Source organism: Leopardus geoffroyi, chromosome C2, assembly GCF_018350155.1.
Source record: "Leopardus geoffroyi isolate Oge1 chromosome C2, O.geoffroyi_Oge1_pat1.0, whole genome shotgun sequence".
NCBI classification, from domain to species: Eukaryota; Metazoa; Chordata; class Mammalia; order Carnivora; family Felidae; genus Leopardus; species Leopardus geoffroyi.
In genome coordinates this window covers 129,306,165-129,450,343 of record NC_059333.1, presented here as the reverse complement: position 1 = coordinate 129,450,343, position 144,179 = coordinate 129,306,165, and the positions used below count along the sequence as shown (strand labels likewise).

Genomic DNA, 144,179 nt, shown 5'->3' with positions numbered 1-144,179 from the left:
CTCTTGAACTCAGAGTCATGAGTTCAAGCCCCATGTTGGGCATAGAGATTACTTAAAAAAAAAAAATAGGGGCACTGGGTGGCTCAGTCGGTTAAGCATCCAACTTCTGCTCAGGTCATGATCTCTCGGTTGGTGAGTTCAAGCTCCGCATCAGGCTCTGTGCTCCAGAGCCTGGAGCCTGCTTTGGATTCTGTGTCTTCCTCTCTTTCTTCCCCTTACTGCTCACTCTCTCTCTCTCTCAAAAATACACATTAAAAGATTAAAAAATATATTTTTAAGTAGTGTTTAGTTCCCCTTTTCTTAAGTCTAGGCTGTTCTTGTGACTCCTTTGGCCAATAGAATACAGCATGTTTGAGGATATCTGATCTCAAGCATTAGGAGGAATTGTAGCTTCCATTTCCTTCCTCTTACATGCTTGTTCTTGAGACATTCTCTTAGAACCTAGCCCAAGCCCTGTGGAGGAGAACCAAGACTCTCCTGTTGGTAGCCTCAGCTGAGCCCCTAGCTAATAGCCAGCACCAACTGCCAGCCGTGTGATTGAGTCATTTGGAAATCTAGCCCAACTAAGCCCCAGGTGACTTCAGCTCCAACCAACAACCTATGGGACAGAAGAACCACCCAGCTGAGCCCTGTTAACCCACAGACTCATAAGAGGTACTAAAATGGTGATTGCTTTAAGCCACTGACTTTTGGGATAATGTAGTAGCTAGTTTCCAAGATGGCTCCAATGATCCCCACCCTCTGATATTCACACCCTTGTATAGTCACTTTGTACATTGTACCAGGGCTTGTTTGTGTGACAAACAGAATATAGCAGAAGTGATGTGTGTTATGTTACTTCCAAGATTAGATTATAAAAGATCTTGTTGTTTCTGTCTTAGTCACTCTCTCAGATCACTCTTCATGTTGTGAGCAGCCCCAGGGAAAGAAATCTACATAAGGTGACCAACTTGTCACCAGGTTGCCCAGGACTTTCCTGGTTTTAGACTGAGAGTCTCATTCTGAAACCCCCTCAGTCCTGAGCAAACCAGGATGGTTGGTCACCCTACACTCCTGATAAGGAACTGAGGCCTTTGGACAACAGTGAGCTAGAAACTGAAGTCCTACCACAGCTGCATGTGATGTGCCATCTTGGAAACAGATCGTCCAGCCCCAGTCAAGCCATCAAATGACCACAGCCCCAGCTGACCACTTGACCACAACTTTGTAAAAGGCCCTGATCCAGAACCACCAGGCAAGTTGATCCCAAATTCCTGATGCCCCAGAAACTGTATAAGATAATAAGTATTTGTTATTTTAAGGTGCTAAATTTGGGGCAATTTGTTAAACACCAATAGATAATTTAAACAGGTGGCCTATTACACCCAAATAGGTAACAGAAACAGGGAGCATGTTCATATTCTCCACCCTGTTTGAAATAGCCATGATAATCTTTCTGTTTGGGGACTTCCTTTACCTTCCTGAAAATCAGCCCGAGGGAATTTTGCTTCTAGAGTTCCTGAAGAGCAGTGCTGCACATGGCCCCTGCTTGCTGTTGGGGAGCTCAGTCCAATTCTAATTATCTTCCAAGCTTTAACAATGAATCTCTTGGGCTCCCAAGGTCCTCCCAACTATCCATTTCCAAATGCTCTTGAGGCCATCATGATTTCCCAAAAGGCCTGAGATGCTTACCCAGGCTGCTTAAACAGCCTTCTCTACTGGAAAGTATCCCCTGATCTCTGACAACATGAATGTCTGCATGCAGAAAACAATGCATGGGATGCATATGTCTGCAGAACATGCAGATGGTTTTATGAGGGTCTGGGAGACTTGACCTAAGTTTTTTTCCAACCAGCACCAAGGTATTTGAGATTTTACCTTTTAACTTACTTAGGAAGGCTAGTTTATTCACAAGCACCTTCTTCTGGACGGGTTTTGAAGACATCACGCTAGTCCAGGGGAGCACAACAGGCGGGTGGGCACCTTAAAAGCCTCTCTTGGCTCCTCCTTCAGTCTAGTATGGTTTACACTGACTCTGTCTACAGGCAGGCTTTGGGCACCACACAGGCAGGGCACCCAGCACGTCTGGGCAGGCTACTGTGTGCACCCAGAGACCCAAAGACACCTGGAAGATAGATACAGATACAAGAAACACGTGCAAGCCATTAGTTTCCTGGAGCTGCCATAACAAAGTACCACAAACTGGGTGGCTTAAAATAACAGAAAACTATTCTTTTAGAGTTCTGGAGCCAAAAGTCCAAAATTAACGTGTCAGCAGGTTTTCTACCTTCTGGGGCTGTGAGGGAGAATCTGTTCCACGCCTCTTTTAGATTGTGGTGGTTCGCTGTCCATCTTTGGCATCACCCCAATTTCCTGTTCACATGGCATGCTCCCTGTGTGTCTCTCTGTGTGTCCAAATCTCCCATCCTAATTGACCTCATCTTAACCTCATCATCTGTAAAAACCCCACTTCCAAATAAGGTCCTATTCACAGGTACTAGGAGTTAGGACTCCATCTTTGGGGAGAATACAGTTCAAACCATAACACCGAGCATTTAATAAAAACAGGAAATATCCATGAAATGCCAGGCACTTGCTATGATAGGCATTTTATACACATTATTCTTAATCCTCACAAAGATTTCCTAATTTTATAGCTATAGGAACAGGATCGGAAAGATAACAGTGCTTATCTTAACTCATATAGCTAGAAAATCTAGGGTTCTGAAATCAGATAGCCTGGCTTCACCACTTACCTGGGAGGGAGGCCTTGGACAAGTTATTTAACCTCTCTGTACCTGTTTCTTTATTTGTAAAGTGAGGGTGATAATAATCATGCCTCCATCTATGCTGAGTTGTTGCAAAATCTTTAAAAGACAATGCACAGAGTCTGACACATCATAATTACCGAACTCACGTAGCTGTTATTATAAGTAGTAGAGTCAAGATTTAAATCCACATCTCCTTAGCTCTGATACCTTCATTCTCTCTCATCTATGATCCAGCATAATGAGGTGCCAGGCACTTTGGCATCCATGATCTCACTGAATCCTCGCAATCCCTGGGAAGTCAATATTTCTGGATATATTTTATGGATGAGGGAACTGAAATACAGAGAGGTGAGGTGACCTGACGAAGGTCACCTAGCATATAAGACACTCTGATCTAGCTCTGCTGACTGTAGTATTTTTCCACTACGTTACCCATCATCCCATTGCACAGATACAAGGTGGTGGAACACTCTCCTCTACCGTAGTTTGCTAATAATCTCTGGGTCTAAGGTAGTCAACCAAGTTGATGAGGTCAGTCAGTGGCCCACCCCAAGGCTGTAACAGTCAGCTCCTGCCAGTTCAGAAAGCTCAGCGCAGAAGGTATGCTATTTTTTCTTGAGAAAATCCTTCAGAAGGAAGAACTCTTTCTCACACACACACAAGCACACACACCTGCACACGCATGCATGCACACGCAAACATACAGAATGCTTACACAAGGACGCACCCCTGGAACAAAGTCACTAACAGTTGAAAGGGAATGGGCCATAGAAGAAGATGTCTCAGTTAGAAAGCCTAAAAAGTAAGAACCAGCTGCTAGGCCCAATCCAAAATTCCCTGGCAAACTAGGGTCGAGAAGATTCCAAAAGGCAAAAATAAACCCAGGGGCGCTTGAGTGGTTCAGTTGATTAAGCGTCCAACTTGAGCGCAGGTTATGATCTTGTAGTTTATGAGTTCAAGCCCCGTGTTGGGCTCTGTGTTGACAGCTCAGAGCCTGGAGCTTGTTTCGGATTCTGTGTCTCCCTCTCTCTCTCTGCCCTTCCCCTGCTCATGCTCTGTCTCTCTCTGTCTCTCAAAAATAAATGTTAATTTTTTTTTTTTAGTAAAATAAAATAAAAACCAAAAAACCATGCAAACACCTCAGAGATAAACTCCCTCAGACTTCTCTGCCAGGACAGAAAGAGAGACAAAGCAGCTAGGTTCTCTGGCCCGGACTTTCTCAGATCTTTGTACCACCACCTCTGTCCAGCTGCTCTTGCACACCACAGCTCAGCCCTACAAACACCTAAGGAGAGTGGCCATGGGATAATGGCCACCCGTAGGCCTCCTCTGGCCCATAGACAAGTTTTATTTAGCCTGCACACAGTTTTTAAGTGAGTTGTTGACATTTCGGATTTTTTTAATGTCTGTTTATTTTTGAGCGAGAGACAGAGCACGAGCAGGGGAGGGGCAGAGAGAGAGGGAGACACAGAATCCGAAGCAGGCTTCAGGCTCTCAGCTGTCAACACAGAGCCCGAGGCAGGGCTTGAACTCATGAGCTGTGAGATCATGACCTGAGCAGAAGTCAGATGCTTAACCAACTAAGCCACCCAGGCACCCCAGTTGTTAATATTTTAAAAGAGAGACATTTCACATAATAATTCTTGGTTTTTGCGCCTTGGGAAAATCAAAAGTTCTGGCCAAGTGGCTCTGTATCTGAGAGGCAACTGTGAGCCAAAGCTGAGTGGTGGCTGCCTCCAGGTTCATTATTTTTATACCTAGACCACTTGACTCATTTATCTTCCTTGTCTGACCCCTCTAGGAATGTAAGTTTTTCACTTAGGCCAACTGAGACCTCCCCTCTGCTAGCAAATAAAATAGCACCTCACCTGCCCTGGCATTCAAAAGTCCTTTAGAGCATGGCTCATTCAGACTTAACACCTGTGACTATACTTCATTCCAAATGTATCTACTCCTTCGTGTCCAAATGAGTCCCTTGTCTTCCCACACTGGTACCTTTGCTAGTGCTTTTTTATTTCCTCTAAGATGCATTTCATTCCAACTTGGCCAGAACTCTCCCACACTCACTGAGGTCCGTATGAAGGCCTTCTCAGAACCTCCCAAGCTGATGGATTTGATGCTCCAAAGCACCTTGTCATTTTGAAGTACTAGCTCCGGACTCTCAGGGCTTCACACATTTGCATATTATAATTTTTCTCCCTGTGATTCATTCCCCCTCAGCCAGTAGTTCCAATGGAGCCCAGCCTTGCAGTCGACTTCACCATAGCATTAGCGTGAATAAGGACACTATCTTAACCCTTCAGACCAACCTGGTCACCAGAAGAATACCACTGAACTAATCCCTCAGTTCATGCCACCTGGAACAGAAGAACTGCCTGACTGAGACCTGCACACATCTTTGACTTTTGTGACAATTGTGAGATAGAGTGAAAGGGTTGTTGTTTAAGCCACTAAGTGTTAGACCAGTTTGTTACACAGCAGTAGGTAACTGAGACAGTTGGGAATCTTGCTATTGATTTTCTTCATGTCTTTTTATGAAACTAAAAATATATACATACACACACAACTGAGAGATGGGGAAGAGAACTAGTATTTATGGAGCTCCTAATTTGATTTCTGTCTGACACTTTTACATGCATTATCTCATCTAATACTCAAGACAATCCAGCTTATATTATTATTTATGCTTAAAAAAAAGAAGAGGGGCGCCTGGGTGGCTCAGTCCTTTCAGTGTCTAACTTGATTTCAGCTCAGGTCATGATCCCAGGATTGTGGAATTAGACCCTGTGTTTGGCTCCATGCTGAGCATGGAACCTGCTTAGGATTCTCTCTCTTCCTCTGACCCTCTCCCCCACTCACTCTCTAAAAATAAAAATAAAAAAAAAATTTAAAAAAATTAAAATTAAAATTAAAAAAAGGAAGAAGAAACCAACCAAAGCCTAGAGAAGTTCACATAAGTCCTGAGTGGGGGAAATGGGAATTGAATGCCTAGTCTGCTCTATCCAGCTACAAAATCCTTGTTTTTGTCACCACCTCACATCTCCACACCACCTCTCTGGGCTCAGATAGTGGTCTACACTCCTCTTAACCTGACACTGTATGTGGTCTCTTCATGCTGCTGCAAAGCCTTCAGAACCTTCCTCTTAAACGACCATACATTATTCCAATTATAGTTTACATACCATTCCCCTCCTGTGGAGCATTTACATTCCTTCCAAATCTTTTTGCCATTAAAAGAATTCTGACAGTTGCATTCTGCTACAAAGAATAGGAATTCCGAGGGCGGGGTGAGCCTTTCTTGGGTTTCTTTGGTATTACCAGGAATCTCATCAACGTGACTCTTCCAGCCCTCTTCCCACCCACCCTCTGAGCCCTGACTGCCTTAGTGAACCCCCTCACGTCAAGCTGTGGCCTAAGGAGAGTGTCCCAGGTGGAGCAGAGGAGGGGAGAAAAACAATCCCCTTGAAACACGCACCCATTTGGCCCAGATGAGTTCATCACCTTTTATCAGTGTTATGCAGACCTCGTTCATCTTAAATCGCTTTGACGGCTGGAAAAATGAAGACTGTGTCAGGATTCTTGTTGATTTTGAAAAGATTATACACATCCTGTTATTTCAAAAGGGCCAGGTGAAAGATTTTTAAATCCTGTTAAGAATTTTAGCCTATATCCTGAGAGAGTAGGTAGACATTAAATGGTTTTAAATACAGGAGTGATGACCTAATCTGATTTTTTTTTTTTTTTTTTTTTTAACTAGAAAGAACACCCTGGTTTGGAGGATAATGACAGGATTTAGTGATTGAGAGGACAGAGGGTGGAAGCTAAGGGAGGACTCCAGCAAGACCCTAGGATTCTGCCCAGGACAGCTGGGTGGGTAGGATGAGAAGCAGTAAGGGAATAACAGCACAGTAGTTCCCTTTGGGACCAGGTGAGCTAGGGGCGCCTGAGGGCAGGGCCTGGCACAAGCCTACTTCCACAGGGACCAGGGACACAGGCCTGGGAGAGAGGGCCCCCTAGGCCAGGAGTGAGAGGGATGTGAAGGGGCCACCGGCAGGCCCTGCTGGAGAACTGCAGACCCTGGCAAAGGCCCTGAGGCCTCAGCAACCCATGAGGCTGCTAACCCTTTCCTTCCCAGGAATGGAGTCCTGAACTACTCCATCTTAAGAGGCTGTTTGAGCCAGTCACCGTGTCCCTGGAGGTTTTCAGGTCAAAGATTCCCACTGATTTTATACTTAGGAGAAAGCACTACCCCCCAGGAAGTAGCCCCAGGAAGAAAATCCCCTTGTTTCTGACCTCCCAAAGATCTGCAGCCAGCCAGACACAAATGCCAAGGTGACCTGCACAGGCTTGGATCCGTGCTTTAAGAGGAGCAAAGACAGGCTGCTGGGGAGAGGCAGTTTCACCCCACCTGGGCATCTGGGAGCGTGAAGACGGGATGGGTTTTCCTCTGAGCCTTAAAAGAACAGGTTGACTTCCTCAGGTCAGTAGGAGGGGATAGAACGCTCTGGGAAGAGGGACCGGCCATGCAAAGATCCAAAGGGGGGGAAATACAGGACAGGCTGGAGCTGAGGGAGCTTTGCATGACTCTTCTTAGATGCAAGGGGATGAAACTGTTTCTACTACTCAGACTCACAAGTCTGTGACGTTCTGGGGCAACAATCTAACCATGGCCCCGAAAGCTTCTTCGTCATTAGTGGCTGAGACAGAAATTTCCTGTGACGTCAGCTGGGAAAATTGCTAGGAAGCTCAGTCCCTAACTTGCCCTGGCCTGACCTCTAAAAAGCAACTTTCCAGAGCCTGTGGATGTGCATTTTTTTTTAACTAGCCTCATCTCTCCCTGCCTCTTCCTTTCCTACCTGTATTTTTCCTTTTGCCTTCTTTCTATTTAAACCTTTAGAGGAAGAGATAAGCTATGTAAAAATAAGCCTATAAAACACTCAACCTACCATCTTTCAAAAGAAAGCCAGTGTCCACCAGAGCTACAGAGGGGTCAGTGGTGCGGCGGGTCTCATGGATGGAGCTAGATGGAGGCCAGGTAGGCAGGGTCCAGGGAGGGAGTACAGGAAGGAGCAGGCCTGGGCAGAGGACTCTGGGGACAGCAACTGAAAGCACAGAAAATCCTGGGGGAACCCGGAAGGTTATTAGTCCAGCTACATACTTAGAGTCAGCTTCAACTGAGGCTGGTCAGGCAAACCCAGGTCATTTTGTCCCAAATGTCATATTCAAGAGTTAAGAGAAGAGGGGTGCCTGGGTGGCTCAGTCAGTTGGTTAAGCATCTGACTTTGGCTCAGGTCATGATCTTAACAGTTTCGAGCCCCGCTTCTCTCTTTCTCTCGCTCTCTGCCCCTCGCTCACTTGTGCCCCCTCTCTCTAAGGAGGAAAAAAAAAAAAGATTGAAGAGAGGGGATTTTCAGGCTTCATATTTTCTACCCCCGTACCCCTCCCCCCCACCACCAATGAGGTTCCCTTTTGTGTGGGGTACCCTGGGAGATGTGAAGGGCCCAGGGATGTGGAAATCGGGTGGGGAGATTATGACAAGCACTCTTGAACAACTTCAGATTTGCTGCAGTTTGGTGGGGACAGCAGCGGTAGGTTGGGCTCTGAGCTGCTTTGCCATGGGTGTGGGGGTCAAGAGGAGGAAGAGACACCATACCCCTAGGAGTCTTTAATTAACTTGGCCATTTTTGCTGAGAACTTACAGGTGGAATTCTTCTCCGTGGAGCTGTGTTTGGCAGCAGGCTCAATATATAACATGTAATCGTTACATAAATCTATAGTTGTTTACAAATACACGACATGGTATTTGCTCCTCCAGGGCCAAGACCCACAGATGTCGGTAAGGAGATTTGCCAGCAACAAGGGAGAAAGCCCCAGGCAGCCTCACAAAAGTTTTCCAGTTTCTAACCTTCCAGCATTCCTCAGGGAGGATCCCTTAGCTCATGGACCGGTCCCCCGGGGCCGGTGGGGAGGGACTATTGGGGCGGCAGATGGCAGAATCATACCATCTAGGACTAAGTCCGTGCAGGAGGTTGGGTCATCGTCATCGAATGCTTTCTTCCTCTGTGTAATCATTTGACAGGAGGCTAATCAGTGCTCACCTGAGGAGACCCCTAGCTCAACCTTCAAACCCCGGACGGGGGAGTGCTAGGCCGGAAAGTCCTGCTCTGCTTGCGCTGAGCGGGAGAGGGACTCCCCAGCTCAAAAGACTGAGTGGGACAGCAGGTAGCAGGACAGCAGATGTGCTCGGTCTGTCACTAGGCAGACAGGGTACTTTGTTATGGCTATTTTGATCCAGACATCTTGAGGGCACAGAGAGTTTAGCATGAGTGAAAACTATATGATCAGGGGCGCCTGGATGGCTCAGTCAGTTAAGCATTCAATTCTCGATTTCGGCTCAGGTCACGATCCCAGGGTCGTGAGATCAAGCCTGCTGTTGGGCTCCACACTGAGCATGCTTGGGATTCTCATTCTCTCTCTCTCTCTCTCTCTCCCTGTCTCTCTCTCTTTCTCTCTCTCCCCGGCTCATGCTTGTGCTCATGCTCTCACAAAATAAATAAACATTTTTTTCAAAAACCTACATAATCATATTTGAGAGAAGATGCCAAAATACTAAGTGATTTCATACATAGTAACTGCAAACATGAAGCATGAAACTTTATTTTTAACAGCCAACAAATGTTCAGTGATTGTCTACTCTGGGGATGGCACTCCATAGGCATAGCACCAAAGACCCAGTAATGAAGAAGAAGCAGGGTCAGAGAGGACAGATAAAAGGAACAGTCAGCAAACACCCCCATATAACTCTAATTCATGATACATGCCTTAGCAACAGCATGAACACTCTTTTTTTTAAAGTTTATTTATTTATGACAGAGAGAGACAGAGAGAGACAGAGCACAAGTAGGGGAGGGGCAGAGAGAGAAGGAGACAGAGAATCGGAAGCAGGCTCCAGACTCTGAGCTGTCAGCACAGAGCCCAACGTGGGGCTTGAACTCACAAACTGTGATCGTGACCTGAGCCGAAGTCAGATGCTTAACCGACTGAAACACCCAGGCTCCCCAACGCGAACGCTCTTAGTAACAACAATACCTAACATTCATTTCGCTGACAATTCCAGGCACTGAGCTGAGTGGTCTTCAATTCGTCCCATCATACAGTCCTCACACAACTCCACAGGCAGGTGTATTTATCAGCCCCCTTACAGATGAAAACACCTAAGGTGCAGAGGAGTTAAGAGACTTGCTAGGTAGGAAGAGGCGGAGCTGCTACTTGAACCCAGGTCTGACTCCAGAAAGTAGGCCTTTGACCCTGAAGTAAAGAGCAGGAAGAGGAAGTAAAGATCTTGCCTTCAGCACGGGGGGAGATCTCTCTGCACTCCCCGTACCCTTACCCTTTCCTTGCCCTTTTTAGCCCAAGTAGGAATGACAATTCCATTCACCTACTGGCCTGGTAACCAGGGCCAGACAATTTCACATCTACTTGTTGGGTCATGAAATAGGATCAGGAACGGAGTTAGGGTCAGAAATAGGATGATCCTGCCTTGCGAACATAATTATATCCCTTGCACTCTGTGATCAAAATGAGTCAGAAGGTTTTGCTTAATGTCAGAGTCACTTGACTGGCTCTCAAAGAGGTCACCCAGGGTAGTTTTACCTTGATGAATTTTCCACAGAGCTGAACCTGCTTCACAGCCAAGTCGGTGCTCTGAGGTTCAGCTGCCTGGAGAAGCCTGACTCCCAGTAATCCAACACAGAGGAGGCTGAAGTATATAACCAGATACTCCCGTATTCATTAACAGTTGGTATTAGTCCTTCAATAGCTGGAATGCTCCTCCCTCAACTGGAGCACCCTTTTCTCAACATCAGCAATCAGAAAGCCAAATCACCCATCAGCTGGCTGGTTACTGAGTGTATCCCAAGAGTTGGCCTAGACAGATTTCTTTCAAATCGGGGTGGGGCTTAGTGAGTCATCTTTACTTCACAGCAGGGCACATCTGTATGAGCTCCAGTTTCATTTGCTCTTTCCTGGACAGTGGTGGATAATAAGTGTCAGCTCTGGCCTCTGGGCTTTACCCTACTTCTTTTTGCTTTCTCTTCTCCAGCCTTCTCTCTCATTCTTGTTTCATGCTTTCTCCATACAGTACAACTGATTAGGTTGCTGACCATTCAATTGTTATCACATTCCAGCCCTGCCCCCCTGAGATTACATGAGGGAGATGACCTGATGGGTGGGTTGGTTGATCCAAACTCTTCATTTATTTATGGACTTTTTGTGTATATTCTCAGATATATTAGGTTGAACCATATGAGATTGCTATTTGGGTAGGTCGAAAACAAAGAGCAGCAACTTTATGTGGTATAACTAACAACAGACCAGATTTATTAGGGGTGGGATTACTGAGTCCAGCTCCTTTTTGCAAGCCTTGATGGTAAGCGTGTGTGTATATGGAGGGTCATACATAGCAGGCTTTTATGTCTCTCTGGAAACAGGCATCTCTGGCTAGCCATTAGCATCTGGGACTTCATTCCCCTTGCTGTCCATTCACCCTCTGACAAGGGCCTTAATGTCAAGGATGAGCCAAGGAGGGACTTGAGGTTGAGGGAGAAAGTCAAACTCTTTGTTATATGTGACAGAGTATGTGTTCTGAAGCCAACAGAGAACAATTTTAAGGAACACTTTTAGATAGTTCATATTTTGTTTATTCCCCTATTCATGTGAAAAAATTAGGGACTACTGGAGACCTGTGTGAAATAGGTTCATGCCCGACACCATTCCTACCTTCCAAGGTTTTCACTGGCTATAGTTGTATGTACATATACCTGTGTGTCTGTTTCTGGTAGCAGATTACCATATGGTAAGCTCTGTGAGGGTAGGGCTTATCTCTGACTTACTGGTCTTTAATTCCTATCCTAGGGCCTGGCATACAGTAGGTGCTCATTAAAAAAAATGTTTTATATAAATTAATGAGCGAGTGAATGAATGAATGAATGAGGTTAAACAACAAACAAATCATGGAAATACCAAGAAGGCATCAAATACCATACCAAACAAAAGGTCTCTGGACCTTTAAAGGTCAGGAACCAGGCTGCCTGTAGAAGTCAGCAAGGCTCCCCAGGGAAAGTAACCTGAAAACATTTGCTCCCCAACTGGAAAAGGTCGGTGGAACAGCTCAGGCAGTAGCACAGTCTGCCTCACAGATGTGAGAGAGGAAGCCACAAATGAAAAGAAGCCACAAATGAAAAGTTGTTCCCTATTTCCTGGCAAGCTCTTTGGTCAGCATGAGCCGCATTCCTTTGAGCTGAGCATGTGTGGAATTTCCAGTCTAGGTAGCAGAATGGAACTTGGAACAAATAGCTCAGCAAAAAAAGAACCCGGGGACAATGGGACCAGACCCAGCTGCCCTTTGCCAACTCTTGAGCTCACAGAATATTGGCTCAGTGAGCCTTGTTGAGGGAGATAAATGATGTCTTTTGGGCTGTACCACTTCAGAGGACTCAGAGAGACATTTCCGTGTTCAGACAGCACTAAAATCCTTAGAAGATATGCTAAATATCTAGGAATGGTCTGAGTCCTCACCATGTTCAACTTTCCATCTAGCAAGGACAAATTAAGGTCTGTTTTGCTTTACAGATGGGGAAGGTCTAAATACTGGAAGGTAGAGGAGAAGAAACCTTCATCAAGAGAAAGCTGGAGGATACTTCAAGGTGAGGACAGGTGATGATGAGGGGGTGATGGCAGGATTCAGGGCCCTATGTGATCAATCTGGAGGAAGGAGTCAGGGGAAATTTAAGAGGAACTGGTGGGAATATATGCTGTCAGTTTCAGGGTAGAGGATTCAAATAGGAAGGGATCAGCTTCTTGGAGGAGACAGTAACTGCAGACAATAACACAAACACAAAGATACTGGTCTCTCTACTGGCCTGACCCGAATTTCTTACATATGATCGTGTTCTAGGAGCATGTCATGAATCACACTGAAAAATGTAGTGGGGATTTCTGCTGTGTCAACCCTCAACTGAGGTTCCTTCTCTTCATTTTCCCAAGTCATTAATTCCTTCAAGACACTGATATATTGATGGAGACCTAAGAAAGGAGAGACTGAACTCCAGTTACTCCTATCTCGATCTTCTTGATTATAATGGCGTTGAAGGCAGGAATGACGAATTACTCAACCTAGAATAAGCTACGTAACCTTAAGTATAGCTAAATAGGTGCTTCATAGATGAGGAAAAAAAGAACGAAAGGAAGGAAGGGAAGAAGGGAAAGGAAGAAAAATGTTACAAAGATGTTAAGGGAGATGGAGTGAGAGCAGTACTTAACTTGGCCTGCATCACAGGAAGATAGGTAGTGTCACAGAAGGAAGTTACCTAGGGCCCATTTTGAGGGTGGGGCAGTTAATGTTTGGGGAATAATATGTAAGCTTGCTGTTGATCAAGGCTAGGTACCTGATTTACTTTGTTGACATATTTTGGACTTAGTTCTTTTAACAAGTAGTGGAGGTGGGGGAGGGAGGGAAGACACCTTTAAATGGCAAAACTATAAAGGAAAAGACAAAGACGCAGCTCCATTTACTGGCTGTGCTGTATCTACTCCATGAAGCTACTAACATAGTCTGAGTCATTTCCTCAGTGGCTGTTCGCTCCTCTGTCCTTAGAAGGAGGAAGTGGAAAGTCTAATACATTACGGTACCTTTTTCTTTTTCTAAAATTTTTTAAAAAGTTTATTTATTTTGAGAGAGTGAGAGTGGGGGAGGGGGTGAGAGAGAGAGACAGAGAGAGACAGAGACAGAGAGAGAATCTTAAGCAGGCTCCACACTCAGTGCAGAACCCAATGCAGGGCTCGATCTCATGACCATGAGATCATGACCTGAGCCAAAATCAAGAGTGGGTGGCTCCACCAACTGAGCCATCCAGGCACCCCTAGGCCACCTTTTTCATATGAAAGGATTCCTGGAACACCTGGGTAGCTCAGTGAGTTAAGCCTTGGACTTTTGATTTCAGCCCAGGTCATGATCTCTGGGGTCAAGTCCCGCAACAGGCTCTGAGCTGAGCTTGGAGCCTGCTTAAAATGCTCTCTCTCCCAGGGCACCTGGGTGTCTCCATCCAACTTTGGCTCAGGTCATGATCTCACGGTTTGTGAGTTTGAGCCCCGCATTGGGCTCTGTGCAGCCTCCCTCTCTCTCTCTGTTCCTCCTCCACTCGCATTCTCTCTCTTTCTGAAAAATAAAGATTTTTAAAAATTAAAAAAAAAAAGATTCTCTCCCTCTCTCTGCCCATCCCCTGTTCACATTCTCTCTCTCTCCCTGAATAAACTTAAAAAAAAAAAGAAAAAAAGGATTCCTTTCATTCTCAAGGCCCACAAAGTACTTAAGGTAAGACCAGGTTTGACATGGGTGTTTTATCCGCACCCTATGGCACATCATTCTCCTCCTTTTATCAGATATAAAGGCTAAGGATAAATTGCAGCCATCATCTAGACTCAAGTCAGGGCAGGGGGCACTATTTAAATGTATTAAGAAGTCACATATTTCGCATCCAATGCGTGTTAATGCTGGGAAGGGAACAGGTCCTCTTTTCCCACATAGCTAATACCATTTCACAGATCAGAAGCTTGAGGATCAGATTTCCTTAGCTCGATCTTGATGGACGTATCTAGCAGCGGATGGAGTCCAGACAAAAGTCAATCCGTGTCAATCTACCTACTGGCTTATTAAAGATCTTTTCTTACAGAACCTAGACGTCAAGCCCACTATTTTCCTAATAATTATCTCATCACATGAAAATTAAAACTCGTCAGACCAGAAAGAGTGGAAGTATAAAGTAGAGCGGTGGGAGAGGTACCATCTCTCCCACCACTAGTTTAACACAGTACATTTCCGTTTCGCTAAAAGTTCAAGCCACAAGGCCACAGTTCACTAAGGGCGAGCAGACACACGCGTGCACCCTACGCATGCGCTCAGCTGGGACCCACCCGCCCCTTTCACCGGACCTCTTCAGCCAAGTCACCAATTAGCCCTCTAAATGCCCGCCCTCAAGGCTAAACCCTCGGCCAATCGGAAGAAAGGAGCCATCAGGCACATCACTTATGTAGCATACACCCTTCTCTCCCCTTCCCAAGGCCCCGCCCCGTCTGAGGCAGGGATTGTCGCCTAAGTGCTTCGTTCTGGCACCTGATTGGCTCCTTTCCCAGCTCCGCCTCTGTCTCCTCCCACAGCCCTCCCCACCGCAGACCCACAGCGGCGGGCGGAGCTGAGTACGCAGGCGCGGGCACTGCCTCTCTTTTCTAGTGGCCCGCCCTCCCTCCTCCCCCTCCCTCCCCTCCCCACCCCCTCTCCCTTCCTCTCCCGGCCTGCGCGCGCGTGTCTTCCTCCAGCACGCGCCGCCGCAAGCCAGGCACTCTCGCCGGAGCCTCTGGCCCGCGCGTTCCTTTTCCCCTCCGGCTGCGGAGCCGACGGGATTCTGCACCGCCGTCGCGGCAGCAGCTGCAGCCCCGGCAGCCTCGAGCGGCGGGAGCAGCGCGCGATCCCCCCAGGCGGACCGTACCACCGCCCGCCAGCTCGCGGGGGGAACCGCCCGCCCCGCCACACACGCCTCGGCGACCCCGCCGGGCTGAGGCGTCGCCGCGCCCGGGAGCGTGAGCGCAGAGCCGGCCTCGACCCCGAGCTCGGAGTCCCGCGGGCCGCGCCCGCCGCTGGCCCCACCCATCCGGGCCGTGGAGGCTGCGGCCATGGCCGAGACGGAGGAGCGAAGCCTAGATAACTTCTTCGCCAAGAGGGACAAGAAGAAGAAGAAGGAGCGGAGCAGCCGGGCGGCGAACGCCGCGGGAGCGGCGGGAGGCGCCGGCGGGAGCAGCGGAGCCGCGGGCGCGGCGAGCGGCGGGGCGGGAGCGGGGGCCCGGCCGGGCGACGGCGGGACCGCAGGCGCGGGGGCCGCGGGCCCCGGGGCCGCCACCAAGGCCGTGACTAAGGTGAGGGGCCGGGATGAGGGGCCGGGCCGCGCGCTTGCGCCCATGTGCCCGCCCCCGCCGGCCGCCCGCCCGGGGAAGCGTCCGGGAGGGGCCGGCCGGAGGGCGGACGGGCGCGGGGGCTGGCCATGTGACGGGGGCTTCCCACGCCAGGCCGGCTCCCCTCTTCACGCAGGACTCTCCCCTCGCCCCCAGCCCGCTCTCTCCCCTCCACTTTGTGTCGCTGGGTGGGACCGAGACCCGGACAGCGGCACCCTCGAGGAGAAATGGGTCTGGGGCCGAAGTGCCTGGCCCAGAGCAGCATTTATCGGGTGACGTCTACTCTGAGACTCTTGAGTAATTTGGTGTTCCGACTTTAGCCCAGTTGTCTGAGCTGAATTTTCTAACAATCGCATTTGTGGCAGCTCGAACTGGCAGGGCTTGTCCTCTAAGCCTGTAACAGAATAAGTCTCATGACTACATTGAGGTAGACATTTAGTTGTGGGGTTACTATTGACTTTTTCATTCCACTTTTCCTGGTTGCTTTTAAAGTAACCGCTCTCTTGAAGGAACTGGTGGAGGTAAAAGAAATTTGACTGCTTGGGCACGTTTGTCCTCCAGCCTAGTTTGTCCTCCAGTCCCCCCTCCCTCCGATCCCTCCGGCCTCGGGATCAAGTAAGGGCTTTGGCCAGAAAATGAATCTGTACTTTAGGTTCCAGATATTTGATCCCCTTTTCATAGTCTGATATTTGCCTTTGTTGTATTTTAACAAATAGCTTTGCTTGATCCAATGGTGTGTGTTTTACAGGATGAAGATGAGTGGAAAGAATTTGAACAAAAAGAGGTTGATTACAGCGGCCTCAGAGTTCAGGCGATGCAAATAAGGTATGGTCTGCTTACAACTGTGTTTTGATAACCCTTAGGATAGGTGTTGTATGTTTGGTTTTTCTCTAGTCCCAAAGCAGCTAGACACAGTGACCTCATGCTTTAGATACGCTTATTAGGGCTGTAAGGATTGTGTCTTCCTCTCTCTGATGGCGGTCCTTTCTATATGCTGATCAAATCAGCTGCCAGCTCCAAAATCCTGTGAGAGCTTGCCTACTTATTTGAGACAGCTAAAATGAAATGGATTTTGTGGCCTTTAAAATTTTTACTTCTAATATTGGTGGCTTGAACAGCGTGGTTTTCACATCCTGTCCAATAAGCAAGTTCATACATATTTTTGTAGGTGAAGCATACTTAGAAATACGGATTTTAGGTGTTCACACAATGAAACCAGCCTGTGTAATCAACAGCAAGTTCAAGAAACTAAACATTGCTACTACAGAAGAAACCTAAGTGCTTTTAGTCACTGCCTTCATTCCCAAGAATAACCGCTATCCTAACACTGTAGATCAATTTTCCTGAGGATTTTATAGGAATGGCATTGGATAGTCCAAGCATGCTATTTTTTTAAAGTTTAAGAAAACAGGACTTTTTTAAAAATTGGGTTGGTTGCCTTAAAGTATTTGAAATTAACATATTCAGTCCAATCTATGGTATTTTGTTTTAGATTCATGTAAATGAATGTCATATTTTAATGGGCTCATAAGGTAGAAAAAACAAGTGAATATATGGTTCCACCATTTTGAGATAAAAACTCTTTAATCTCAGTTTAAAGAAATAAATGAGATCCTAATGAACTGCCTCCAGTTTAAAGTTTGCACTTTGTAGACACCAGTGACCACATGGCACACTGACGGAAGTAATTTTCCTTAACCAGAATACAGCCTTTTGACTTCTCTAAATGGTGACGTTTACGGCTTTGAGTAACTGACTCAGAAACCAGGACTAATATTTTTGACATTTGTTGCATTCCTTCCATAGCCAGGCATTATGTCCTAGGTTCTTTCACATTATTTCATGAGCTTAACCAAAGTGAAACCTGACTGATAGTGGGAGACTTTTTAGGAAATGAGGTTTTTCCACTCTTGAAGTTCTTTTGTAGTAATGTTACGTAGACATGATTAGACTACAGTTTTATTCCCAGCCACTTCTTGAATTTGTGTGTTAGATGTCTTTGAAGAGGTGTGGTTTAGAAAATATCCCTGTTTGGGGCACCTGGGTGGCTCCATTGGTTAAGCAACTAACTAACTCTTGATTTCGGCTCAGGTCATGATCTCAGGGTTGGTTTGTGAGATTGAGCCCCTTCGAGAACCCTGCTTGGGATTCTCTCTTTCTCTGCCACTCCCCATGTGTGCGCTCCCTCACTCTCTCTAAATAAGCTTTGTTTTTTTTAAGAAGAGAGAATATCCCTCTTTTCCCCAGGGCTTGCCCTGTAAAAATGAAGAGGAGGTATTGTGAAGTTCTTAATCACTGGGGGGTTGTAGAACTGCCTGCGTGTGTGGTTCCTGTTTGGCTGTAGAATAAGGCTCTAGGTCTGCCTTGCTTGACCACAGGCTCTTGACTGCACGTTCTGTAGATTTGAATGGACAGGAAGGATGACAGTAAGTGAACTTACTGAGCAAGAGTAGCGCTTTCTGAAGGAGAAAGGTTTCAAATTCACTGAATGCAAGAAACTGATTTTGTTTTATTATGGAGGATATTACCTGTTTTTCTGTCATTGACTCTAAATTCCGTACCCATATTCAGAGTTATTTTTGGCTACTTCAGAGGTGACGAAATGGTTCTTAAGTCATTTCTTTCACCTTTGCTAGGGGCACAGGTAAATCTCAGCTAGGCTAGTAAGAGTGTTTAAGTTCTGCTTGACCTGAAGCAGGCCCGCTTTTATGTTGTTTTTTCATTATTCTTAGCGTGTAGTCATTTCTCCTAAGTGGTCCTCCACAGGTCTTCCCCTAACCTGCTAACATTGAAAAACCTACCTTCAGGAAGCTGTTTTTGTGGATCCTCCCGTCATTGTGGAATCTAGAGTCTATATTTCCATTCCCTTCATAAATCATTCAATAAAGAGGAATCTAACAGCCTTCAGGAAAAACTTGAGTGTGAGAAGTCCTGTCATCTGAGGCTTAATAATAATGACTAATATTTTCACTTTACATATTGAAAAACCTTGTAAACTTTGTATTAAATGTTCTTGACACTGAAACTCAATTGGATTGGGGTCCCCAGGGAAAGACAGTTTGGTTCATAGGAATGGAAGTAGGTTACTCAGTTAAGTGGGGTGGAGATGATAATGTCTCGAAAACATGGGCTTTGGAGATAGACAAACTCGGGTTTGCATTTTAGCCTGCCGCTTATGTGTGACCTTGGGCAAGCTGGTTGGTTGTTGAATGTTGGTTGTGATCTACAAAATTGAGACATGCTAGGATTGTTGTGAGGATTTTTGAGCAGGGTATTTGTAAAATACCCACTTGGTGACATTAATCATCTCTGTTCAGTAGGTAAATTAGGATGATTCAGTGTTGAGAATTTCTGTTATTTAACCATGAGGTACCTGGTTTATAATACCAAGATTTGAGGGAAGGGGTAGTGGAGATGCATAAGATTATCATGTCTGATAGACTTTGGTGAGTCAGTTCACAGTGGACTTAATAGGAGAAAATTACTTGTTCGAGTTGACATTAGTATAACCATACAAACAAAAATCCCTCTCTCAAGAGCCTTAAACACTGCTGTCGACTTCCAGTTATTGTCTTCTGTAGCTTGGTCTTACTTTTTAGGCAGAAACCCTTAGAAGGGGGCAGAGAAATGAGATATCTTTTCTCTGAGAAGTTGGGGTGGGTGGTTCTTAATGCCTTTAATCTGTTACCTTTTTCTGTCTGAGAGGCAGCCTTGCCATCTCAGAATGAGATAAGGGAATGTGAAACTTTGGAAATTGATGTAAAGTATCTTGAGGGGGCACCTGGGTGGCTCAGTCAGTTAAGCATCTGACTTTCAGCTCAGGTCATGATCTCACAGTTTGTGATTTGGAGCCTGCTTTGGATTCTGTGTCTCCCTCTCTCTTCTCCACCCCTGCTTGTGCAGAATAAACGTTAAAAAAAATTTCTTTTTAAGTAACTTGAAATTTTCAGACTTATAAATTTTTTCATCTAGCTTTTTGCTTTGAAACATTAGAAACCTCAGAAAAGTTGCAAGAATAGTAAAATAAGTGCCCATTTATTTTTTGCTTAGATCTACTGATCATTTTTGCCTTACTTGCTTTATCTTCAGTCCGCTGCAGGTATGGCATATCACCTTAAAGTTCTTGACACTACTCCTCAGGTAGGTTAGCCTTCATGGACCTTTATTGAAGATAAGTGTGCATTTGAGAGAGGAAATTTTTGAGGGGCACCTGGCTGGCTCAGTTGGTGGAGCATACGACTCTTGATCTCATAAGTTCAAGCCCCATGTTGGGTATCAAGACTACTTAAAATCTTTTTTAAAAAGAAATTTTCAGTAGCAACAAACATATCATACTAACATCCTGTCTCACATTTACCAACTAGCTCAAGATTTAATTACCAAGAGTATTATAAGAGCTTGGAGCGCCTGGGTGGCTCAGTCGGTTGAGCATCCGACTTTGGCTCAGGTTATGATCTCACGGTCTGTGAGTTTGAGCCCCACGTCGGGCTCTGTGCTGACTGCTCAGAGCCTGGATCCTGCTTTGGCTTCTGTGTCTCCCTCTCTCTCTGCCCCTCCCCCACTCATGCTCTGTCTCTCTCTCTCAAAAATAAACATTAAAAAAAATTTTTAAAGTATTATAAGAACTTGTGTCAAATTTTGTGTCTAAGTTAATAGATGTATTCAAGGTCATCATTGTTTGTAGACAAGTTTTTTGGAGGGGTGCCATTGGGATGGTGATAAAAAAAAGGGACCTAATACTGGAGCTTAGATTGTTGGTTGATGGTAGGACCTGTGGCCTCTCCTCTCTTTAAAATGGATTTTTGGGAGAAAGAAGGATTTCATTTAATATTTGAAGTAAATGTTGAGCATTTGTCATCTTTAAATAAAGAATTGAGCTCTTGGAGCCCAGTGGGTGTTTTTAGGAACCTTCTTAAGAGATGTAGACCTTTAAACCCATTCAGTAGAGCTGATTAAGTTGTTCTTTCAAGAAATCATTCCTGCATCCAAGCTGGATTCAATTGTAGCAAATACTAATGTGACTGAAGTGTGCCAGACATCAGGGTTGTAGAAATAAGTCCTGCTCAGCAGCACTTTCAACAATAGCCAAATTATGGAAAGAGCCTAAATATCCATCAACTGATGAATGGATAAAGAAGTTGTGGTTTATATATATAAAATGGAATACTACTTGGCAATGAGAAAGAATGAAGTATGGCCTTTTGTAGCAACATGGATGGAACTGGAGAGTGTTATGCTAAGTGAAATAAGTCATACAGAGAAAGACAGATACCATATGTTTTCATTCTTATGTGGATCCTGAGAAACTTGACAATACCATGGGAGAGGGGGGAGTTAGGGAGGGAGGCAAACCATAAGAGACTTTTAAAGACTGAGAATAAACAGGGTTGATGGGGGGGGGGGAGGGGAAGTGGGTGATGGGCATTGAGGAGGGCACCTGTTGGGATGAGCACTGGGTGTTGCATGGAAACCAATTTGACAATAAATTTCATATTAAAAAAACAATAATAAAGAAATAAGTCCTACTCTACTACACACCAGTAGATCATTTCAGTGATGTGCAGGGTGCTGTGGAACACAGGAGAGAGACGCTTGGTCTGCCGTGAAGAGGTTGAGAAAGTCTTTGGAGGAGGTGCAGTGCCATTTTAGGCTGCCGGCATAGCTCATCGGGCATGTCCGTCTTCATTTTGCTGTTGTCTAACAGTGGTTCAATAATAGGGTCAAACCAGTGGAGGTACCTACCATTCTCATAGAAGCACAGCTACTAAAATCCTAGCGTTGGGATGCATAAATTCTCATGTAATGTCCCTTGAGATAAAGAGGTAAGAATGTTCCATTTTTATTAATAAACTGCTGCAGGATGTATAATCCTGATCAACCTTCCTGAAAGTGAATTTCTCAACATAGAGAAAATTTCTGTGTCATATATTAGAGCTCTAAAGAGGATAAAATGAAAGAGGCAACATGAAAGAATATGGGCTCTGGAGACGCAGGGATTGGCTCCCCTACTTTGTAGCTCTAGGGGAGGGACTTAATGTCCAAGTGTCAGTTTCCTCCTGTGTCAGTGAGCCTCCTGCCTGCTTTGGTGGTATTGTGAGGTTTAACTTGCAAAGTGGTAGGACACTTCCCGGCCTCCTAGATGCTCTGTAAATATTCCCTTTGCTAGCATCATCATTCCGCCTTACGACCAACAGTGCCTTATGGACTTTTGCATATTTAAGACTGTATACTTTAAGTTGTGATAATATACTTACAAGTAGCAGAGTAGTGTTTGGAAATGTGAATTTTAGCTGATGAGAAGCTATGTATATTTTATTTGGGTCAAACACAATTTTAGCCTATTGACTTCTGTGGGAATGATTCTTTGCAACATTTGTCTTACTACAGTATTTAGAGATTTGACATTTCCTGGAGTGTGTAAATGCAGAAAAGTAATCGGATATTTAAATCATTTCTACCCTGCCCTTAGTACTATGGCATTTTGGCAAAGCTGTTAGCATCTCTGGGCCTTAGTTTCCTCTGTTAGATGAAGGGTCCTGACTAGACAGTTTCCAGTGTTTCATTTAACTAATACTTCAGAATGTTAAGAAACCAAAATATTAAGTTGTCTTGTGTTTATTATTACAGATACACAATTCTTTGAATTAAACAAATCACTCTTATTTCTTAGGAATAGTTTATAATTTAACGGGATTTTTAGATTAGTGATTCAGTTCTTCACTTGTCTCTGAGGGTGAACAGGTAATAAACACTAGATAGTAAAGGAACCTTCTTTTACAGTGGACCCTCAGTATTCTATCAGACCAAATTGGGGGTTTTATTTAATGTTTTATTGTGAATTACAAAAACTATACATTAAGGACATTTGAAAAGTATAACAGCATAAAGAAATGTATTAGAATTATCCATAATCCATTCGGCTCAGGGATTATCAGTGTTAGAATTTTTTGGTTTTTAGTTAATTGTTTACTACAAGCTGATAATTCTGGGGTTTAGATGTATTTATCACCAAATATAAAAGCAGTCTAAAGAAAAGTCTGTCTTAAGAGTCTGGTATATGTATTTGAAAAATAGTGATTCAGCATATTTTGCTGAGTTAACTGTTTCAAAATTTAGATGACCAACTGAAATGAAAGCTAACATACCTTGGGGTATATATGACAATACAAGTGCCATGAATGTTCTTAAATCTTTGTGGGGATCTTCTTGTCTAGCCTGGATTGGGATGCTGCAACATTACTAACAAGTCTGATGTAACTAGGTATATAACACGTATGTTTTTAACTCATGAACCAATATTAAAGTGTAACTGCATTGCTGTGGGTTCAGAAGTGAATTTTAAAAAATAAGGGGTGGTGGACAGTACTGATGATTGGATACCACTGTTAGACTCCTAGATAAGTTAGGACCTTACTGTCCTTACCTGGTCATTCATTCCACATATAAACTTTAGAAAACAAGGTTATAGTGTTTGGTTTCTATTTTTAAAAATCCATTTAAGGGGTGCCTGGGTGGTTCGGTTGGTTAAGTCTCCAACTCTTGATTTTGGCTCAAGTCATCATCTCACGTCAGAGCCCTATATCAGGCTCTGCACTGACAGTGTGGACCCTGCTTGGGATTCTGTCTCTCCGCCCCTCCGGCGCACGCTTGTGCATGCACGCACTCTCTCTCTCTCTCTCCCTCTCTCAAATAAATAAGCTTAAATCCATTTAAAAAGAACATTTTTTTTTTTCAAAAAAAAAAAAAAACATGTTCATGTTGTGGATTTTAGAAATTTTGAGTTTTGTTCCATCTTAGTTGTTTCTTAATAAGGCGGTGGCATCTGTGCTGCTTGTTTGAAAGCTCAAATGAATATTAAAAAGCAGGTAATAGTAAACACTTAACTGCTTAGTATATGCCAGGCACTGTTCTCAGTGCTTTGTGTCTGTTAACTCACTTAATCTTACTGTTCTCCCCATTTTACATTTGTGGAAACTGAGGCATACAAAAGTTAAGTGCTATACTCAGTCTCCTGGCTAGTAAGTGGCAGAACCAGGCAGTCTGGCTTTAGAATCTGCTCATAACTATGTGCTGCATGAACAAAAATAAAATCACACTTTCTAGTACTCAGCTACTTCTTTAAACATTACAAAAAAAAAAAATTATTCAGGGGTCCCTGGGTGGCTCAGTCAGTTTGGCATCTAACCCTTGATTTCAGCTCAGATCATGATCTCAGGGTTCATGACATAGAGTCCCACATCAGGCTCCAAGCTGACAGTGCTGGGCCTGCTTGGGATTCTTTCCCTTTTTCTCTGCCCCTCTGCTGCACACACACTCTCTCAAAATAAAAAATAAAAATAAATAAATTTAAAATCATTTTTAAAATAACTTCCTATTTAATATTAGGTATATAGATTTTGTTTTAGTAAGTCCTTGGTTTAATTGACATTGAATTGAATATTACTGTCATGTTAGTATAGGCCTAACATTTTAAACAGCAGCACTGGATTCTATTATATATTAACAAAAAGGGAAACTGAAAGGTGGCTTGGCCATATTCTCTGTTCTTTTTTCCTCTTGAACTATAGTCTCAAGTAAAATTGTGCTACAGATGCAGATTGAAGATGCATCTGTTCCCCTCACCCCTTCCTGATTGCCACCCTAGACCTCTAAATTTGGTGGACATTGTCTTTGAAATTATTTGTGTGTGTGTCTTTAAAGGAGACCATTAGTTATTCAAGAAGGTTGTCTTATAGCCAGGACTTCCCTTGAAATGGAAGGAAAGCACACTTAGATGTCCTTTTGCAGAAGCCAAGAGAGGCCATGATGGTCCCAAGGTCACATGGTAGGGTGGGAGTCGTCTGTACATTGTTACAGCCATGATTGCTGATTAGATATCAAAGGGAGACATGTCTTAAATGTGGAAGGCCAGGGACAGCTTTAGGCAACATCCTGTTTTTACAATAGGAGAGAAGAGGGAGGTTGATAGGCTGAAGTTCTAGGAAAAACCACCATTGTCATAGAACGTGATTCATGGAAGGGTTGGTAGTCTGCCAGAGGTGGCATCAGCAAGGACAAATAGCTGCAGAAAGGAAGTTAGATTTGACAGTTAACTCACTGATTTCTGACTCCAGCCAATAAAGAATAAAGAAATAAGAAATTGGCATTAAAACCACTGCAGACAGTCTTAGGATGGTGTGTTACCATGATGTATGTGTCACATTTTTATAATCACTAGTAAAGCCGAAGACTGAGTTTTTGTATTCCCTTCTTTTTTAAACAGGTGACATATCTGGTGATCGGGACCAGTTCTAGATATATTCCCTGTGTCATACAGTAGAGACTGGCACTAAAAAGTCTGTAGCAGTGATGTAAATACTGAACGCAGATTTGTTTTCTCTATTGGAATGTGAATTCTAATTTTGAGAGTTTTTTGTGATATGTACTAAACAATTAGCCAGTGACACACAACTTCCAAAAATCATTTCATCCCTGAAAATAATGCTTACCATCAGTGCTAAACAAGTGGGGGATTGGGGCTCTGAAGAGGTTAAGAGACTTTTCAAGGGTCACACAGATATCAGCATTGATAGAACTAAGGGTTTGGATTGACACTTTTCCTGGTGGTTTTATAATTGAATTTCCTGGGGCACCTTGGTGGCTCAGTCGGTTGAGCGACTGACTTCGGCTCAGGTCATGATCTCACGGTTTGTGAGTTCGAGCCCCGCGTCGGGCTCTGTGCTGACCGCTCAGAGCCTGGAGCCTGCTTTGGCTTCTGTGTCTCCCTCTCTCTCTGCCCCTCCCCCACTCATGCTCTGTCTCTCTCTGTTTCAGAAATTAAACATTTAAAAAAAAATTTATAATTGAATTTCCTCATCTGCTTTTCCAATAGTGAAAAGGAAGAAGAAGATAATGAAAAAAGAGAAGATCCAGGTGACAATTGGGAAGAAGGGGGAGGTGGTGGTGGTGGTGTCGAAAAATCTTCTGGCCCCTGGAATAAAACCGCTCCGGTACAGGCACCTCCTGCTGCAGTAATTGGTAATCTTAATGTTTTATTTTCATGAAGACGTCTAGGTATGGTTTTACATATGGTTAGCTTTCAACTGAATGAATGCTGTGGTAGAATGAGAGGGGTTCCTTTCTGTTCTTGGGGGAGAGGTTTGTATATGTCTGTTTAAAGATTTTTACATCCTTAGGACAGGAATTTGGAAGTTAAGATATGTGCTTTTCTGTAGGCTTCTTACATTTATATGTAAACTAACTTGCCAAATTTAAATATTTAAGTCATTTGTTTTACTTTTTGACAGTTGGCTAATGGATAATTGAGTACCTGTGTTTCCACCTGTGTTTCTTTTTTTTCTCCCCATTTTACTGTCTTGAAGCATGAATTCTCACAAGGGCAGATTTTATCACTCGTTTTTTTATACAGAATAATACAAAGAATAACAAATCTTACTGCCCAGAGATCACAGATAACTACTGTGTGTCAACATTTTTGCATCCTTTTTAGTACTTTACTGTGTTATGTTTTTCCATTCAACTTTGTGTTTATTTTTGAGGGCATGTGAGGGAGGGTCAGAAAGGGGGGGGGGGAGGGGAGGGACAGTTTCCAAAGCAGGTTCTGTGCTAACAGCAGAGCTCTTAACATGTTTTACTGCATCTGTCACTGATCCCTGATGACCTCAGCATTGCTAAACTCCATTTCCCAGTCTCTGTCCTCATTTGATGTTCCCCATCCTCAACATTTGCTGTAGCTCATCACCCCTTTGAAACACACTCTTCTATTGACTTCCAGGACACCATGGTCTCCTTGCTTCCTCAATGGTTGGCTCTCAGACTCCCTGGCTGGGGTCTCTTCTTCCTCCCTGCCTCTAAGTGATACTCATCCCCAGCGCTCAGCCCTTGCCACTCTCTTCTCTGTGGCTTTACTCCCCTGGCAATCTCCACATGCCAGCGACTCCAGAATTCACATCCACTCAGATCTCCCCTGACCTCCAAACACGTAGATCTTAACCATGTACCCAGCACCTCAGTATTCACATATCCAAAACTGAACCCTTCACATAGAGTTGACCCCGAAACAACATTATATGAATTACTGCAGTAACCTATTAAGTGGTCGGCCTGCTTCCCTACGTACACTGTTCCCAACGCAGCCAGTGGCCAGTGTAGTGATCATTTCAAATGTGACCTGAAAGTGTCTCAGATGTTGACATGCCTCCATTGGTGTCCCCTCTAATCAGAATAGAAGCTGAAGTTCTCAGACTTGCAGCACCTTAGATGCCTGTCTTGGGATCTCTTTTTCTGATTTTGTCTTTTAGTCAGGTCCTTGCTCACTCTGCTCCTTGGACATACCAGGCACATTGCTGCTGCAGGCCCTTGTGCATATGTTTTCAGCCTGAATTCTCTCCTTTATATTGGGAGTCTCTAAGTAAGCTTTTTCTGTAAAGGGCCAGATAGTAGGTAATTTAGGTTTTGAGGGCCATACAGAAGACTATTTTAATTACTCAGCTCTGCTGTTACAGCACAAAAGCAGCCATAGACCATACGTACACCCATTGAGTGTAGCTGTGTTCCAGTAAAACGTTTATAAGATCAGTGTCAGACCTGATTTGGCTTGTTTACCAACTCAATATGTTGGCCTCCTTTCAGGCCTGTTCACTTTTCACTCGTCACTGAGTCCCTACCCATCATGTGTTCCCTGGACAGACCCTTCCCCCACCTTAATTTTTGGTATGGCACCAATTTTTACATATTTGATTTCCTTACTCTGGGATAACACTGTCCAATAGTACTTTTTGCAGTCATGGAATAGCACTGTTCACTATAGTAGCCACTAGCCATATGCAGCTATTGAGTCCTTAAAATGCGACTGATACAACCAAGGAACTGAATTTTTAAGTCTTTCATTTTAAATAGCTGCATGTGGCTAGTTGCCAAGAATATACAGTTCACGAAGGCCGGTCCTTAACATTTGTATGCCCACTACGAACAGTACCTGACACATAGCAGGTGCTTAGTAACTAATGAATGCATGTTATATTATGGCTTTCCCACGCTTAATTAAAAGCCGTATGAGACAATAACCCTTTATGCATTATGCATTATGTTGCAGCTAATAAATGATGTAGGCTTTTCTTTGAAAGGAAGTTTTTGATAAATGGAACAGCATGTAAAATACTGAATCCATGTTGAGAATGGGGAGAAAAAATGATAACATAGCAAAAAGCCAGAAGGCTCTGTCCCCAAAATGTTAGCCATCATGGAAGACTTTGGGCTGTTCAGCAGTTTAGTTTTTTCCTGCTTTTCCTGTGTTTTATAAAACAAGATCCATTGATGATATGACAGTGAAATTAAGGGTATCGAGTATATTTTTTTACTAGTCTTTTAGAATTAAAAATATATACACAGCATTTTAGTAAGTAAATTCTTTATACTGGCATCTTATTTAACCCATCAACCAGGTAAAGAGGTGGTTATCCACATTGCCGATATATATACTGAGGGCTGACATGGTCATACTCTGAAAGGCAGTCCCTCCTGGGCCTGCCTCCCAGGTCTAGCAGATTTCTTTCCCACTTCCAGTAAGTTGAATTCTAGAAAGAACTCATTTACATAGGTAATTAAAATTGTACATGGGAGAAAAATTAGACTACCCTAGAAAAATAAGAGTATTTTCGCTTTCAGACTCTCAGGTAACTTTCTGTTTTCCAGAGACTGTCATGTAGGTATTGTTTTTTTCTGTAATTATCAAATGATTGGGAATGTGAGAATAGCTTATTAAAATGCCAGGCGTTTGGTTTCTCTAAACTGTTATGAAATGTCAGTTACAGAAACCCCAGAACCAGCGATGACTAGCGGTGTGTATAGGCCCCCTGGAGCCAGGTTAACCACAACAAGGAAAACACCGCAAGGCCCACCAGAAATCTACAGTGACACACAGTTCCCGTCCCTGCAGTCCACTGCCAAGCATGTAGAAAGCCGGAAGTAAGTGCTCCAGCTCTCGCCTTTTTATCTTGGCGTGCTCTGTCCCTTGGCCAGGGAGTGGGATATAAGAGATGGGAGAACCCACCTGGGCTGGGGGAGGGGGGGGTCATTCTCTTGTAGGTAAAGCCCAGGCCACAGCTGACAGGCAGCTGAGAATTAGGGTAGGACTAACATGCCTTAGGGCTGGAAAGGGGGAGGGCTGGAGGGGGCTGTGGGGAAAGAGCGCCAAGAGACCAGGTCTCTTTATCCTTGGTTTATATGTTGTTCTGTAGCTATGACAAGTCATACCTAGTTTAGAATTCTTTCTAACATGGAAACTAGAAATGTAAGAGCGGTATTTTCATTGTATTCCCAGTTGATGTGAATAGATGAAAGATGTTGGCATTTATAAATCTAATATTAAAATAATCTTATTTCAGCAGATACTTAAAATGAATGCTACCTGGAGTTAAATGACCACATTTGGCACATCCACATCTTTTTTAGGGACATGAATTTTTTAAAGTAAATAAAACAGGAAGAAATGTAAAAGACATTAGATGGAAATACTGTTGGGGGGGGAGTAGCTTTTTAAAAGTAAATCCAAGCCTTCTTTGCCTCTGAGAGCCTAATTTAAGCCTCCACTTTATCTGACCCACTCCCATAAGGAAGAAGTGAGGAGAAATCATTGAATGATGAGTAGAACTTTACTTGAATAAGAAAACCATTGCCCTTACGCATAAAGAAAGAGAGGTATTATTTATTGTTTGCTAAAAATAAAAGTGACTCTTAGAAGGAATCACCGTGTCATTAGATAGCCTTTTGACTTTCCAGTTGTCTTCAAGTTGGTCCCAAAATAGATTTGCCACCACAGAAAACAACACCACAGAGCCTCCGTACTCATGTTTTCTGTTCCTTTGAAGCCTAGAAAATGATTTGATGATGATTTTATGTGCAACTTTCCCCTGTCGAAAGCAGAGCATTCCTAAGTCAGAATGGCGTAAAGCAGAGAGGATCCCTCACTTTCTGAAAGTTTGCACTACAGTTCACTTTTACAGGAAGACCTATGTTAGTGCGTGTTTTCGCTACCTGAAAGAAATCTGGAGAGATGTTCACTGTTATGGGAAAAGGCTGTTGCCATCCTAATGTAGGTCTTCTGTAAAAGCAAGTGGTGTAACAGGAACTTTCTGGAAGCAGGGGATACCTGTACCAGTTTCCCTTCCTATTCCTCCCTCAGGATACTTCTAAGGGGTGACTTGTTTTTTGGGGGGTTTTTTTGTTTTGTTTTTTGTTTTGATTGGTTGGTTTTTTTAATTTGAGGAAGAATTTACACAACAACCCAGTGAAAAAGAAATATTTACTGATTACATTTCTTTTCCCTTAGGGATAAAGAAATGGAGAAGAGCTTTGAAGTAGTAAGACACAAAACTAGAGGTAGGGATGAGGTTTCAAAAAACCAGGCCCTTAAACTTCAGCTAGACAACCAGTATGCTGTGCTTGAAAATCAGAAAAGCAGCCACACACAGTACAATTAAGGAATGGTCTTTGCTAACCCTTCTAAGGTAACTAGACCACAGCTAACCACCAGGAACAGCCATTCATCATCTGATCTCTGCTGGACCCGCGGCCGATGCAGACCACTCGATATAAGTGACCGTCCCTATTGCACTATGGAAGCATAAGTGTCACACTGCTCTTTGTGTTGTATTGGATGTAGGGGGAGTCTCATTGTTCTATAAATGCGTGAACTAGATTCAGCAGTGTTCTTTCGTTATTACTCTGCAAGTACAAAAACAAACTGCAGCCAGTGGTCATTTCAAAATCTTTTTATGTTCAGATACTGAGCCTTCGTAAGGGCTGACTACCTCAGGTTTGCTGCACTCGTCGCGGACTTCTTGTGGATCACAACTTCTGGACACGAAGGTTACAGCTAGTAAGTGTCGGTGTGAAGCTTGAAACCAGCTCTCCTGGATTCTTATCAAATCCTGCAGAAAGTCAGCCATCTCGGTTCTGATCTGCTGTAAAAGATGAAGATTTAAGTGACCTTAATTAACCTGTCCTGTGCCCCACCCTTAAGGAATACTCTGTAGTGGGCTGTGTTAGACTTCCTGGAACGTGCCGCTCTCAAAAGAACTCCTGTGTTCAGATAATCTGTGTAGTAGGGCTGTGATTTTATAATTTAAACTTTGAGTTGTATCCTGGGGTAACCATAAGTTAAATTCAACCAAACTTGGGTCCACCCAGTGGGAAAGGGGGTGGGGGGGGAGTGATCTTTCTTCTTTTAGTGATTTCTTATTATTTGGGTAGTGCTTTTTCTGTGTTCCACATTAAGGCCTTTTTTTTTTTTTTTTTTTTTTTTTTTTTGGAATAAGTTCTTTGACAGAGCATATTGCTTGGTTGAATAAGTAACCTGAAATATGCGTTAGGATTGTGAAACGTCTCGTGAAATTTGCCAATCCCTAGAGTGGAACCAAATAGCCTTTGATGTAAAGGGCAGTGGATGCAGGGGGCTCTCCTTCAGGTGCTGCTAAAGCCTCCTCTAATCAGGTCTAAACTGTACAGTAAACTGCAGTGGAAAGAGTAAGGGCTCTGCTCAGGCCACGTGATTCACTGACCTGTCCTTATAAATCCAGAGCAACGTGAGCAGAACCTTCACCTAAAACCCTCTTGGGTTTTCACGGATCTTGCGTGATCTTTGACAAGATTTCCAGATACACTTGTGCCCAAATTGTTAAGGTATTGGACCTTCCGTAGATGCAATGACTGTGCCAGCTTAGCTCTGTTCTCAACCTTTTGGTATGTCTGTGTTCGTTTGAAGAGTCAGGGGCTAGAGGGACAGGTGATGTAGCACTTCTGTTTTTAATAATTACAGCTTAAACTATCCAGTAATTTTTAGTCCTTAAAGGGACTTCAAGAAGCTACCCAGGATGACTGAGAAGTCTTTCCATCTAATGAGATAGTCTGGTAATTTACTAGTTTTGTATCTTTGGTTCAATAGAAATACTTCAAAGTGGTATGTGACTGCTTGATGCAGAGTCTGGGTTTCTCTATAATAAATCCCTTTGCCAAATGCAGGAGTTGCAGACTTGCTACTGGCAAGAGTGAAGCAAACGAGCGAGTAGAGCGAGTAGAACTATTCCTGTGTGGGGGCATCTCCTATGGGAGTTTAGTCTGATGAAAGTGTCAGTGCAGGAATCAGCTCCTGGGAGTTGACAGTATCTCCTGACAGGACCTGCCCACCACACCTGGGCCCTAACAGCATTGTTGGAGGCGGCAGGCAGGATGCCTGGCCTCTGGTGTATTGGGGCGAGTAGCTGAGCCAGCCAAGGAGAGGTTGGATGATTAAGCAAGAAACAAGGGATTCTTGGTTAAACTGAAGACTTCGTTTGGGAACCAAAAATCTTAACAAATAGTCTCTTGGACCTTGAGCCACATATTTCCCCTGAAAAGTATGCATTTTTTTTCCAGCAAAATTTTGTTGGGGGTTACGTTATTGAGGAATGAACTGAGATGAATATGCGCAACTTTTATTTAATGGCATACTACGCTAGAAATCTGAAGACCTGCGGGAGATATAAAGTTCCAACTCTTGTTATAACTTTTTAAAAGATTGTGAAATTATAAAAATGCACATGAATCAAGTTTTAATATACTGTATGATGGGTGGGTGAGGCTGTCCATTGTACCAAGTCTTTCTTTGAATTCTCAGGCATGGTTTGGCAGTGCAAGAACTCTGTAACATTAACAAATTCAATAAAAAGTAAATATATGGATTCTGGAGTCTGATAGTCTTTATTCCTTTTCCCCCACCTCCCTCATAGTTTTTATTCTTAATCTTTAACCTAGTCTCTGTTTTTGAAAATGGCGAATTGATGTCATGCCTCCGTTGCTGTGGGAGGATGATAATCTCATCTCGGGTTAAAACTCCCATTTGATAAATGTTTGCAGAGTACTCTGAATGTTAAAAAGACATCTGGAATGGAAGCGGTGGATACTCTTCCCCAAAGTTAAAGCGTTGAAATGTACTTTTTTTGTTACTATATTACATTTTGTTGTCCCAAACCATGGCAACAGAATCTACAATCTTTACTGTGTGGAATAAAGATCTGGGGCCTTACCCCTTGAAGCTTACAGATTTCTCAAATGAGCCATTTTAAATTTCGGGATTTAGTCTGCATTATAGTCCCCAAATTTCTAAGCTAGAGAGTGTATTTCAAGTCCCTTTTGGTAATGGAGTTTAAATGTTTAGTGGTAACAATTGCTATTTGGTCATTCTGGCTCCTCGATTGAGTGTTTTGACAGCCCTATTTAAAATAATGTACGAGGGGCGCCTGGGTGGCGCAGTCGGCTAAGCGTCCGACTTCAGCCAGGTCACGATCTCGCGGTCCGTGAGTTCGAGCCCCGCGTCAGGCTCTGGGCTGATGGCTCAGAGCCTGGAGCCTGCTTCCGATTCTGTGTCTCCCTCTCTCTCTGCCCCTCCCCCGTTCATGCTCTGTCTCTCTCTGTCCCAAAAATAAATTAACGTTGAAAAAAAAAATTTATAAAATAATGTATGAGATGCGTGGGTGGCTCAGTCTGATGAACATCAGGCTTTTGATTTCAGCTCAGGTCATGATCCCAGGATTGGGGCCAGTGTGGAGCCTGCTTGGGCTTCCCTCTCCCTCTGCTCACTCTTTGAAAACAAACTTTTTTTTTTTAATGTTTATTTTGGAGAGAGGAGAGGCAGAGAGAGGGAGACAGAATCAGAAGCAGGCTCCAGGCTCCGAGCTGTCAGCACAGCTGGATACAGGGCTCGAACTCACGAATCGTGAGCTCGTGAAAGTGCTTTTAAAAAATAACGTACAAAACACCATCCCTGATTTCAGTTACTCCATAGTGTTTTGTGGGTTTTTTTTTTCCTGAGTCGCCTTTTCAAAGTGTACACTTAGTAGTTTTTAGTATATTCTCAAAAGTTGTGTAACCATCACCACTATGAATTCTGGAACATACTTCTCCATCTCCCCAAAAAATTCCATACCCATTAGCAATCCTTTACCATTTCCCCAAGATCCCTGCCTTAGGCAACAAGTATTCTGTCTCTGGATTTCTCTCTGGACATTTCCTCTAAACAGCGCTTTCCGACATGTAGTCTTGACTGGCTTCTTTAACTTGGTGGGTTCTGAGGTTTGTCCCTGTTGCAGTGTGCATCTTGCTTCATTCCTGTTTATTGCCGAACAGTTGGGTACATCACGTTCGTTTATTTCATCAGTCGAACATTTAGGTTATTTCCACTTCATTCTTGTTACGAATAATGCTGCTATGAGCTTTCGTGTACAGGTTGGATCAACATGTTTTCAATTCTTGGGTATTTATCTGGAGTGGAATTGCTGGGTCATAGAACTTTTTGAGTAACTACCAAATTTGCAAAGTGGCTGCACCACGTTACATTCCCACTAGCCATATCGGAGGATTCAAATTTCTCCACATCTTCATAACTACAGATAGTTAACCTGACTTTTTAATTCTAGTTATCCTAGTTGGTGTGAACTGATATCTTGTAGTTTTGATTTATCTGCATTTCTGTAATGACCAATGATGCTAAACATCTGTGTGCTTATTGGCCATTCGTATATCTCGAGAAATATCTATTCAAATCCTTTGCTAATTTTTTGAATTCATTTTTATTATTGAGTCATAAGAGTTCTTTATATATTCTGGATACTTGCCCCTCATTATCATAATTTGCAAATATTTTTCTCCCATCTTAGTGTCTTCTGAAGCACAAGTTTTGTTTTTGTTTTTGTTAAGATTTACTTATTTAAGTAATATCTACACCCAATGTGGGGCTTGAACCTACGACCCCAAGATCAAGGTCGCATGCTTTTCCAACTGACCCAGCTAGAGGATTGGAAGCAGGCTCTGCACTGACAGCAGAAAGTACAATGGGGGGCTCAAATCTACAAACTGTGAGATCACGACCTGAGCCGAAGTCAGACGCTTAAATGCCCGAAGCCACCCAGATGGCCCCAGCACAAAAATTTTTAATTTTGATGAAGCCCAATGTATCTTTTTCAGTTGTTTGTGCCTTGGGTGTGTCTCAGAATTGACCTAACCAAGATCACAAAGATTTGTGCTTATTCTAAGCTTTACAATTTTAGCTCTTTAATTTAGATTTTTGATCCATTTTGAGTTAATTTTTGAGTATGGTGTGAGGAACGAGTCCAACTTCATTCTTTTACGTGTAGATACCCAGTTATCCAGCATCATTTGTTGAAGACTTTTCCACTATTTGGCACCCTAAATATTTTACTTATCTGCCTCTACTAGAATGTGAAACTGGTTTGCAGTAGAAATGTAGGAAGGGATGTCGAGTTGGGGAGTGTGAGACAGGAACTGGGAAGAAAAGCCAGGCTGAGTCTGCTGATGAAGCACAGAGGTCAGAATCTGTACAGGCATTCCTCAATGTTACAGGTTCCCATTCCTGCGCACCACAATAAAGCAAATACTGCAATGAAGTGAGTCAAATGAATTTTTTGGCTTCCCAGTGTGTATAAAAGTTATGTTTACACTGTAGTCTAATAAGTGTACAATAACGTTATTCAATTTACATACCTTAATTAAAAATATCTTGCTGCTGGGGCATCTGGGTGGCTCAGTCAGTTGAGTGTCTGACTCTTGATTTCGGCTCAGGTTCATGAGATCGAGCCCCGTGTCAGCCTGGACACTGACAGTGTGGAGCCTGCCTGGGATCCTTTCTCTCTCTCTCTCTGCCCCTCCCCTACTCATTCTCTCTCTCTCTCTCTCTCTCTCTCAAAATAAATAAACCCTAAAAAATATAAAAATCTCTTATTGCTATCAAATGCTAACCATCCTCACAACTTTCTCAGCAAGTTGTAATCTTGCTGGTGGAGGATCACGCCTCAGTGTCGGTGGCTGCTGACTGACTAGGGTAGTGGTTGCTGAAAGTGAGGTTGACTGGGGCAATTTCTTAAAAAGTGAAGTTTGTCGCATCGATTGACTCTTCCTTTCATAAATGATTTCTGTATATCATGTGATACTGTTTGATAGTATATTACCCACAGCAGAACTTTTTTCAAAAGTGGAGTCAATCCAGGCACCTGGGTGGCTCGGTCGGTTGAGCGTCCGACTTGGGCTCAGGTCATGGTCTCGCAGTCGGTGAGTTCGAGCCCCGCATCAGGCTCTGTGCTGACAGCTCAGAGCCTGGAGCCTGCTTCGGATTCTGTGTCTCCCTCTCCCTCTGCCCCCCTCCACCACTTGCACTCTGTCTCTCTCTCTCTCTCTCTCTCAAAAATAAACATGAAAAAAATTTTTTTAAGTGGAGTCTGTCCCCTCAAACCCTGCCGCTGTTTTATCAACTAAGTTTATGTGATTTTCCAAATCCTTTGTTTTCATTTCAACAGTCTTCCCGGCATCACCAGGAATAGATTCCATCTCAAGGAAACCCTTTCTTTGCTATCATAAGAAGCAAGTCCTCATCCGTTCAAGTTTTATCCTGAGTGCAGCAAGTCAGTCCCATCTCCAGGCTCCACTTCCAGTTCTCTCGCTGTTTGCACCACATCAGCAGTTCCCTCCTCCACTGAAGTCTCGCACCCCTCAATGTCATCCATGAGTGCTGGAACCAACCTCCAAACTCCTCGTTAATATTTACGTTTTGACCTCTTCCCATGAATCACGAAATGTTCTTAATGGCATCTTGGATGGTGAATCCTGCCAGAAGGTTTTCAATCTACTTTTCTCAGATCCGTCAGAGGAATCTGTGGCAACTAGAGCTTTACCAAATGTATTTCTTAAATAATAAGACTTGGAAGTCAAAAGTATTCCTTGATCCGTGGGCTGCAGAATGAATGTTAGCAGGCATGCAAACATGACTTTTGTCAATCTCCATCAGAGCCCTTGGATGACCAGGTGCATTGCCAATGAGCAATAATACTTTGCCTTCTCTGAGTAGTAGGTGTCAACAGTAGCCTTAAAATATTCAGTAAACCATGTTGTGAACAGATGTGCTGTCATCCAGGCTTTGTTGTTCCATTTACAGAGCACAGGCAGAAGATTTAGCATAATTCTTCAGGATCCTAGGATTTTTGGAATGGTAAATGAGTGCTGGCTTCAACTTAAAGTCACCAGCTGCACTGGTCCCTAACCGAGTCAGCCTGTCTTTTGGAGCTCTGAAGCCAGGCATTGACTTCTGTCTATAAAGTCCTAGATGGCCTCGTCTTCCAACATAAGGCTGTTTCGCCTACATTCGAAATCTGTTGCTTAGTGCAGCCACCTTCATTCGCGGTCTCAGCCATACCTTCTGGGTCACTGGCTGCAGCTGCTCCAACGGCACCTGCTGCTTCACCTTGTTATGGAGACGGCCGCTTCCTTAAACCTCATGAACCAACCAACCTCTGCTAGTTTCAGACTTTTTTTTCTTCTGCAGCTTCCTCACCTCTTAGCCCTCATAGAACTAAAGAGCGTCAGGGCCTTGCTCTGGACTAGGCTTTGGGTTAAGGGAATGTTGTGACTGGTTTGATCGCTCCAGATCATGCAAACCTTCTTTGTATCGGCAATTAGACTGTTTTTTGTTTTTTTTTTTCTTTCTTATCACTTGTGTGTTGTTTACCGTGGTAGCACTTTTAATTTCCTTCAAGAACTTCTCCTTTGCATTCACTACTTGGCTACCTGGCACAAGAGGTCTCCTTCTGGCCTCTCTAGGCTTTTGACATGTCTTCGTCCCTAAGCTTAATCATTTCTAGCTTTTTTTTTTTTTTTTTTTTTAATTTTAGAGAGTGAGACCACAAATGGGGGAAAGGGCCAAGAGGAGAGAGAGAGAGAATCCCACGCAGGCTTCATGCTCAGCACAGAGCCTAACATCGGCTTGATCCCACAACCCTGGGATCATGAGCTGAGCCGAAATCGAGTCAGATGTCCAACCAACCGAACCACCCAGGCGCCCCTCGAGCTTTTGATTTAAAATGAGAGACATGTGACTCTTCCTTTCACATGAACACATATGGTTCTACTTTTTTTTTATGTAAAAAAATTTTTTTAAGCTTATTTATTTTGATAAATACAGAGACAGTGTGAGTAGGGGAGGGGCAGAGAGACAGGGAGAGAGAGAGAATCCCAAGCAGGCTCCGCACTGCCAGTGCAGAGCCTGACACAGGGCTCGAACCCACAAACCTGCAAGATCATGACCTGAGCCGAAACCGAGAGTCAGACGCTTCACTGACTGACCCACCCACACGCCCCCACATATGATTCGTAATTGCCCTAATTTCAATATTGTTGTGTCTCAGGGAATAGGGAGGCCCGAGGAGGAGAGAGACAGGGAGATGGCCAGTCAGTGGAACAGCAAGAACACACACACCTTTGCCAATTAAGCTCAGTGTCATACAGACACAGTTTGTGATGCCCCAAAACAATTATAGTGACATCAACTGACTACAGATCACCGTAACATATACAACAATGAAAAAGCTTGAAATATTTCAAAGAATTACTAAAATGCGGCATGGAAACACAAAGTGAGCAAATGCTGTTGGAGAAATGGCGCCAGTAGACTTGCTCGATGCAGGGCAGCCACAAACCTGCAATTTGTAAAAAACACAGAATCTGCAAAGGGCAATAAAGCAGCATGCATAACACGAGGTATGCCTTTATTTAAGAAGTGGAGACAGAAGTTAATGTGGTAATCAGCTAGGCAGGAGAGTCAAAATAGAGAATCATAAACAGATACTCTACTAACTAATCTCCTGATACTGCAGGTTTGTGATATATATATCCTAAATCCTTGTTGTGGACATAATTTTGATGTGGACATAAAATTTGACACTGTAGCCCAATGAGACTGGAATTCTAAATGATCATTGGATGTGTAGTAACACAGAAGCTGGGTCGAACTTAAGTTGTCAACTCATTTCACGTGGGAATACCCTCCCCCAGCTGAACTTTCCAGGGATCCTGTCAGAGCATGCAGCAGGACACTTTTGTGAGGGTAAGCTCCTTTGTCTCCAAACGTGATGGAAAACGATGGGTTAAGTAGGAAGGACGCAGCACCCGGCCCTGTAGTCTAACTGTTGCTAGGCTGGAGCAGATAGCTTTAGGATCAGGTGAGATGTTGGGTTAACAACCAAGTAGGAGGCAGCCATTTTCTCACCTGAAGAGGTAGTAAATTTAACAGGCAATAACTTTAAAAAGTTTCTTGCAGGGGCATGTGAGTGGCTCAGTCAGTTAAGCATCTGACCTCAGCTCAGGTCATGATCCCATGGCTTGTGAGTTCAAGCCCCACATTGGGCTCTATGTTGGCATCGCAGAGTCTGGAGTCTGCTTCGGATTCTGTCTCCCTTCTCTCTGCCCCTCACTTGCACTCTCTCTTTCTCTCTCAAAAATAAATAAACATTGGGGCGCCTGGGTGGCGCAGTCGGTTAAGCGTCCGACTTCAGCCAGGTCACGATCTCGCGGTGAGTTCGAGCCCCGCGTCGGGCTCTGGGCTGATGGCTCAGAGCCTGGAGCCTGCTTCCGATTCTGTGTCTCCCTCTCTCTCTGCCCCTCCCCCGTTCATGCTCTGTCTCTCTCTGTCCCAAAAATAAATAAAAAACGTGGAAAAAAATAAATAAATAAATAAATAAATAAATAAATAAATAAACATTTTTAAAAAGTTTCTTGCAAATAGTGTAATGTTGTATATTTTGCAGTGACATTTTAGGAAACCTGGTCTTCTGTTTTTGTTTTTCATTAAAAACCTGAGCAGTTTTTGACCCCAAGATCTGAAGGTTTAAATTTTAAGCCAATGCATTTTGCCTTTTCTTACCTTGTTAGGACAAAGTGGCAATAATTTTCTTTGTTTTCTTATTTTTTTAACTTTACTTATTTTGAGAGAGAGAGAGCAGGGGAGGAGCAGAGACAGAGAAGGAGAGAGAGAATCCCAAGCAGGCTCCACGCTGTCAGTCCAGAGCCTGATGCAGAGCTCAAACTCACAAAACGTGAGGTCGTGACCTGAACTGAAACCAAGAGTTGGACGCTTAGCTGGCTGAGCCCCCCAGGTGCCCCACAATAATTTTCTATATGGTCTCTTAACACCTATCGGGTGATTTTTACCTTATTCCCAGGAAAACTCAAACTTTGGTTTCTTAATCTTTTTGTGTAGGACGGCAACACGTACAAAATAAACTAATAATTATTTTGAATGTTAGCGTATGGAAACACAAAACGTTACCTCAGGACAGAGTCTCTGTTCTTCCATTTTAACTTAAGGGGTACTTGGGTGGTTCAGTCAGTTGAGTGTCTGACTTGGGCTCACGGTCATGATCTCACAGTTCATGAGTTCGAGCCCCGTGTCAGGCTTTGTGCTGACAGCTCAGAGCCTGGAGCCTGCTTTGGATTTTCTGTCTTCCTCTCTCTCTGCCCCTCCCCCGCTTATTCTCTCTCTCTCTCTCTCTCAAAAATAAGCAAACTTTTTTAAAAAATAAAAATAAGAAAAAATATATATATATATATATATTTTTTTTTTTTTTTTTTTTTTTTAAAGTACTGATGATGCCTCCACCCTCCACCTGGCATTCTGGTTTACTAGGTATATGGTACGACTTGCCCATAGGGGATTTTTGTTTTTTTTAAGTTCCCCAGTAAATTCCAATGTGCAGCAAAGTTTGGGACCCACTGGGTTACTTCAAAATAAGGGACAAATGATCTCTCTGTGACTGAGTTGGAAAAGTCACAAAGCTAGATAGAGAAATGTAGAAAAATATTTTCAGTTGGTTCTTAGCCCAGAAGGATTATCATATTTATAAATGCACTTTTGGATACTGTGAAATGGAGGTAAATTGATACTGAAGTGAGGTGGCGGGAGACTTGTAAGCTGAAATACTAAGCTCTTGATTTTTATGTATACCTTTTTATAGTTCATAACTGTCAACACAAATACCCTTTTTAGTGTTTCCCATCATTTCTTAGAAAATGACCTCCCCATTAATAGGATTACTGTAGCTACTTTGCTTTCCTTCTCTATACAGTGATCTGACTCTGTTGGGCGGTGTCTTGGCAGTAAGTCCGACCAGGCCGGAATTCTCTCACTGTAAATGCTAATCTGCCCTCCATACTTGTGGCCACTTTTAATTTGCCCATCCATTAGGTTGCCCAGTTACACCTTTGGGGTTCAGGGCTTTCTTTAGAATTGTGCAGTTCTCCCTGATGACTGTGAAATAAACCCTAATTAACTTTGCAAGAGATAAGCATCAGCAACTGCAGAATCCGGGAGCTCACCTACTTAGGAATTAGAACCTCAGATGCTTCGACCACCCACACTCTTGGCCTGAGGTTCACTTCACTCACCAGCTCCTTCCTTTTAAGGGTCAGGTGGGCTGCACTTCGGCATCTGTTTTAATGGTGTGTAGGCACACAGAGGCGTTCTCCTCAGCTTGTTTTTTACTTTAACCTGCTCGGATGATTGTGGTTTTCTTCCTGGGTTTCTCTGATTTTACAGTTCAAATTTTATGCTTTTCATTAGAACCCGGATTAAAGTTAGAAATCAGGAATTCCCATCCTCAACGGCACCATAGTAATGGGGGTAAAGGGAAGTGGCAAGTTTCCATGATATTTCTTTGTTCTTCCCCGACATTCCCTCCTTCCTTCTCTCTCGTTTTTTTTAAACTTAGTTCCAGTGGGCAAGAGTGTTAAGTAGCAAATCATTCATTGGGATTTTTTTAAAGTACTCATATAGTATTTAACCTTGGGCCAGGCACCCTTCTAACCAGGAACAAGTGCTGCTCATCTAATCCCTGGCAGTCCCTTCAAGATGGGGAAATAGGTTCTGCGAGTTAAGTCGTTTGCCTAAATCACAAGGCTAGTAAGGAAGGAGCCAGGATCCCGCCCCAGGTGTTTTGCCTCCAGCATGTTCTTAACCATGAGGCTCTGCTCCCACTGCTCTAGCCGGACTTCAGGCTGGAGAAAGGAGAGGGGAAAGAAATGCTTCTTCGAATTTGACTTGAGAGCGCCTTTTGCCCTATTCCCGTCCCAAGGTCAGCATGGGTGCACTAGAGCCTGGCTTCTTCACTCTCTCTCTCTCAGAACAGCAGAATATAGACCTCCTAATGTTGAGGTGAGTTGTACTAACCCTTATTTAATTGCTGGGGATGGGATTTTATTTTTCTTGGGATATTTTATGATGAAAAATTTCAAATACATGAGTACAGAGAAGAGTGTAATGGATGTCCTTGAACCTATAACCCACCTTCCATGATTATCAATTTGCATCCACTCTTCTCTCACTTGTGAGCACCCTTCCCATTCCCTGGATCTTTTTTTTTTTTTTTAATGTTTATTTATTTTTGAAAGAGAGAGCACTAGCAGGGGAGGAGCAAAGAGAGGGGGAGACAGAGGATCTGAAGTAGGCTCTGTGCTAACAGCAGAGAGCCCAATGTGAGGCTCGAACCCATGAACCATGAGATCATTACCTGAGCAGAAGTCAGATGCTTAATCAACTGAGCCACTAGGCACCACCCCCCACCCCCATCCCCACCCAGATTGTTTTTAAGCTAAACCCAGACCTACTTCATCCATAAATATTTCACCTAGGGATAAAGACTCTTAACTATAATACCATCGTCACACCTAAAAAAAAGCTAACATTTTCTTAATATCAAATATCTTGTTGGTGTTCACATTCTCTCTGATTTTGCATGGTTCTTTACAGTTGGTTTGTTTGAAACAGAATACAGGCAAGGATGACCTATTTAGTTTTCTAAGCTTCCCAGAATTTCCCCATTTTAGTCTTACCATTCAGTTATTGAAAAAACCTGGTCATTTGGCTTGTAGAATTTTCCACGTTCTGAATTCAGCAGGTTGCTTTCCTAGATTTTCCTATGAATGAGTTGAGTGGTGTGCCCGTTACTAATTTATGGCCTCTGGCTTCCAGAGCTGCCCTTCTTTGCCCCGTGTTGTGAGTCAGGAACTCTGTGCCCTGCACATATCTCACCTGTGCCAAGTGGCTTTGCCAACAGAGGCTGCTGGAGGAACAGTGTAGAGTGGGCAAGAGCGAAGGCCTTGCTTTTGGTCCTCAGGGCAGCTGCAGATCAGCAACCCTCAGGGATCAGCCACGACTCACCCCCCGCTCCAGCAAGTTTCTGTGCCCCTGGCAGGCTGGGTGCTGCACTGCGACCATGTCACTGCTCGTGGCTTTGAGCCTCAGCGTTGAGCAGGACCCCAACTTTAAGTTTCTAATTTCCTTCGGTGTTCACCCCTCCTCAACTGTAGGGGTAGTGCCTGCCTTCTCTGCTTGCTGCTGCTGTACCCCATGTACTCTCTTACCCTTCTTAGTAGTTAACCAAACTTTTTCCTAGTTAATCATTCTTCGCATTACATTTTCTCCTATTAAAATTACTGGCTTAATTTGCTTCTTGACTAAATATTGGCTAATGAAATGGTACCAGGAATGGTCTCAGGAGACAAATCTTCAAAGTTTGTTTCTTGGGATTAGTTGCTGGTTCTTGCTGGTGCCTTTGGACTCCAGTGAAATGATAAGGTCCCTGCCGGTGAGAAATGGGGTACTCCTACTCCGTGACACGCAGTGGCATTACAATGAGGCTGCCGCCTCTGCTTGTGATGAAGCAAGTGCTGTGGGAGCTCCTAGGACCTGGGTTGCACTTGACTTTCACAGCAGTAATGATGTCTGCAAGGACCTGTGAGGGGCTAGTTCTGCATCCACTGTGATCCTATGAGAATAAGTAGCAAGGAGGCTCAGGTCCTTAAGCTCTCAGCTTAAGCCACAGTCCAAGGACCAGAATGCCTCCAAGCCAGACCTAATAGAATCATTTCATATAGGTGGGGGACTGATGGATGTTCCTGAAAACGAAACAAAATTGTCCAGATTGCAGAATTACAACATCAGTTGAATTCGCAGCCTTGTCTTCTTGTGTGACATTTAGGATATTGATCAGGAAAGATGGCACCTGACACTTGAAATGACAACATGGGGTCGGACTCAGAGAATCTTAAAACTTCAAGTCTCAAGGTGCCTGGCTGGTTCAGTCAGTAGAGCATGTGACCCTTAATCTTGGGGTTGTAAGTTCAAGCCCCACGTTGGGCATAGAGCTTACTTAAAAAAAATAATAATAAACTGGACTTAATAAAACTTAAATTAAAAAAAACACAAAACACGAAATCTCTCTGAGCTTGCCTTGCCACTGGACATAGTTTGCCCTTCTGTGCTAGGCTGATAAGGCTAACCTTTTCTTGAAAATCCTGAGATTCCACACTTGGTACAGATTGCCTTGCAAAGACACGCGCATTTCTCAAGAACTTCTTCGTGGCCACTACACCCATAGCTAGAATGAGCAAAAATAAAGAGACTTGCCTAACACGTTATTGTCAGAAATCTGGGGAAAATGTGCAGGAGTGTGTTTGAAGGGAGAGAGCCAGGAGAACAGAATGTAACACTAGATGGAGCTGAATTCATTGATATGGGTGCACTTACTAGAGATTCTGGGTTTAAAGTATTAGCTCTTAAGACTCTAACAGCTTGTTTGGTTGGTCACCAAAACTTGGACACAGCCGTAGCCTATGTTGTCTGTTTTTGTTTATATTGATGTCTAATTTACATATCACTTATTAGTTTCAGGCATACAACGTAATTTGATATTTTGTATATATTACAAAATGATCACTACAATAAGTCTAGTTATTATCTGTTAACATAGTTACAATTTTTTTTCTTGTGATGGGGGGTTTTAAGATTCATTCTCTTAGCACCTTTCAAATATGCAATATAATATTATTAAACATACTCCCCATGCTGTACATTACATCCCCAGGACATATTTATTTTTAACTGGAAGTCTGAACCTTTCGACCCCCTTCACTCATTTCTCCTACTCCACGCCCCACTGCTGGTAAACACCTATCTGTTGTCTGTATCTATGAGTATGGATTGTTGTTGTTTTTTTGTTTTTTTGTTTTAGATTCCACATATAAGTGAGATCATCTGGTATTTGTGTTTCTCTGTCAGACTAATTTCCCTTAGCATAATGTCCTCAAGGTCCATCTATGTTATCACAAATGGTAAGATTTCCTCCTTTTTTATGGCTGAACAATATTCCTGTGGGGTGTGGGTGTGTATATACATCAGTTTCTTCATCCATTCATCCATCAGTGAACACTTAGGCTGCTTCCTTGTCTTGGCGGTTATAAATAATGCTGCAATGAACATGGGGTACAGATATCTCTTCAAGATACTGATTTCATTTCCTTTGGATAGATACCTACAAGTAAGATTGATGGATCATATAGTAGTAGATCCTATAGTAGTTCTATCATATAGTTCTTTTTTTAGGAACCCCCATACTGTTCTCCATAATTGCTGTGCCAATTTACATTCCCACCAACAGTGCACAAGGGGCTCTTTTTTTCCCATGTGCTTGCCAACACTCACTTGTTATTTCTTGTCTTTTTGATTTCAGACATCCTGACAGGGGTGAAGTGATATCTCATTGTAGTTTTGATTTGCATTTCCCTGATGATTAGCGATGTTGAGCAACTTTTCACATATCTGTGGGCCATCTGTAGGTCTTCTTCATGTCTATGCAGATCCTCTGCCCATTTTTAAATTAGATTGATTTTTTGTTTTTTTTTTTTTTTGCTTTTGAGTTGTATGGATATTAGCACCTTATCAGATAGATGATTTACAAATATTTTCTCCCTTTCTTAGGTTGCCTTTTCCTTTTGTTGATGGTGTCCTTTGCTCTGCAGAAGCTCTTTAGTCTGATGTAGTCCCACTTGTTTATTTTTGCTTTTTGTGTCAAATCCAAAAACTCATTACCAAGACCAATGTCAAAATACTTGCCACCTATGTTTTCTTCTAGGAGTTTTATAGTTTCAGACCTTATGTTCAAATCATTAATTCAGTTTCAGTTAATTTTTGTGTGTGCTATAAGATAGTGGTCCAGCTTCATTCTTTTGCATGTGGCTGTCCAGTTTTCCCAGCACCATTTATTGAAGAGGCTGTACTTTCCCTATTGTATATTCTTGCCTCCTCTGTCATAAACTAATTGACCATATGTGTGTGGGTTTCTGGGTTCTCTGTTCTGTTCCATTGATCTGTGTGTCTTTTTTTATGCTCACACCATACTGTTTGTTACAGCTTTGTAATATAGTTGGAACATAGAGAGGATGATGTTTCCAGCTTTGTTTTTCTTTCTTGTTTCTTCTTTGTCTAAGCAGTCTTAAGAAAGAAGAAAACAAAGCTACAAGCATCACAATTCCAGATTTCAAGATATGCTTCAAAGCCATAGTAATCAAGTAGACATTTGATTACACATTTTTCCAAAGAAGACCTAAAGAGGGCCAACAGACACATGAAAGGATGCTCAAAATCACTAATTATCAGGGAACTACAAATCAAAAAACCACAATGAACTATCACCTCACACCTGTCAGAATAACTAGTATGAAAAAGAAAAGAAATAACAAGTTTTGGTAAAGTTGTGAGAAAAAGGAACCCTTACGTAATGTTGGTGGGAACGTAAATTGTTACAGCCATCATGGAAATCAAAATAAAGATTCCTCAAAAAATTAAAAATAAAAATCTTACGCAGGGTTATGTGGCTGGCTCAGCTGATAGAGTAGCTCCTAAGATTGTGAGTTCAAGCCCCAAACTGGGTGTAAAAATCACTTAAAAATCTTTCAGAAATACCTTCTCCAAGAATTCCACTATCGGGTACTTACCCAAAGAAATGAAAACACTAATTCAAAAAGATATATGCACTCCTATATTTGTTACAGTATTATTTACAATATCCAAGATATAAAAGCAACCCAAGTGTCCATTAATATATGAATGGATAAAGAAGATGTGGTGCATACACACACACACACACACACACACACACACACACACTGGAATATTATACAGCCATAAAAAAGAATGAAATTTCTGCCATTTGAAACATCGTGATTGGACCTAGAGTATATTATGTTAAGCAAAATAAGTCAGAGAAAGACAAATGCCATATGATTTCACTCATATGTGGAACCTAAAAAACAAAAAGCAGAAGCAGACCTATAAATACAGAGAACAAACTGATGTTCGCCAGAGGGAAGTGGGGGGGAGGGATGAACAAAAGGGTGAAAGAGAGTGAGAGATAGAGTCTTCCAGTTATGGAATGAGTAAGTCACAGGAATAAAAGGCTCAGCATATGGCATATATTCAATTATACTTTAATAGCATTGTATAATGACAGATGGTAGCTACACTTGTGAGCATAGGGTAACATATAAAGAAGCTGAATCACTATGTTGTGTACCTGAAACTAATATAACATTGTGTGTCAACTATATACAAATAAAAGAAAAAAAATTTTTAAAGATTGTTTTGGCTATTCAGGGTCTTTGTGGCTGCATACAAATTTTAGGATTGTTTGTTGGATTTCTGTGAAAAATGCCGGTGGGATTTGGTAAAGATTACATTGAATCTGTAGATGGCTTTGGGTTTTAACATTTAAGAATGTTAAATTTTTTTTAATGTCTACTTAGTTTTGAGAAAGCGTGAGCATGTGCCCGACTGAGGGAGGTTCAAAGAGAGAGAGAGGATCTGAAGCAGACTCTGTGGTAACAGTGCAGAGGCAGGGCTCAAACCCATGAACCTTGAGATCATGACCTGAGCTGAAGTCAGAGGCTTAACCGACTGAGCCATCCAGGGGCCCCTACCAATGTTAATTCTTGTCTTAACAATGCTAATTCTCCCAATCCGTGAGCGCAGAATATCTTTCCATATATTCCTGTCATCCTCAATTTCTTTTATCGTGTCTTCTAGTTTTCAATATACAGGACTTTGATCTCCTTGGTTAAGTTTATTCCTCGATATTTCATTCTTCTGATGCAATCGTAAATGGAATTGTTTCCTTAATTTCTCTTTCTGATAGTTCATTATTAGTGCATAAAAACACAACTGATTGGGCACCTGGGTAGCTCAGTCGGTTGAGCTTGAGCGTCTGACTCTTGACTTTAGCTCAAGTCATGATCTAACAGTTTGTGGAATCGAGCCCCATGTCGGGCTCTGAGCTGACAGCAGTGCAGAGCCAGCTTCATATTCCCCGTACCCACCCCCTCTCTGCCCGTCTCCTGCTTGTGCTTCCTCTCAAAAATAAATAAAACTTGAAAAATAAAAATAAAATAAATAAAATAACACACAATTGATCTTTGCCTATTGATTTTGTATCCTGCAACTTTACTGAATTCATTTATTAGTTCTAATAGTTTTTTGGTGGAGGCTTTAGAGTTTTTTATGTATAATATCATGTCATCTGCAAATAGCAACAGTTTTACTTCTTTCTTACTGATTTGGATGCCTTTTATTTATTTTTCATGTATAATTGCTGTGGCCAGGACTTGTAGCACTCTGTTGAATGAGTGTTGAGAGAGGGCATTTTTGTCTTGTTCCTGATGTTAGAGGAAAAGTTCTCTGCTTTTCACCATTGAGTATGGTGTGAACTGTGGGTTTGTAACATATGGCCTTTATTATGTTGAGGTATATTCCCTTAATACCTGCTTCGATGAGAGTTTTTACCATGGATGAATGTTGAATTTTGTCCAATGCTTTTTCTGCATTTATTGAGAAGATTATATGAATTTTATCATGCATTCTGTTAATGTGGATGTATCATGTTGATTGATTTACGGATATTGAGTCATCCTTGTATTTTGGGACTAAATCCTACTTGATTATGGTAAATGATCCTTCTAATGTATTGTTGAATTCAGTTTGCTAATATGTTGAGGATTTTTTTTGTTTATGTTCATCAGGGATATTGGTCTGTAATTTTATTGTAGTGTCTTTGGAATGAATAGACTCATAGAATGAATTTGGAAGCATTTCTTCCACTGCTATTTTTTTGGAATAGTTTAAGAAGGATCGGTATTAACTCTTGCTTAAATATTTGGTAGAATTCAGCTGTGAAGCCAACTGGTCCTAGACTTTTGTTGATGAGATTTTTAAATTATTATTACTGAATTCAATTTCATTACTAGTAATCTGTTCAAATTGTCTGTTTCTTCCTGATTCAGTCTTAGAAGATTGTATGTTTCTAGGAATTTATTTACTTCTAGGCTGTCCAATTTGTTGGCCTATAATTTTCATAGTATTCTCTTATAATTCTTTATATTACTATGGTGTTAGTTGTGTCTTTGCTTTTATTTTATTCTGGTTTTATTTGAGCCCTCTCTCTTTGGTACTTGATTCATCTGGCCAAGGTTTTATCAATTATATTTATATTTTCAAAGAACCAGCTCATAATTTCATCTTTTTCACTGATTATTTTAGTCTTTATTTTAGTCTTTATTTTAGTTATTTCTACTCTGATCTTTCTTTCTTTCTTTCTTTCTTTCTTTCTTTCTTTCTTTCTTTCTACTAACTTTGGGCTTTGTTTGTTGTTGTTCTAGTTCCTTTAAATGTAAAATTAGATTCTTTGAGATGTTTTATTTGTTGAGGTAGAACTGTATTGCTATAAAGTTGCCTTTTAGAACTACTTTCACAGTGTCCCAAAGATTTTTGAAGTGTTCTGTTTCCATTTTCATTTGCTTCAAGGTATTATATTTTTTCTTTCTTCATTGACTCTTTGGTGTTTTAGTAAAATGTTATTTAGCTTTCATGTGTGTGGTTGTGTTTTGTTTTGTTTTTCAGTTTTTAAAAAATGTTTTCTTTTGAGAGAAAGTGCACACACATGAGCGGGGGCGGGGGGCGGGGGTTGGTCAGAGAGAGAGAGAGGGAGGGAGAATCCCAAGCAGGCTCTGCGCTGTTAGCACAGAGCCCAATGTGGGTCTCCATCTCATGAATTGCAAGATCATGACCTGAGCCAAAATCAAGAGTCGGATGCTTAACCTACTGAAACACCCAGACACCCCTTTTCAGTTTTTTCTTGTAATTTGATTTCTAGTTTCATAGTCTTGTGGTTGGGAAAGATGCTTAATGTGATTTCAGTCTTCTTAAATGTATTGAGACTTGTTTTATTTCTTAACATGTGATTTGCCCTGTAAAGTGTTGCATGTGCATTTGAAAAGAATATTCTTCTATTGTGGATGAAGTATTCTGTATGTATCTGTTAAGCCCCATCAGCTAATGCACTGTTGCAACACAGTTTCCTTATTGATTTTTCTATTTGGATGATTCACTGGTGTAAGTGGGATGTTAAATTCCACAACTGTTGTATTATTGTTAATTTCTGCCTTTGTCTCTTAATGTTTGCTGCATAAAAATTGTTTTTTGCTTTATATATTTACATGGCTCCTATGTTGGGTGCGTACATATTTATAATTGTTATATACTCTTGTTGGACTGATCCCTTTATCATTAAGAAATGCCCTTCTTTGTCTCTTGTCACAGTCTTTGTTTTACTGTCTATTTTGAAAAAATACCTATTTTGTCTGATTTAAGTATTGCTATCTCAGCTTTTTTTTTTTCTTCCATTTGCATGGAATATTCTTTTCCATCCCTTCTCTTTCAGTCTGTGTGTGTCTTTAGGCCTGAAGTCTTTTGTAGGCGGTATATAGATAAGTCTTGAGTTGTTGTTGCTTTTATCCATTCAGCCACCCCATTTAGTCATTTTACACAAGTAATTATTGACAGGTATGGACTTACTGCCATTTTGTTCATTGTTTTCTCATTGTCTTTGTATTTCGACTTTGTTCTTGTTGTTCTCTTCCCTTGTGAATTGAAGAGTTTCTTTAGTGCTATGTTTGGATTCTTTTTAGTTTTTGTGTATCTATTATAGGTTTTTGATTTGTGGTTACCATGAGGTTCATATCAAACATCCTATGTATAGAACAGTCTTTTTTAAGTTGATGGCCATTTTAAGTTCAAACATTCTAAAAGCACTACATTTTTACTGCCCATCCTCAAATCAACATTTTATATACAAGACATTATATTTTACCTCCTTTTATTTTGTGTATTCCTTAAATTATTGTGTATATAATTAATTTTACTACTTTTGTCTTTTAACTTTCATACTAGCTTTTTAAGTGATTATTTTACCTTTAGTATCTGTTTTACCAGTAAATTTTTTTTCCTCTCAAAACTTTCTTCTATTTATAGCCTTTTCTTTTCCACTTAAAAAAAGTCCTTTTAGTATTTCTTATAAGGCTGTTTCGTTGTGATGAGCTTTAACTTTTGTGTCTGGGAAACTCTATTTTTCCTTCAATTCCAAATAATAACCTTGTTGGGTAAAGTATTCTTGATTGTAGGCTTTTTTTTCCCTTTTAGCACATTGAATATATCCTGTCTCTCCTTTCTGGACTGCAAAGTTTCTGTTGAAAAATTAGCTGATAGCTTTCCGGGGGTTTTCTTGTATATAACTCATTGCTTTTATCTTGCTGCTTTTAAGACTCCCTTTTTCTTTAATTTTTGAAGAAATTCTTTGATTTTTAATTTTTAATATTTTAATTACTATGTATCTTGTTTTGGACCTCCATAGGTTTATCTTGTTTGGAGCTTTCTAGGCCTCCTGGACCTGAATGTCCATTTCCTTTCCCAGGTTAGGCCATTTTCAGCTATTCTTTCTTTCTTTTTCTTTTTTTAAGTCATGTCATATATATTTATTTATTTTTTATTCTAGTGTTATATTTGTTTAAGATGTACAACATAGTGATTCAACCATTCCATACATCACCCTGTGCTTGTCATGACAAGTGCACTCCTGAATCCCCATCACCTATTTCACCCATTCTCCCACCCCTGCTCCCCTCAGGTGACCATCAGATTATTCTCTATAGTTAAGAGTCTGTTTCTTGGTTTGTCTCTCTCTCCCTCACTCTCCTTTGCCTGTTTGTTTTGTTTCTTAAATTCCACATATGAGTGAAATCATACAGTATCTGTATTTCTCTGACTTATTTAATTCACCATTTATACTTTCTAGCTCTATCCATGTTGTTGCAAATGGCAAGGTGTTATTTATTATGGCTGAATACTGTTCTATTGTGTATATATACCATATTTTCTTTATCCATTCATCTACTGATGAACTGGTTCCATAATTTGGCTATGGTAAATAATGCTGCCATAAACGTAGGGGTGTGTGTATCCCTTTGAATTAGTGTTTTTTGTATTCTGGGGGTAAATACCCAGTAGTACAATTACTGGATTATAAGATTTTTTTCTTAATGTTCATTTATTTTTGAGAGAGACAGACAGACAGAGCAAGTGGGGGAGGTACAGAAAGAGGGGAAGACACAGAATCTGAAGCAGGCTCCAGCCTCAGAGCTTTCAGCACAGAGCCCAACGCGGGGCTCCAACTCATGAACTACAAGATCATGATCTGAGTAAGAGTCAGATGACTCTGACTGAGCCACCCAGCCACCCCAAGGATAGTTCTATTCCAGCCTTGCTTTGCTTTTCAAAATTGCTTTGGCTCTTTGGGGTCTTTTGTGGTTCCATATAAATTCTAGGAATGCTTGTTCTAGTTCTGTAAAAAATGTTGTTGGTGTTTTGATAGGGATTGCATTAAATATATAGATTGCTTTGAGTAGCATAGACATTTTAACAATATTTGTTCTTCCAATCCATGAACATGGAATGAATTTACATTTCCTTTTTTTTTAAGTTTATTTTATTTATTTTGAGAGAGAGCAAGCAAGCGTGAGTGGGGAAAGAGCAGAGAGAGAAGGAGAGAGAGAATCCAAGCAAGCTCCATGCTGTTAGCACAGAGGTTGATGCAGGGCTTGATCTCACAAACCATGAGATCATGATCTGAGCTGAAATCAAGAGTCAGCTGCTTCACTGACTGAACCACCCCTGTCTTTCCATTTCTCTGTGTTGTCTTCAATTTCTTTCATCGATGTTTTATAGTTTTCAGAATACAGGTCTTTCACCTCTTTGATTAGGTTTATCCTAGGTATCTTATTATTTTTGGTGTATTTGTAAGTGGGATTGTTAATTTCTCTTTCTGGTGCGACATTATTAGTGTATAGAAATGCAACAGATTTCTGCTCATTGATTTTGTATCCTGAAACTTTACTAAATTCATTCAGGAGTTTTAGTAGGTTTTTGATGAAGTCTTTAGGGTTTTCTAGATAAACTATCATGTCATCTGCAAATAGTGAAAGTTTCACTTCTTCCTTATCACTTTGGATGCTTTTTCTTTGTTTTTTGTTGTCTGATTACTGTGGGTAGGACTTTCAGTACTATGTTGAATAAAAGTGGTGAGAGTGGACATCCTAGTCTTGTTCCTGGCCTTAGGGGAAAAGCTCTCAGTTTTTCCCAATTAAGTGTGATGTTTGCTGTGGATTTTTCATATAAAGCCTTCATTATGTTGAAGATTTTTTATCATGAATGGATGATGTACTTTGTCAAATGGTTTTTTCTGTGTCTATTGAAATGATCATATGGTTTTCATCCTTTCTCCTATTAAGGTGTTGTATCATGTTGATTGATTTGCAAATATTGAACCACACTTGCATCCCAGGAATAAATCCCACTTGAATGATTTTTTAAACGTATTGTTGGATTTGGTTTGCTATTATTTTGTTTAAGATTTTTACATCTGTGTTCATCAGAGATATTGGCCTGTAGTTCTCTTTTTTAGTGGTGTCTTTTTCTGGTTTTGGTATCAGGGTAATGATGCATCATAGAATGAATTCGGATGGTTTCCTTCCTTTTTATTGTTTGGAATGGTTTGAGAAGAATAGGTATTATCTCTTTAAAATGTTTGGTGGAATTCACGTGTAAAGTCATCTGATCCTAGACTTTATTTGGGAATTTTTTGATTACTGATTGAATCCTCTTGCTGGTAATTGGTTTGTTCAAATTTTCTATTTCTTCCTGTTTCAGTTTTGGTAGGTTAAGTTTTTTAGGAATTTGTCTATTTCTTCTAGATTGTCAAATGTTTTGGCATATAGTTTTTCATAATCTCTTAAAACTGTACTTCTGTGGTATTGGTTGTTTCACCTCTTTCATTTGTGATTTTTTTTTTTTTTTTGTCCTTTGTCTCTGTCTGTCTGTCTGTCTCTCTTTTTTTCTTTGAGAGAGAGAGTGCAAGGTGAGGCAGGGGGCAGGGGGAACAGAGAGAGAATGAATGAATCTTAAGCAGGCTCCATGCTCAGTGCAGAGCCCATGTGGGGCTCAATCCCATGACCCAGGCATCATGACCTGATCTGAAATCAAGAGTCAGACGTTCAACTGACTAAGGACCCAGGCACCCCTCTCTCTTTTTCACAGATCAGGTTAAAAAGGTTTATCAATTTTGTTGATCTTTTCAGAGAACCAGCTCCTGGCTTCATTGATCTGTTCTATTGTTTTCATAGTTTCTATATCCTTTCTTATCTTTATTATTTCCTTCCTTCTATTGGTTTTGTTTGTTCTTTTTCTGGCTTTAGGTGTAATGTTAGGTGGTTTATTTGAGATTTTTTTCTTGTTTCTTGAGGTAAGTCTGTATTGCTATAAACGAGGTAAGTCTGTATTGCTATAAACTTCCCTCTTAGAACAGCTTTTGCTGCATCTCAAAGGTATTGGACTGTTTTCATTTTCATTTGTTTCCATGTAGTTTTCTATTTTTTCTTTGATTTCTTGTTTGACTCATTCATTGCTTAGTAACATGTTTTATAACCTCCATGTATTTATGGTCTTTCCAGACTTTTTTCTTGTGGTTGATTTCTAGCTTCGTGGCATTGTGGTCAGAAAAGATACATGGTACAACTTTGATTGTTTTGAATTTGTGGATGCTTGTTTTGTGGCCTGATATGTGATCTATTTTGGAGAATGTTCCATGTTCACTTGAAAAGAAGGTGTATTCTACTGTTTTGGATGGAATGTTCTGAATATATCTGTTGAATCCATCTGGTCCAGTGTGTCTTCAAAGCCACTGTTTCCTTAGTGATACTCTGTTAGGATGATCTGTCCATTAATGTAAGTGGTGTGTTAAGGTCCCCTACTATTATTGTTTTACTATCAGTTTCTTTGTTTTACTATCAATTAGTTCCTTTATGTTTGTTATTAACTGTATTATGTATTTGGGCACTTCCATGTTGACATAAACATTTACAATGGCTATATCTTCTTCTTGGAGTATCCCCTTCATTATTATTTTATTTATATCTTTCTTCCCTTCCCTTCTCCCTTTCTTTCCTTTCTTTCCTTTCTTCCTTTTCTTTCCTTTCCTTTCTTTCTTTTCTTTCCTTCCATTCCTTCCTCTCCTTCCTTTCCTTCCTCTCCTTCCTTCCTTTCTCTTTCTTTCTATTTTATTTTTAAGTAATCACTACATCCAACATAGGGTTTAAACACATAATAACCCTGAGACTGAAAGTTGCATGCTCCACTGACTGAGTCAGCCAGGTGCTCCACTACTTAGCTTTCTTTTGATGCCCATTTGCATGATAAATATTTCTGCATACCCTCACTTTCAATCTGCAGGTGCCTTTAGGTCTGAAATGAGTCTCTTCTAGGCAGCATATAGACGGATCTTGGTTTTTTCATCCACTCTGTCACTCTGTGTCTTTGGCTTGGAGCATTTGGTCCATTTACATTCAAACTAATAATTTTTTGTTTTTCGTTTTTTTTTTAATGTTTGTTTATTTTGAGAGAGGGCGCGTGTGCATGTGAGAAGGGGGAAGGGCAGAGAGGGAGAGAGAGAATCCCAAGCAGGCTTTATGCTGCCAGTGAAGTGCCCGATGCAGGGATTGATCTCATGAACTGTGAGATCATGACCTGAGCTGAAATCAAAAGCTGGATGCTTAACCAAATGAGCCACCCAGATGCCCCAAAACTAATTATTGGTAGATATGTATTTGTTCTCATTTTGTTACTTTTGTGGGTTTTGTAGCTTTTCTCTGATCCTTTCTTCTTTTTTTCTCTTTAATGATTTGCTGGTTTTCTTTAGTGATACACTTGGATTCTTTGTTGTTTATTTTTTTGCATATCTATTACTGTTTTTTGATTTGTGGTTACCATTTGGTTTATATATAATATCTGCATATAGCAGTATATTAAACTGATGGTCACTTCATTTTGAACTCATTCTATACTCTCCTCCATGTTTCAATATTTGGTATCATATTTTACATTGTGTTCCTCTCGACTGATTTTTATAGATATACTTAATTTTTTGCTTTTGTGCTTCCTATTCTTACTCTTATGATTTTTGCTTTCCACTCAGAGTTTCCCTTAACATTTCTTATAGGGTTCATTTAGTGATTATGAATTCCTTCAGTTTTTGCTTATCTGGGAAACTATCTTTCCTTCTATTGAATGATAGCCATGAATGATGGCCTTAAACGATAGCCTTACTGGATAGAATATTTTTGGCTGCAGATTTTTCTCCTTCAGCACTTTGAATACATCATGACACTCTCTTCTGTCCTGCAAAATTTCTGCTGAAATATTAACTGATATCTTTATAGGGTTTCCTTAGTACATAACTGTCTTCTTTTCTCTTGCAACCTTTAAAATTTTTTCATTGTCACCATTTTTTACCATTTTAAATACTATGTGTCTTGGTATGAACCTCCTTGGGTTGCATTTGTTGGGGGAAACTCTAGGCTTCCTGAACAGGGATCTGTGTTTCCCTCCCGAGATTTGGGAAGTTTTTATATATTATTTCTTCAAATACATTTTCTTCCCCCCTTTCTTTTTTCTACTTCTGGGACCCCTGTAATAGAATGTTAGTATATTTTATGTTGTCACAGAGGTCCCTTAACCTATCTTCGTTTATTTATTTTTTTCTTTAAAAAATTATTAACATTTATTCATTTCTGAGGGACAGAGGGTGAGCAGGGGAGGGGCAGAGTGAGAGGGAGACACAATTCGAAGCAGGCTCCAGGCTCTGAGCTGTCAGCACAAAGCTGGATGCAGGGCTCAAACTCATGGACAGCGAGATCATGACCTAAGCTGAAGTCAGAAGCTTAACCGACTGAGCCACCCAGGCACCCCTAGCCTCATTTTTTAAAAATCTTATTTGTATGCTTTTTAAGTAGACTCCATGCCCAGCATGGAGTACAACACAGGGCTTGAACTCAAGATCCTGAGACTGAGACCTGAGCTGAGATCAAAAGTCAGACACTGAACCAAGTGGGCCACTCAAGTGCCCCATAACCTATCCTTATTTTTATTGTTTTGTTTTGTTTTAATGTGTATTTTTATTTTTGAGAAAGACAGAGACAGAGCGTGAGCAGGGGAGGGGCAGAGAGAGAGGGAGACACAGAATCTGAAGTGCGCTCCGGGTTCTGAGCCGTCAGCACAGAAGAGCCTGACGCGGGGCTCGAACTCACAAACCGCGAGATCGTGACCTGAGCCGAAGTCAGATGCTTACCTATCCTCATTTTTTTTTTTTTTTAATTTTTTTTTTTCAACGTTTATTTATTTTTGGGACAGAGAGAGACAGAGCATGAACGGGGGAGGGGCAGAGAGAGAGGGAGACACAGAATCGGAAACAGGCTCCAGGCTCTGAGCCATCAGCCCAGAGCCCGACGCGGGGCTCGAACTCACGGACCGCGAGATCGTGACCTGGCTGAAGTCGGACGCTTAACCGACTGCGCCACCCAGGCGCCCCTTACCTATCCTCATTTTTAAAACATTTTTCTTTTTGCTGTTTAATTTGATTGCTTTCTACTACCCTGTCTTCCAGATCACTGATTCATGATGCTGCATCCTTTAATCTATTGTTGACTCCCTCTAGTGTATTTTTCATTTTACTTACTGTATTCAGCTCTGATTGGTTCTTTTTACATTTTTTTATTTCTTTGTTGAAGTTCTCACTGAGTTCATCTACTCTTACTCTTCTCGCAAGTCTGATAAGCAAGCATCTTTATGACCATTACTTTTGAAAAATCTGTACCAGGTGGATTGGTTATCGTGGTTTTGTTTTGTTCCCTTTTGAGGTTTTGTCTTTTAATTTGGAACATGGAACGTTCCTCTGTCTCTTCACTTTGATGCTTTGTGTTTGTTTCTGTGTATTAGGTAGGCCAGTTACAGTCCTGGTTTTGAAGGTAGTGCCCTTATATAGAACCAGGCTAGAACCAGGCCCTCCAGGTCTTCCCACGTGTGGACTGTGTGTGTCCTCCTGTTGTGACTTGACTGCAACTGGTGCAGACGTGCTGGTGGGTAGGGCTGGCCTCCAGCACCGTTGGCTGAGAGGCCCTGCTGCAGCTGCTGTCCTGTTGGGTGAGGTTAGTCCCCAGAACAGCTCACTGAGAGTCCTTGCCGAATTCTTGCTGACGTGCCGGTGGGCAAGGCTGCCTCCCCGTCCCTGCTGGTTCCGGCAAGGGCTGTCCAATGTGTCAGGGCAGTAGTCACTTGGGGAGGATGCTGGTCCCATCCAAGGCTGTCAGTTGGGTGTGGCTGGGCAGGAGCTCCTTTGGAGGAGCACCTGCTGGGGTGGGTGGTGTGGCTCTGAAGGGAAATGCTGGGGTGGGGTGAGTGATGCTAACCATTACATGGAGAGTGTCCATACTGGCTCTCATCAGCATTGGGGCAGTTAGGTTGAAGGAGGGCAAGAAAAATGATGTGTGCCAGCACTTCTATCCTGGAGAAAGTTCTAACAGATTCTTGCCCCTCTGACAAATGCCCTACAGTCCATCAATTTCTTACACATGAAACCCAGGTGCTTTTGAGACTGCTGCCTCTGTGATGGGTCTTGGAGTGAGTGATAGTGTGTTTGCCCTTTAAGAGTGGAGTCTCTGTTTTCTGTATCCCTCTGGGTCTCCCAGAATTAATCCCTGCTGATTTTAAAAGCCAGAAATTATGGGGGCTTGTCTTCCCAGGGCAGGGTGTGTTGGATGTGGGGCTTGATCCCCTCATTCCTCAGGGAGGATCTTTGTACTGTGATAACCCTTGTGTGTGTGGTTCCCTACCTGTGGTTCACCACACTGGGAGTTTAGTTCCTAACCACATCTCTGGCCTCCTTCCTTCTCAATATGGCTTTTTCTTTATGACTTTAGCTGTGGAAGAGCTGTTCTGCCAATCTTCATGTCATTTACAGAGTGAGCTGCACTATATTTAGCTGCAGGCTTGATGTGTCTGTGGGAGGAAATGAGTTCAGGATCCTCTTACTCTGCCATCTTTTTAAGCTCCCCCTTGTTGTCTTTAACTTTTGACACTTTAATTATAACATGTCTTGGTGGGGGTCTCTTTGGATTCCTTTTTATTTGGAACTCTATGGGCTTCCTTGGTCTAGATGGCTATTTCCTCCCCCAGATTAGAGAAGTTTTTGGCCATTATTTCTTCATACATTTTCTTCCCTCCTCTCTTCTCCTTCTGAGAGCCCTGTAATGCATATAGTGATTTTCTTGATGATGTCCTGTAAGTCCCTTAAGCTATATTCACTTGTTTTCATCTTTTTTCTTTTTGCTGTTCTGATTCATTGATTTCCACAGCATTGTCTTTGAGTTCACTGATCCTTTCTTTTGCTTCATCTAGCCTCCTTTTGTTTTCGTGTGTGTGTGTGTGTGTGTGTGTGTTTTTTTTTTTTTCAACGTTTATTTATTTTTGGGACAGAGAGAGACAGAGCATGAACGGGGGAGGGGCAGAGAGAGAGGGAGACACAGAATCGGAAACAGGCTCCAGGCTCTGAGCCATCAGCCCAGAGCCCGACGCGGGGCTCGAACTCCCGGACCGCGAGATCGTGACCTGGCTGAAGTCGGACGCTTAACCGACTGCGCCACCCAGGCGCCCCGATGTGTGTGTGTTTTTAATGCTTATTTTTGAGAGAGAGAAACAGAAAAAGAGAGCAAGAAAAAGAGAGAGAGAGAGAAAGCATGAGTGGGTGAGGGGCCAAGAGAGAGAGGAAGGCACAGAATCTGAAGCAGGCTCCAGGCTCTGAGCTGTCATCACAGAGCTCGATGCAGGGCTCAAACTCACGAATGGTGAGATCATGACCTGAGCCGAAGTCAGACGCTTTAGTCCAACTGAACCACCCAGGTGCCCCTATCTAGCTTCCTTTAGTTCAGCTATTGTATTCTTCAGCTCTGTGACTTCTGTTTGGTACTTTGTTATATTTCCTCTCTGCTGAAATTTTCACTTCATTCATTCATTATTTTGAGCTTGGTGAGCATCTTTCTGACCATTATCTTGAAGTCTTTATAAGGTAAATCACTTACCTCCATTTCACTATGGTCTTATTTTGAGGTGTTTATTTTTTTAAGTTTTTATTTTTTTATTTTGAAAGAGAGAGAGAAGTGGGAGGGGCAGTGAGAGAGAGTCCCAAGCAGGCTCCGCACTGTCAGTGCGGAGCTGGATGTAGGGCTCGAACTCCCGAACCGTGAGATCACAACCTGAGCTGAAGTCAAGAGTCATATGCTTAATGGACTGAGCCACCCAGGTGCCCCTTATTCTGAGGTTTTTATTCTTTCTTTTCCTCTCTGTTGGTTTCTGTGTATTAGGGAACAGAGCCACCCCTTTCAATTTTGAAGGAGTGGGCTAGTGTAGGAGACCATCCTTACTGTTCAACCCTGCCCTAGCTCTTGAGTGTCTCATCAACCTTTGTGATTGTACAAGCAGCTTATTTTATTGTTACTGATTCCTGGTAGTTGAAAGTGTGCCAAGACCTGTCCATGTCCCAAAGGAGAGGATCTCAGTCAGTACCCAGATTCAGGCTGGTTGGAAGCCAGACCCTCACACGGAAGCTTTTAAAGTATGCAAATACACCTTTTTTCAGGGAAGAGTGGGAAATGAGCATTTCTGTCTGCCCCCTCTGCACTGAGCCCTGGGGTGATTGCCAGTTAAGAAATGTTTCTTTATTTGCTACTGTCCCATTGAACCTTGAACAGAAGCCCTACCAGCCACCAGAGCCAGGCTATCAAGGAACCTTTTGGGTGGTATAAATGCTGGGGTACCAGATGGTGTTGGGGCACCACATTCCTTTCCCAAAGGCACCGGTGACCTGGGTGGGACAGAGGGAGAATGAGAATATGGTGCCCACTGGATCCCCTTCCTGGTCTCTGCAAAAGATGGTAGTTGGCCTCCAGATATGTATTCAATTAGAAGCTAGCCTCTCAGACCACAGCTATGAGGCTAATCAGCCTCTCACACACCTCCAGGCTCTCTGTTTCAGTCTGCTGGACCCTGGCGGTGGTAGCCACTTATGAACTGTTTCTTGGACTATCAAGGCCCCATGGGACCCATGAACATAAGACCTGCTGGCCACCAGACCCAGGTGGTCAAGGGGTGTCTCCTAGGCAGTAGTTGCAAAAAGTGGGGCACCAAATGTGTGCACAAGCTCCTTTTTAGGAGATACTGGTGACCTGGAGCAAGGCAGAGGGAATTTGAAGATAGCATCGCACTCAGGTCTCTGGAGAGGATTGTACTGGCCCTTAGATACATGTTTTAATTAGAAGCCAGCCCCTCAGGCCACAGCCATAAAGCTAAGCTGACAGAGCTCTCACAGAAAGACTGCCTTGTGTTTCAGTGGCTGTCCCCAGGCTGTGCCCCAGGAGGCAGCCAGTGAAGCACTCTTTCTGCATTTGTTAAAATACGGGACCTGTGAACTTAGGCCCTGCTGGCCACCAGAGCCAGGTGACCAGGGGTGTTCTCTAGACAGAAGCCACACAAACCTGGGCACCAGATATGTGCACCAGCTCCTCCCTGGGAAATGCCAGTGACCCGGAGTGAGGCTAGAGGAGGGGGCAGAAACCGTGCCCTCAGGCCTCTAAATGTGTGACATCAGAAGCCTGCCCTTCAGGCTGAAGGTTAAGATAAGCAACATGGCCTCCTTCACACAAAGTCTGGGGCTACGTTTCGGTGGCTGGCTCTGCACTGTGCCCTGGGAGGCGGTAGCCAGTTAAGAACTGTTGCTGCATTTGTTAATAGTTCCATGGAACCCCCAAATGGAAGCTGCTTGTGCCGGGTGATCAAGAGGTGTCCCCTGGGCGGCAGCTGCTGCAAAAACTGGGGCACCAGACATAAAAGCAGAGCACCACATGGGTGCACGAGCTCCTTTCCCAGTGTGTGTGGGGGTGGGGGTTGGGGGGAAGGACAGTGGGGGGGGGGGTTGCAGAGGGAGAGGGCAAGATGGCGCCTGCCAGGTATCAGACTTTGGAGAGTATTTCAGTAGGGCCTATGCGTTTTAAATTGGGTGCCTGCCCCTCAGGCTGGAGCTTTAAGATAAGCAACTAGGCCTTTTGTACAAAACGGGCACTTTCTGCTCAGCTGCCTCTGCTCTGGGCCCTGGAGTCCGCACCAGCCCTTTAAGAGCTGTTTCTCAGATTGCTGCAGCCTTGTGGGTCTCCTGGATACAAGTCCCTTTGGCTTTCAAAGCTAGTCGTTCTGGGGTCTCGTCTTTCAGATGTGGCTCTTAAAAGTTGGGAGTGCCAGATGTGGGATTCAAGCCTTTCAGTCGGGGAGTTTGCTAGGGGTTGTGAGGTCCCTCCTGACTGGGTTGCGAACCAGAAGCGAGGTTTATGCTGAGATTGCAGAAAAACAAAGAGCTGCGTGCTTTGCTTTGTTGACAGATCTAGATTAAAAGTATTTTTAGGATTATAGAGTGGGAGTCAGTGTTCTGTGGCCCACTGCCTATTTTTGTGTAGCTGTGATTTTTTATGGTTTTAAAAGGTTGGGGAGAAAATGTCACAAAGATCCAGCCCACAAAGCTTAAAATGTTTACTATCTGGACTTCTATAGAAAAGTTTGGCAACCCCTGATATAGAGCAATGTGTATTAAAGCACCTCTGGGTGAGAGGTGTACCTGTGAAACAGGTTTAGATTAATTACAACAGTGGTTTGTCTATTTGGAGTGGGAAATTATAGATGTGAGTTCTAAAACTAGGAGCTTTGCCCTAAAAGTGTACATATACCAAATTGTTCCTGTGTCCATTCCAGCCACTATGGCCCCCAGGTTAAGAATCTTTGCACTCTAGGGGCGCCTGGGTGGCTCAGTCGGTTGAGTGACTTCGACTCAGGTCACGATCTCACAGTTCATCATGAGTTCGAGCCCCACGTTGGGCTTTGCATTGACAGTGCACAGCCCGCTTCGGATCCTCTGTCTCCCATCTTTCTGCCCCTCCCCTGCTCATGCTCTCTCAAAAATAAACATTAAGATCTTGTCTAACCTAATTACCTCCTTAAAAGCCCTATCTCCAAGCAGTCACTTTGGGGGTTAGGCTTCAACTTCTGAATTTGAATTGTTTCACACAGTCTGTAATACAGATCCTGCCTCTTTAATCTCTGTGAGCAGGCATGCTTTCTAGGTGGTTTGCTCCTGAATCCCATGTACTACTTACATTCTAAGGAAAATTTGCTGGATTAATGAATGCTGGACACCAGGCAGATGTACAAGAGAATGCATGGAGGAATACGAAATGCTAATGTGTCACATTAAAATGCGATTGCAATTCTTTGGAGAAACTAAGAATAACTAAGGAAAGCTTTTGTTTTTCTTCTTAAATGAGCGAGTTTCCTATTTGGCATTATTTGCATGTAAGAAGGCCTATGAAGCAAAGCCAAAGCCAAAATTGTTGATCTAGAGATTCTGGAGAATCGGGAGGAGTTGACATCTGGACTCTTTATAAACTATGTGTTTTCAGAACTGGAGAAACCGTTCATAATCTTGGCAGAAAAGAATATGGTACATTATATAATTTTATGTGGGATAGAGAGAAATAGGATCTTTTACTGCCAGTGAAAACTCAGATCACACAAAATGGCTGATAAGAAACAGGCCAGTGTGGTTTCTATGTGTGGAGGGTGAAGTTTACATGCGAAGGCTATTTGTGTAGGAATTTTGTCCTAAGCCGTGAATTAGCTCAAAGCTGAAAACTTTGAAGGGCCAATTGTGAGGGCTGCGATAACCCATTATTTCCCTCCATTCAGAGGAAGATCTGATAAAAACTTGAGAGGTTTTGTTCCAGGTTAAGAACTTGGACCCATCACCATTTGAGTTTGCCTTTCAGAAAATCATTAGGAATGGGACCATTTACATAAAAACCATAGTTCTAATTCTGGTTTGTCCCTTCAACAAAATGAGGTAGCTTTACCTGTAGAGGCCTGTGGTAACACATGTAGTACTTGGGGTTCAGATTAGATTAATAAAGGCTAATGCAATTTTATAGTTCCAACAAAAGGGTTTTTTTTTAACCCAGTTAATACAGTATTCTAAATAAATGAGAAATAGAGCAATTTGCTTAAGCTAAATTTTACACATCATTTATTGTTTCAACAAGAGAAATGCTTTGCATTTAAAAACGTAATTGAATGGGGGGCACCTGGCCAGCACAGTAGGTAGGTAGAGCGTGTGATGTGATCTTAGGGTCATGAGTCTGAGTCCCATGTTGGGTGTAGAGATTAATCTCAAACTAGTTGCCCAGATAGGTTTTCTTTGGTTTTCTTCTTTATTCTTTATTTTCCAAGTTTTAGCACCCAAACTTGGCAAATATCATGGAGATTTGTACAAACATGCATGTACATATATATACACTCACACATTTTAGTTTAAAGCCTTGGTTCCTCATTAAACCTTGTGCTCAGGCTCCTGTTAAAAAGCAGGAATGTAGTGAGGAGAATCAGGGGAATCGTGAATAAATCCCAATTGATAACTTCCTTGTTATGAATTAATGCAGGCATTTTAAGGTAAAATCCATCACCTTGCTAAAACTTCCACTAAACTACAGCCTCAGCTATTTACAAGAAAATAAATAAAAAGTCCCTTACACACTTCAATGTGGTTTAATGACAAGCTAGAGCAGGATTTGTATTTTGTTGTTATTTCAAGTAAGACAGTTAATGTTGCAGTGATTAAAATTTCAGGTGTTAAAAACTAATTTCAAGGAAGGTCATTATTATACGCTGAACCTGAATTCTTCAGACACTTGTCTTTAAATCACTATGCAAATCCATGACCGTAGCATTCAGGTTTTGTAATTTAAAAAGATCAGGTTTGGTCACTAAAGAGTAAACACGATTAGTTTACTCTAGGTCGTTTGAGTTTCTTATTCTCTGTAGGAGCTTTCCTCTTCTGTGATGATCCAGGCTCCTTATTCTGAAGAAATGAAATAGTTTCTGATAGACAGTAGTTTTCTACTTGAGGAGGGGATTCCTATAAAAGCAGGGAAAAAAAACATTGTTCATTTTTTTTTTCAGATTTCAAAGTGTTATTAGGTAATTCTTTAACCAAAATAATTTTGTCTTTTAAGGTGCTACCTAGCCCTTGTCACATTTAGGGAACAGACTGTGTGTGACAAAATCTCACCTTTTATCAGAAAAATTCATAGCTTGGATCCTGATAATGGTTTCATTTGTAAAGTAGGGTTAAGAAGTGACACCTTATACTTAGTGTCAAGTAAAAAAGATTTTCAAAAACTATTTTACAGATAAGATAAAGGTTAAATAATATTATAGAACTAGCAGGGGGCAAAGCCAAAATTCATATACTCTACCTGCCTCAAAAACCTTTGCAATTCTCTTATAACCATATCCTGACTGAAAAGGACCTTTCCTCCCTATTACAAGTGTGATAAAACTTGGTTTTCTAGCAAGATGGCAGACTGGATAACATGAAAATGAATCTTTTGATTGGACTCTTCCCCTGGATGACAACTTGTGACCCAAATATATTAAAAGCACCTAACACAAGACACAGGAGAGGAAACGAGATCAGGCAAATACTAGAAGGGGTTGACACTTGGTCAGGGGTGAATTTCTCTTTTTGTCATTTGTTTGTTTTTGGTCTGAGGAGAAGCCCCAGTCTGTGTCATGTGATCTGGCTAAACCTCAACAGAAAATATGCAGCATTAACGGCCTGAAACCACAGCTACTGGAAAATGAGGTGGGAAATCTCAGGAAGGAGCAGGGGAAGTCCCAAAGTCTGTTGTGAACTCTGCCCAAATCTTTCACTTCTCCCCATGGATGTACAGAGGTGGCTCAACGTAAGGCTAAAGATTTAAGCCCCCACATATTGCAGAAGTTGCCTGCGAAGCAAACAGAATGGCATTCTCCTGAGGAACACAACAGAATCTAGAGTTTCTACAACTTATAATGTCCAGATATATCCAAAATCACTCCACATCTGAAGAACATGACCCATTCTCAAGAAAAAACAATTAGAATCCAAAAGCCCAAAAAAGAAATAGATATAAAACCTAAAACATACACTGAAACTTACAAAATGCTGATGAAAGAAATCAAGGACGACCTAAGTAGACATGCTGTGTTCATGGACCAAAAGGCTTAATATAGTAAAGATGTCAATTCACTCATAGTCTTAATGTGATTCCTATCAAAATGGTAGCAAAATGTTTTCGTAGGCATGTAAATAAGCTTATTTAAAAACTTACACAGAAAGGTGCAGGCCCTAGAACAGCTGAGACTGTCTTGAAAAAGAAGAGTAAAGAGGACTGCTTCACATCAGGGCTTACTACATGTATAAAAGGACGCTATTGCAGAGGTAAAGACACCTAGATGAGTAGGATGGAAAACCCAGAAATAGCCCCCACAACATGCCCAAGTGAATTCTGGCAAAGGTTCAAAGCAACTAAATGGAGGATGGTTTTTATGGTGGAGCAACTGGACATTCTAAGACCATTTTTTACCTAAATTTCATACCTACATGAACCTCACACCTCATAGGACCTTTATGAAGAGGACAAAAGCATATCACAGTCACTCTGACGAGCCATTATAGAAATGCACATTAAAGCCACAGTGAGAGATTACCTACACATCAACTGAATGGCTAAAATAAGAGACCGATGCTGATAAGGATACAGAAAAACAACACTGGTAGGAATTTAAAATATGACCACTCTGAAAACACACTCTCAATCATTTATCCCAGGGTAACGAAATCTTTTCTCACAAATATTCATGGCAGTTTTTTTTTTTGTTTTTTTTTTTTAAATGTTTGAGAGCACACGTGGGAGTTGGGGAGGGGTAGAGAGGGGGTGGAGAGAGAGAATCCCAAGCAAGCTCCACACTCAGTGCAGAGCCCAAAGCAGGGCTCAATCCCATGACTGGGAGATCATGACCTGAGCTGAAATCAAGAGTTGGTTGCTCAAGTGTCTGAGCCACCCAGGTGCCCCAGAGCAGCTTTATTCATAACAGCCCCAAACTAGAAATAACCCAGATGTCCTTCAATAGGTTAATGGTTAAAGCTGTAGTACATCTGAACTATTCATCAATAAAGAGAAAATTGATACAAGTAACAACCTGATTTAAAAAAAAAGCCAAAGATTAGACACTATACTGATTCCATTTAAGATTTTAAATGACACAATTACAGAAACTGACAATGGATTAGTGGTTGCTAGAAGAAAGACAGCTCAGAGAAGAGAATGAAGGGAAGGAGGTGGGTGTGAGTAAGAAAAGCCAAAATGAAGGATGGCTCTAGTGACAGAGTGTTCTGTATCTTGACTGTGGTGGCAGACACATAAGGAGAAGTGGGGGGTATTGGAATACACATGGACTGCATCATGTCAATGCCCTAGCCGTAAAATTTTACTACATTTTTGCAAGACCTTATCTACTGGGGGACACTGCATTATTTCTTATAACTGCATTTTTAAATCTACAATTAACTCAAAATAAATTGAACAACTTGTCATGACCCAGATGTTGGAGATAGTAAACAGTGATACCAAAGCAGCTATTACACTTGAGTGAAATGAAAAGGCAGAACTAGAAGCCATAGATTCCAGATAACAAAAAAACTTAGTATCACGGTGCCTGAGTGGCCCAGTTGGTTATGTGTTCCATCTCTTGATCTCAGGGTTGTGAGTTCAAGCCCTGCCTTGGGCTCTGTGCGGGGGGTGAAGCCTATTTAAATAAAACAAAATTTAGTATTGAAAAAAAAAATCTCCTGGAATAGGCTTAAGAGCAGAATGAAAATAACAGAAAAAAATCAGTAAAGTTGTAGGCAGATAAAGAGGTATTAGTCAATCAGAAAAACACAGAAAAATGACTGCAAATAAACTAAACACAGCTTTAGGGACCTGTGGAACTATATCAAAAGGTATGAGTGACTAAATTCCTAATGGAGCAGAAATAATGGCCAAAATTTCTCAAATCTGGTGAAAGTTCCAGACTGACACAGCTCCGCAGAAACCAAGCACGATTAATATAAAGAAACACCATCTGGAAATATCATAAATGGTGAAAACCAAAGATGAAAATTGTGAACAGTCAGGAAAAAAAAAATGACATACTGCATTGCATACAGAAGAATTCAAATTACCACTGACGTCTTATCAGAAACCATGGAGGCCGCAAGAAAGTGGAATCTTTAAAGTAGCAGAAGAAGAAGAAAAAAAATATCAACCCCAAATCCTATATCCTACAAAAAGATCCTTCAAGAATAAAAGTAAAATAGACACTTTCAAAAACACACACACAAAAAAAAAAACCCACTAGAATTGGTCCCATCAGACTTATACTACAAACCAAAATTTTTCAGGCTGAAGGAAAACTGATACCAGAAAGTTTGCTGGCCCCTGCTTTACATTAAAGAACTAGACATTAAATATTTTAGGCTGTGTAGGACAGATGGTCTGTTGCAACTACTCAAGCCGGCTGTTGGAGTGCAAAAGAAGAACAGAGAATATGCAAATGCGTGAATGCAGCTGTGTTCCAGTAGAACTTTATAAAAAAGGCAGGGGATAGGATCTGGCCTGTGAGCTACAGTTTACTGTCCCCGAATTTAAAGGACAGGGGGAAGCAAAGGAACCCGTATGATTCCAAGTTTTCTGCCTTCTGTGTGAAGTGGCACATGATTCTACCTAGACTATGAAAGGTTAAGGAAGTATATTGTAATCTGTCCAGCAAAACACACCCTGCTGTCAAGCAAAAAAAAAAAAAAAAAAAGGCAAGAAAGGAAGAACACAAGAACAAAGGAGAGAAAATGAAAACAAATTGCAAAAAACCATAAACCCAGTCATATCGATAACTACACTAAAGAATTAACAAGCAAGACCCAAAGATACCCTGTTTAAAAGATGAGAAATGAGTAGATATCTGTGCTCAAGAACTGGAAGAATTAACATTGTTAAAATGTCCACACTACCCAAAGAAATCTACATATTCAATGCAATCCCTATCAAAATTCCAATGGCATATTTTTACCAGAGATCGTACAAACCTAAAATCTGTATGGCTCACAAAGACTCCAAATAGCCAAAACAATCTTGAGAAAGAACAAAGCTGGAGGCATCATGCTCCCTGATTTTAAACTATATTACAATGCTATGGCAATCAAAACAGTATGATACTGGCATCCAAAGAGATCAATAGAACAGAATAGAAAACTCAGAATTAAACCCAGGGATTTGTGGTCAATTACAAAAGAGCCAAGAGTATCTAATGGGAAGAGGATAGTTTCTTCAATAAATGGTGTTGGAAAAACTAGACAGCCACATGTAAAAGAATGAAATGGGACCGTGATCTTACATCATACTCAAAAATAAACTCAACATGGATTAAAGATTTGGATGAAAGACCCAAGACATAAAACCATAAAACTAAAAGAAATCTGTAAGGAGATCCTTAAAAAAAATTTTTTTTTAATGTTTATTTTTGAGAGAGAGAGAAAGAGAGGTCATGAGCAGGAGAGGGGCAGAGACAGGGAGACACAGAATCCAAAGCAGGCTTCAGGCTCTGAGATGTCAGCACAGAGCCAAAAGTGGAGCTCAAACCCACAAACTACGAGATCATGACCTGAGAGGAAGCTGGACGCTTCACTGACTGAGCCACTCAGGCGCCCCTGTAATGAGTGAGTTCCTTTGACATTTCTCTTGGTAAAAATTTTTTGGACTTCACACCAAAAACAAAAGCAACACAAGCAAAAATTAATAAGTGGGATGACATCAGACTAAAAAGCTTCTGCACAGCAAAGGAAACCATCAACAAAAAGAAAGGCAACTTAACAAAGGGAGAAAATTATTTGCAAATCATAGATCTGATAGGGGTTAATATCCAAAACAATCTGATTAAAAATGTGAAGATCTGAACATTTTCCCAAAGATATACAGAAGGTCAACAGGTACGTGAAAAGGTGTTCAACGTCACTTATCATCAAAGAAATGCAAATCAAAACCATAACAAAATATTACCAAACACATTAGAATTAAAAAGTGTTGGTGAGGATATGGAGAAGAGAGAACTTTGTACTCTTAGTGGGGTATAAATTGGTGCAGCCATTATTTTTTTCCTCAAAAAATTAAAACTTGAACTACCTTAAGAGTATACTTCTCTTGATAAGCACTGAACCATGTACAGAATTATTGAATCATTATATTGTACACCTGAAACTAATACAACACTGTATATTTCAATTTAAAAAAATGAAAAATAGAACTACCTAGGACTCAGCAATTTGACTTGTACGTATTTATCCAAAATGAAAACAATTTGAAAAGATTTCTGCACCCCTATGTTCATTACAGTATTATTTTCTTTAAAAAAATTTTTTTAACGTTTATTTTTGAGAGAAAGAGACAGAGTGTGAGGGGGAGAGGAAAGGAGACACAGAATTGGAAGCAGGCTCCAGGCTCTGAGCTGTCAGCACAGAGCCCGATGCGGGGCTCGAACTCACGAACCGTGAGATCATGACCTGAGCTGAAGTCGTACGCTCAACTGACTGAGCCACCCAGGCGCCCATACAGCATTATTTTCAATAGCCAAGATATGAAAACAACCTGAGTACCTTCAGACAGATGAATAAAAACCTAAAATACACACAACAATGGATTAATCAGCCATAAAAAATATTTCAGCCAAGGAACCCTGCCAACTGCAGCAAAATGGATGGACCTTGATGGCCTTAATGCTAAGTGAAATAAGTTGGATAAAAGACAGAATACCAGATGATCTCACTTGTAAGTGGAATCTAAAACAAAAACCAAAATAAAACCCACAAATCCCCCAAATGTGATAGACACACAGAGCCAAAGAGAGGCTGCCAGATGCAGGGCTGGAGGGCTTAGGGAAATGGGTAAGGGAGACCAAGACGTACAAACTTCCAGTTATAAAATAAGTAAGTCCTGAGGATATAATGTACAATTTGGTGACCACAGTTAATATTGTATGGTATATTTGAAAGTTGCTAAGAGACTCAATCTTGGGAGTTCTCACAAGAAAGAAAACTTGTCAATGTGTGGTGATGGATATTAACTAGACTTATGGTGATCATTTTGTATATATATATTAACACACGCAATTGTTATGTTGGACATCTGAAATTAATGTTATGTCAATTGCATCTCAGGTAAAACAAAAGGTGGCCAGACTCCTCCTTGAGGCAGATTGCAAGACTCCTCGTTGTTTTTCTTCATGTCAATTGTTTATTCAAATTCTACTTAACACGTACGGTAAACTGGTTTCATGTGTATAATTTACATATAACACCCAGTGCTCATCATAACAAGTGCCCTCCTTAGTATGCATCACCCATCTAGCCCATCCCCCCACCCCCTTCCCTCCATCAACCCTGTTTGTTTTCTGTATTTAAGAATCTTTTATGGTTTGTCTACCTGTTTTTATCTTATTTTTGCTTCCCTTCCCTTATATTCATCTGGTTTGTATCTTAAATTCCACATATGAGTGAAATCACAGGCTATTTGACTGACTTATTTCACTTAGCATAATACACTCTATCCACAGGAAGACTCCTTTTTGAATCAACTGAAACAATTCAAGAAGTACATGAAAGTATGAACCTAGAAGAGAGTCCCCAGTAACTAGACCACCTAGACTACTGCATTCAGATCAAAGCTGCCAAGACTTGTGCACTCGGTACTTCCAATCAGCTTTTAATCCTCTACTCTTAACCATGAACAGAAAGCCAAGAATTACCAAATGTCTGATAAATTCCTCTAACATGGAAGATAAAGACCCAAAGAGGTGAATGCAGCTTAGTGGATACAGAGAGTATGCAGAAATAAGACAAGTTTGAAAAATAAACCAGTAAATCGTGACATCTAGTAGAAGGTATCACATCTATGAAGCAAAAAAAGATGTTATTAAAATACTAAAATGTAAATTCAAAAAAACTAAAAAAAGGTCTTGCTTATTAAAAACATGATACCCAAGTGAAGAGCTAACAAAAGGAGAAGAATGAACTAAGGGAACCTCTCAAAAAGTGAAGATTAAAAATACTTGCGAAATAAGAAAATCCAATATGTAAGTAGCAGAAGTACTAGAAGGAATGAACAGAAAATGGAGAGGGAAAATAAAAATCATCACTGAAATAATTCAAGATTTCCCAGAACTGAAAGATACAAGTTACCAGACCAGAAGAGGCTTATCATGTATGGCATTATATAAACAGACCCCCATGATAACCTATCATTTTGAAATTTTAGAAAACTAGGGATAAAAAGAGCTTCCTACTAGATTAGTTACATAGATTATGAATCAGGAAGGCTTTAACTACCCAACAGCAATACTAGGAGCAAGGAGACAAGCAATCAAAACTCCAAGGAGAAAACAGTTTGGATGGGCGTCAAAGGCTGGGTTGGAACTTATCTATCAGTCAAGTGTGAGCACAGAAGAAAGAACTTTCACACATAGAAAATCTCTGTTTATCTCTCATGTGCTTTCTCAAGTAATTACTACAAGATGACCCTCAACAAAAGGAGAGATCAGGATGACATGGGATTCAGAAACAGGAGATCTGACAAAGAGAAAGGATAGTGAATGGAGGTCCTGGGAGGACAGCAGTGCACAGAAGTAGAGGGTGACCGTCCAGATTGGAGCGACGTGGCTAAAGACAAGCTAAAAGCTATCATCACCAAGATCCCTGTGGCTACTGCACCCACCTTTATTTTTTTAAATTAATTCATTCGTTCATTCCCCCCAATGCACCTAGCTTTCAACCTGAGGTCAGAACACTGCGGTGAGCCTGAGTTGTACTTGTACCTGGCTTATCTCGACCATGAGCTTGAACATGAAGTCGACACTCTCCCCTCCCTATTCTGCTGCTTTGCTCCACGCAAGTCTTCTGTTTTGAGCTACTTCTGAGAGCTAGGTAGGCAGTGGTGAGCTGAGACACAAAAATACAGAGCACCCTACTACTCCCTCACTGCATTCCTCCAGACATCTAGTACCCAACTCCCAACACAGCCCCAAGAGAGGCAGGGGAAGAAAAAGCTCGAGATTTTTAAAAAGTTATTTAGGTGTTTCTAGGAGTTAGTATTGCCTTACTAATTCCTCTTCAGTACACCTCACTGCTTTATGATAAAGGCTTTTTTAAAAAAAATGTAAGAAAAAAAACATAAAAAAACATAAACGTGTTTTAGCCATTCTTTCTATAAATCCCGAGCCAACTCCCAAACACAAACAGCAAAACCTACACAGCAGGCTGACTTTTGGCTTACCTTAATTAAAAAGCAGTTTTAAAGCTTTTAGAGGTACCTAGATTTTTATACCTGCCTCATTTAACTCCAAGTTCAATGTTTACATATGTGTTATTATAAAAAACAGAATGAAACAGAAAGGAACTGCATAGAGGAGAACAACAGGAGACGAATATTCAATTAATAAATAAGCTAACAAGGGTTTTGTTGTGCGGTCACCTCCCTATGCATATAAGCCTGTCTCTGGGGATGAGGAGGGCAAGGACAAACTCGTACAAACCTGCGTCAGATAATCAGCAATGTACTCTGTTTTCAGGCAGTACACATTCTGGGCAGCAGCCTCTGCTATGTTAACTCCTGAGTCATCTTGTTTCAGTTTACTGAAGTCAGAGAAGAGATGTGTGGCCTCTTTAAATAAAGGTACAGAATGACCAGGTAGCACCTAAAGAAGAAATAAGCATTACAATCTATCATTGTCCCAAAGTAGTTCAACTGTATAATTTGTGCTTGAGGATCACCATCTCATAAAGTACAGAAAATCACCTGATCACAGCAATCATGGTTAGAAAATAACTTGTGTAAAAAATTTAGTAAGTTGACTCAATACAAACCTTCGCTCCTCCTGACTGAAGAAGGCGTTTGAATCCTGCTTCTCGGGACTGGTCAAGATGTAAGATGACCTTCCACCCACTAAATGCCCCCTACAAATGAAAAAATACCAGTGTTGAAATTATTTGGGAAATAAAATACAAATACATTATTTTATCTGTAAATTTAGTTTTATGTCAACAAATAACCTTTACTTCTGCCACAAGTGGTAATTGTCTTTGGTCAGAATACTTTGAAACACACAGCCAGGGTGTTGGGCACACAGTAGGCCATCAATAAATACTTGAAGATGAAGGAAAATGCTTTACTGATTAGTTAACATGAAAACAAAGCAAATTGACTTTTGTTTAGTCTTTTTTCTTATAATTAATCCAGGGTAGAATTTCATGCACAGCTTCTTTAAAGAAGCTTCCATTATATTTCTCTTGAAAATGTTTGCAAATTGGAAATACAAAATATTTAGCTAGGGAATAACAATCAACAGAAGCCAATGGAATTACCCTAAAGAAGGGAAATTAAGGCTAACAAGGGCGTGGATAAAGGAGAGAACTCAGAATACAACACAAAAGATTATCTAACTTGGGTTCCTAACCTTTTTGTAAGCCAGGACCTCTTTGACAGTTGGGTGAAACCTATGGACCTGTTCTTTAAATAATGATTTTAAAGTAACAGCTTTATTGAAATGTAATTTCCATGCCACATGAACAATGTTTCAAAATATTGTTTTGTTTTGTTTTTTTAAAGATTTTTAAAAAATGTTTTGAGAGAGAGGGAGGAAATATATCCCAAGCAGGTTCTGTGCTGTAAGTGCAGAACCTGACATAGGACTCTATCTCACAAACTGAGATCATGACCTGAACAGAAATCAAGAGTCAGATGATTCACCGACTGAGACACACAGGCGCCCCTAAAATATTTTTAATATAAAGAATTACAAAAAAACCCCACATCTTTTCAAAAATTATCCAAATATTTACAAATTTATAACATAATAGATGTGCTTCTGCACAAAAGACCTAGTGATGGCTGAATAACTACTAAAATTTTAGAGCAGTAAAGACAGATGGTAGCTATACTTGGTGAGCATAGCATAATGTATAGTTGTCAAATCACTATGTTGCATACCTGAAACTAATGTAACACTGTGCATCAACTACATTTCAATTAAAAAAAATGATGATGGGGCACCTGGGTAGTTCAGTCAGTTAAGCATCCAACTTTGGCTCAGGTCACAATCTCATAGTTTGTGGGTTCGAGCCCCATGTCGGGCTCTGTGCTGACAGCTCAGAGCCTGGAGTCTGCTTTGGATTCTGTGTCTCCCTCTGCCCCTCCCCCACTTACATGCTGTCTCTCTCTCCCCCTGTCAAAAATAAACATTAACTTAAAAAACAGTGATGAACACAAACAGTATTTTAAGATACTTGCAATATAATGCAGAGCAAAAATATCTTGATTTTTGTTGGGGTAAAATCACTGGTACTGTTAATAGGGTTGGGATTTGTTACCCAGACTTCTATAATGAAAGGAAATGCTTTCAATTAGATGTTAGTAGAAATAAAGATGTATTCTTCCGCCCCACCCAGAGTGTGTATGCAGGCTTCCTGAATTCAATCTACAATTCCTGAATGCCATTCAAATAACCTACATAACTATATATATGTTAATACCTCAACAATGCCCGATTCTTGTCTTTGCTGGATTTTTTTTCTCCATCTCATTGCTGCAAGTGCTAGTCTTCGTTGCTGTACAGTGATTCCAGTCAAAACGTCAAGTATGGAACTACTTCCCCATTCGTAGTCTTCTTCCTAGACAATCAGTACAACACACTTTGGAGTTGTCCTACAGTATGTCCTTAAGGAGTCCATGATCTAGTAAGAGTTAAAAGCTATACACTCAATTGTTATAAATATAGAGCACAAAATAAGCATCAGTTTTTGAACAGAGAGAAGGAAATGTACATGAATTTCGATTCATATACCGGGATTTTAATTAGAAATCAGAAAAATACTGCATACGTTTCTAAAAGACACAGATAACTATACCTTAGTAATTGATAAACATAGATTATTTGGTTTCATCTACTGTAAGATGAACCTCACAGAAGGACATGTTCTCAGTGGACACATGTATTAACAGCTTGATTACCTGTCTACAGAAATCAGATCCCTAAGGGATGTTGATTGAAAACTTCAAAAAACTACATGGTAGGTATTACTGTGATGGTTAGTTAGGAACCAAAATATCTCACACAACTTAGTATTTAATGGACTGGCAGTAAAGATAAAAGCTTATAACGAGATAATCTTGAAATTTTCTAATGTTGTTCCAATAAGAAAAAAAAAAAAGGCCCACTTCCAAATTAAAATTGATATCACTAAGAGTCTGGGTTTGTGATCTCTATACATTTTTTTGTTTTGTTACTGTGGGCCTTATAAAATTGGTATAATCTAATTTGTCACATTTAGTTATTTCAATTATATGAATGGTCAGTGGAAGTACTGGAATCAATTGTTAAGAAATTTACTTTTAAAGAAACATGATTCTTAATGTTAATTTGAATACACACCGGCACGAAGTGCCCAGCAGTCCGGGATGCTTCCAGGTAGGAGCGATGAAGCACCCACTTCCCAGCTGCCAATGAAGCTAAATACTTCTCGTTTCGAAGTGGATGTCCCACAACAATGTGTGTACAACTGGGATCAAAGGACTGCTTCTCTATTACTAGTCCACCTAAAGTAGAGAAAAATGGATACTTTATTGGAATTCTTAACTTTTCCTAGGAAAAAAAACATGTCAACTCTGCACAGAATTTACAAAATACACCAAGTAAAAAAAAACCTTGACTGAAAATTATTTCATTTCACATACATTTTTATAAAGTAATATTTTTTATGAAACTTTAAAATATGAAAGCAAAACAGTAAAATGAACACTCACACACTGGCCACCTGGCTTCTAAAATTATCAAAATCCTGCTATGCCACTTCAGTCTACCTCCTTTCCGGCTTGACTATTTTAAAGTAAATTCCAGACACTGTGTTACTCTATCCCTGTCCAGTCAGTATGCATTTCTAAAGTACATGGCAATTTTCTGGGGTGCCTGGGTGGCTCAGTAAGCGTCAGACCTTGGCTCAGGTCATCATCTCACAGTTCGTGGGTTCGAGCCCCACATTGGACTCTGTGCAGACAGCTCAGAGCCTGGAGTCTGCTTCGGATTCTGTGTCTCCCCCTCTGCCCCTCCCCTACACCCACTCATGTGCTCGCTTGCTCTCAAAAATAAACATTAAAAAAAATTTAAAGTACATGGTAATTTTCTTATACAGCCACAATGCCATTATCAGATATAATATAATTAACAAAAGTTCTTTGCTATCTCAATACATTTCCTTGTTCAAACTTTCCAGTTTGTCCACACTTGGTTACAATTAAGATATAAAAAGAAACAGAATATAAACAGAGGCCATATACTACTGCTGTTATCTCAAGTCTCAACCACTTTTGCAGTTTTCAAGCACTGAATATGCGTAACCAGGGAGACAGAAGTCAAAAAGGGGCTTCTACAGACTAAAAGCAGAAGAAAATTTTCTGTGAGTGGAAATAAGGTAGTAACCCAACAACATAGAAGTTTGGGAGGAAAACACACACAATAGGTAAACAGAGATGAAGCAGCAGGTGGGGGCTGACCCTCTTCTCATACAAATGTATGAAGCCTGACTTAGAGGAAAGAAGGTGGCGTAAGCATACGTAAAGCATGGCTTTTGATTTATACTTCAGAAGTGAGATTACTGGTTAGGCAGAGTTGTTTTAAGGACTTTGTGAGAATTCAACAAAACATTCAAATTCTACTCATGCTTTACAGAGGAGTCTAATAATGGCAGCAATACTGTTTGAGCACTTATTATATGCCAGGGACTATTCAGAGTGCTCCAGATTATGAACTCCTTTAATTCCCACAACTCTATGAAGGTAGGTGACTATTGTTATCTGCAATCTACCCATGATGACACAGATACACAGTAACTCACCCACTATCAGAGTGACAAAAGAACAGTAAGGTGAAAATTCCACATTGTAACAGGATCTAATCCTATATAACAAATTCATGCTGTAACCCAGACAACACAATATACTGACTCATGTGTATCAGCTGGCCACGCTTCATTTATAATATGGTCTCTCTGCATTCTAGTATCAAAAACTTTCTATTCAGACTCAATTCCAGCACAGTCTGTCCTCATCTGCCTCTTTTCTCTGTCCTCTTTTAGAAAATGCTCTGCTAGTTGATACTACTCTTGTCCACAGTTTACAGAGATGGAACAAAATACAGGAGATGGACACCTGAAACAGCTTCTTTCATTTTGGGACCTCTACGTAAAGCTTAACAATTGTGACTTACAGCTCTACCTGATTTAGCAGGTAACCGAGAAACTGTTCCGCATGAGTCCAGTTTCCAAGAAATACAGCTTTGCAAGTGTATGACTGTATTTGACAGAAATTTTTAAAAAAATTTTTAATGTTTATTTTTCAAAGTGGGGGGGAGGGGCAGAGAGATGGGGACAGACGATCCGAAGCGGGCTCTTAGCTGACAGCTGCAAGCCTGATGTGGACCTTAAATTCACAAATGGTGAGATCCTGACCTGAGCCAAAGTCAGACACTCAACTGACTGAGCCACCCAAGTGCCCCAGTATTTGACAGAAACCTTAAAAAAATCATGGTTTTCCACATTCTCAAAAGGACAGCACTAAATAACATTTAATACTTTCTTGATAACTCAGGGCCATTACTAAAACAACCATTTCTTCTTTTAAAAGTTTTTTTTTAATGTTTATTTTTGAGAGAAGAAAGAGCAGGAGTGGGGGAGGGGTGGAGAGAGAGGGAGACACAGAATCTGAAACAGGCTCCAGGCTCTGAGCTGTCAGCAGAGCCCGACACAGGGCTCAAACTCCCTAACCACGGTATCATGACCTCAGCTAAGGATGGATGCCTAACCAACTGAGCCACCCAGGTGCCCCTAAAACAACCATTATATCTTAATGTTTTCTCAATACCAAGCTGTCAGATTAAGTTCTCTTCCTATACTTTCCCTAACCCTGTACAGCTGCTTTGTCCAACAGAGTAGGCACCAGCCACATGTGGTTATCAAACACTTGAAGCACAGCCGGTCCAAATTGAGAGGTGCTAGAAGTGTAAAATATACCTCAGATTTCAAGAACTTAGTAAGGAAAATATCATTGGTATTTTATATTGATTATGTGTTGAATATAAGATTTTGAGTTCACTAGGTTAAATAAAATATATGTTTAAAATTAATTTCACTTGTTTTTTACTTTTTAAAATATGGCTACTGGAAAGTTTAAAATTACATATGTGGCTTATGTTCTCTTTAGGTTGGACAGTACTGCTAAAGAGCACCAGGTTACCTTCCTAGTATGCTGCTTCCAGAATGACATCAGGTGGACAGCCTGACATATATAGTGGAATGTTACAGAAGAGGTTGTTCCTCTCTGGGTATTACTCTACCTTCAACCTCAATTAAATGCAGTGTTATTTTAAACCTACAATTGCAATGATTTCACCAATGAACAAAAAGCTCAAAGCAGCACAAGACATTCTTAAATCATTTTGATGGTTGGTTTCAATCTAAATAAACTTTAAATATTTACATGCTATAACCCAGTGACTTCAGATTTATTTAGACCTTTATAAAATCAAAGTTCTAATGCTGACTCAATACATACAGCCTTAGACAAGTTACCCATCTTTTTAAATTTTATTTTGCAAGTAGGATCCACGCCCAATATGGGGCTTGAACTCATAACCCCGAGATCAAGACTTGCATGCTCTACTGACTGAGCCATCCAGGCACCCCCGCTCCAATGTTTTTAATCTCAATTTCTACACCTTACAAATGATATCAACTACACTAGTTTCCAAGTAAGGTTGCATTTTTGACTTAAGTAAAATACTTGTACCTAGTTTTTCAATCAGATGACAATAATCAATACGTTCTTGAGGATTCAGAGATGACAACTGAAATATGTACTGTTTTTTTAGGTCTTCATGAGTTTCCTCTATTGTTATAGTCTGAAATGGAAGAGTTTTATTTTAGAAAAAAATTAACACTAAAAAGGTTATCATCAGCTATATGATTCTTTTTCAGTGACGCTTTACTTAGTCTTCCGGTTTATCAAATACAGAAACAATAATACAATGCAAAGAAATGCAGTTTTCAACATCTGTGAACTCCTGATACTGTTATCAATAAATTTTTAATGCAACACAATAGCAATATCAAAAGGGCATATCATCATACTTAGGATAAACTAACCTTTTCTCTAGGGTGTGGAGCCACCGGTGGGTTGGCCAGGGGGAAGGCAATACTGGGGGCTTGAGGTGTAGGGATCAGGTGGCTGTCTTTAATTGGTGTTTCCAGTTCTTCAGAGATTGGGTGTTTTGGGGCTTCAGTTACACACATGTTTCCGGAATCACAGACAGCTGAGGGCAATAAAATGCTGCAGTGTGATGTTACCCAAATATGACTAAGAACAAATTCAGGCAAATAGTCTCATCTGTCTTAACCAAGATGAAATTAAACACAAACTCTGGAATATACACGTAAAAGTAGCCTACCTCTAGAGCTTATAAATAAGTGCAATTAATTAGCTTTTTAAAAAGGCAAATAGGTTATCTGCGGGATTCTCCCAACCCTTTCTTTAAATACCAAGCTTTCATCAGTAAAATGGAACCCAAATTCGTAAAATGACAGCAAAAGCTACAATTGGAGAAAATCTATTTAGTGTAGAGATAGAATCATGCGATATGAGAAAAAGGGGGAGAAAAAATGACCAAAAATGAAAGATAGGAATCATTTTGTCTTCAAGGTGGAGCCCAAGGGAAAAAATAGGAGAATTCAGAAAGAAACACATACAAATTCAAAGAACAGATATAGGCACCTGCTGGCTCAACTTAGAAGATTTAAATGAAAATAAAGTAACTGGGCAAAGTCCAAACTTTAATGACACAAATGTACAAAGGATGAGAAGGAGAGAAAGAACAATACTGAAAAACTATGTCTGGAAAACACTGCCCAATCTTCAATTTCCAAATTTAAGAACCAAAATATGTTATTCAATTTACTGATAAATTATCTCAATTTATAATTATTTTTTGTCTCTTACTAAAATCAAAAATATCTAGTAAGTTTTTTGTTTGCATGTGTCATTCAGAGAACCACAATGTGCTTATCTATTTTTAAGAAGTCAATGTGTACTTCATGCAAACAAATGAATAGATTTCCTCTCATTACCCTGTTCAGCAGTTTCTGCGTCATGTAAAGGCTCCTGGAAAGGAGAATCCTCCAATTTTTTAATGTCAACCTGAAGCTCAGAATACTGTGTGGGACAACTAGGCCACTGCAGATTGCTGGCAAGCCGTGCTCTCTCCTCCCTGGCTGTTGGGTCATCCCAAATGATCTGTTCATTCTGGGAGGGCTCCGTGTTGACATCAGGTACTGTTTGACGAGACTGCCTAAGGAGTAAAAGTGACAATTTTAATAAACAGATAGGCACGACAAAATCTACACTCATAAATTCCATAAGACTGCAAATTTGAGGCTCACCTTTGTATGCCCACCATCTAGCACACTGTAAGCACCTGAAAATATGGAATAAATGAACTTTGGGAAATTTTTTCTTTTAAAAATATTTCTTTCTAAAACTTACTGTTTTAGTTAGAAAAGAAAATATCTATTTCGACTGAATGTCCATATATTTAAAACTTTAGAAGGGAAAGTTTACTGTCAAGAAATTGTTTTCAAAATTCTAAAATGATTGCTACATTTGAAAATGGAATTTTTCTTAATTATACAGGCTTAGGGAAACACGGTAATGTTTAGAAAACCAGTTACTTTGCTTACCAGCAGTTGTATTTTTATCACTTGAAATAATAAGAACTATAATTACACAGGAAAGACCCTATAAAAGCTGCCTTAAAAGAAGGTGCTTTTGGCTCTTGGTAACCGAACCTCCCAGGGTCTTAGATCAGTCATATACTGAACTAGAGTGAAGCATGTTTTATGTCATAATTATAATAATTCCACTAGACGGTAAATATAATTCCAACTGTTTTCCTTCTAAATATTAAATCTTCCAATGTATGTAAATGGAATCTTAACAAAAATAATTTAGCCCAGAGAGTTCATTTGCCTCAAATACAAGGCAGATAGCCTTATTCTGAGTATACTTATTTACTCTGACTTGGCACAAGATTTAGGCTCTCTGTAATGACAAAACATCATCTGAAGTATATTAGACAAAAAGTCACGTTTACTCAGTATGCAGATATAGAATTGGCCTCATGAAATATACAGGTAGCTTAAGACAGATGCATAGTTCAATCAATCAATTCAAGATAGAAGTCCCCTAACAGTCATCATACAATTAGAGATCCTTCTATCAGGAAAAAGATGAAGTTATGCGACTGAACTTGTCATATCACACTGAGATCTGTAATCACCTTTTCTAGAAGGTAAATTTGTAAAGAGAATACAAAATGAATGTGGTTCTAAAAGAATTTAAATTTCTCTCTATACATTACAATGTTTAGAACAATTATTATTTAATACCAACATGACAGAACAGAACTATCCACTGAATCCATTTCAAATGAGGCTTTTTGAGAGAGAGACAGAGAGAGACAGAGAGAGCGAGCCACAGAGTGCAAGCAGGGGAGGGGCAGAGAGAGGGAGACACAGAATCCAAAGAAGGCTCCAGGCTCTGAGCTGTCAGCACAGAGCCTGATGCAGGGCTTGAACTCATGAGCCACGAGATCATGACCTGAGCCAAAGTTGGATGGTTAACTGACTGAGCCACCAGGAGCCCTGGTAATAAAAAATATTAACCATGCCTCAATGTGAAGCAGTTGCTTGGTATGGAACAAACCTTTGTCTGCCTCTTACCCCAAAGTAAGAATTCTACAACTGCTTGGAACAAGAGAGGGAAGGAGGAAAAGCTAGGAAGTAATGGAAGAGAGAAAAGTCTACAACCAGTATAGTTATCTGCATATAATATATATATATAGATTGGGCTAAGTAAGGCCCAGTACTATAACCCTTTTTCCTGTTCTGTTCTTGTTATTCTAAACTTCTGCTTTGCTGGAAAAAAAAAAAAAATTCAGAATGAGGCTTAACTTATGGAACTGAGCGAGTAGAAACCCAAATAAGGAGCTACCTTTCTGTTGAGTCACCTAGTTGCTCCTGTCTGCCACCAGTGACAGGTACATACCTCAGTGCCTCCAGGACTCTACTTCGCCCACTGCGGGCAGAGCGACTGCTATCAGGGGTTGAAGAAGTGCTGTTACAACCACTTCTTGAAAGGGAAGCCCTCTGCCCTTGGGGTTTCACTATTGACGTCGCAGACATGATCTCCTGCAGCTGCTTCTGAAAGTTCTCTCTCATCTCCAATGTCTGTGTCAGAGCTTGAAACACACGCAAATACACCAATTAAGGTAAGTTTCTCTTTTTTATCACATCTCATTCACATTAACTATTTTGTCTATATTTGAACACAGATTTATTAATTTGACATTTATTGCTTACTACAGGCGACAGTAATGAACAAGACTATGAATACTGCAGAACCTTAGGCCGTCCTTACCAGAAGGACCGTATATGAAAAAATCAAAAAAGCCCTTCCAAGACATCCTGCTAAGACCTGCAGTGATTCTCCCTTTTGTAGAACTCCCTGTCTGCTTCTGACCCTCTTGTGTTATGTACTATGCTCTGAGGTGCATCCATAATTAATGTATGTGATTTCTACCCCTTGGTCCTTAAAAAAAGACCACAATATATATATATCTTTGGTTTCCTTGTAAACACAGAAATAGATCCTAAATAAACATTTTTGGAATGAACTGAGTGGGACTAACTAAATAACTAAATAGGTAAGTCATAAGGAAAGCTCCAGTAGGGTAAGATGAGTAAGGAAAATAGAAAATATTAATCCATTAAAAAGAGGACATCTACAGATAGTTATTTGCTGCCGTACTCTTTGTAATAGCAAGAAATTAGAAATAGCCTGCATGCCCATAAAAGGGACTGGCTAAATGGTCAATCATATAAATGTGAAAGAAGATTCAAAATGGAAGCATTGCTAAGACAGTCACTCAAAACAGAGTCAAAGGACAAAGGAAGTAAGGCTATGCAAAGTCTCCTGTTTCAATTCTCAGGAACACTATGAGCTTTTAACTTCTGTCAATTGCAGCTTGTCAACCACAAACTCCACCACCTCTTAGAACATATCCTTCTATTTTGGACTCAAATAAAGGTTATCATCTGTTAGCTAAATAACAATCTTGTATTAGATAGTCAATTTAAACTCTGACAGCCCCAATCATATTTCTTCCAAAGCAAGTTATATAACCTTGCTGTTTCTGCCTTTATAAGCCTGTACTCCCTGCTTGCAATGACGAGTTTCAATGGACTCTATCTCCTGGACTGCAATCCTGAAAATCCCAAATAATTGCTTTTGGTTGCTTTGTAGCCTCTTCTTGGTCAACACAATCAATACTATACAGTTACAAAAAAAAGAAAAAGATACAGAGAGAGACCAAAGAAGCTCCTTATGTACTAATATGAACACTCCAAAAGTTGAACTATTAAGCAAAAAGATGAATGTATAAAATAGCATATATAGTTATGTCTACCATTTATACACTTTTTTAAAAGTGCAGAAGGAGTGGGGCACCTGAGTGGCTTATAGTCAGTTGAGTGTCCGACTTTGGCTCAGGTCATGATCTTGCGGTTTGTGAGTTGGAGCCCCACATCGGGATTGCTGCTGTCAGCTTATCAGCACAGAGCCCGCTTTGGATCCTCTGTCCCCCTCTCTCTGCCCCTCCTCCACTTATGCTCTCCCAAAAAATTAATATTAAGAAAAAAGTGCAGGAGAGAACATATATATTTATGATTGTATATGCATAACACAGCTCTAGGATACATAAGAAAGCAAAAACACTGGAAGGCAGGGAGAAACTTCATGCCTCCTTCCATACCTTTAAACCATGTGAATATATTAAAATATACCACATATACAATAAAGCTTTTTGGAAGTTACTGAAAACTGAACTGAAGAATGAATTTTTACAAAACCACCAATTCCACCTACCTTTAACAGAATAGGGCTGTATCACACTAACTCTAAAATAACTTGTTCCACAGATTTCACAAGTTTGGACACTTATAAATCACTTAAAGCTTTGCAAATTATTACTTAATGATTGGCATATAACCTCAAATCAATCCTCAAATATATGCTTTGCTTGTATTTAGCAACACAGAAAACAAAGGAAGCATTCTGTATGAAAGATAGAGATTTGTAAACAAATGTTTTTTGTAACTTAAAAGATTTTACCTCCTTTAGAGTCATTCCTTCCATCTCCATTTGATGTTACTAATTCTTTATTACTGGTGGTCATATTGTCTATGTCATTTTCTTCTACAGGCAAATGATCTGGCTATTCAAGGAGAAGAATTATAATTTCTCAAAACAAGTCATTACATTTGGTTTCACAGCACTGTAAGATTATGCATTCAGCTTAAGGAGGGGGTAAATGTGTCATCCATATCATCTACCTCATCATCCTTTGTTGCTGAATCAGCTGAGAGTAGTCGACTATTACAGAGTCTGCCATCTTGCACTGTACTGATATCCAAGCTCATTTTGGGATTATAAGTATGTGGATAAAGAGATTCAGGAAGATGCTTATACTCTTGGGCACACTGCAATACAATGGCAGGCTTTAAAACAGGGCTGAAAAACATCTTAATGAATAAAGGATGTTAAGCAGAATAAGGACAACCAATCCATTATGTTCTAAGATGGCAAAAGTTTACAGAATTAAAGTTTTGAAAAGTAGGTGACACTGAAACATTCCACCATACAAACGAAAAATTATTCTCACTGTTTAATGTCATATACACTTTAGAACAAAACATATTTCATTCCTGTGCTTTTGCCAAGGTATCAATCCTATTCCTGGGAATACCCAGAAACAGAGAAAAATTCTAGAAAACACAGTTCTAAACTGCACTGGTGTGCCAAATTAATTCGCCTTAAATTTTTAGAACATTTTATTTCACATCATTTTTATTAGCGACAAGAATCAGAGAAGTCAGAAAGAGTATCCATTAAAGACTTGTTAAGTATGGGGTCGCCTTGTGGCTCAGTTGGTTAAGCATCTGACTTCACCTCAGTTCATGGGTTCGAGTCCTCCCACATCGGGCTCTGTGCTGACGGCTCAGAGTCTGGAGCCTGCTTCAGATTCTGTGTCTCCCTCTCTTTCTGCCCCTCCCCCGCTCATGCTCTCTCACTCTCTCTCTCAAAAATAAATAAATGCTAAAAAAAAAAAAAAAAAAAAAGAAAAGACTTGTTTAAGTATTTAGGGACTAAAGATCTTAAGTTTTTAATGCCAAAGGAATGAAATGTGCACAGTTAACTAAGGTTATCAAACTTGTTTACATACGTGGAAACTAGCTTATGTCTGGAAATGTTTATATACATTCTCATTTAATAGAAAAGGAAAAAAAAGTATTGCTTACTTCTAAAAGCCAGTGCTCTGAAACAATGTGTACTCCTTTTTCTTTTACAGATTTATATTCTCGGTTAGTGTCATTTGGTCGGCCTTGATAAATGAAATGAGTCACTGTTTCATCAAAACTCCATCTGAAACAACCAAATTTTAACAAATAACTAAGAGAAATAGCTAAATAAATTTAAGACGATCATTACTCTCTATGAATATATTTACCTTCAAAAAACTTCTAAGATCTGGAGTAAACATGGACATTAAATGACAGGCTTTTTTTGGGGGGTGGGGGGGGGTCAAATTTTACACACACTAGGTATGTAAATACAGAGAGATACCAGGAAAGATAGTCTTTAAAAGTATTACTTCCTTCTTTATACTTTTCCGAATTGTTTAAATTTTCTTTTTACAATGAGTATCACTTTATAGTAACAATAAAGGTATTTTCAAATCAATAAAATAGGCAAAAAATCCAATCTGTCCTCTGGTTGTTGGAGGTCACTGGTCACTGTACATTTGCCCTATGCCCTGTAATAAACTATGTACTTGAAACAACATTATCTCAGCCATTCCTCGCAACAATCCTAACACGCTGGTATTATTATATATTATTATATTAAAACTGTACAGATAGGAAAACTAAAGGACACAATTAAGTAACATGTTTAAGGATATTCGGTAAGTGGTAGTTTTGACTTCAAAACCCGTATTAAGTAATACATAATGCTACAATCTCCTGACTCTTCCCACGTAACAGTTTCCTGATCTAGGAAAGTAATCTAAAAATTGTAAAGTATGTGCCATCCTTCAAAAGATCAAGTAAAAGCCAAAGAGAAAGTAAAATTATATTTCTGCATAAAATCACCAAAGTTAAATAGAGTTTTCTCTTTATGGACACTTAACATACTTTCCATTTCCTAACTAAGAAATATCCCTGGTTAAGCATCTGACTCTTGATTTTGGCCCAGGTCATGATCCCACAGTTGTGACAGCTCCATGAACATGCAGCCTGCTTGGGATTCTCGGTCTCTCCCTCCCCTGCTTGCGCCACACTCTCTCTCATGTGTGTGCCCTCTCCCAAAGTAAGCAAACATTTAAAAAAATATATCTTTAGGGTTTTTAAATAGTCAAGTTAATTAAGGCATATTTCCTTCTAAATTATATTATAAACATCTCTATTTCTTACTCTATTGTGTTTCCTTAAAAATAACAGTAAAGAACACCTTGCCTAATTTAGTTGTTAGTCTTTCTTTTTTTAAGTAGGCTTTATGCCCAGTGAAAGGCAGAGAGAAAAGAGAGGGAGAGAGAATCCCAAGCAGGCTGTGTGCTGTCAGTGAGATAAAGACCTGAGCTGAGATCAAGAGTTGGACAATTAGCTGACTGAGTCACCCAGGCACCGCGAGTTGTTAGTCTTTCTAATGGTTGTCCCTTTTTCTGATGTTAGGAATGTAAATAAATCATAAAAATAATTTTAAAAATAGAAGAATGTTTTTGCCTGAGTCATCTTGCTTCATTACTCACTGTGATAATATAGAAACTATATTTAGTTTTAGTCCTCAGAGATCCTTCAAGGACAGACTCTCAATGGTTATAAATGGTTTAGACCAGGGATTAGAAAACTTTCTTTTTTTTTTTTTTTTTTTTTTTAAGTAGGCTTAACACCCAGCATGGAGCCCAACACGGGGCTTCAACTCACAACCCTGAGATCAAGACCAGAGCTGAGATCAAGAGTCAGACACAACAGACTGAGCCACCCAGGTGCCCCGAAAAGTTTTTCTTAAAAGGCCAGATGATAATTATTTTAGGCTTTGCAGCGAAAATCTCTTTTTCCAACTACTCAACTCTTGCCTTGTATGAAAGCAGCCACAGATAATAGGTAAACTAATAGGCACGCTGTGTTCCACCCTCTGGTCTAGATCAGTGCTTTCAGCAAAATTGTTACTTTACAAGCTATTGTGTAGATTTGTAAGAGTGATTTTGGTTGTTACAATAATGTGTTTATATGATGGAGGGTGCTACTGGCATTCAGTAAAGTCGAGGGATGCTAGAAATCCTGAAGTATAGTTATATATACAATTATCCCATGTCTTACATTATTTTCTAATGTCTTGACACAAATTCACAGATGTAAAAAAAAAAAAAAGTTTGTTTATAATTAGATGAGTCTAGAAGCCTGTTTTACTTACAAGCCCAAGTGTTTTGTTTTGTTTTTGCATTTTTAATATACACTAATATACCAAACATCCAACTAAGTAATTGATGGAGGACTGTACTTTGATTAATTTGTAACTTTGCCAAACCGTGAACAACTCTTGGTAAAGTCCTGTTACCAACAGAAATGGTGCTCATGGTATCAGAGTCTCTACATTGGTTTCAGCCTTGTGGCTATAGCGTTTGAAGTGATTTTACATATGTATGCAAACATAAGAATACTCTGTTTTCTTCTAGTGTCATCAGGCACAGGCATTTACATATTAAATATATATCCTATGATCACGTGCCTTCTGATGACTTTTAGTTTTTAAAATTACAAAAGTAGTTGGGGCACCTGGCGCTCAGTTGGTTAAGTGTCTGACTTTGGCTCAGGTCATGATCTCGCAGTTTGTGGGTTTGAGCCCCGCGTTGGGCTCTGTGCTAACAGTTCAGAACCTGGAGCCTGCTTCGGATTCTGTCTCCCTCTCTCTGTGCTCCTCCCCTGTTCACGCTCTATCTCTCTCTCTCAAAAAATAAACATAAAAAATAAAATTACAAAAGTAGTTAAGTTATATTTGTGAAATCCATTTAGTAGAGGTAATGCTATGACATGCTGAGGAGATCTGGTCTAGATGTTTAAACTGTAGGAAGTGGTAGGCAGTGTCATGATCTCTTCAGGATGTTCTGTTCTAGCTTATGGATGGGAACTTCTAGGACAGTTTTATTTGAGAACGGATCAAGTATTGTAAACTCTACATGTTAAAGTGTTCTTCCCTCTCTTTTATCACCAAGTCTGAGAAATCTTTCAGGAATAGATTTACTGCAAACTTTAAATCAGTTATATCTTTTTTAGGAATTTCAGCAATAGATTCTATTTTTCACACTGAGAGGACTGGCATTTTAAGTCTTATTAAAACACAAGTCCTATAGGTTCCTTCTACATCTTATATCAAGTCCACATCCAAAGAGAATAAAGAAAGCATTCAATTTTGACAAATATATACACCCTCATAGGACTTTTGTGAGAATGAAATGAGACAAAGCTTGGCTCATGCTAAGAACTCAGCAATTGGTAAAAGGTAAGACGAATACTGTAACATGTAATTATACAGTCGATAAGATTATATAGTAACATATGAAACAGGTAATACAAATGATAATTACAAGTAAAAAGCTTTTCTTTTCTACAACAGATACATTAAATACATTAAGATGCTTATAACTATCCCAGATACTTTTTATTTTTATATTCTCCCAATCTAATCTATCAGAAAACTAACTAAAACAAGACTTACCAAAGGGAAGATGAAGCCAAACATATTTCTCCAACTGTGTATTACTTGAAGAGCCAATCATTATGCTGCCACAAATGGTTGGATACAAGTGATCAAGAAAGCTAGCACTGCAGACAGTGGAGTACGATCAACCCAGGACTGCCTGGCATAGGCCAGGGCCTCTCGATCCCTGGCACACACACCATCTGTGCTAGAGACCTGTCTCTAGCCTGGCTGTCAGGAGCAGGGGCAGATCTGATAACCCAGGTCTCCAAAGTAGTAACAATGAATAGAAATCAAAACATCCTTAAAAAAAGACCACTTTAATTCAGGAGTGTAGCAATACTTTAGCACTACTCACAGGGCTCTACTCTGAAAATCACTACTAAAAATATGCTTAATCTCAGACCTCATCTCATTAACTGTATCATTAGATTATAAACTCCTTAAAGACAAAGATTCTTCTAGACTGTATTCATAATTCATGGAACCCAAGTTTCCAGAATAGTGAGTGGCACAAAATAGGTTCTCAAATATTTGTGCATTACACCCTATGAAATACACATATCAAAGTGAATTGATATGGAAGAGGGTATTTTTCAAGGATGTAGTAAATTAAAAATCAACTGGAGACTGTAGACGATACAATACAGGAAAAGGCAAAATAAATGTTCCTTTGTGGATGCTCACAATAACTTTAGGTTTTCCTATAAATTTAGACAATAACAGTACCAAACAGAAAGATGTGTCAACTACCTGTAATCTGCTCCTAGAGAGGCTGCAATCCCATTCAGCTCACTCTGCTTCTTACTGAGTTTCTTACTAACACATACCACTACCTTGTGAAGTGGCTTTGGAGTTTCTTCCTGTTCCTGGAAAGAAAATAAAAGAAACTGATCAAATATTATTATTTGAAATATTTTACATACAACTTGCTTTTACTAAGAAATCTAATTCTACCTTCTTGGATTGGGCATCCTTCAGCTGAGGGCTGGCAGAAAGAGCAACAGCATTTCGGGAGCTGTTTGCCAAAGCAAGTTTCAAGTTTCTGACAATGACTTCTGAAAGTGGTGTACTCAGTTTCCTTTTCTGTTGGCTGGGACCTCCTGGAGTTTCCAAGGCTGCAAGTGCATCCTAGATGTATGGTGAGGGAGAGGGAAAGAAAGGTTGAGAGGAAGAGGAGACAAGGAGACAAGGGAAGAGATAAAAGAAGAGGAACATAAACAGTACAGGGAAAGGGAAACAGGAGAAGTAAAGAGAGGAGAGAGAGGAGAATCCTCAAAATTAACTGGATTACAGCTTTAGCCTCCTCCAGTTTTCCTCCAAACAACAAAAAGAATGAAATATTATCTGCATCTGAACACAATAAAGAAAAATAATTTTGTACTGTCCAGCAAATGGGTTCAAAGAGACAAACACACTTACATTTTCAACTGTGCTACCCATGTTCGGCCAAATCTTAGACTAGGAGGTGCACTTAAAATTAAGGACACCAAAAAACAAAATGAACAAACAAAAAACATGGAAGGAAATGGATAAACAAGGATAGATATAACCAAGATGTGAACTATAAGGTTAATAAGTCAGACTGAGCTGAGAATTGTGAAAAATCCTCAAAGGAACAAAATATATTCCTGTTCCCAAGCCACCCACAGTTCCCTCATGGGAAGGGGCCCATGCTGCTGCCCCTCTTTCCCATCTGTATAGTATTCCATGCAGACAGCTGAGTGACTGTATTTAGCGCTGCTCTCCTGATGAATATTTAGATTAACAATCTTCTGCCAGAATAATGATGCAATGAACAACCTTGCACACACACCATTTTTCCCATGTAAGAGTAAAGGGAAACATTTAAGCAAAATTTATGTAACAATGTTGACATTCTCATGAGCCTTGAAGCATGTTTCCCAACATGCTTGACAGCACAGTGGGTAATCAGATTTTTCTTTTTTGCCCATCTGATAGGTTAAAAAAATTTAATTTCCCACCCTATTATACTAAATGATATTAAACATCTTTATGCATGTATAATATTTCTACTGAAGTTTTTGTGACAGCTATCTCTTTCTAGCTCTTGCCCATTTTTCCTATTGGTTTGTCTTTTTTTTTTTTATTCTCTTGCCTAAATATTTGCATAAATTTATATGTATACATACCCACTGAGATATACATATATTTGTTTCCAATTTGTTGTCAAATTTTTGCCATGGAGAATTTTGAAATACTTTTATTGCACATTTGTAAAACCTGCAGTTGAATGTGGAGAATTTCTCTTAATGCTGTCAGATTCATATGAATTCTTTACTTTAAAAAGAATTTTTTTTTTTTTTTTACATTTATGTATTTCTGAGAGACAGAGAGAGACAGAGCACAAGTGGAGGAGGGGCAGAGAGAGGAAACACAGAATCCAAAGCAGGCTCCAGTCTCTGAGCTGTCAGCACAGAGCCCCACGTGGGGCTCGAACTCACAAACCGTGAGATCATGAACTCAGCTGAAGTCGAACACTTAACCAAATGAGCCACCCCAGAATCCTTTACTTTCTTAAGGGTATATGTTATAGTTAGAAAAGACTTCCTAATGGTGGGATTACTGAAAAACAAACTGACTCTCTCGAGGTCTGTTCTATAATTTTTATGCCTTCATTTTGTGTATGTAAATAATATCTAATCCTCTGAAATTTATTCTGATGTAAGGGGTAAGGGTTAAGTTCTCATCCCAAGTGTATTCTCAGATGTTAACCAGTTGTCTGATTTGAATGCCCCCTTTATCATATGATACATTCTCCTAACTATGGGTGTAATCCTGTGTATTGAGTACTCATGTGATAACACACTCCTTCAATTGCTGCAACTTCATACGATCTATGAATAACTATTTTTTTTTTATTTTTTTTTTTCAACATTTATTTATTTTTGGGACAGAGAGAGACAGAGCATGAACGGGGGAGGGGCAGAGAGAGAGGGAGACACAGAATCGGAAACAGGCTCCAGTCTCCGAGCCATCAGCCCAGGGCCCGACACGGGGCTCGAACTCACGGACCGCGAGATCGTGACCTGGCTGAAGTCGGACGCTTAACCGACTGCGCCACCCAGGCGCCCCAGATCTATGAATAACTATTAGGGCTAGTGCTTACCCTCAGTTATTCTTTAGATTCTTAATACTCTTTTTGCTTGCATTTTTAATAGGATTTATATTATCTTTATAGATCTTTACAATGTTTAATCTTTTTTGTGAGAACATGGTAAGGCTTTCTATTTGCTAAAAATTTTTAAAGGTTTCTATATAGCATTTAAAGGATTTTTCATACCAAAAAAAAAAAAAAAAAAATCAGAACCTCCCATACCACATCTACCTTCTTTCTGCACCTGTGCCATTAACACTGCTTGCTTTCTGGTACTTCCTAGCATGTACCAGCTCAGAGATGTGGCTTTCGCAATTCTCCCGTTTTGTCTGCATCATCAACTGGATCTACTAGATTGGCCATATTGGCACACAGTTATTTTTTCGATCTTGCAAACAAAACAACCTTCTTTTAACTCTACTCTGCCCTACAGCAACCATCCCATTTCTTGGTTCCCCTTTACAGGGTGAGATTCCTCAAATGCATAGTTTATATCCAATGTCTCCAAACTTCTGCATTCCTGTATGAATCTACACTGGCTTGCACCTATACCACATCATCAAAACTCTTCCTGTTAAGATCACCACTGACCTCCATAATGCTAAATCCAATGGCCAATTTTTGATTCTTACCTCTCTAGACTTTCAGCAGCATCTGAATAGTTAACCCCTACTTCCTCAAATACTTTCTTATGTGACCTCTAAGACAATCTCCAGGCTTTCTCTCCCCTCACTGGTGGCTCCTTCTCCAGTCACCCCTGCTGTTTCATCGTCTAAATGTGAACCCCTGAGAGTATTCCTGGACTTTTTTTCTTCTCCTGCTCTCTTGGCATCTAAATTTTATTTTATTTTATTTTATTTTATTTTATTTTATTTTATTTTATTTTATTTTATTTTATTTTATTTTATTTATTTATTTATTTATAGCTTTTTGGTTGTAACCTAAGCTTAATTTCTTTTAATATATGAAATTTATTGTCAAATTGGTTTCCATACAACACCCAGTGCTCATCCCAACAGGTGCCCTCCTCAATACCCATCACCCACCCTCCCCTCCCTCCCACCCCCCATCAACCCTCAGTTTGTTCTCAGTTTTTAAGAGTCTGTTATGCTTTGGCTCTCTCCCACTCTAACCTTTTTTTTTTTTTCTTTCCCCTTCCCCATGGGTTTCTGTTAAGTTTCTCAGGATCCACATAAGAGTGAAACCATATGGTATCTGTCTTTCTCTGTATGGCTTATTTCACTTAGCATCACACTCTCTAGTTCCATCCACGTTGCTAAAAAAGGCCATATTTCATTTTTTCTCATTGCCACGTAGTATTCCATTGTGTATATAAACCACAATTTCTTTATCCATTCATCAGTTGATGGACACTTAGGCTCTTTCCATAATTTGGCTATTGTTGAGAGTGCTGCTATAAACATTGGGGGTACAAGTGCCCCTATGCATCAGTACTCCTGTATCCCTTGGATAAATTCCTAGCAGTGCTATTGCTGGGTCATAGGGTAGGTCTATTTTTAATTTTCTGAGGAACCTCCACACTGCTTTCCAGAGCGGCTGCACCAATTTGCATTCCCACCAACAGTGCAAGAGGGTTCCCATTTCTCCACATCCTCTCCAGCATCTATAGTCTCCTGATTTGTTCATTTTGGCCACTCTGACTGGCGTGAGGTGATACCTGAGTGTGGTTTTGATTTGTACTTCCCTGATGAGCGACGTTGAACATCTTTTCATGTGCCTGTTGGCCATCTGGATGTCGTCTTTAGAGAAGTGTCTATTCATGTTTTCTGCCCATTTCTTCACTGGGTTATTTGTTTTTCGGGTGTGGAGTTTGGTGAGCTCTTTATAGATTTTGGATACTAGTCCTTTGTCCGATATGTCATTTGCAAATATCTTTTCCCATTCCGTTGGTTGTCTTTTAGTTTTGTTGGTTGTTTCCTTTGCTGTGCAGAAGCTTTTTATCTTCATAAGGTCCCAGTAATTCACTTTTGCTTTTAATTCCCTTGCCTTTGGGGATGTGTCGAGTAAGAGATTGCTACGGCTGAGGTCAGAGAGGTCTTTTCCTGCTTTCTCCTCTAGGGTTTTGATGGTTTCCTGTCTCACATTCAGGTCCTTTATCCATTTTGAGTTTATTTTTGTGAATGGTGTGAGGAAGTGGTCTAGTTTCAACCTTCTGCATGTTGCTGTCCAGTTCTCCCAGCACCATTTGTTAAAGAGACTGTCTTTTTTCCATTGGATGTTCTTTCCTGCTTTGTCAAAGATGAGTTGGCCATACGTTTGTGGGTCTAGTTCTGGGGTTTCTATTCTATTCCATTGGTCTATGTGTCTGTTTTTGTGCCAATACCATGCTGTCTTGATGATGACAGCTTTGTAGTAGAGGCTAAAGTCTGGGATTGTGATGCCTCCTGCTTTGGTCTTCTTCTTCAAAATTCCTTTGGCTATTCGGGGCCTTTTGTGGTTCCATATGAATTTTAGGATTGCTTGTTCTAGTTTCGAGAAGAATGCTGGTGCAATTTTGATTGGGATTGCACTGAATGTGTAGATAGCTTTGGGTAGTATTGACATTTTGACAATATTTATTCTTCCAATCCATGAGCAGGAATGTCTTTCCATTTCTTTAAATCTTCTTCAATTACCTTCATAAGCTTTCTATAGTTTTCAGCATACAGATCCTTTACATCTTTGGTTAGATTTATTCCTAGGTATTTTATGCTTCTTGGTGCAATTGTGAATGGGATCAGTTTCTTTATTTGTCTTTCTGTTGCTTCATTGTTAGTGTATAAGAATGCAACTGATTTCTGTACATTGATTTTGTATCCGGCAACTTTGCTGAATTCATGTATCAGTTCTAGCAGACTTTTGGTGGAGTCTATCGGATTTTCCATGTATAATATCATGTCATCTGCAAAAAGCGAAAGCTTGACTTCATCTTTGCCAATTTGGATGCCTTTGATTTCCTTTTGTTGTCTGATTGCTGATGCTAGAACTTCCAGCACTATGTTAAACAACAGCGGTGAGAGTGGACATCCCTGTCGTGTTCCTGAACTCAGGGAAAAAGCTCTCAGTTTTTCCCCGTTGAGGATGATATTAGCTGTGGGCTTTTCATAAATGGCTTTTATGATCTTTAAGTATGTTCCTTCTATCCCGACTTTCTCAAGGGTTTTTATTAAGAAAGGTGCTGGATTTTGTCAAAGGCCTTTTCTGCATCGATTGACAGGATCATATGGTTCTTCTCTCTTTTTTTTTTTGTTAATGTGATGTATCACGTTGATTGATTTGCGAATGTTGAACCAGCCCTGCAGCCCAGGAATGAATCCCACTTGATCATGGTGAATAATTCTTTTTATATGCCGTTGAATTCGATTTGCTAGTATCTTATTGAGAATTTTTGCATCCATATTCATCAGGGATATTGGCCTGTAGTTCTCTTTTTTTACTGGGTCTCTGTCTGGTTTAGGAATCAAAGTAATACTGGCTTTATAGAATGAGTCTGGAAGTTTTCCTTCCCTTTCTATTTCTTGGAATAGCTTGAGAAGGATAGGTATTATCTCTGCTTTAAACGTCTGGTAGAACTCCCCTGGGAAGCCATCTGGTCCTGGACTCTTATTTGTTGGGAGATTTTTGATAACCGATTCAATTTCTTCGCTGGTTATGGGTCTGTTCAAGCTTTCTATTTCCTCCTGATTGAGTTTTGGAAGATTGTGGGTGTTCAGGAATTTGTCCATTTCTTCCAGGTTGTCCAATTTGTTGGCATATAATTTTTCATAGTATTCCCTGATAATTGTTTGTATCTCTGAGGGATTGGTTGCAATAATTCCATTTTCATTCATGATTTTATCTATTTGGGTCATCTCCCTTTTCTTTTTGAGAAGCCTGGCTAGAGGTTTGTCAATTTTGTTTATTTTTTCAAAAAACCAACTCTTGGTTTCGTTGATCTGCTCTACAGTTTTTTGATTCTATATTGTTTATTTCTGCTCTGATCTTTATTATTTCTCTTCTTCTGCTGGGTTTAGGCTGCCTTTGCTGTTCTGCTTCTATTTCCTTTAGGTGTGCTGTTAGATTTTGTATTTAGGATTTTTCTTGTTTCTTGAGATAGGCCTGGATTGCAATGTATTTTCCTCTCAGGACTGCCTTCGCTGCGTCCCAAAGCGTTTGGATTGTTGTATTTTCATTTTCGTTTGTTTCCATATATTTTTTAATTTCTTCTCTAATTGCCTGGTTGACCCACTCATTCGTTAGTAGGGTGTTCTTTAACCTCCATGCTTTTGGAGGTTTTCCAGACTTTTTCCTGTGGTTGATTTCAAGCTTCATAGCATTGTGGTCTGAAAGTATGCATGGTATGATCTCAATTCTTGTATACTTATGAAGGGCTGTTTTGTGACCCAGTATATGATCTATCTTGGAGAATGTTCCATGTGGACTCGAGAAGAAAGTATATTCTGTTGCTTTGGGATGCAGAGTTCTAAATATATCTGTCAAGTCCATCTGATCCAATGTATCATTCAGGGCCCTTGTTTCTTTATTGACCGTGTGTCTAGATGATCTATCCATTTCTGTAAGTGGGGTGTTAAAGTCCCCTGCAATTACCACATTCTTATCAATAAGGTTGCTTATGTTTATGAGTAATTGTTTTATATATTTGGGGGCTCCGGTATTCGGCGCATAGACATTTATAATTGTTAGCTCTTCCTGATGGATAGACCCTGTAATTATTATATAATGCCCTTCTTCATCTCTTATTACAGCCTTTAATTTAAAGTCTAGTTTGTCTGATATAAGTATGGCTACTCCAGCTTTCTTTTGGTTTCCAGTAGCATGATAAATAGTTCTCCATCCCCTCACTCTCAATCTAAAGGTGTCCTCAGGTCTAAAATGAGTCTCTTGTAGACAGCAAATAGATGGGCCTTGTTTTTTTATCCATTCTGATACCCTATGTCTTTTGGTTGGCGCATTTAATCCATTTACATTCAGTGTTATTATAGAAAGATACGGGTTTAGAGTCATTGTGATGTCTGTATGTTTTATGCTTGTAGCGATGTCTCTGGTACTTTGTCTCACAGGGTCCCCCTTAGGATCTCTTGTAGGGCTGGTTTAGTGGTGACAAATTCCTTCAGTTTTTGTTTGTTTGGGAAGACCTTTATCTCTCCTTCTATTCTAAATGACAGACTTGCTGGATAAAGGATTCTCGGCTGCATATTTTTTCTGTTTAGCACACTGAAGATCTCGTGCCAATTCTTTCTGGCCTGCCAAGTTTCAAAAGAGAGATCAGTCACGAGTCTTATAGGTCTCCCTTTATATGTGAGGGCACGTTTATACCTTGCTGCTTTCAGAATTTTCTCTTTATCCTTGTATTTTGCCAGTTTCACTATGATATGTCATGCAGAAGATCGATTCAAGTTACGTCTGAAGGGAGTTCTCTGTGCCTCTTGGATTTCAATGCCTTTTTCCTTCCCCAGTTCAGGGAAGTTCTCAGCTATAATTTCTTCAAGTACCCCTTCAGCACCTTTCCCTCTCTCTTCCTCCTCTGGGATACCAATTATGCGTATATTATTTCTTTTTAGTGTATCACTTAGTTCTCTAATTTTCCCCTCATACTCCTGGATTTTTTTTTATCTTTCTCTCAGCTTCCTCTTTTTCCATAACTTTATCTTCTAGTTCACCTATTCTCTCCTCTGCCTCTTCAATCCGAGCTGTCGTCGTTTCCATTTTGTTTTGCATTTCGTTTAAAGCGCTTTTCAGCTCCTCCTGGCTGTTCCTTAGTCCCTTGATCTCTGTAGCAAGAGATTCTCTGCTGTCCTCTATACTGTTTTTAAGCCCAGTGATTAATTTTATGACTATTATTCTAAATTCACTTTCTGTTATATTATTTAAATCCTTTTTGATCAGTTCATTGGCTGTTGTTATTTCCTGGAGATTCTTCTGAGGGGAATTCTTCCGTTTGATCATTTTGGATAGTCCCTGGAGTGGTGAGGACCTGCTGGGCACTTCCCCTGTGCTGTGGTGTATAACTGGAGTTGGTGGGCGGGGCCGCAGTCAGACCTGATGTCTGCCCCCAGCCCACTGCTGGGGCCACAGTCAGACTGGTGTGTGCCTTCTCTTCCCCTCTCCTAGGGGCGGGATTCACTGTGGGGTGGCGTGGCCCGTCTGGGCTACTTGCACACTGCCAGGCTTGTGATGCTGGGGATCTGGCGTATTAGCTGGGGTGGGTAGGCAAGGTGCACGGGGGCAGGAGGGGCAGGCTTAGCTCGCTTCTCCTTAGGTGATCCACTTCAGGAGGGGCCCTGTGGCAGCGGGAGGGAGTCAGATCCGCTGCCGGAGGTTTGGCTCTGCAGAAGCACAGAGTTGGGTGTTTGCGCGGAGCAAGCAAGTTCCCTGGCAGGAACTGGTTCCCTTTGGGATTTTGGCTGGGGGATGGGCGGGGAGATGGCGCTGGCGAGCGCCTTTGTTCCCCACCAAACTGAGCTCTGTCGTCCAGGGGCTCAGCAGCTCTCCCTCCCTTTGTCCTCCAGCCTTCCCGCTTTCAGAGCAGAGCTGTTAACTTATGACCTCCCAGACACTAAGTCGCGCTTGCTGTCGGAACACAGTCCATCAGGCCCCTCCGCTTTTGCCAGCCAGCCTCGGGGGCTCTGCTTGGCTGGCGGGCCGCCCCTCCGCCCCGGCTCCCTCCCGCCAGTCCGTGGAGCGCGCACCGCCTCGCCGCCCTTCCTACCCTCTTCCGTGGGCCTCTCGTCTGCACTTGGCTCCGGAGACTCCGTTCTGCTAATCCTCTGGCGGTTTTCTGGGTTATTTAGGCAGGTGTAGGTGGAATCTAAGTGATCAGCAGGACGCGCGGTGAGCCCAGCGTCCTCCTACGCCGCCATCTTCCCTCTCTCCCTCCTTGGCATCTAAATTTTATATGGCTTTAAATATTACCTACAAACCTCAACTCCCAAATTTCTTTCTCTAGTCCAGATCATTACCCAAACTTCAAGCTCTACATGTAACTGCCTATTTGACAACAGTACTTGGATATCTAACAGGCATCTCTAACATTATGTGTCCAAAATACAAACTCTTGATCTGAGGCCCTGATCCCAATCCATTCCATTCAACTCAGCTGACTGGCATCTCCATTGTTCTTATCTCTCAGACCAAACATTTGGAGAAGGATCCAAATTCCAAACATTTAAAAACCTGCTATGTTCTAGGGAAAACTGATGGAGAATGATCAGTATTCTAGACATATCCTTGTAAAAGAAAACTCCATATGGCCTTCAGGCACAAAAGATGGAATAACTTACAAAATAATTTAGACTGGCATTAGAAAATTCAAAAACAATATACACAAAGAAAAGCAGCAGAGCAGCATTTTCAGGAAACTCACGAAAACAAAAATGCAAACCAAGAACACTACAACCTGTTGAATAATCAAAGCCTTGGTAAAGGTTCTGAATGTGCACAACTCAGGAACTACTGCACACATGTGACCTTCCTGAGTATTCTATTAGAGGATGAATTTCATCCTACCATAAGATGACAGAAAGCCTTTCACGTATTTGATTGTAGGGTTAAGATTAAAACAAGGGTGAGGGCCATGGGTTGAAAAACTATATAAACATTTTATTTCCTGACAAAGTAGAAAAACATAATTAAAAACAGTGGAAGAGGGGCGCCTGGGTGGCACAGTCGGTTAAGCGTCCGACTTCAGCCAGGTCACGATCTCACGGTCCGTGAGTTCGAGCCCCGCGTCAGGCTCTGGGCTGATGGCTCATGATGGCTCAGAGCCTGGAGCCTGTTTCCGATTCTGTGTGTCTCCCTCTCTCTCTCTGACCCTCCCCCGTTCATGCTCTGTCTCTCTCTGTCCCAAAAATAAATGTTGAAAAAAAAAACAAAAAAAAAAAACAAAAAACAGTGGAAGAGAGAAAATGGAGAAACAGAATAAGATCATTGACTGCAACAGATGCAATAAGTAGGGGTCAAAACATAATTTAAAACTGACAAAAGGTTAAGTAAGAAGGGGGCTTAAGGGCCCCATAAGAATAAAACTAACAAATCCTTTCCTAAATATGAAAAGGAAAAAAAAAAATCCCAAAACAGAGGACACAATATGTGAAGAAACACACAGTATACACACATACGTGATATAAAATAATTACAACCTATGACAGAATTGAGACCAAATATAAATCATATTAAATGTGAAAGAGCTTAGGTCCCTCAGTTGAAAGAGAATACTTTTCAAAATGGCTCATAAAGCAAAACTCAGTTCTATGCTTAATTCTACATTTAAAACACAGCAATCCAAAAAGGCCAAAATAAAGGAATGCACAGATTTATAAGGCAAAGAAAATAAAATGGCAGGGATTGAAATCCTGATACCAAAGTAGACTTCACAAGCCAAAAAGTGTTAAATGAGACAAAGGACACATTCCAAGTTACACCAACAGTTACAAATATCTATGTACTAACTAACATAGCAATCACCTATCTAAAACAAAACCATATGTGATGCAAGAAAAAAAAATAAACACGCCATATTAGGAAACCTGAAAATACCACTTATGAGATGGGTTAAATGAACAAAATCTAGGAGAGACTATAAAGGATCTAACTAAACAACATAATCAGTAAAGTCTGATCTTCAGGGGTGTGTGTTTGTGTATATGTATGTGTGTGTGTATATGTGTGTGTGCGTGTGTGTGTGTGTGTGTGTGTGTAGCAAAAACTATCCCTGATAGAGAATATATCTTCTCACAAAATGTTCTCAAAAATCAAGAAATGTTATTATATACTGATATGACAGGGAATACACATAAAAAATCAGTAAGTTCTATGAAACAGAAATAAACACTCTGATCACAATGTAATAAGAAATTAAAAACAAAGTCTTTCCATCTGGAAAGTAATGAAAACTCCATTTCTGAACAATTGGTATATGAGTATTCCTTCTAGTATTTTCATTTTGCAACTTTTTGTAAGTTAGAAATTATTTCCAAGTGAAAAGTTAGAAAAACCTCAACTTATAATTCCTTGCTGGCAAGGATGGGGAATGCTGGGTGCTTCATACATTACTAGTAGGAGTATAAACTGGTATACCACTTTGACAGTTTGTCAGTCTCCCCTCAAGTTGAAATATGACCAAGCAATTTCACTTTTAGGCATATATCAAAAAGAAATGCATGCACACATATTCCAAGAGACATGCACAAGAATGTCCACATTATGTAACACCAAAAATCTAGCAGCCACCTAAACGCTCACCAACAGTGGAATGGATATGTAAATTGTGGCATGTCCATATAATGGAATGTTACACACCTATGAAATCAATGAACTGCAGTTACAGGGAAATGGACACAGCTTTCAAGTGAAGGCTCAAGGAAAAAAATTACTCAAAAGAATACATATTATAATTCGACATATTTAAGAGTCAAAAACAAGCATAACAAAGCTACAGTGTTAGAAGTAAGGAGAAAACAGTAAGGAGGAGCAGCATGAGGAAGGTTCTATGGCATTGGCAGTGATCTCTTTCTGAACATATACAGTGGCCTCCCAGCTGTTAACTCTGACTTCATTTAGCAGCACATTTGTTGTACTTTTCTGATGTATATCAATTAAAAGTTAAGTTTACATAGGAGATTTTTAAAATATGAGGCCTAACATATGTTCAATTTTGTAATTATTCCATGGGCTCTTCTGTTTTCAGAGCAAAAATTTCAATATACCATGTTACGTCAATGTGAAGAACCACTGATTTTAAGATGAAGCACTATTTTATCACCAAAACCCACCAAACCTCCCCCCACCCCGCCCCCAAAAAGAGAAAAACATTGCTAAGTAAACTATGACTCTAAACAATAAAACCTTTGAGTGCGTTTTGTACCTTTCTGAAAGGTATCTAAATAAGAACCATTTCAATGACTGGGAATATTTCTTCTATTGCCTTGCCTACTAATAACATTTCATTCACTATTCAAAGAATCTGTGAGCTATAAGACCTGAGAGACCATCTAAATATACCTCATGATTTTATAGATGGGGATGATGGAGCCTAAAGAGGTTGAAAGAAGTAGGAAACAAAGCAGAGGCCTGATTCTAGATCTCAGATATCAAACCAGTGGTTTTCCTCTATTTCTTAAGGCATAACAAGCAGTGCTAATCACAGTACAAAATGTTACTTTAGAAGAGATCTCAGCAAAGGTTTTGCTTGGTGAAAATTGTCCAAATATCAATGCATATTTATTCTCTGAAGATGAACAACCTGTAAACTTTATAAGCCTACTCCAAAACGCACCAGTAAAAATTATTAGAATGTTGTTTCTTAATACCCTATCAGCAAACTCTAATATATGAGTAATAACTATACTTGTGCAAAGGTTCATAGATAAAAAGTAAAAAATCATAAACAACGATTGGAATAGCCACTTGAAAGGCCAACAGCTGTTAAAGGAATAACAAAGAAAATCATCTTTGGGGAATAAAAGGAAACCAACTATTGTCAAATGAGCTCTTGATTTGTGCATGAATTTTTTTAGAAAGGGTGTCATACTCCAAGTGCTCAGGAGATCAAACAAAGAAGCAGATTTAACTCATCTTTTCAAGGGAAAGGACTGCAAAATAAGGTGATAATAGACACATTCTCAGAAAGCAAGCACCAAGTGCACTGCTAGAATTGAAACATAAGTAGCAATGTGTTTATAGGATTTATAAAATTATTTCATCACACCATTTCATTTGATCCTATGATAAATCTGTGAGTTTTCAGGGCAAGTGATATTCTCTTTGTACAAAAGAAAAAAACCTATGCTTGGATATGCCAAATGATCTGTCTAGAGTCACACTGTTCATGACAGATCTAGGACTTGAACCCAGTCCTGATTTCACACCACTTTACCTCCAGTTGTTATCTCAACCCTGAATATACGGTGGGACTCAATAACATGAATCTACCTTCCAATATCTCTACAAAACTTACTACTACAAACTTTAGAGGTGATGCAGAATTTGGAGCTTTAACTTTATACACTACGAAATTGTTAACTCCAGGACCATTTTCTATGAACGTTACCTTCACATCAAAGGAAGGCTTGAAGAGTTTGTCTTTGGACAGAAATTTTGATGGTGTATCCAGATGCAAGGAGGGCTCCTTCTGAAGCGGCTGTCCTACTGGTGGGGACACAGACACTTGTTTGGTGTGTTGGGAGATCACGGCATGGAAAGCTTTACTCTGAAAGCTGTTCATATCTAAAGGTGTAACGGCTGTTTTCCTGTGAGTGTCCAGGTGTGTGACAGGATGCTCTGCAGTATCTGGGCTTACGTTCACCCTGTTTGTTATTTCAGTTTCCAAACCTTGTTCTAGAGATTTAAAATGAAAAGAAACAAATGTGAGCCACTAATGTCATCACCTGTCTCTAAAGAGACACACCTGAAGTGATCTTTTATACCTTGTTAGTTTTCACATGAATTCTCAAGTATACTTTAAACCACAAAGTTATATATAACCACTTTTTAAACGTTTATTTTTAGAGAAAAATAAAGTGTGAGGGGGGGAAGGGGCAGATAGACAGGGAGAGAGGGAGGGGCAGAGAGTGCTGAGCCCGACATGGGGCTTGAATGCGCAAACTGTGTGATCATGGCCTGAGCTGAAGCTGGACGCTTAACAGACTAAACCATCCAAGTGCCCCCATATGCCCACTTATCAAAAACAAAACAAAACAAAACAAAACAAAACAAAACAAAACAAAACAAAACAAAACAAAACGATGTATTAAAATCTATGTTGAATTAGACAAAGCACATCAGCTGAAACAATTAATGAAATTTTCTATTTCATCTTGTTTAACTTGAAATATTCTCAATAAAGCCCACAATTTGCCAAAAATTATCTAAGTGTCATTTTAAGTCAATGGCAGAGTTAAAAAAAAAAAAATCCCAATTATGTGTACTCTGAGTTAACAAATACAGTGGAGTTTTTGGAAAGTCCTTAGTGAAATCTTAATATGTCCTAAACATCACTTTGCTTCAGTTGTAAAATTTCCAGTCTGTCTGGGTAAGTAATGGCTCTGAGAGCTAATCCCAAGATACTGATTTGACCCTGAAGTTTGCACAGAGATGCCATCACCTTAGAAGAGAAGCTACTGTGTCTTTCCATCCGCTTATCTTTTTTCAATATTTAACAAAAACAATTAGATGGCTAGGCCATGCCAACCCAGCTAGCCAAGGAAAAATATATAATGCACAAGACATGCATATTTCTTGCCCTTTGAGAGCTTATAATGAGTGGGAAGACACAAAAGCAAACTAGAATTAGGATATTGGGATCAGAAGTATAAAAGGCATAATGAAGGGAGTTTTGGCCAAAGGCTGTACTTGGTGGATTAAGGAAGGTTTCCCAGGGAAAGTTACATTCCAGCTGAGAACTGAAAGATAAGGATGAAGAGGTAAGCACGAAGTAGGCTAGAGAAAAGATGTAAAAGTCCGAAGAGGAGAGGAAGAGAGAGCACATGAATTATAGTCAGTGTGAGCCACAGAAGGAACAGTAAATGGGATCCGAGCCCACATCTTAAGGCTTCAAACGTAGAGACCCTAGATTGCTAGAAGGTTGTTTTGTATCTTCCAGCTTTCAGACAGTACCTACAGTGGAGAGCAGATACAAATTAAACATCTGTGCTATGAACATGTTTATTTTGCTACCCGATAAGGAATGTTCAACATCACATGCACTACATGCGATGTGAAAAGCAAAATTCAATGAACTTTCCTAAAAACAAGCTTTGGCACATTCATATTCCAGGAACCATCAAATTGTAAAAATACATACAAAAGAACAAAATAAAAGTACTAACCTTCTTTAGTTGACTTTTCAATCAGAAAATGGCTTTCACTTGCTCTCTTTCCCGTTCTAGCAGTCTCCAATAGCCATGATATGTTGACTGCCGGTAAATTCCACTTCTTGGCAGCTTCGTATTTAGAACCACCTGGTTCCTTCAATACAAGATGTGTACTGGCAAACATGCCTTTCTTTGCATTGGATTTGCGAACAAAGTATTCTTGAACACTGAAAAGTATATTAAATAAAAGCAAATGGTCATGTATACAACTAGTGTGCAAACTAAGAAGAAAGTTTCTAATACAACTGTTGTTAGCGTTCTGAGATCATAGTTGCTAATAAAAATTTGATACACTTAAGAATCCTCTTACAAATGCTTACTCCAAGGTAAAAATGCATTGCTACAATAAAACTTTTTATAACAACATTAGCAAATTAAACTAGACTTTCAAGAACTAACCAGGAAAATTACCTCCTTAGTCTCACCTACCCACCTTGGCCTTTCTTCCCAAAAGGAGGCATGGAACTAGGGAGCATAGAAAGGTTATGAGTAACAGTTGGATGCTTAACTGACTGCTCACCTTTCTAGCTCAGTATGTCTTCCCAAAGCATCTTCACACATAATCTCATTTGATACCCTTTTTAAAAAAATGTTTATTTTGGGGCGGGATAGGGCAGAGAGAGAGAGAGAGAGGTAAAGAGAGAATCCCAAGCAGGCTCCATGCCCAGCACAGAGACCAATGTGGGGCTCCATCTCACAACTTTCCCGCTTCTAACCTTTTCTAATGAAATTAAGAATGTTTGCTTATTGCCCTCCCTAAAAACTTTGGATGGCACTTTTACTGGGATGTTAAATTTATATATCAATGTAGGGGAAACAGAAACTTTATAATCTTCTTTCCAAGAACATGTGTATCTTTTCTATTGTTCCCTTAATAGAGTTTTATAAGCTTCTATAAGTCTTCCAAGTTTCATGTTAAATCTGTTGGAATTTTATCTCTCATTGTAACCTTAGCTTTCATTAGCTTTTCTAACTGGTTGTATGAATGTCAATGGTTTCTGTATATTAGTTTCCTACATAGCCATTTTACTGCATTTTTCTCTGAGCATTGCTTTGGTCTACCCCATGGAGTCTGATCTCATTCTTCTGCTATTGTTACTTTCTAGATTTTCTACAACTTCAGGGTTTTTAGTATTTATGCATTTTTGAGAGAGAGAGAGAGAGAGAGAGAGAGAGCGCGCACAAGTGGAGGAGGGGCAGAGAAAGGAAGACAAAGAATCCAAAGCAGGCTCCAGGTTCATAGCTCTCAGCACAGAGCCCGACGTGGGGCTCGAACCCATGCACCGTGAGATCATGATCTGAGCTGAAGTTGGATGCTTAACTGACTGAGCCTCCTACACACCCCATGCAACTTCAGGGTTTTTTTAAACGTTTTTTATTGTTTAGTATAATTCAAATACAGGACACAACAAAAAAGGAAATATATAATTTAGAGCATTATTATAAGGTGAAAACCCTTGTATCTACCACCTACATCAGATGACAGAATCTTGCCAGCCACTCCAGAACCTTTCCAACATGTCCCTTACTCAATTACAACCCCACCATCCCTCCCTTCTTAATAACAGTAGCCACTATTTGGATATTTATGGTAATCACTCCTTACCTTCTAGGTTTTATCACAGAGTGCATCCTTAAACACTACATCTATATAAGTAAAGTTTATTTTTGAGAAAGAGAGAGGGAGAGAGCGCGAGCGAGTGTGCAAGCAGAGGAGGGGCAGAGAGAGAGAGAGAATGAGAATCCCAAGCAGGCCCCACACTGTCAGCACAGAGCCCAACATGGGGCTTGACCTCATGAACTGTGAGATCATGACCTGAGCTGAAATCAAAGAGTCTTAATGCTAAATTGACTGAGCCATGCAGGCACCCTACATGTTTGTTTGCTTGTCTTGGTCTTTTAGCTTATAGGATTCGTCCTTTTCCCTATCCTCTTAATGTATATTTGTGAAGACACTGTATTATTTATAACATAAGGTTATCTCCAAGTCTGATTTTGCTGACTGCATTCTATGCTCTAGTTTAACATACTACTCTCCTACTTCCTATGAGTCAGTAGTTGAATCTAGAGGCTTCATCAGACTGACGTCACATCACTGTGGTAAGGCCACTTCAAGGTGGCACTATGCTCTACATTAAGAGACATATAATGTCAGGGGCACCTGGGTGGCTCAGTCGGTTAAGCAGCCGACTTCAGCTCAGGTCACGATCTCGCGGTCCGTGAGTTCGAGCCCCGCGTCGGGCTCTGGACTGATGGCTCAGAGCCTGGAGCCTGCTTCCGATTCTGTGTCTCCCTCTCTCTCTGCCCCTCCCCTGCTCACACCCTGTCTGTCTGTCTGTCTCTCTCTCTCTCAAAAATAAACATTAAAAAAAAAAAAAAGAGACATATAATGTCTGTTTTCCTCTTTATTATGTGATTACTGATTTTCAAGGCTTGATGCTATCATATATATCATATGTGATATTATGAATTATAACCCTATCCTTTATTTATTTGTTGGAATACCTCTGAAAGGGAAACTGTCTTATCTGTTATTATGGTACTCTGATATCGATTACATAGGAAAGACTGGATAAATACTTGATCCTTTCTCTTTATCTAACACTTTCAAAATAATGAGCTGGTCCTGCTTCAGGTGAGCCCAAGCCCCACATCGAGTGAGCCTCATCTCTCTCTCTCTCACAAAAAGAAAGAAGAAAGAAAGAAAGAAAGAAAGAAAGAAAGAAAGAAAGAAAGAAAGAAAGGAAGGAAGAAAGAAAGAAAAAAGAGCTGGCTTCCTAGCATCTTTCAACATGACCAATTAGCTTTCTTTGGTGTCATTATAAAGTCTTCATTTAATATTATTTGAAGTGTTTGCATCCACTGCCATTATGCATCCACTGTCATAGTTTGCATCCACTGTCACAGTTTGCATCCACTGTCATCCACTGGTGACACATAAATTTTCCTGTCTTTGGCCAGTGGAGGTCCTTTGCACACAACTTCCTTAGTAGTCCTTGCTATCTGGTCTGACAATATTCCAGGCTTACTGGCACCTTTTGTGAACTTAATCATTTCTTTACATTTTAATTTCTTTTAGTGGGAAATGGTATTTTTAACATCACAATCTAGGCACTGGAATTGCTTATTACCATTCAGTTGATAATGATTTCTAGGTATATAAATCGTTTTGAATTCCTCTTGGAACCAAGAGTTATGAAAAACAGTTCTAAAATGTCCAGTTAATAAGATCTTTTCATTTTCTATTTCTACTACTCATTTCTAATCTTTTTGCACTGTGATTAGAGAATATGGTCTGTGCTCTTTCTAGTTTAGGAAATTTACTGAGGTTTTCTTTGTGGCCAATTTCACAGGCAATGTTTATAAGTGTTCCACAGGCACTGGAAAAGGTATATTCACTTTTTCAGGATAGGGGACTATGCTACTGAAATCTAGATCTTTCTCTGTTTTCTGTTTGACCAGTCATGAAGTAAAAGATGAGAGTTAAAGTCTCCTACAAGTCATGTATTCCTGTTGATTCCACCTCCTATCTCCTAAGTTTTGTCTTATGCATGACAGTCATGTTCTTTGTGGTGTGTGTGGGTGTGTGTGTGTGTGTGTGTGTGTGTAAATAAAACCTTCAGTGTAAATAGCTCTTTACTTACGGTGCTATTCTTTTTCTTATTTAACACCTTTTTAATTGAACCCAAACTTGTCTGACATTAGAACTGCAACCCCTTCTTTCTTTTTGTTTGTATTTCTTTGACATACCTTTGCCCATCTTTTTTTTTTTTTTCTGAGATGTTCTCAAATCAATTTGTTTTAGGTATGTCTCCTGTTTAAAATCATTTTAAGTGCTGCTTCAAGATCTAACCTAAAAGAACTTTTTAAAAAAAATTTCTTTTTATTTTTGAGAGACAAAAGAACTTTTAATATAAAAGTTTAGTCCATTTACATTTACCATATATATAACTGTTCGGTACTTCCTTTTAAAACAGCCACCACTTAAAGTTCACTTAGGGGTTGGGCTCATATGGATTTTGGAAGTAACTTTTAAGTTTTTTTTTTTTCCCTTCCCAAGAATTACTGAAAAAGAATCAATCATCCATATGGTACATGGAAGGGAATGATGCTTAGATGTGTAATATTCAATAATGGCCCTTGTATCAGCTTTAGATTTTCCCTTTCCTGGTAGGTAAGCATTAATGCCCGTGATCTTAACATCTGCCAGGAATCCATCTAGTAACCCTGAACCATCACGCAGGTACACTACATAATTCCCAAAATATTATAAAGACACTCAGCCTAATTCCAATTTGAATATTCACCAATTAAGTCAAAAGCATAAAAGGTACACCATGATAGCAGGTGCGTGAAAAATACCTCATACCTTGCTCCAAGGCGTTTTGCTAAGAATATCAACGAATCTTTTTCTGCTCCTGCACACTGGCTGAATGAAATAACACAACCCTCTAAAGGAGTCATTCCTGCCATTACTGAGACTGGCACGAAGAGAGGATTTGACTTCGGATCAATTAAAGTCTGATAGTCTATGCAAGTTACCTTTTAAAAACAAGAGAAACAATAACAGCAACCTGAAATGAGCAACCAGTGGTTAATACTGGGTTAGTTACAGCAGTAATTTTAGTTTAGGTGAAAAGCAATTTTACTTTAATATAACCTTGTGTATGCTCATTCTCAATATATTCCAAATTATAATTAAAAAAAATCAAATTATATAGGATATTAAGATCACTCAGGTTTATCACCAAAATTAGGAAATATTGCTTTAAATTTAATGTCTTCCGAAGTATTAGTTTATAAATTTTTTTAATTCTTGTAAACTTAAAAAAAAAATGGTGAAGTTACCAGTGTTCAGCCAGTAAGAAGCAACAATACAAAAGTTCCTGTCATGCTTTGGTTGTGAGAAAACAGGGAAGACTGAACCCGTACAAGATGACCTGGAATAACTTTCTTACAAGGAAAGTTGCTCTTGTGGCCCCAAGGAAACAATAAGCTCTACTCTACCAGGACCAGGACCAAGAAACTTGCACATTTTCAGATCTTAGAATTTCTTTTGCTAAAAGCAAAATCTAAACTGCTCAAACATAAATACCAATATACCTAAACTGCACTGCACTGCCTAGGAAATACACATGAACACTTCCGGCATCTGACATCCTTCGCATCTGACATTCTTCCACACTACATTTCAACTACTCCAGGGTTTTCTTACCAGCCACGTATTTGTAACGACTTCTCCTACAGTTGCTTCTACTTCACACCCCAGCAGAGGAACCACAGCATAATCAGCAACAATTCTGCTCTGAAAGGAGACAATTTTTCCAGCATTTTCTCTTATGACGTTTGCAATATTAGATTCATTTTCACTACTAAAACCCACAACAAGGAAACTCTTTTGGCTAAATAAACCTTCTTCAGTAATTGTAGAAGCGTCAGGATGGCAATGAGTGACAGAAGACTGGTTTTCTTCTTGCAGGGAAATATGAGTAGAGTCATTAAAGGGCTCAACTTCAGACTTGGCAGCTTCAACTGAAAGAGACAAAGAAATGTATTCTACCAGATATAAAGGTAACAGGGAGCCTGATAATTGTGACCACACTTAAAAAAAATTAAGGCTCGGTAAGTACACAATGAAGAAAAGATATGAACCCATCCTCTTGGTTACCAAGACTATTGTCACTATTTCCACCTTCGGAATGATAACAGCAATCATGTTACTGTTCTAAATGTTCCTACTATACTAGAAACTCCCAATTAGTTGAAAATTTTGAAGCTCTAGTAACTGGGCCTATCTCAGTTCCAAAACTTGTTTTAATAATTCACAACAGAATTGAGAAAATATCATTAAGGAAAAAACAGAAGTAAACTCCTAAAATTTCCATATTAAAATTGCAGCTACTTAGCTACTATATGGATTTAAGAGAACTGATTAAGAACCCAAGCAAATGGTCTCAACTATTTCATTTTAGAATCAAGTTTGCTTATAGATGGGTAGGAAAAAAACAAAACAAAACAGGTGTATAAAAACATAAATGTCAGAAACTAAAATATATAATACCTAATATACAATAAACATTGTCAAATCAAGGCTAAAAGTTTAAAAGGGCAAAACTCGGTAAGGTTTTTAGAAACCCTAGTGGTGCTATGTACAGGGATTGGCAAACTACAGGTTAGGGGTCAAACTGGGCTCACAGCCTGTGAGTTAAAAATGGTTTTTAGGGGCACCTGGGTGGCTCAGGCGGTTAAGCATCTGACTTCAGCTCAGGTAATGATCTCATGGTTCGCAGGTTCAAGCCCCGTGTTAGGCTCTGTGCCGACAGCTCAAAGCCTGGAAACTGCTTCAAATTCTGTGTCTCCCTCTCTCTCTCTGCCCTTTCCCTGCTCATGCTCTGTCTCTCTCTCTCTCTCTCTCAAAAATAAACATTAAAAAAAAAAAAAAGAATGGTTTTTGCATTTTTAAATGGTTGTAAAAACATAATCAAAACAAAATAAAATAGATACAGAGACAGAATGTGACTGACAAAGGCTATAGTATTTACCATCCTGTCCTTTACAGACAAGTTTGCCACTGCTTTATGGGATCTCAACAAGCCTGGAAGCTATTCAAGGATTCTTCATTTATTCATGTACATGTAAAGCACATACATGTAATTAGTGCTGGTGACACTATGAGGTTGATAATACTAGTATATCTATAGCCTTTCTTCAAGAGGAATCTCAGGATTAAAGAAGTTAAGTAATTTGCCTAGTCATACAGTTAACTGCAGAAATGATATATAAATCAAAGGCTGTCTGACTTCAGAACCCATAACACTGTTACAGTGCCACCTTCTCATTTCTATCCTCATCTCCAACAGACATTAACACTGTAATTTTTAAACTATTGCCATATAAAATAAAACTTAGTAAATAAAATTTTCCTACTTCATACAAGTATTTAGATTACTCTTATTCATACTCTGAAGAAGCACAGTTTTATCTAGAACATTTACTGATCAATACATCAGGAGACTCTTTGAACTTCAGATTCATTATATAAAGAAAAAGGGTTAATAGTGTATTTATAATTTTAGAGATAGGTGAGGATGAATAAGCTTAGAAGGAAACAAAGGTGATATGATACACAAAGGCAATATGAAAATAGAAAATATCCTGGAAAGTAATGTTTAAAATAGCTATTCTTTTTACTTTTTTAATTTAAATTCAAGTTAGTTAATATATAGCATAATATTCGTTTCAGGAATAGAATTTAGTGCTTCATCACTTACATATGACACCTAGTGCTCATCTGAACAAGTGCCCTCCTTAATGCCTGTCAACCATTTCGCCCATCCCTCCACACACCTCCATCAACTCTCAGTTTGTTCTATTTAGAGTCTCTTACGGTTTGCCTCCCTGTTTTAAAATAGCTATTCTTAATATAAAAGACTTTTTTTTTGCATTTATAATTATTTTATAATCACATCTAGAAGGGAAAAGAAACAACTTTGATATCTATATCCTGCTGGTGAAATGGAAGATGGAAACCATGTGGAATTTTATTTTATTATTATTATTTTTTTTTTTCAACGTTTATTTATTTTTTTTTGGGACAGAGAGAGACAGAGCATGAACAGGGGAGGGTCAGAGAGAGAGGGAGACACAGAATCGGAAACAGGCTCCAGGCTCTGAGCCATCAGCCCAGAGCCCGACGCGGGGCTCGAACTCACGGACCGCGAGATCGTGACCTGGCTGAAGTCGGACGCCTATCCGACTGCGCCACCCAGGCGCCCCTATTTTATTATTTTTAATTTACATCCAAGTTAGTTAGCATATAGTGCAACAATGATTTCAGGAGTACATTCCTTAAAACCCCTCAGCCATTTAGCCCATCCCCCCTCCCACAACCCCTCTAGTAACCCTCTGTTTGTTCTCCATATTTAAGAGTTTCTTATGTTTTGTCCCCCTCCCTGTGTTTATGTTATTTTGCTTTCCTTCCCTTGTGTTCATCTGTTCTGTGTCTTAAAGTCCTCACAGGAGTGAAGTCATATGATATTTGTCTTTCTCTGACTAATTTTGCTTAGCATAATACCCTCTAGTTTCATCCACATAGTTGCACCATGTGGAATTTTAAACTAATACATAAAAACAAACTGGCAATACTAAGTTCTTATAAGCTGCAAGTACAACCCTAAAGTTATGAAGAGACTTAGAATAAATTAGCATGTTCTACAGCGGTCCTTTCCATTTATTTGAACAGAATCCTTCTTTCCATCAGATCTCGTTTAGGAGCCCAATAAACACATCTTGATAAACCTAATACTGAGTAAGCACTCTCAAAAATAATTTTGCTTTAAGAACTATAAAGAACTTGATTACATTCTAAGGAGCTTGGGGATTCTGTCAGGTTCACTACCATTAAACCCTTCCAAAGTAGGTAGACCACTAACTGCCAGAGAAAAGATTTGAGAAACTAATCACTTGATTCCACCACGTACCCTTGGCTGAAGGATAATGCATAAAACTGCTGAGTCAGTTTGCGGCTTTTTTATGCCAAAACATCCTAGAAAATTGAGGATCTCCTGACATAACATACTACTAAAGCATAAGCAAATAGTCTGACAAAAACCAATTTTTCAATATACCATTAACAGAAATAGTGTGGGGGGAAAAAAACTGGACTGGTAATGAGGAAAGAAATTAAATGAGTAATTAAAAAACTCCCAACAAACAAAAGCCCAAGATGAGATAGCTTCACAGGTGAGTTCTACTAAATATTTAAAGAAGAGAGAATACCTATTCTTCTTAAACTATGCCAAAAAATAGAAAAGGAAGGACAACTTCGGAATTCATTCTATGAGCCAGCATTATCCTGATACCAAAACCAGATAAAGACACCACTAAAAAAAAAAAAACAAAAAACCATAAGCCAAATAACCCTGATAAGTATGGATGCAAAATCTTCAATAAAATATCAGCAAACCAAATTCAACAATACATTCAAAAAATCTTTCACCATAATCAAGTGGGATTTATTCCTGGCATGCAAGGATGGTTCAATATTCGCAAATCAATCAACATATCACATCAACAAGAGAAAGGATGAAAACCATACAATCATTTCAATAGACACAGAAACATTCGACAAAGTACAACCACCACTGATGGAAAAAACTCTCAACAAAGTACGTCTAGAGGGAACATACCTCAACATAATAAAGGCCATATATGAACAACACTCAGCTAACGTCATCCTTAATGGGGAAAAACGAAGAACTTTCCCCCAAAGGTCAGGAACAAGACAAGGGTGTCAACTCTCATCACTTTCATTCAACACAGTACTGGAAGTCCTAGTCACAGCAATCAGATGATAAAAAGGAATAAAAGGCATCCAAATCAGTAAAGAAGTAGTAAAACTTTTACTGTCTGCCAATGACACGATACTATATATAGAAAACCTGAAAGAATCCACCAAAAAATACTAGAACTGAGAAACAGATTCAGTAAAGTTGCAGGACACAAAATCAGCATACAGAAATCTGTTGCATTTCTATACACCAGTAACAAAGCAGCACAAAGAGAAATTAAGAAAACAGTACTATTTAATAAGATATCTAGGAATAAGTAATAATAATAGAGGAATAAATCTAACCAAAAAGGTGCAAGACTTGTACTCCAAAAACACTCATTAAAGAAACTGAAGACAACACAAAGAAATGGAAAGACATTCCACCCTGATGGACTAGAAGAACAAACATTGTTAAAATGTCTATACTACCCAAAGCAATCCCCATCAAAATACCAACAGCATTTTTCACACAACTAGAACAAACAACTCTAAAATGTGTATGGAACCACAAAAGACCCCAAAAAGCCAACACAATCCTGAAAAAGAAAAGCAAAAGCTGGAGGTATCACAATTCTAGTCTTCAATTTATATTACAAAGCTATAGTCATCAAGACAGTATGGCACTGGCACAAAAACAGACACACGGGTCAGTGGAACAGAATAGAAAATCCAGAAATAAACCCACGATTACGTGGTTAATTAATCTTTGATAAAGCAGGAAGTAATATCCAATGGGAAAAAGACAGTCTCTTCAACAAATGGTGTGGGAAAACTTGACAGCAATGTGCAAAAGAATGAAATTGGACCACTTTCTTACATCATACACAAAAATGGATTAAAGACCTAAATGTGAGACCTGAAACGATAAAATTCCTAGAAAAGAACACAGACAGTAACCTCTTTGACACTGGCCATAGCAACTTCTTTCTAGATAGGTCTCCTGAGGCAAGAGAAACAAAACCAAAAATAAACTATTGGAATATTACATCAAAATAAAAAGCTTCTGCAGAGAAGAAAACAATCAACAAAACTAAAAGGCAGCCTACAAAATCGGAGGATATTTGCAAATACCTTTCCAGTAAAGCGTTAGTATCCAAAATAACAAAGAACTTCTACAACTCAACACCCAAAAAGCAAGAAATCCAATTAAAAAATGGGCAGACGATATGAACAGTCATTTCTTTAAAGAAAGCATCCAGATGGCCAAAAGACACATGAAGAGATGCTCACTATCACTCATCATCAGGGAAATGCAAATCAAAACTGCAATGTGCTATCACCTCACATGTCAGAAAGGCTAAAATCAAAAACACTAGAAACAAATGTCAGTGAGGATGTGGAGAAAAGGGAACCCTCATGCACTGTTGGTGGGAATGCAAACTGGTGGAGCCATTGTAGAAAACAGTAGGGAGTTTCCTCAAAAAGTTAAAAATAGAACTACCCTATGATCAGCAATTGCACTACCAGGTATTTACCCAAAGGATATAAGAGCACTAATTCAAAGGGATACCAGAGCCCCTATGTTGATAGCAGCATTATTTACAACAGACAAGATATGGAAGCAGCCCAAGTGTCCAGTGAATGATGAATGGATAAAGAAGATGTAGCGTGTTCATGTGTGTGCATGTGTGTGCACACGCACACACACGCACACACGCACACAATGGAGTATTATCCAGCTATCAAAAAGAAGGAAATCTTGCCATTTGCAATGACATGGATGAAGCTACAGAATATAATGCTAAGCAAAATAAGTCACTGAGAGAAAGGCAAATACCATATAATTTCACTCATACGTGGAATTTAAGAAAGAAAACAAACAGACAAAAAGAAAAAAAAAATAAGAGACAGGGGTGCCTGGGTGGCTCAGTCGGTCACGGCTCCAACTCTTGATTTGGTTCAGGTCATGATCTGTGAGTTTGAGCCCTGGGTCAGGCTCTGCTTGGGATTCTCTCCCTCTTCCTCTCTCTGCCCCTCCCCTCCCTGCTCGTGCTCTCTCTCTCAAAATAAATAAACTTAAAAAAAAATAAGACAAATCAAGAAACAGATTCTTAATTATAGAGAACTGGTGTTTACAAGAGGGGTGGTGAATCAGCAGGATGGGTTAAACAGGTCACTGGGATTAAGGAGTGCACCAGGTGATATACGGACTTGTCCAATCACTATACCGCATACATGAAACTAGTATAACACTGTATGTTAACTCACTGGAATTAAAGCTAAAAAAGAAAAAGATAAAATGCTGCAAATTCCCTTCTAGAAATATGATAGGCTAGACATGCAAAACCCTCTCATTAAAAGCACTTGAAAATATAGAATAAAATATTAAAGGCATCAGTACAAATGCAGAGCTGAATTTGCAAGAAAGCAAGAAATCAAGGACTGAAAATGAAGTAGTATCATGAATCCAGAGCACTGAGTGGTTACTAAAACTAATGGTTACCCTGAATCTATTTTTCCAGAAACTCAGATTCTCAGAATTCAGGAACATCACGTGGAGGGAAACAACTTAAGCCTTTGGTCTCACACAAATTAGAGGTGGGGCGGAGTACACAATGAGTAAACAAACCCAGAAACCCTAAAGGGAAATGTCTAGTTACAATGCAGACCAAAATCAATCAAACAACAACAAAAAATCTACCCTGCAAAGGAGATGACAAATACACTTGATTTTGGCTTTGGGTCAAGGGGGAAAAACATCTCTCCTGAGAATTTGTTATCATAGGCTGGGTCCTCAAAGTAGGTGAAGAGTACAAATTCACACTAGCCTGGTGGTCCAAAAAACATCCAGCCAATAAACTGAGACGTGTCCTGAGTTGGAAAACCCTTAGACTTCTGGCAGATTTAAATATGAACACTTTCTAGAGGAACAAACCCTCACCTTCAAGCTTCTTAGAATTTCCAGAGGCCTAATGAGTTTATAATATCACAAAGACATGAAGAAACTAGGCAGCATGAATAATACAGAGAACTACTTCTCCCCTCCATTCATAATACTGCAGTATGTTTAATGTGTTTCAAGAAATAATTAATAAGACGTGAATACAGAATAAGATGATTAACAGAACTTCTAGGAACTGAAAAAAATAATTATTGAAATAAAAAATTTAATGGATGGGTTAAACACATTAGGCAATAGCTAAACAGAGAAACAGTGATGTGAAAGGAAATCCTGAATAAATTACACATAATAAATCACAGAAAGACAAAAAGATGAAATCAGAAGGGCAGGTTAAGTGATCCATACACAGAGTAATGGCAGTTAGAAAATATAGAGTGGTGAAGAAGCAATATTCAAAGTGATAATAGAGGAAAAATGTTTTACAATGAAGTAAAAAGACAAACAAACCCCCCCCACTAATCCTTAATTTAGAAAGCACAATGAATTGCAAGTAGGACAAGCACATGGTAAAACTCTAGGATGCAAGAAATAAAAGGAGATATTAAAAAAGGCCAGAAAAAAAGAAAAAGACTTCCTACAAAAGAATAACAATTAGACTGACTGACTTCTTATCCACCAGCCACAGAAAGAGGACAATGAAATAACATCTCCCAAGAGCTCATCTCCCATGAGCTCTGTCTAGGACTGTATTCAGAGCAGAACTATTTTTTAAGGCAAAGGCAAAATAAAGACATTAACAGAAACTGAAGGAATTTCTAAAGGATATATTTTATAGGAGGAAAAAAAATGATTCCAGAGGAGAGGTCTCAGATGCCAACAAGGAATGGGAAGCAAAGAAATCGCTAAATATGTTGATAAATCAAAACAAATAGGGGCCACATGAAACAGTAAGTATCTAATTGTGAGATTAAAAAAGACAATGAAAATACTAGCCCAAATCACATAAATTGAGTGTACTAGTGAGTGTGTGTAGAGGGGTGTGATTAGCAAGATGTTGAAGATAGTGTTATCAAGTTTTTGTACTTAAGATGAAGATCAGGGGCGCCTGGGTGGCTGAGTCAGTTAAGCGTCCAACTTCAGCTCAGGTCATGATCACACGGTTCGTGAATTGGAGCCCCGTGTTGGGCTGTGTGCTGACAGCTTGGAGCTTGGAGCCTGGAGCCTAATTCTGACTCTGTGTCTCCCTCTCTCCGCCCCTCCCCTGCTCATGCTCTGTCTCTCTCTCTCTCTCCCAAAAATAAATAAAAACATTAAAAAAAAAAAAGATGAAGATCAAAATTCTGATTAACTTTAGATTTCAAGTTATGATGCACCTTTAAGTTCCAAGGGTAATCACTGAAAATAAAAACAGATCTAACTCCTACATTAGAAGAAGGAAGACAGAGAGTTGGGAGACTGAGGTAAGAGGGGGCAAGCTCAAGCTACCCAAAAGAAGGCAAAAATTTTAAACAATGAAGCATAGAAAAATGAGACAAACAAAAAGCACAAAATAAGATGGCATAAAATAATAAAAATAGATCACGAGTAACAATAAAAGAAAACTGACCAAATTTGCAGTTAAGAAAACAAGTCAGTCACACTAAATGAATACTCACACGAGGCACAGATAGTTGTATTAATATCAGATAAAACAGATTTTAAGGAAAAAAATTAGGAAAATGAGGATCATCATGTAATAAAACATCAAGATATATTAAAAAATTAAATCTGACAGAACTACATGGAGAAACTGTCAAAGCCACCATTATGGTGGTGGAGTTTAACATCTCTATTTCATTAATTCAGATAGAGCAGACAAAACATGGTATCATATGCATGTATAGAAACCTCCACGCAATCACAGAGGCATGGTTAAGAACAATCTCAGCCGTACTGTTTACACTGGCAAAAAAAGACACAATATAAATGTCTATAGGTGGGAAAATGGATACAATGTGGTGTATTCACAACCAGTTACTTGGATTAGATAAATATCTCTCACGGTTGGAGGAGAATAGCAAAAAAGTACTTACCATACGTCATTTATATAAGTTAAAATACACACAAATTAAAGAGTATATACATTGCAAACATATACACATGTAAACTATAAGGAAAATGGGGAGACTTACAGCTCCCCATTGGTATAGTGGAATATTCTATTTTTTTTTATACCTAGGTAGTAGCATATGGTTACGCATCACATTATTCTTCGTGTCTTTCTCAATGTACTAAATACTTCACAGTAACTTTTTAAATTTTTTTTTTGCATTTATTTATTTTTGAGAGACAAAGAGTGGGGGAGGGGCAGAGAGAGAGGGAGACACAGAATCCGAAGCAGGCTCCAGGCTCTGAGCTGTCAGCACAGAGCCCGACATGGGGCTCACACTCACAAAGTGTGAGATCATGACCTGAGCTGAAGTCGGACACTCAACCGACTGAGCCACCCAGGCGCCCCTCACAGTAACTTTTTCTTAAAAAAGAAGAAATGCTGCTCACAACTCTTCACTGGCAGTTTTCCTTCCCATTCTGAGAAGATTACATACAGAGGTCACAGTTCACAGTGCAGCACTGTATGCATTAAAGATCACAATAACCAAGTAAGAGGTAATTAATTACAAGGTTAAAATAAAAATTCATGCTGTTACAAACTCACACAAAGTGATGCTGGTATATAAAACAGATCAAAGTGGAGATAGCTGAAGAGAGGAGGAGGTCAGAGGGTTCAGCACCCCTTGGCCTTGCCTGCTTACAAAAAGTAACAAACGTAAAACATTAAGAAAAAGGTTTAACTTAAAATCTAGAAAACCTGGTAGAAATCACATATGATGCATTCCTCTTCTAAATTTATGACTGTAAATACTAATCAACTATTTCTTACCCGCTGTTGTGTTATTATTTACATACTGAGAGAGGAGATCTTCATCAGCTTGCTCATGTTTTCCATCAGGAGTAGAGTCCTTCTTGGAAGAGCTGTTGTTCTTTTTTAAAGGGGCTGTTTGACTTTCAGGTTTATCCGAAACTGGAATTTCCACTGGTTGGTAGTTAGCATGGATATATGGCTCTTCAGGAAGTATATAACCTTTACTAAAACACTCTAGCAACCATTTTGCTCCCACTACATGAGGCCTACAAAAATAGTACATAATTAAATATTAGTTCAAACTATAAAGACCATCATCCCACTTGCCATGCTGTTTCCAAAACCGCATGGATATGCAATTTTAAGAAAAATCATTACAGAATAGAAAATGCATTGATATAAAAACTGACAAAACCTGTGAGCCGATTTATCCCAAAACTGCTTCAATTCATCATCATAATCTCCCACAATAACATGAGTTACATCTTCATTGAGCTGATTAAAACGAACTCCACCTCCACTGTTAATAAGCCTTCTCAGTTTATCTAGCTTTCTGCCACTAAAACCGCAAAGATATATCTGCAAAGAAAGAAAATATCTACTTTAGATTACTGCATTGAAGATGGCTTATTTCTCTCAACAGAAAAAGAATTAAAAAAATATATATCTAAATCCATTGTGTATAAATAAGACAACTCATGTACATTTAAAATACATTAAGAATGGAATGTATTCTGAAACTTGGATATTTTTTTAACAATTCTGAAATTTTTACTATTACTTCTTCACAGTTCTATAGCATCATCATCCTTCACAGTAGACACCTGATATGTATTTTAAGGCTTTAATAAAATAGAAGCTAGAATTCAATTATCTTCTGAATATTAGTGCACAGCAATGTCTACAATGCCAGTAGCTTCTTAAATATTGAATATCTTACTATTTGTAAATTTTAGGTTATAGAAATAACCTGGAGTTTATATGTCTGAGTTCAGGAAACCTGGGTTTAAATTTTGGCTCAGCTGTCAATAATTAATTACATGACCACGGTAAGTTACTCAGGCTCTTTAAATCAATTTTCTTACCCGTAAATTAAGATACCTTTTACACAGAGTTGATTACACAAGATAATTTGAGTCAAGCTGAGGATCGTGCTTTGACAATAATACATATGCAAAAATTTATTTTTAACTATCAGTATGTATGTATTGAAACCAATTTAATAAATATAAAAATCGTTTTCATCTCTATTTTACATGTGTCTTTAAAAAAATTTCTTAAATGACAAATCTATTCCAACTGCATTTATATCCCAAATTAAATAACCTCCATTAGAATATATTTGAACAAAAATGAGGAATCATGATTTCTGTCACATAAATTTCCTATAAGAATAATTAAAAGTCATATCCAGAATTGGCAGGGTCTAGGATAAAAAAGATTATACAAGATACTCTCTGTTCTGCTAGTACGTTGGTAAGTTTTTATTAGTTTTTTAATGTTTATTCATTTTTGAGAGACAGAGACAGACCATGAGAGGGGGAGGGCAGAAGGGGAGAGGGAGACAGAGAATCCAAAGCAGACTCTAGGCTCTGAGCTGTCAGCACAGAGCCCGACATGGGGCTCGAACTCACAAGCTGTGTGATCATGACCTGAGCCGAAGTTGGACGCTTAACCAACTGAGCCACCCAGGAGCCCCATAAATTGGTAAGTTTTATAAGTTTAGAAGGATAAGGTAATTTGCCCAATTTCCTCTCTTAACAATAAAACAGGGTTACATCTTTGCTATTGAGAATTAATGTATAGCCTATTCACTCTACAAGTAGAAAAATTATATATATGTATTTTTTAAAGTTTATTTATTTTTAGAGTGCACATGCGAGTGGGGAAGGGGCAGAAAGAGAGGAGAAAGACAAAACCATGCTGACAGCATGGAGCCTGAGGCAGGGCTGGATCCCATGAACTGTGAGATCATGACCTGAGCCCAAATCAAGAGGTTGACACTTAACCGACTGAGCCACCCAGGCACCCCTACAAGTAGAAATATATTAAATAAGTATTCAGCTCTAGGAGATAAATAGCATAGGATGTTTTCATCAAGGCACTTATAGAACAGTTATTCATACATTAAAAAATTAAGTAGCCCAAGGGACACTAAACAAAGCAGCGGGTCTAATGGAATATAGGACCCTGGAATAAAGCCTAGGAATATAGGCTTTGGAGTAGATGGCTGTCTACTTAATGTCTGTGTGATTCTGAACAAGAATTTTAATCTGCTAAGCCTCAGTCTCAGGGTAATACTCATTTTAGATTTGTGGGAATTGAATGAGATTATATACAACATATTAACAACATGCACAGTCTAACATGTTAGAAACACTTATTAAGTGACAGTTATAAATAAAAATCCATTAAGTGGTTCAGAAACTAAGTGGTCTCAAAACAGAGTAGAAAGATTACTGGTTAGGATGGTTCAGAATTGAAAATAATAAAAACTTTGAAAGCTACAAATGAAGGCACATCTCAGGCAGAGGGACCCTGACAGCTAAAGGACAGATATGGGCTAATGTTTGCCTCTGCTTAGCTAGGGTGAAGGTTTATGTAGACAAGGAGCAAGCCCAACTCTGAGGTGTCTTCAAAGTTAGGCTAGGTAGCACTGATGTATATTATCACTGCATGTATTACATGATAAAGACATACCCGACAACCATCTAGTAAATCTTCAGGTGCTTGAAATGCACTGGCATCCAGATTTTCTAGATTTTCAAGTGTAGGCTCCACTTTGCTGTTAAGAACTGAATTACATATCGATTCATTTATGCAACTTGCATTGATGTTGGAAATATGGCTGACATCCGAAAGAGTACGACCTACATATCAAACAAAGATATAGAAATTTATGGAGATAAAAATGTGATTACCTACTTCCCTATAGATTAACTTTTCTTATACACAAAGGGCTGTGAACAATTTTCAAAGTAAGAATCAAATGTTTTTACTGAAGTCTTGGTGGCCAAGTGAGAAGGGAAAATGAAACTAACTTTCACATCTTTTTCAAATAAAAATAAATTTAATATATTTTAATAGTGGCTTGCTTCCATTAAAAATCTAAAGTTGCTAGCTGTAGAGTCCAGGAAAGAAGAAAGCATAACATCTGATAAATTGCCAACATGGCACCTATAAGATAGAAATGATTTTAAATTTTACATGAATACAGATGGTCTATAACAACTGCAGCAAACTAATAAAAATCTATTACTATTTGAACATCAGTCAAGTTCTGAAAAATTCTTTTAAGTCTTTATTAGTATTCTTGATTTCTTTAATCATCTTTTGCATTCAATCAGAAAAAGAAAAAAAATACATTCACTATAAAAAGAAATACCAGGAGTTCTGGACTAATTTTCATACAATTTAGTCATTATACAATTATGCCTGGGAGCATATCAAGAAAGAATGACATTCCTTACTATATCTGAGTCTATTTACAAATCAATTCTTACACAGAAAACTGTTAAAAATGACTGTTTACTTTAATCCCACTGAGACTTACTATCAACTGTGTTGATCTGGCCAGTAGGAGTTGAAGTATCAGGTACAGTCTTTGTTTCCGGTCGAGGCTCTGTCTTGTATATGGATTCATCCTGACAAAAACCTTTGTCAACACTGTCAAAAAACCACTGTGTGGTCACACAGTGTACATTCCATTTCTTGGCACATTCATATTTTTGACCTATTATGTTTATTAAGAAACAGAGAAATGTAACCATTAAAATCTACCTCTGTAGAAATATTCATAGTATTATAGGTTATGGGGAAAAACTCACCTGAAACAAAATTAAAGTTACCACTTCTTACTTTCAAACAGTATGCTACACAGTATATTAAAAAATAATATTTTAAGTTATTACCCAACTATATTTTCCATGTGTTGTGTAAATACACATGCCACATAAGGGGGTTTAATCTCTTAAAATTGAGTAATTTATGGGGTGCCTGGGTGGCTCAGTCAGTTGAGAGTCTGACTCCAGATTTAGGCTCAGGTCATAATCTCAGTTTGTGGGTTCGAGCCCCATGCTGGGTTCTGTGCTAACAGCACAGAGCCTGCTTGGGATTCTCTCCCTCTCCCACTCCACTGCTCATGCTCTCTCTTGCTCGCTCTCTCAAAATAAATAACATTTTAAAAAAATAAAATAAAACTGAGGAATAAATGTGGGGTAACTGAAATGGTAATGCATTTTCTTCTTTTAATTGCCTCATGTGCTGCAAGGTATATCTGCAGGTTACAACTTGTAGTTCATCTAATAAAGCTGATTTGTTCAATTAAAAACTAAGCCAAGCCTTTTGTCATTATAAAGAAATGTAATTTAGCTACATTAGCCTTTTTTTTATTCATCCAAATTTCTTGTCCTGTAAGTTTTTTTAATGATCTGAATAAACCTGGATAGTCATGTAATTTTTATACAGATTGTGAACCAAACTCTCTTTGTAAGATTTCAGGGGAAAAAAATATACCAGATTTGTAACATATCAGAAGGAAAAGCTATTCTGTAAACATCTTCAAATGTTAAATACTAGAGAAAATTCTGTACTTTTTTGCATATAGTTTTACCTTTCGGTTCTTGCACAATGAGGTGTGTACATTCATTCATTTTCAGTTGTCCCATGTATTGACCTCCATGCTTAACTGTGAGTCGCTGAATTGCCTTTCTTTCTGAGCCACACAAGCCAGTCACACAGATTGTGCAACCAAGAAAAATAGGACACTTGAAGTCTTCCATGTTTATATCAGTATATCTGGCTATTTTTCTGGGGAAAGTAAGTAACAAGGAAAAAACAAACATTTTAATATACTAGTTTAAAATTTACCAGAATAATGACAACAGAAATCATTAAGGCTTTCCTCATTTTTTTAGGATTTTAATCATTTTTAAGGGAAACTGACAAACATGCAAAATTACACTAATTGCTCATCTAGCTCAACACTATGTCACTAATGAAAAGTAATACTTCAGATAGAGTTTCACAAATAAAACTGTTTTGAGGGAAAATATATTTCATTAACTCTTTAAATCCATGCCAAAGTGGTGTGTTTTCCAAAATTTTAGGTCTGAAATACCTACAAACTCAAAACGATCTTGGTTGCCTACCAGAAAAGGAGACTTTTTTTCCTTCCCTTATACCATATGGATAATATACAAGGATTTTTAGTTGAATACCAACAAAAATATCATTACCATTTTGTTTCCATGCAAGACAGACATGCTGGGAATGCAGGTTCCGATGCGGAGACATGTTTAGGATGTGTTGGACAGTGCTGAGAGGAAGACTGGAAAAATGCCTATTCCTAAGGTCTATGAAGGCAAGCATGTATCCTGCTTTGCTCACTATGTATATCTAACGCCTAGCTCAGGCCAGGTACGTAAAGTGAGCTTGATTAACATTTGCTGAAGGACCACAACTTAGTCAATGGCTTACATATGTTTACATTCAACTTTACACAGGCCGACATCTTTGGGAGGGAATACAATTGCCAAAATGGTAATTCACTCTCCATCTTAATATATGGGCAGAGTAGTGGAAGGGTAATGCAACTTAAGAGTGACAATTGCTACAGTGATCATCTCAACTATTTTACAAGCATTTACTGCTGCTAACAATTTTATCATCAAAGCATTTCTTACCTTGAAGCTAGTATTAAATCAATAGCCTATTCTACCTATTAACTAATACCTTGATAATGAAAGCCTGCAGATTCTGCTCTCTTGTTTTCACTGAAGGGTAAGAACCCCACTTTTTGTCCCTGAATAACAAATCCCAAAAGAACAACATAAAACCTCAACTATAAAAACCCACAATAGGCGAAAATGATCACATGTATCATTTTTTTTTAATCTAGAACACATCTAAATGTCTTTCTTACTTCTCTTGTGACTTCTCCCAAAGTGTTTCAATCCAAGAAGGAAGCAAAATAGGTTTCTTTAGGTTTGCAGCAACTAAATATTTTTTGCTGCCAACTTCTCCTGCAATAAGGTGAGTTACTGATATATTAAGATCTCTGTATACGCGTCCACCCATCATTTGTACATATTTATGAACTTCTTCCTGTAAACCCAAAAGAAAATATGTTAATACTAAAGCAAACAGTATCTCTGCCATTTTTAATACAAAGACTCACAAATACCTTTTGTTGTTGTTAGCTTTAAGGCACAAATGTTTCTCACCACTATAAAGTTAAATAATCAAATTACTTTTTGTATAAAGATAAATATGAAATATAAATTCAAAAATAATTACCTTCACACATTTTCCTATATTTGTTTCTTTCAACTCCATGAGTTTATTTCTTTTAAATATAAATTTTATACATTACATATAAAAATACATATTTTTACCTCTCAGAAAGCATTATCAAAGCATTTCTTACCTTGGAGCTAATGCTAAACCCATAGCCCGTTCTACCTGTCAACATTTTTTTATAAGATCGACCATCTACAGTGGAAAAAATATGACTCAAACTCTAACTCATCAACTGCAGAAAGGAAAAAGGGAGTTTTCTTTCAAGTAGTCAGTTTTCAATTAAACAGATGCTACTGTATTCGTTAAAATAGAAAAGAGTGTACACTGTTGTATACTGACTTTGTGTAAGCCATGAACACCAACAACAAAGTCTTTCAAAGTGTCTCCTACACAGTGGAAGATTAAGTGTGGAGATATATATATATATTGGTCATGATTTTCCTCAACACTTACCCTTTTGTCTTTTTCCAGGCTTGTACAAGATACAGTTACATCAGACATAACCATATTAAAAACTGGATGTTCGGCTCTTGGGACACATTGCTGGTGGTGCATACAAAATATGACTACTTGAGGGCCAACAATTCTGCAGCCAAGCTATAAAAAGAGGGAGAAAGTTTAGTATGTAGGAAAAGACGTCCTGTATTATGAAATTACATTTTGTAATATTTACCAATTATTTACAGAAGGTGATGACCACTGCAGAAAAATCACCAAATTGTTATAAGAAAAATTATTTAATTTCTTAGGGACACAACACACTAAATAAACACACATGCAAATCAAACAATGCAGTCCATCAAAAGAAATAAGCTCCAAGAGCCACATCAGTCAAAGTTGTCACCAAATTTTAATCTCTAAAACAAACACAGCCTTGATGATAGGGTGTATGAGTAACAGTCTTATGCTATAATAATTAGGAAATATCCATTATATACTTTTTAAATGAAGTACCCAGCCAACCAAGCAGTTTAAAATAATAAGAGCCTCACTGATCCCCTTCTAAAATACCTACACTGTCACACACAAAAAAAATAATCCTAGGCAGTTTCTACATCTGCGTTTAAACACTTTGTCTTCAGCTCAATGTCTTTCCAAGATGCACAAAGACTTCTCTATGGTATTACAGATTGCTAAAAAAGTGATCTTTCATTTTCATTGATAACTGAGTTAACAAAAGTGACAGTCTTGCTCAACATCAGCACATTCAAGCCAGAACTAAAAAGTCTGTGGGTGATTTAAATCATGACTGACTTAAAGACCTAAAATGCAAATGATTACTGCTATCTTTTTGTTCAGCCATAGGAAAAGTGAATTTTTAATGCTATTGATTCTATCTGACAAGGAATGTTATTTCCAAAAGAAGGGTAAGACCAACAATGCTTTTGGCAAAGGTGGGCACAGACCTTCCATAAATTGTGCAGATACTGCATCTACCTACTCTTCTATGTTTTCTTCTCCTTCAAACAAGAATCACTTCTTTGTTATCTGCATGGAATTACAGCCAGTTTACTTTTATTTCAATGCTTCTCTCTTGTCCAGACACCAAAAAAGTAATGAGTCAGTAGACTCTGGAAATCAACAAAAAGAAATAAGATGGCTCATTGGTATATTGCAATACTCAACTCCAAAATGCTTCTTTCTTAGCATATAATGTTTCAGACCCTGCACAAGGTACAGGTACTAAAATTCAGTGTGTAAGAGCACAAAGGAAAGACAGTAAGTAACCAAGAGTTACGTTGAGATCTCTTCCTATCTTTACTGAAAATTTTGCAATCAAACTGAGTTTAAGTACAGAACTCCATCACTAAAATGTTTCATTACTATAGAGTTCACTTAAACTAAATGAAGTTAAATCTTCTAAAATACAAAAGCCTATTATAACATTATTAGCCCTTAAAAGTATTATTCTGGTCTCCTAAAACCAAAGGATTCCTCTATATTCATAATCTGCATAATATTTCATGGTTGATAAAGAATTTATATCCACTGAAGCAAAAACAAAACGAAAATCAGACTACGGAAGGAACACACTAAAAGTTGGCAAACCTTTTTGAGGTGATCAAAGACATTGCCACTAAATGGGTCACAGATATAAAGTGACTTATCATTCTCCTTCATGTTTAATGCCTCTTCTTCTGTAATAATCTGAAGATATTCTTCTGATTGGAACTCTTTTATTGACTGAAAGAAAAAATGAAAGAATGCACCTGAAATTTTTCTCCTGTATTTAAGTCCTATAAATTTTACCTTCAAAATCCATCTCCAATCCAATCTTTTTCCCTTTGAAAGCTACCATCATCTCTCCCCTCGACCTCTGCAGAAGTTTCCAAAGTGGTTCCTTCTCTCTTCCTTGCCCTAAATCTATTCACCAGATAGCAGCTAGTAATCTCTTTCACAATACAAATCAGGTGATGAGTCTGGGCCCCTGCCTATCTCCCCATTATTACCTTCTACCTCTCATCTCTCTTGCTTACTCTTCTCTAGCCTCCTGCTTTCTTGCTGAGCCTGGAACAAGCTAAGCATGACCTCATTAGAGGTCTTGCTCTTGTTCCCACTACCTGCAATATTCTTCTTCCAGGTCTTTACCTGACTTGATCCGTCACTTCAATCAGATATGCTCAAATGAAAAAGTAAAAGTCTTTACAATGGCCCTCAAGGCCTTTTATATGACCTCTTTACTCTTACTCTCTAAAGCACCCCTTAATATTCTTCCCCCATCCCTTGTTCACTACACTATAGCCAAATTAATGTTGGACAGACACTCCCAAGTACTTTCTCAGGGGCCTGTGTATAGTTGTTCTCCCTGCCTGAAAGCTTCACCCCAGACATACATATGGTTAACTATCTCAACTCCTTCAACTGCACTCAATTATCATCTTCTCCATAAAACCTTCACTGATCATACTCTACTTAAAATTTTAACTTCCCTCCTCCCCCAGCAAACATCCTCTAGAACCCCTTAACCTGTTTTACTCTTTTCTCTTCCCATAGCACTTAGCACCTTGTAACATATAGAGTTTACTCATTTATCCTGCCTGATTTATGTCTAGTTCCTCCTGCTAAAATAGAATGTAAGCTCTGAGAGAGCATGGACCTTTGCCTGTTGTGACCACTGATGTATCCCAAGTACTAGAACAGTCCTTAACAGGTCATGACACTAATTATTTGCTGAATGAACTTGAGAGAAAAACCTGCTACAATAATGCTTCTTAAACTTTAATATACACAGTAATCACACTGAAGATCTTGTTAAAATGCAGGTGCTAACTGGGAAGTCTCAGTTGGGCCCAATGTTCTGCATTTCCAACTCTACTAATGCTACTGGGGTCTGTGAGTAGCAAGGCTCTACAAAACCCCCTACATCTTCCCATATTACACTCTACACAATGAAACATACTTTTAACGCCAAAAAATAAAGTGTAACCAGTACACAACAGATTCATATTTCTTCAACACACAAAGGTCTACTCTGATTAGTACACATAGAAAGAAATGTAATTTCCAAGAATAGCTGGTGTGTTACTTTCAATAAAAATGTCATAATAGACTTATGCTCTCCAAAATACACAATAATGTTTACATCAACCCCAAAATATGTATCACATCTATATTAATATAGACTACAGTAAAACTTCAAAAATAACTAAGACATAAGAAGCCCAATAAATCAAAAACACTAAAAAGGAGAAAATGAATTCATAGCATGAAACAAGGCGTTTTCAAGCACCCTTACCTCAAGAGCTTTAAAAAAACATTCGGTATTGTCTGAAGACTTTAAAAACTTCACAAGAAACGGTTCTTTGTCATTTCTGGACATTTTTGAACTGTCAAAATAAGGGAGCCATTAACAAGGACAAAAACACATCCCGTATGAAGTTAAACGTTTAAGAGCAGCTATTTTTATGTGCCGACAACAACTCCCAAGGATAGAGATGCTGGCTTTGCCCAGGAATTCGTTTATTAGTTTCTAAGAAACGCTAGAATGTGGGTAAAGTCGAGAAAAAAAGTGACAACAACAATCCTTGCAAATCAGAAAACGACATCAATGTCCCTAAATTGACTGCATTCAGGGCTTTTGTTATGGGGCTCTAAGACCCCTAAGCCCATGGGGCATTCAGTTGCGCTTGGCTTAAACATACACAAAACGAAACTGTCCAGGACCCTCGAGGTTTGTTCACTCCTCAGTAAACGGACTTCAATATATAAACGGAAAGCCGGTTAGCAAGGTCATGCCCCTAGAAGGCCGAATGCTCTTGCTCGCCAGCTCCCAGAGAAAGGCCCGACTCTAGGTTCAACCGCAGTCACGTCCCCTCCGGCGTCAAAGCCTCACCCGCCGGTCCGAGGGCCATTTAAACGGACGGGGGAAACGAGGGCCCTAAGGCCAGGGGAAGTGTAGCGACCCCCCAAGTAGGGTGAGGAAGGAGCTGAGTCCTCTCTCCGTGCCTCCCTCACCTCGGTGGAGCCTGGGGGTCTTCGGGCGGCGAGTTAGGGCGCGCGTGGCCCGCAGGACGATGGCTGGGGTCGGGCGCCACCCCGGCGCACACCCGCCGCAGCCGGCGGCGCCCCCGACCCGAAGCAAACGTAAAACCCGGAAATTGCTGAGGCCGCGAACCGACTTTCGCGCCAACCGCGCGGAGGCGCCCGCCTCTTCCGGCGGAAGTGACCTCGTCCGCAGTTGCGGGAGGAGAGCGGAGATGTCAAAAGTCGCGGTGGCGGCGGTTTTAGTGCTATTGCAAGCTGGCTTAGGGGTTACGAGGGCTTAGGGCTTTGGGTGGGGTGGGTGCGTGGGCGGGGGGAAGGGGCGCTAAGCTCCCCTGGGAGTTGGCAAGCTGCTCACGGGAAGACCTGGCACATTGAAAAATAAAGCCCTGGGGAAAAAAGAGTTTCCTTAGTCAGTATTTTACACCTGCCGTATGCCAGGCAGTGCGCGTAAAACCAAATAGTATGGTTCAAAACAACTCTATGAGGCAAATAGTGGTATCTCCGTTTTACAGATGTGAAAACTGAAGCTTAGCTAAGTTAAATGATGTAAGGTCACACAGTAAGTGCTAGAATTAAAACTGCAACCAAGTCTTTTTGATTCCACAGATAGGGTCCTTTTCTCTCCATGTTGGTGGAATATAAGCACCACCTACCACAGCCAAATGACCCGAAGGGAAGAAAGATGTCAGGATGACTTAAACTACACACCTAGTGCGAAGGGATATACACCCCTCCCCTCTGCCCCCCTTCAATTAATGTCTCACTTTTTCTGTAACTCCCTGAGTGTTGGGGATATTCTGGGGTGGGCCCTAATGTTCAAATGGCAAAGGTCAGGGGGAGAGTAGAAAAATGGGACTGCAGAATCTTGGCTTGTTGATAACAACAAACAAACAAAAAAAAAAAAAAACTGCTAAATTTTATTCTTTGCTTTTGAGATTGAGAAGCTTATAACTTTGAATTGAGTAATATGAGAGTTTAACACCATGTATCTGATTTTCTTTCTTTTTTTTTATTTGAAAAAAAGAGTGAGCAGACTCGGGGGAGGGAGAGAGAGAGATAGAGAATCTTAAGCATGTGCCATGCCCAGCACAGAATCTGATGTGAGTCTAAATCTCACCAACCATGAGATCATGACCTGAGTGGAATACAAGAGTAAGCACCTAACGGACTGAGCCACCCAGTCGCCCCTTTCTTTTTCTTTTTAGTGCCTAATGTTGGCAATAAGCATCTTGGGTCTAGTTGTGTGAATAAACCTGTGGAAGGTGAGTCAGAATCAGTAACACTGGGGCTCAAAGATAAAGGCCATTGTTGGGGGAGAGGGTGGGGAAAGTCTTAAAAATAAAGTTATTAGAGTTGTAAGAAAATAAGAAGGAGAAGCCGCCAGTACCACAGCTTATTGTTAAGGAGCAAATCTGTCACGAAGCTGTAGCAATAATTCCCATTTGTAGGGTATGTTACAGTCAACAAAGGACTCCTGCCTGCACTATTCTCCTTTAGCCTTCTCAGCGGTCCTCTAGGATGTGGGCATCATTATCCCGTGTTGTGTAGATGGGGAAAGTGAGGCTCAGGGCTGCACAGCCAGGGAGTGCCTGCACCTGGGCTAGAGAAGAGGTAGTGTGACTGGAATCCCCTTGCCCTTCCCGACACACCACCCCGCTCCTTGTCACATGCTGCCTGCCCATCTCTGCACCAGGAGGCAGGAGCCTGTTCCAGGCACTTCCGGGCCAAGTGGAGGCCTCATGAAAGGAGGAGAGTCATACCTGCTCTAATGAAGAGGAGGAGGAAGATGAGCTCAACCCTTTAGCTTTTGGCCAGCTGATTTTAATAGCAGAGGAGCTGACCTCATCTTTAGAGTAGACCAGGTGACAAGTTCTCCCATCTGTGTCTCCACATGGGCGGAGAGGGTCTGTATCTGTCCCTGAAGTACTTACTCTCAGAAAATGGAGCAGTGTTTCTTAATCTAGTATAGCACCTGGACCAGCTGTATCAGTATCAACTAGGAATTTGTTGGAAATGAAAATTCTTAGGCCTGACCTCAGACCCGCTGAGTCAGGAACTCTGCCTGTGGGTTCTAGCATTCCATTTTAACAAGTCCTCCTGCTGATTCTGATGCACCCTAAAGTTGGCCTGAACAGCATCTCTGAGGCAAGGATGAAAGTGGTGATATGGATTGTGGTTCATGAAGGTTTTGGTGAAAACGGGGAACAGAAGAGATGTGCCCGCAGGCAGCTGCCTCAGAAGATGGGGCTCAGAATTACCTTTCCCCTCACCTCTCTGGCATTCAGTGTCACCTTCTTGTTTCTTTGGCACTTCTGTCACCTAGAGTCAGACACTCTAAGCCCTGCTTGGAATAAGATTAAAGGGAATTGATATTTAACTGTTTGTAGAATGAAAAAAAACTACAAGAAACAAATATGACAAAATAGTGACTTTGAAAATATGGATGGAGGTAATATGAGTATTTCTTGTTACATTTTGCTACATTGATAAGACTTCTGAAGATTAAAAACTAAACTAAAAATACGTATTTTTTGAGTGATAGGGTTTCATATTTAAGTTTCTAATGCTGTAAACGGATAAATTTAGGTATTATAACTTAAAAATGAGATTAATAAATGATTTATATTGCTGCAGAAATCACCTTTGCAGTGGCAGAACATTCATTTATACTGTTGTATTCAATAACCTAGAAAGTAGAGCATAAGCATACTGAGTCTGCTGAGGTGCAGGGACGAAAAGGTAAAATAGAATGTTAGTAGCATATGTTGCTACTGGCTGCATTTAATTAGGTACTATAAGAAAGAGACAAACTCAGAGAATTGGCTTGTTTGCATGCAAAACATAAAAGGGAATTTAAAAATCCCCAAACGTGGGGTTGTGCAAGTTTGGAAAAGCTGACAACATCCAGGCCCTAAAAACAAGAGATGAACTTGAGAGGTTTTGCACAACAAATGTCCCTTTCAGCTTGTCCATATGGGAAAGGTCTAGTTGAGAGGATGGTCATCCCACTGAACCTGGGTAGGTACCATCAGCTGAGAGAGAAAGAGGTGTGGGCCAAGATAGCTATCAGGCTGGAAAATTAGTCTAGGACAGAACTGTGTGTGTGGCTGCTACTGTAGGCTGACAGCTCTGCCATGACTTCCTGGAAACTTGCACGTACCCACATAGGGAAGAGGTTGGAATTGCAGCATATCTGAGGCTCATCCAAACACCTCATGATCCTGCTGGAACATGAGAAGACAGCTAAGGAGCTGCTAGCTCAGAGGCCACCTTCCACCTGTCTTCCTGCCTCTCCTAGCAGGCCGTAATCAGGTAGTTTCTCACGGCCTCCCAGATTTCTGATGATGTATGGGGCTTTCTGGGCACCCCACCCCCCACGAACAGAACCACTTGGCTGCTGTCTAGATTTGGCTCCTCAGTGGTGGGGTTCCCACAATGCAGGTTGCAGTCCTCAGCCTTTTTGTTTCAGAGTCATCCCTTTTGGTGTGTAGGACAAGGACCTGGAGAGCTGACACCTTGCCTTCTTCTCCTCTTTTACTATCTGTGGAAGTAATCAATGAGCTAAAAGTGTCTCATGGATCTTTACCAGGCTAATCAGTCAGACCTTCCCCTTGCCCTGTATGCGTGAGGTTGATGACTAACACATGAAACTGATTGGAAGCAAATATGAAGGATACTAAGGTTTTGAGATAATTGCTCTGTGAAGGCAGCCAGAAATCTGGAGGACTCAAACTTTGACACGATCTTCAAGCATGCACAATAGGAAATGGACGAAAAGCCATATAGCCCTTGAGGAGCACAAACTCCCTAATACCCCATCCAGATGTGGCTAGAGAGGATAATGGAGAAGGAAGACCCTCTCAGAGGGAGATGCCATGGAGGCATCCATGGAAGGCAATGAACAACAAAAAAAATACTTTCAAGGAGCAAAATCTGAATCTAATCAGTCAGAGGAACCACCCAATACCTGCCCAGTAAGACTTCAAAGTTGACACTGACCAGCAACAGCTATGGGGCTCTACTCCTCTCCTTTCTGAAAGGGAGTTTTATTGTAGTTACTCTGTTCCTGCTCCACCATCGTATATCAGGTATGTGATTGGGCAGGGGTGCAGAGGGGAAACAATCTGTCTTTTCAGTCCATATGTCATTGGACCATAAGGTAGATTCTTGCAGAGACTGTAGCAGACCTTTAGTGTTCCAGACACATCCCTTCAGTGCCTAAGCACACTGGCAAACTTCCAGCTGCCGGCATCTGTGTTTCTTTGCATGAAGGCATTCTCCTGATGCCAGGAGTCTGCTTTGCCACCTACACAGGCCACAGGACAAGATTATGACCCATGGAAAGAATCTCAAACAATGACTCAAACTTTTCCCTGTCCCACTTTCTCATCCTCTCACCTGCGTTTCTTTACTTACCAAATATAACTTTTGAAAAGTCTTATTTAAGAGTCTGTTTTCTGGAGGAAGTCAAACTAAGACAAAAGACCCAAGACTCCAGTTTCCCTTTCAAAGTATGTGTAGTTGCGGGGAAGAAGTTGCCCAGCCAGGGATTGCAGTTCTCATCCTCTTTGCATCTGGGGGGGGGGGGAGGGCATGTGACTGAGTTATGGCCAACAGAATATCGGTAGAAGTCCACGAAAACCTCTCGTACTGTCTTCCACACTCCTAACTCTGCAAGTCAACACACAGGGCAGTCTTGGAAGCTACATGTTGAAAATGGCGGAGCCTCTCTCAGCCTCCACCTCTGAATGACTCACTAGAACTGTGCAGGTAAACTCCCTACCCCCACCTCTCTAACAAATCACCACCACGGCTGCCAATTGGGCTTTATTCTGTTAGGGTAAACCATTGATATTTGGAACTTCATCTTTTATGGCAACTAGCACCACCCCGACCTAATCAATTCTAAACTTGGCAAAGTTTAAATAAATTGTCTTTATTACCACAAAGGTCCTTGGGAAGAGGAAAGAGAAAAATCAGTCCAAAGACAAATGCCAGAGGCCACGTGGGGAAGAGCATTGACTATGGAAGCAGGCTGTGGAATGCTGGCTCTGACATGTACTCTTGTCTGACCTTGGGCAAGTTACTTAACCTCTCTGTGCTTTCACTTTCTTCCTGTATGAAATAGGGATAGTAATAGCAGCTGCCTCATAGGGTTACTATAAATTAATATTTGAAAAGCACTTATCTCAGTGCCTGGTATACAGTTAATGATAAATTTACAAATTCCTAGTTTTCCAAAGACTGTCATGAAGTCTTTAAATTGTTTCCCACAATATAATTTTCTAACCTTCTGCTCTGCTGCTGTGACAGGTTGTGCCAAAGCAAGGGAGACAACTTTTAGCACTCTGGATGTTCTTCCTTGGCAGTATGACTTTGCCCCTGTACATAGGAACTTTTCAGAGTTTGCTCCACTCAGAGGTCAGAGGGTACCTCGGCCCTACTGGATCTGGGCTGTGTTAGCTTTGGGTAGATCATTAACCTTAGGAGAAATATTCATGCCTTGACCCTATTTGGTTTTTGTCCACAGGTCTGCAGAGATTGCTCAACCCGCTTTTGAGACAAACATTTATGTGCATTTATTCATCTATTTGGTAATTTTTTGAGCCCTATGTAATCCCAGGCATTATTTTCCAACCTTAGGATTTGTATGTTGAACAAGAAAAATGTGATGTCTACCCTTATAGGTACTATTTCCTTTCAAAGGTATGAATAAATGAAGGAAGAGCTAGAACATTTATAAATGAGTACAATAACCCATAAAACTCATTAATCCAGTAGTAATATACTAGAGTCTTAAAAAATAAAGATTAAAAATTAGTAGCTAACATAGTCCTCACTTTTGCCTCTTTCATGATGAAGTAGCTTATGTAGGAATTGTGCTCTTGTTGAATATATCTAAAAGATGTGGATAAAGCACCATAAAACATCTATTTAAGAGCATTAGAGACTTAGAGGTGAAAAATTTCCAGAAAAGGGAGGGGATAACAAAGAGGTGAGATGACATTCTACAACCACATTTCCTTGGGGGAATTTGTCACCTCTCGGCACAAGGCAAGAGGTATCTGGGTTTGCCTGAGCAAAGGGCCACTGCCAGCAGAACTTACAGCAGTCTCAGGGCTGGAGAAACAGAAATAGAGGCAAGATCCCAATGAGAAGGGAGGTACAGAGGCTAGGTCTGACAAGTCACCAGTTTCCCCCTTAAGATGTTTGGCATATTTTGAAGCTCCATGGAACGGGAGGTAAAGAAGACAGCCCCACGCCTTAGAGTAGGTGTGTTAAATTTCCTACTGCTGCTGTAACCATTCCTATAAATTTAGTGGCTTAAAACAACACACATTTATTATCTCACGGTTCTGTAGTCAGAAGTTTGAAGTGGGTCTCACTGGGCTAAACCCAAGGTGTCAGCAGGGCTAGGCTCCTTTCTGAAGGCTTGACAGGAGAATCCATTTTCTTGCCTTTTCCAGCTGTAGAACTGCTTACATTCCTTGGCTCATGGAATGCCCTTCCATTTTTAAAGCCAGCACAATGGCAGTCTTTCTTACATCACATCACTCAGACACTAACTCTTCTCCTTCCCTCTTCCACATTTAAAGGACCTTGTGATTACAATTGGCCCACCCAGGTAGATAATCCAGGATAATTACTTTATCCTGAGGTTGTCTGATTAGCAATTTTATTTTATTTTGTTTTTTTTAACGTTTATTTATTTTTGAGACAGAGAGAGACAGAGCATGAACAGGGGAGTGTCAGAGAGAGAGGGAGACACAGAATCGGAAATAGGCTCCAGGCTCTGAGCTGTCAGCACAGAGACTGACGCGGGGCTCGAACTCACAGACCGTGAGATCATGACCTGAGCCGAAGTCGGACGCTTAACCGACTGAGCCACCCAGGCGCCCCTAGCAATTTTAATTCTATCTGCAACTTTAATCTTCCCTTGCTGTGTAACATAACATAGTCACAGTTTATGGGGTTACGACATGGATATATTTGCGGGGCCATTTTTCTCCTTATCACACCAGGCTTTCAATTGGAAGCTATGGGAGCCTACCAAAACTACAATCCAGTCTTGATTCAGCCCAACCTTGACTGGTTGAAAGAGATCAGTTCCCACTCCATCTTCTTAGCAGAATAAAGCAACAAACCCACTTTGGAAATGATGGTGTATCATCTGGAGCCTCCAAAAAAATTTGTAAGCATGTCCATTTGTTCAAGCGAAAATTAGGGGTGTCTGGGTGGCTCAATTGGTTAAGTGTCCGACTTCAGCTCAGGTCATGAACTCCCAGCTCATGGATTCAAGCCCTGCCTCGGGCTCTGTGCTGACAGCTCAGAGCCTGGAGCCTGTTTCAGATTCTGTGTCACCCTGTCTCTGTGTCCCTCCCCCATTCATGCTGTGTCTCAACAAATGAATAAATGTTAATTTTTTTTTTAATTTAAAGGCATGCCAAGAGAACTAGATGTCAAGAAACTAACAGAAAAACACACAAAATAAATATATCTACAAATAGCCCAGATATTATAGTTAGCAGACAGACCCAGACCTTTAAAAACTATGTTCAATAGGGCCAAGAAAATAGAGAAAAATGTGATGACAGCAGAAGAAAAGATGGTGAAAATAGCAGAAAAGATGGGGAATTTCATTGGAGAACTGAAATCTAGGAAGAAAAAATCAAGTGAAAATTCTAGAAGCAAGACAAGCAGTAGTAATCCCACTATGATTGCAATAAAAAGTGTCCTTGTACTTTTGGTTTGTGATTGTGGCAGCAGCCAAGATTGCATGGCAGAACACAAGAATCACTAAAATAAGGAAAGAAAAATTTTGCAATTCAGAAATAATCTTGTGAATGGCAAAAAGACTCTTTTACTCCAAAAAGCAATCTATGTGATTTTACACGTGAGGTTACATGAAAAGGTAATAATTGATGGTAATTTCTCACTATATGGATTTAACAGTACAATAGATACACAGAAGAGAGGATTAGTAAACTGGAAGGCAGGTCAATAGAAAATATCCAGCTGAAGCACAGTGAAAAAAAAAAAAAGAATGTAGATTCAGAAAAAAAGCATGATACAAGTGTGCAGTTTTAAAACATTACTACATGTACAATTATGTAAGTATAAAAGTAGAGTCAACAGAGAATAGGCAGGAGGAATATTTAAACAAATAATGATAATTTCCAAAAATGATGAAAAACAGCCCACAGATAGGGTAAAATCACAATTAAGCACACCATGGTTAAGTCAAAGAACATAAAGAAGATGGACTATTTTTAAAAGCAGCCAGAGAAAAAGACACATAACCTTCAGAGGAACAACAGTTGACTTCAGTTGACTTCTCAACAGAAATTATGGGTAAAAGAAAACAGTAGAGTGACATTATTAAATTTGTGGAAGAAATGGCTAACAGTGAAATATACTCAGTGGGGAAAAATCCTACAAAGCTGTTAGTTACCAACACTTTCAACCCTGAGAAAATTCTTTGCCAGATTTGTACTAAGGGAAAGAAATTCTTTAGACAGAATAAAAATGATCTCAGATGGAAACACAGAAATTGAGGCTGTAGTGAAGAGCAATGAAGAGAGGAAATATGCAGTTAAATATAAGTAAGTACTGGCTTAATATTTATAAATATTGACTTAATGATTTTATGACATTCTAAACTATAAATGTAATTAAAAGTACACAACAATAGCATAACAGACAAAAGGGACTAAATGAACTTAAAATGTTATAAAGCCCCTAGCATTAGCAAGGAAGTTGTAGAAGGACCATTAGTTCCTTTCAGTATAGTAAATTAAGGGTGTGTGTTGTAATCTATTGGGGACCCACAAAAGAATAGGAAAAGAGTACATAACTAATAAGTGAATAGAAAGGAAAGGATGGAGTAATTAAAAGATCGATTTCTCTAAAATAAGGCAAGAGAAAAGAGAAAAGGGAACATAAAACAGGTTAGCCAAATAGAAAACAAATAGTAAGGTGGTAGATAAGACCCAAATATATTAGTAATTACATTACATATCAACAAATTATATATGCCAATTAGAGTCTAAGATTGTCAGACAGAATTTTCAAAATATATGCTGCTTATGAAAGACATACTTTTTTGTTTCAAATTTTTATTTAAATTTGAATTAGTTAACATATAGCATAATATTGATTTCAGGAGTAGAATTTAGTGATTTATCAGTTACATACAACACCCAGTGCTCATAACAAGTACCGTCCTAATACCCATCACCCATCTAGCCCATCCCCCACCCACCTCCCTCCATCAACCCTCAGTTTGTTCTCTGTCTTTAAGAGTCTCTTATGGTTAGTTTCCCTCTCTCCTTCTACCCCGCCATATGTTCATCTGTTTTGTTTCTTAAATTATACATTTGAGTGAAATCATATGGTATTTGTCTTTCTCTGACTGACTTTTTTTGCTTAGTGTAATACACTCTAACCTCATTCACATCATTGCAAATGGCAAGATTGCATTTTTTCTGATGGCTGAGTAATATTCCACTGTGTGTGTGTGTGTGTGTGTGTGTGTGTGAACATGTGCACGTGCGTGCGCGCGCACACACACACATCTTCTTTATCCATTGATCAGTCGTTGGACATTTGAACTCTTTTGATACTTTGGCTATTCTTGATTATGCTGCTATGAACATCAGGATGCATGTACCCCTTTGAATCTGTATTTTTGGTCCTTTGAGTAAATACATAGTAGTGTGATTGCTGGATTTTAGGGTAGTTCTATTTTTAACTTTTTGAGGATGCTCTATACTGTTTTCCAGAGTGGCTGCACTAGTCTGCATTCCCACCAACAGTGCAAGAGAGTTCCTCTTTCTCCACATCCTTGCCAACACCTCTTGTTTGTTGTGTTGTTAATTTTAGCCATTCTGACAAGTGTGAGGTGGTATTTTATCATGGTTTTTTGATTTGTATTTCCCTGGTGATGAGTGATGTTGAGATTGTTTCATAAAGACACACTTTAAATATAAGGACACACACACTGAACACAAAAGGATTAAAACATATATCATGTATACAATAACCAAAAGAAAGCTAGTATAACTATACCAATATTAGACAAGACTTTAAAGCAAGAAACATTACTGGAGATAAAAAGGCTTTTCATAATGATCATAATTACAAAGGGACTAACCCACCAGTAAGATATCACAGTCCCAAATAGGTACGCACTCAAAAATATAGTTTAAAATATATAAAGCAAAAGTTGACAGAACTAAAAAATTAAATAGACAAATCCACAATCATAGTAGGGAACTTTAACACACCTTTCTCAAGTACTAATAGAAAAATCAGATTAAAAAAATCAAAGATAAAACAACACAATATTCATACATATACATATATACACACATAGATATATATTTATATATTTTATTTATAGGTAATACATATTATATATAAATAAATGTTTGTGTATATAATATATATACAAATAAAACGCTTTGTCCAACAACTATAGAATGCTCATTATTTTAAAATGCACACTAAACAACAAAAAGTGATCTTATGCTGGGCCACCAAACATTCAACACATTTCAACTCATTCAGAGCATCTTATTCTCCCATAATGGAATTACACTAGACATAAACAACACAAGACAGCTCGGAAATTACAAACACTATAAATCAACCAATACCCTTCTCAATAAACTATGAGTCCAATAAGAGACATAATGAAAACTAGAATATATTTTGAATTAGAATATATATTTAAAATATTTTGGATAATCATACAGATATATCAAGAGAAAGAGTGCTTATAGGGAAATTTATAGCCTTCAATACATATATTAGAGTGGAAGAGAGCCTGAAAATCAATGACTTCAACTTCCTTTTACAAAGACTAGAAAAAGAACAAAACCGAAAAAAAGTCAAGAGAACAGAAATCAACGCAATAATAAATGAGTTTTCAGTGGAGAAAATCAACAAAGGCAAAAGTTGTCTGTTTATGATTAATAAAATAGATAGAACCCTGTCACTTCTAATCAACAAAAAGGAGAAAACATGAATTACCAATATCGTCAATGAAAAAGAGGATCATGGCAAAAATTCCCACATATTAAAAATGTTTAAAAGCCTTCAGATTGGTGAATGCATCCACATGCTGGGAAGGTGGTGTATTCCAGTTGTTCAAGGACAGAAGTTTCTGTGCTTGAGACCCTTCCAGACCTCACCTATGAGCCTCTTCATCTGGCTGTTTATCCATACCCTTTATAATATCCTTTGTAGGGACGCCTGTGTGGCTCAGTAAATTAAGTGTCTGACTTGGGCTCAGGTCATAATCTCATGGTTTATGAGTTTGAGTCCCATGTAGAGCTCTGTGCTGACAGCTCAGGGCCTGGAGTCTGCTTCAGATTCTGTATCTCCCTTTCTGTCTGCCCCTTCCCCACTCACACTCTGTCTTTCTCTCTCTCTCAAAAATAAATAAACATAAAAAAAGTTTTACGAAATATAGTATCCTTTGTAATAAACTGTTAAACATAAAAAAACACATAAAGATAACATTGACAAAAACTTTACATCAGTTAAGTTTGAAATTTAGATGAAAAGGACAAATTTCTTGAAAAACAAAACTTACCAATATGTGAAGAAACTTGAAGAATCAGAAAATCTGAACATTTTTCTAGGCATTAAAGAAATTTTATCTGGGGCACCTGGGTGGCTCAGTTGGTTAGGCATCCAACCTCGGCTCAGGGCATGATCTCACCGTTTTTGAGTTCAAGCCCCGTGTCAGGCTCCGTGCTGACAGTTCAGAGTCTGGAGCCTGCTTCGGATTCTGTGTCTCCCTCTCTTTCTGCCCCTCCCCTGGTCTCTCTCTCTCTCTCTCTCTCAAAAATAAATAAACATTAAAAAAAAGAAATTTTATCTGGAATTGAAAATTTTCCACTAATAAAACTCTAGATATGAGTGGCTTTCACTGGTGAAATGTTCCAGAGTTAAGAAAAAAAATAACACTACTTTTATACAACATATACCAAAGAATAAGAAAAGAGACATTTCAGAATTTATTTTATGAGCTAACATTAACTTTAAAACCAAACTTATGGAGACGTTAAAATAAAGGAAAAACTGAGGAATAATTTCTCTCCTGAAAAAAGATGAGATAGATGCAAAATATCCTAAACAAAATGTTTGAAATCCAAGTTCCACTGTATATTAAAAGCATTATACCTAACAACCAAGTGAGGTTTATTCCAGGAATATAATAGTGGCTTAACATTTAAAAGTCAATTAGAAGAGTTCACCACATCAACAGAAAAAGCAGAAGAAATCATATGATTATCTCAATAGGTACAGAAAAACACCCGATAAAAATTCAGCATTCATTCATCATTTAAAGAAAAAATTAGTCAAGCCAGGAAGGAAGGGAGCTTCTTTAATCTAGTAAATAATATCTAAGACAAAACAAAGCACCAGCAAACATTTTACCCAATGGTGAATTATTGAAAACGTTCCTCCTCTATCAGTACTTCTATGTAGTGATGTGCTGGAAGTTCTACTCAGTGCAATAGATCAAGAAAAAGAAATAAAATTACAAGAATTGAAAAAGAAGAAACAAAAACACTATTTACAAAGACACAAAGATATACACAGAAAATCCAAAAGAAACTATTATAATTAATAAAATAACTTAGTAAGGTCATTGGATTCAAGGTCAATATACAAAAACCAACTGTTGTTTTTTTTTCAAATAGCAGCAACAAACAAACGGGAAATGAATTAAAATCATGA

General features: G+C 39.8%; 2 protein-coding genes across 19 annotated transcripts; one reads left to right on the top strand and one right to left on the bottom strand.

Annotated features, from left to right (window-relative positions):
- The first annotated feature begins 12,429 nt into the window (after positions 1 to 12,429).
- CDV3 (CDV3 homolog) lies at positions 12,430 to 36,696 on the top strand. 15 transcript variants are annotated; one of them, XR_006718721.1, is made up of 7 exons: positions 15,477 to 15,716; positions 16,501 to 16,577; positions 25,624 to 25,769; positions 28,559 to 28,718; positions 30,082 to 30,131; positions 30,535 to 30,630; positions 36,098 to 36,696. XR_006718721.1 is itself a non-coding variant. In XM_045503600.1 (6 exons), exons 1-6 carry the CDS (start codon positions 15,477 to 15,479, stop codon positions 30,549 to 30,551), a joined length of 690 nt encoding a protein of 229 aa, XP_045359556.1. In that variant the 3' UTR covers positions 30,552 to 32,470. The 15 variants fall into 15 exon arrangements, 11 of the variants coding, with proteins under 11 accessions (XP_045359564.1, XP_045359556.1, XP_045359557.1 ...); XR_006718720.1 differs by lacking the exon at positions 36,098 to 36,696 and adding an exon at positions 32,166 to 32,470; XR_006718722.1 differs by lacking the exon at positions 30,082 to 30,131.
- A 27,068-nt stretch (positions 36,697 to 63,764) lies between these two features.
- Positions 63,765 to 131,590, bottom strand: TOPBP1 (DNA topoisomerase II binding protein 1). 4 transcript variants are annotated; one of them, XM_045503594.1, is made up of 28 exons: positions 131,397 to 131,590; positions 130,678 to 130,768; positions 128,991 to 129,125; positions 127,395 to 127,538; positions 126,565 to 126,746; positions 125,254 to 125,450; positions 124,195 to 124,374; positions 123,342 to 123,511; positions 121,057 to 121,220; positions 120,660 to 120,907; positions 110,782 to 111,098; positions 109,936 to 110,108; positions 105,522 to 105,733; positions 103,745 to 104,031; positions 90,537 to 90,710; positions 90,333 to 90,448; positions 86,123 to 86,246; positions 85,157 to 85,303; positions 84,936 to 85,038; positions 82,812 to 83,004; positions 80,837 to 81,057; positions 79,859 to 80,025; positions 79,503 to 79,614; positions 76,096 to 76,259; positions 75,197 to 75,334; positions 73,532 to 73,621; positions 73,201 to 73,362; positions 63,765 to 64,675 (listed from the first exon to the last, which is right to left on the bottom strand). In XM_045503594.1, exons 2-28 carry the CDS (start codon positions 130,759 to 130,761, stop codon positions 64,541 to 64,543), a joined length of 4,539 nt encoding a protein of 1,512 aa, XP_045359550.1. In that variant the 5' UTR covers positions 130,762 to 130,768; positions 131,397 to 131,590; the 3' UTR covers positions 63,765 to 64,540. The 4 variants fall into 4 exon arrangements, with proteins under 4 accessions (XP_045359550.1, XP_045359551.1, XP_045359552.1 ...); XM_045503595.1 differs by lacking the exon at positions 130,678 to 130,768 and having other exon boundaries at positions 131,397 to 131,560; XM_045503596.1 differs by lacking the exons at positions 130,678 to 130,768; positions 131,397 to 131,590 and adding an exon at positions 128,348 to 128,512 and having other exon boundaries at positions 128,991 to 129,104.
- Positions 131,591 to 144,179: the final 12,589 nt, after the last annotated feature.

Excerpts from the sequence above, each read along its gene's own strand:
- CDV3 (XM_045503598.1), top strand. The coding sequence starts at position 15,477 with ATGGCCGAGACGGAGGAGCGAAGCCTAGATAACTTCTTCGCCAAGAGG. Across the intron at positions 15,717-16,500 it reads CCACCAAGGCCGTGACTAAG|GATGAAGATGAGTGGAAAGA; the intron begins GTGAGGGGCCGG and ends TGTGTTTTACAG. Across the intron at positions 16,578-25,623 it reads GTTCAGGCGATGCAAATAAG|TGAAAAGGAAGAAGAAGATA; the intron begins GTATGGTCTGCT and ends CTTTTCCAATAG.
- TOPBP1 (XM_045503594.1), bottom strand. The coding sequence starts at position 130,761 with ATGTCCAGAAATGACAAAGAACCGTTTCTTGTGAAGTTTTTAAAGTCT. Across the intron at positions 105,734-109,935 it reads GCAAAACGCCTTGGAGCAAG|TGTTCAAGAATACTTTGTTC; the intron begins GTATGAGGTATT and ends TATACTTTTCAG. Across the intron at positions 90,449-90,536 it reads AGGATGCCCAATCCAAGAAG|GAACAGGAAGAAACTCCAAA; the intron begins GTAGAATTAGAT and ends TTTTCTTTCCAG.